General features: G+C 38.3%; 7 protein-coding genes and 1 long non-coding RNA gene across 10 annotated transcripts; 5 read left to right on the top strand and 3 right to left on the bottom strand.

Annotated features, from left to right (window-relative positions):
* Positions 1-13,048: 13,048 nt before the first annotated feature.
* LOC122648783 (mini zinc finger protein 1-like) lies at positions 13,049-14,888 on the top strand. 2 transcript variants are annotated; one of them, XM_043842005.1, is made up of 3 exons: positions 13,049-13,356; positions 14,414-14,416; positions 14,877-14,888. In XM_043842005.1, the coding sequence occupies exon 1, from the start codon at positions 13,072-13,074 to the stop codon at positions 13,345-13,347; it is 276 nt and encodes a 91-aa protein (XP_043697940.1). In that variant the 5' UTR covers positions 13,049-13,071; the 3' UTR covers positions 13,348-13,356; positions 14,414-14,416; positions 14,877-14,888. The 2 variants fall into 2 exon arrangements, with proteins under 2 accessions (XP_043697940.1, XP_043697939.1); XM_043842004.1 differs by lacking the exons at positions 14,414-14,416; positions 14,877-14,888 and adding an exon at positions 13,534-13,610 and having other exon boundaries at positions 13,049-13,375.
* Positions 14,889-19,600: 4,712 nt separating this feature from the next.
* LOC122670438 (NADH--cytochrome b5 reductase 1) lies at positions 19,601-32,118 on the top strand. The gene is made up of 9 exons (XM_043867315.1): positions 19,601-19,844; positions 22,807-22,948; positions 23,360-23,450; positions 23,554-23,631; positions 24,038-24,118; positions 24,235-24,324; positions 24,518-24,583; positions 31,744-31,830; positions 31,976-32,118. The coding sequence occupies exons 1-9, from the start codon at positions 19,739-19,741 to the stop codon at positions 32,066-32,068; spliced, it is 834 nt and encodes a 277-aa protein (XP_043723250.1). The 5' UTR covers positions 19,601-19,738; the 3' UTR covers positions 32,069-32,118.
* A 3,086-nt stretch (positions 32,119-35,204) lies between these two features.
* LOC122670427 (cell division control protein 45 homolog) lies at positions 35,205-37,592 on the bottom strand. The gene is made up of 2 exons (XM_043867303.1): positions 37,453-37,592; positions 35,205-37,088 (listed from the first exon to the last, which is right to left on the bottom strand). Exon 2 carries the CDS (start codon positions 37,041-37,043, stop codon positions 35,268-35,270), a length of 1,776 nt encoding a protein of 591 aa, XP_043723238.1. The 5' UTR covers positions 37,044-37,088; positions 37,453-37,592; the 3' UTR covers positions 35,205-35,267.
* Positions 37,593-47,808: 10,216 nt separating this feature from the next.
* On the top strand, positions 47,809-49,666 carry LOC122660182 (transcription factor MYB60-like). Its single transcript, XM_043855384.1, has 3 exons — positions 47,809-47,973; positions 48,417-48,546; positions 48,739-49,666. The coding sequence occupies exons 1-3, from the start codon at positions 47,841-47,843 to the stop codon at positions 49,466-49,468; spliced, it is 993 nt and encodes a 330-aa protein (XP_043711319.1). The 5' UTR covers positions 47,809-47,840; the 3' UTR covers positions 49,469-49,666.
* A 997-nt stretch (positions 49,667-50,663) lies between these two features.
* On the top strand, positions 50,664-68,825 carry LOC122660197. Its single transcript, XR_006332644.1, has 3 exons — positions 50,664-50,675; positions 52,608-52,617; positions 68,577-68,825. It is a non-coding gene; the product is annotated as an uncharacterized LOC122660197 (long non-coding RNA).
* A 1-nt stretch (position 68,826) lies between these two features.
* LOC122660161 (probable apyrase 6) lies at positions 68,827-101,435 on the bottom strand. The gene is made up of 8 exons (XM_043855355.1): positions 100,619-101,435; positions 92,022-92,134; positions 87,870-87,977; positions 86,801-86,855; positions 81,919-82,095; positions 81,200-81,297; positions 76,805-77,001; positions 68,827-69,214 (listed from the first exon to the last, which is right to left on the bottom strand). The coding sequence occupies exons 1-8, from the start codon at positions 101,244-101,246 to the stop codon at positions 68,947-68,949; spliced, it is 1,644 nt and encodes a 547-aa protein (XP_043711290.1). The 5' UTR covers positions 101,247-101,435; the 3' UTR covers positions 68,827-68,946.
* A 6,524-nt stretch (positions 101,436-107,959) lies between these two features.
* On the top strand, positions 107,960-110,102 carry LOC122660191 (transcription factor MYB1-like). The gene is made up of 4 exons (XM_043855397.1): positions 107,960-108,175; positions 108,402-108,531; positions 109,470-109,924; positions 109,967-110,102. Exons 1-4 carry the CDS (start codon positions 108,013-108,015, stop codon positions 110,053-110,055), a joined length of 837 nt encoding a protein of 278 aa, XP_043711332.1. The 5' UTR covers positions 107,960-108,012; the 3' UTR covers positions 110,056-110,102.
* A 3,895-nt stretch (positions 110,103-113,997) lies between these two features.
* Positions 113,998-125,841, bottom strand: LOC122660170 (presenilin-like protein At1g08700). Of its 2 annotated transcripts, XM_043855371.1 has the most exons (2): positions 124,591-125,841; positions 113,998-114,020 (listed from the first exon to the last, which is right to left on the bottom strand). In XM_043855371.1, exons 1-2 carry the CDS (start codon positions 125,705-125,707, stop codon positions 114,013-114,015), a joined length of 1,125 nt encoding a protein of 374 aa, XP_043711306.1. In that variant the 5' UTR covers positions 125,708-125,841; the 3' UTR covers positions 113,998-114,012. The 2 variants fall into 2 exon arrangements, with proteins under 2 accessions (XP_043711306.1, XP_043711299.1); XM_043855364.1 differs by lacking the exon at positions 113,998-114,020 and having other exon boundaries at positions 124,162-125,833.
* Between the last annotated feature and the right edge of the window lie 14,369 nt (positions 125,842-140,210).

A 140,210-nucleotide genomic window follows, 5' to 3' on the forward strand; every position in this document is an offset into this window, starting at 1 on the left:
GAGGGTGTGACTGTCATTTCGTGTGTGTAGACCGTGTGCCACACGCGACCAGATAACACTTTTCCTAAATTATTTGAAGGAAACCACGATGAGTGACGTGCTGTCACGCTTTGTGACGTCAGGATTGGGATCCATGATCAGACAATAAAAACTATAAAAAAATGGTGGGTATTGCTGGTATGAATCCCAATTTGCATTTGAAAAGCGTGGCCCCAGACTTTAGTTAAATGGCAGTTGATGGAGTAGTTAAAAACTAAAGAACATGGGCCATGGGTTGGTCAGTTGGTGCTCGATCTGCTCTCAACCATTGCATCGGGTTAGATAGGTTTTATGATGGAGATGTTAATGTCAAATTCATGAGGTGATGGGTGACCATAGTTTTATGTATTTTTATTTCCATATGTTTTGAATAATCTTTCAAAACATAAGAGCCAATTTCAAGACTTCAGCTTTCCATAAGTTTTGAATAATCTTTCAGAAGTTTTTTTTATTTCTATTTTTAAAAAAAAATATTTTCAAAGTTTTATTTCACCTAAAATTTGAATGCAAGCCATACAGGTAGGTTCTCCTAAGTGCATGATGCAAAAAATCAAAGCCGTTATTTTTAAGACTAGCTATTTAGTAAGATTATGAGTAGGTGCTACTAAATACAAACTATTACATCAATTAAATTGTGGTGATTAAAAAAATAGGTTGGGGTCACAGAGATAAATATGTCAAATAAGGGAAAAAGAAACTTATAACACTAGTACGCAAGGGGAAAACAAGAAAATCAGAAGATAAGGTAAGATGCAAATTTCTACCATTGTAGGGCACATTGAACAACTGGGCAGAATTTTATTTTTGACATCGAAAATAATATATTTTCAAATTTGCTTAATAGAATGCAATGAAATTAGTTGTCTATTTTTTATTTCTTTTTCATCAAATATGATGAATCACAACAAAGAAATTGAAAATTCAACTTTTCAAGAGAGTCACAAAATGACTTACCTTCAAATGATTTCAAAGCCCACTTCCATTCTGTGTCAAAAAGGAAGATACCTCTAGGACCGAGTCAACATTTTGTAAGAATATCCTTCCAAATAGAATCGAAGAAATGACAGAACAATCCGAATATTTAATAATAAAAAATTAAATAATGATCTTGAGGGTTTTTGAAGATTCAACTAGTACTAGAATATGAAGAAAAGAGAAACATGATCTAAGAGATATGAAGTGAGTGAATTGTATCCGTTAGGGGAAGGTTCGGGTTACACAAGGCAGAGATGTAAACGGATGATCGAAAATCCGAATTCGATCCGCATTTGAATCCATCCGAATCAGTTTAGAGTTATCTATATTTGACCAGGGAATATTTGGATCCGATCACATCTGAGCTGTATTCGATCTGAATCTGATCCGTTTACATCCCTTTTTCTAAGCCTATTTTGATTGGGAGAAAAATGATAAGTAGAAAGTTTATGGGCTTGTTGACGATGGCAGTACCTACATTTCTGGAATTAAGAGAGAAACCAATAGCAATAATGAAAGAAAAGACACAACAAAATTTATGTGGTTTGGCTAGTTAACATATGTCCATAGAGCAAGATGTTTTTTGGTTCTTTTTTTTGGTTGAAATCATTTTTTTGTTCTTCACTTGAAAGAAAAGTGAAAACAGTACAATCAATATTCAATTTTAATCAAATGAAACCCAAGTTCTAAACCCTTCTACACCTAATTTTTCCTTCAGACTCTCTTGATGCCCTTTTGGTTTTAATCATATTTCTCAAATTTGACCAAAATTTAGACTTGGCATCGTGATATACAAGTTTGTTTCCATTTATTGGAATTAGACCAGAATTGAGAATTGACTTTCAACCCAATTCTCCAATTTTGAGGCAAAAGAGAGCAACTTTGGAGAAATGAAAATTACAAAATTCCAAATTCTACACTAAAGGCTTTAAAGACCGTGGATTAATGCATGTTTTATGGGGTTGGTCTTGTTATTTTGCCATTAAAACATAAGAGAATTTGAATTGAATCCAAAATGTGCACTCAAACTCACAAAGAACAAAAAGACCCATATATATATATATATAGAGAGAGAGAGAGAGAGGGGCAGGTGGAGTCTTCGGATGAGTAATGAGTCTAAGAGGATGATACAAGCAACCGGTTAGGCCGCACATTTCTTTCTTGATGTTAATAGGTGGGGGTGGGTGGATGGAATTATATAATTCAATGTTCCCCCCCTACACTGCCAGTCTTGTTTCACCAAAAAAACTGATATAGTGTTTGTCCCTATATCCGTCAACTAGGTCTGAATGGGCTAATCTATGTGTAGCCCATCTTGGTCTCCTTGGACTTGGATTGGGCTAGCTCGGAGGAACTCTGATTAAAGATTTGTCTAGGCCTACCTAAGTTTAACACCCATAAGCACTTGTGTAAGGGTTCTCCTACTCTTGCTTGGCTTGGCCCTTTTTTTAAAGCCCAAGGTATTATGTAATATTGAATCTACTTGTGAGGCTCATAATCTGTAAATTTACGGACCAAAGGAAATACAGTACAATATATACTCAGCTTACTTCGTACGTGTTCAATAGAAAGGCCTAGCTAGCCCTAGACCCAAACCAACTCAAACAATCATTTCTTTTATGAGTAATGATAGGTGGAACCACCAGCAGTCTCTTTCCTCAAAAACCTAATTTTGTCCCAATTTTGCCACGTGGAAATGTGATGTGACGAATCAGAGTGATGCCATCATCTAGCCCTTGTTTGTATGAAAACAAGACAAGCAGTGAACTCCTGGATTGCATATTGTGTCAAAAGGGCACTCCTCTCTCCCCGTCTTCCTTCTTCTCTAGTTGTAGATTGATGGCTTATCTTAGTCTTAGTTGTTCTATGGCCCTTGAGTAGGATGGACCCGAAAAAAAAAAAATAATAATAATAATAATAATTACATATGCTTCTTAAGGGATATAAAGGATTTTTATTTATTTTTTTCCTTTTAGAAATATGAATTCTTGAAAATTCAATACTAGCACTCTTTCACCTTTCTACTTTTGAAATGGTCCTTCTATTTGACACCCATTAGTTTTTAATTAAGTTCTTCAACTTATGATTTATCAATCAAATTCAACAATGTGAAGCTAATACAATTTGGATTCTCTATTGTCGCCTGCCCGTCCTGCTATGTGTTGTGTAGACACGGCAAGGCATGCAATGACTGCCTTACCCCCATTCAGGCAAGGCGCTTGGATAGGGGTAAGGCGATCATTGCATGCCTTGCTGTGTCTGCGGAGCATATAGTAGGATGGGTAGGCGGCAGTAGAGGATCTGGATCCAAGCTAATTACATTGACATTCTTTACTATTATATTATTATTATTATTATTATTATGAAAAAAAAAAAAATTATGTCCAAGAGTGTGCACATGGCACCCAGACACAAGGAAGAGAAATGATTCAAATTACCATCTCGTTGGCTCGCCTCATGAAAAGCGAAAATAACGCCCCTATTGATGCTTCCACACGTGCTCCTATTGACCCTGTAATTACACAAGCCACGCTTCCAAACATAGGATGCATTCCCCATTATTATTGTTGTTATGGGCCAGTGTTTCCTTACCGCCACGCAAAGGGAAAATATGAATATATGGTTCAAAGTCATCAAATCAATTTAAATTCCGGTACTAATGGATCTCATTGAAGATTAGTGTTGCTAACATGCTTCAAACAAAACACTAATAATATAGCTTATTTCTCAAATTGAGCCGTAAAAGCTTAGGCTGTGTTTTGGTTGTGTCAAATGTCAATATGAAATATTTCAAAAACAAATAAAAAAATCCACTTGGTAGTTCAATGTCTAAGGATAAATTCTCTATCTTTCTTTCGGAGGGCATGGCTATGGCAGGGAGTGGTGGTGGTGAGATCATTAGGAGAAGAAGAATGATAGTGTTTTATTTTAACATGAAATTACTATTTTGCCCATCAAATTAACCATGTGCTCATTAAAGAGCAAGAGAGAAATCAAATGAAATGGAAATTCTAAAACAGCTCCTCAACTATTTCAGGATTTCTATTCCACTTCATTTCTATTTCATTGAAATAAGGTGCAAAAATAAGACCAAACAATATCCAAAATAGAAATCATCCTTGGAAATTGAAATAGAAATCATACCAAATCAAGCCTTGTTCGAATTGTTGGGTTTTTGTCTATGGGCTTTGGGTTTTCTTGTATTTAATTATACAAGTTGGACCCCAAATGGGCTAATGAAAGCCTAAAACCGGCAAAATCCTTGAACGCAATTCTTTATTTATTTTTGGTAAATTTCTTAAACCCAATTCATGATAAAAGAAACCCAACTTGTTGATGTCCAAATCAGATTTTACAAAACTTGGGGTTTTGAAGTACACCTCAATGATCACCTCTTCTTCTTTTCTTCTTTTCAATATTACTATTACATATTCATCATTTACTTCTTCTCTATTTTTATTTCTCCATCATATAACAAAAACTTCTTGAAGCCCTAAATATCAGTGTTAATGCAAACACCAAGAAACACGTGCGTAAAAACAAAACAGATTCAAACAAAGATGATACAGAGATTTAATGTGGTTCACACACCAATTTGATGTGCTACATCCATTGGCGAAGCTGAAGATGATTCATTATGTGATGGAATAAAAATACAACAGAGATCTCTCAAGAACATCAAAAGTCGCAGCAAGAACTCTCCCCAAAAAAGTCTAACATGAAAATGTCCTAATCATACCACTCTCTCTTGCTTACACAACAAGATAATAAAACAAGGTAACACTTCATCAAGTCGGGTCAATCTATCGGCCCAAGCCCTTCGCTACCATCATAGACCTCACAAAATTTCACTTTTAGGTCATCACCAAAAAAATGTCGAAACAGAACTAACTTTGAAACAGGTACAAGAATTCAAATTCCAAACACACATAACAATAGGTTGGGATTGGATGTATATATTGTCTGCATTATGCCTCTAAGCAAACAACCCACGCAAAAAATCTGATTTCAGCTGCCGTTCCTACGGTTTAAACTACATTATCTCTATTCTGCAATGTTCATGGGGTGTCTCTTATTATTATTTTCCTTTCCTATTATATTGTGAGCTTAGCCCAAGTCCCATAAACATGGAATAAAAGAATGTAACAACAGCTCCCTTATCCATTTGTCATCTCAAGCCCAAGCCCAAGCCCAAGCCCATTAATTTTTTAATTTCCTGAATTTATAAGAATATTATTTGGGTAAAGTAAACGTACCCCCCTAGAAGGCACTCAATATTCTGCATACCCCCCTAAGCAGCTCAATATTCCGCATACCACCCCTCAATATTCCACGTACCTCCCCTGCTTTACACCCCAAATGCCACATAGGTCCAATCCGTTAAATACCACCATTAGATGACTATATTTTGACCATTTTACCCTTTGCTTCATTTTCTTAAATTTGAAAAGACTTAAATACCCTCACTTATTTGTTGCCCAAAACTAATTGAAAATGACTAATTTACCCTTTGTTTTATTTTCATAAATGAAAAGACCTAATTGCCCTCACTTATGTATTATCCTAACCTAATTTGAAAAGACTATTTTACCCCTAAATATTTGTTCCTAAAAACCCCAAAATGCCCTCATCTTCTCCAAATCATCATCTTCTTTTACATACCCACCACCACCACCACCCACCATTGGCTTTGGGTTCTAAGACAAATGCGAGGTAGATTCTCTGGAAACAAATCAATTTCCGTACAGGTTTCTCTTATCAACCAATTTGATGAAACCCTAACCCAATGATGAAACTTATATACTTAAAATTCAACTTTTCTGAACTAATCTTGATGTCCAATGCAAGAAAACAACTAAAAAGATAATGATTGATCAAGAGAAGAAAACAAAAAATTGCGATTTGCGATGAGTCTTTCACAAATTGGAAAGATTTGGAAGTTCTGTTACCAGATAAAACCAGAGTTTCTAATACTTCCATCTCTGGTTTTTAGTGGAAGGCTTTGCTCCTCTCTCTCTCTCCTAACCTCTCTATTTCCCTTTATTCAAAGACCAAACTCCAAAAGTGAGAAAGGGAAACAATGTGAAAAAGAAAAATTGAAATTGGGAGAAAAATAGAGTAAAGAGAAGAATTTGTTTCCTACTGTGACACTATGAGAATTTGTTTACAGGTGTAACAGATTAGTATTGTTACTTTAGAAGATATTGTGTTGGTTGTAGACTGAAAATTAAGTTAAATGCATTGACAAGGAAAGAACTAAGTGAACAGAGGTGGTGCTACTTTGTTGCATCTACAAATTAAAAAAAACAAAAATCTGTGTTTTTTCTTACCCCCAAATCAGGATTCGATTTCTAGAATGGTGGGTGGTGGTGGTGGTGATGGTGGCTGCGGCAATGGTGGGTGGTGGTGGTAGTATTGGCTTTGGTGATGGTGTTAATGGTGGGTGGCGGTGGTGGTGGTGGTAGTATTGGCTTTGGTGATGGTGTTAATGGTGGGTGGCGGTGGTGGTGGTGGTGGTGGTGGGTATGTAAAAGAAGAAGATGATTTGGGGAAGATGAGGGTATTTTGGGGTTTTTAGGAACAAATATTTAGGGGTAAAATAGTCTTTTCAAATTAGGTTAGGGTAATATATAAGTGAGGGCAATTAGGTCTTTTCATTTATGAAAATAAAACAAAGGGTAAATTTGTCATTTTCATTTAGTTTTGGGCAACAAATAAGTGAAGGTATTTAAGTCTTTTTAGATTTAAGAAAACGAAGCAAATGGTAAAATGATCAAAATATTGTCATCTAACTGTGGTATTTAACGGATTGGACCTATGTGGCATTTGGGGTGTAAAGCATGGGTGGTATGTAGAATATTGAGAGGTGATACACGAAATATTGAGCAACTTAAGGGGGTACGTAGAATACTGGGTGCATTCTAGGGAGGTACGTGTACTTTACCCATATTATTTTGCCAACTTACTATAGAGTAGAAAAATGAAAAGATTTCCAAATTCTTTTAGCTTCAAATTATTGGGGTTCATAATAAGAACAACCAAAGTTGGAGCCTAAGAGGAGGAGGAGGAGGAGGAGGAGGAGGGGCGAGCCATCTTGTCAAGCTTTATTTAGGTGGTGCCTTGATGTTTCAGGTGGTCCTCCATGGGGACAATGCGCCCGACAAACAAGATAGCAGTTTTCTTTCTTTGTTCCTTCTTCCTTTATTATTATTTTTTTAATATTTAAAATTTTTATTTTTTCTTTTCCATTTCTATTTGGGTTCCGTTTGTTCATGATGGGACCATTAGTATCATTCTTTGATGGGCAATGATTAAGAAATTAACCGACAAAAAACACTAATATGCTTATTGGGACCCTAATGGGTCAGACTCAATTAATAATAAAATCGTTTTTGTTTTTAATTTAATTAGGTATATGTTTGTTTAGGCCTATTGATCAAGCTCCTTAGGTTTCTTTTTGGGTAAAGGAATAGATTAATAACCTTCTTTTAAGTTTTAAAGTTATATATGGAATTAATAATAAGCACAAAAGCATGAAAAGGGTACATGTGTGATGCACACTGAGGCACTAAACATGTGGCCAACTTATAGGGTTACCCAACTAATGGACAATCTGAGGTGTGACCATGCGGTTGAGAGTGATCTCCCAGCAAAAAAGGAGTGACACTTTCGACCAAAGTACATAGAATATCTTTTCATCTGTTACGTTTAAAAGTACAATCTCAACGTAAAACGAGGGCATTAATTTATAAATTTCAATTTTAAAAGTTAGCGGTTAAGAAGAGGGTATCAAAATCTATATAAATATTCGTATCGAATTATCACATTGGATATGAGATCGGTTGTTTTTATTTGGAATTCTAACAAATTTGGTGATATATGACCCATCATGATTCATGAATGAAGTGTTAGGGATCATGTAGAACTCATCCTTGAAAGCTAGTCTAGTACTTATAAGTCTTTCTGATACTCACATCGGATGTGAGATTGTTAGTTTTGCCTTCTACATGGAATCTCAACAATTTCTTCCTCCTCATGAAGGGTGTAATCGAAATCTTTTCTGACTTCATCCTCGGAGACACATCAGATTGTCACGTCCTGACTTTGATACCACTTGATAGACACTTATGTGTAGAAATTATCTTTAAAAACTAACCATTAAAAAGAGAGTGCTCAAGTACCTATAAGTCTTCACATTAGATTACTCACATCAGATGTAGAATCATTACTTCTGGCTATCACATGGAACCCCAACATGAAAATTTTCCATGCTATGTCAAGAATTAATTTCACTATTTTCATATAATTTAAAAAGTATTACAAATGAACAGATAAGATAGAAATAGATGCCAATTAGAGATCAAACAAGTGGGAAGTGTACGACACTAAAACATGAGGGTAGGAACCCAAAACAATTGTGTGTATTTTTTATGAGTAGTAGGTATAACTCCTACCCAACCATTTAGGTTGTGGGTGACCTGGCCGCAATAACCTTATACGTTTCACAAAAATTGAAGAGAGAAAAAGAGAGAGAGAGAGAGGCATGTGAAACATTGACAGCCAAAGCTATCCACTTTTTCCGGCTCCATACCAAACCATTCAAGAAATGAAATACTACCTATTTCTCATTCTCGTTCCAATTGAAATCGGTCCCTTTTTTTCTCTTTCTGGGTTGTTATATCCCCTCTTTATTAGGGCATGGTTGGCTATATATATCCATCACCGCTAGAGAATGTAAGAACAGTTAGCCCATAAAACGTTAAAGCTGAAGGTGCTCTCAAAGCCAGAAATAAAAATAGAAGCGCTACTAGCTCTAAAGGGCACTTTCAAAGGGCAGGGAGGCTGGCTCCATTCTTGTACGGTCTGAGTACACACATATGGAATCCAAGAGAGGTGGGCCCCACAGCTTGATTCTATCTATGCGGCCTAGACATCTATACGAGAACCTGAGCTGCACTTGGCTACCTGATTGTATATCACATAGGAGAGAGCTCCACGAAAGTACGCCAGTTATTGAGAAGTATTTACTATTTAGTCTATGTTTGGAAGGTAAGAAGAGAAGAGAAGAAAAGAAAATATCTAGCATGTCACATTTTTTTTTCTTCTTTTCTTGGCTTTCAAACGTATTTCTAACATGTGTTCAAATCATAGTTGGAAAATCAGGGTTTTTGATTCGACTCATTTTTCAGAAAACCTGATGACTTGGTCTTGTCAAACCCGATCAACCCGAGTCATATCTTTTAAAATTTTAATGCAATATATAAATAAAAGTAAAAAAATCAGAAAAAATATAGAAAAAATGAAAAACCAGCTGAAAAAAAAAAGAAAAGGAATCACATATCAATGCATTTTGAGTTTTTACCATTAAACATTAGACGGGAGTTGAGGGTTTCTTATTGTTTCAGAATATGAATTTACTATTTTACTCAACTCGGATTCTAAGTAAATCGACTTTATAGAGTTTTAAAAAACGACTAAGCTTGTCAAGTTTGTCATGACGCAGATAAAAATACTGAGTCTTACTTGACTTGATCTATGACCTAATCTTGTCATCTATCGATTCGAGTGACTCATCCTAATTAAAACCTAGTTTTCCAACTATGTTTTCAAATACTCGATCCCTACATTGGGGCTTTACATTGGCTCTCGAAAAAAATATCAAAGGCATGTGACGTTCACCATGATCCTTCTTCCACGCGTCTTATATGCTTTCATGCGCCAAAGGTGCTCCATATATCCATGCCCAAGTAACCCATAGACAAATTTAATAGGAGAGAGAGAGAGAGAGAGAGTGTTTTGAATCACACCAGATGGCCCATAGCCTGTCGTCTAAGTGTCTCATAGTATTTGGCTGTTTATCCTGTGCATCGAGGACGTTTCATACACCCACACCTTGCAAAGTTTAGATTTTCGATCTCCCTTTAGATCTCTCTAGGGTTAGGTACCTAATAAGGATTTTTTCTCTTTCCCATGTTTGGTTGGGGTGGGGTTGGGGAAAGGGGAAAATTATCCTCTCCAATTCCCTATTGCTCAGCAATGAGGCAATGCTAGTGTGGATGGTTGATATGTGGCAGTTCGGACATCCAACAGTATGAGTTCAACATAGTCAATGAGCCTGGACCGTTGGATGCCCAAGCTACCATGTATCGACCATCCACACTGTATGTTGAGCTCATACTGTGGGGGGAAGGGAAAAATTATCCTCTACAATTCCCTATAGCTCGGCAGTGTGGCAGTGCTAGTGTGGATGGTTGACATATGGCAATTCGGACATCCAACAGTATGAACTCAACATAGTCAATGAGCTTGGACCGTTGGATGTTCAAGCTGCCACGTGTCGACCATCCACACTAGCGCTGCCGCACTACCAAGCTATAGGGAATTAAAGAGGATAATACTCGGGGAGGAAGGTGAAAGGGAAGGGAAAGAGGGTGTTTGTGCAAAATTAGTGTATTTGTGAGGCCTTTAGGGGTATTTAATATTTATAGTAATTAATTTGGAGGGTTTTTGGAGAAAAAACAGTGGAAGTGTCAAATATATTGTCTTGTAGCAAAACACAGAAGGATCCAAACATAAAAAGGCAGACAACAGTTTTATGAGGCATTTGGAATCTTTCTTTTTCTTCCTTTTTATTATTTTCCTTTGGGTCCTCATTTCATCTTTGCAAAATTCTTTTCTACGTATGATTCCCTGAAGGGAAAATGGCCCATTACATTTTATAAGGACAAAAGCAGGGAGACACTCTTGGGCACGCCCAGGCACTCTTGGACAGAGAGAGAGAGAGAGAGAGAGAGAGAGAGAGAGAGAGAGAGTTTTCAAATTCTCGTGGAAGAAAAAAAAAACAACAAAAAAAAACAAGATCATTTCAAATTGTTGTTACTATGCCTAGTGATCGAAGTAAAACTCTTCACTATTTGTCACTTGATAGTATATAGGTTAGTCCATGCGATCGAAGACCCCACATGCATCTTAATGTGCAAATTATAGTCCAAAGTAAGCGAAGAAAGTTGCTCAAACTTTTATTCGAAGTTTTAACAAAATTATTAAAATGCCATCAAAAGGAGATGAATATAAACTACAAAATGATATCTACTTTTGTAATTTTAGCTTCCTAATTACTCTACTCATTTTAAGCTGAAATTGTGTTAATCGAATGTTTGCTTGGTCCTCTATCACATGAACTAACCCATCTACTGCCATGTGGTAAATAGCTAGTGAAATGTTATACTTCACTAGACATAGTGACTAAGAAAGAAAACCCTAAAAAGGTTGCTTCAACTAATACAAATAGGGCTAAATATATTCTGGTTCAAGTTCCATTGGGTTGTGTGATGGGGGTTATAATGTTACATGCTTCACGGATGTACTTTTATTTTACAATAGTGAACCCCCCACCCCATGAATTCTAAAAGTGAATCCAATTGTGAAGGTACTTCAAATAGTATGATTTGAGTCAACTAATCAAATAACTTTCTTTTTAAAATTAGGTCTTAGGGCTTTGAATTGATTTTAAGAAACACCGTTGGAATTGGATTAAAAAATCTGGTTGTTATTGAAGTAAATTCTTGACCTTGGGTTTTAAATGAATTGCTACGCAATAAAAATACAACCAAATGAAGGAAACTAATATCCTTTGATTCTTTCATATTTAGTGTTTTTATTGGAGGACTCCAACCAACAATGTGGGAAGTTATACCTCCATTCCAAATTCTTCGAAGCTCTAACCATAGTTTGATATTCAAATTTCAATCCATGGATACTAGGGTTATGCCCAACCCCTTCCACATATAATACATCTTAACTTAATAAAGTTTGCATGCATCTTTCTACCTAGAAAGGAAAAAAAAAAAAAAAAAAAACATACATTTGCATCCAAGGGAAAAAAATGAATACTAACTATAGTTTTGAAAATTAGGAGGGATGGTCATTTTCTACTTTAGTGGGTGAATCTTGGCGCAACAGTTAAGTTGCACTATTACAATTATTAGGTTGCGTATTTTAAGCATAGAAATAGCTTTCCGCAAAGTGGGGGTAAGGCTGCCCCGCAATAGCGAGAGTCATGTGCACTAGTCCCATACAATGGCAATAACGACATGGAATGAAATCCTGGTCCAGTTCGAAAACTTCTTTAATTATTTAGAATTACACCCCAAATTGGGTTTCCCTTTAAAATGGATTGCTTAATACTAATTAATTTTAAGGAAAATGTTCTTTGTTAGGAGGAGGCCACGTCCAGACACAGTGGGGATGGAATAATCGCCCCACCCTCAATGAAAAGCGGAATTCTACCTCCTGAGATGCCAGTGCGCGCTCTTATTGGTTGTCGAGCATGTATGACCCCTACGCTCCCCCACAGAGAACGGTCTCCCTTAATTTTATATAAAAAGAGTTTTTTGATTTATTTTTTTTAATTCTAATTTGTGTTCATTTTTATGATTTTCATAAATTCTAATCTTTATTAGGATAGTTATCCATGTAACAATGGAAGGTAAAACCAATTTCATCACAAGCCCCTTTAATTTGAACTATGGTTCAAATTAAACTGTAACTCTAAGTTGAACTATGGTTGGATGATGACAATGACAAAGATTTAGTTCAATATGATTAAGGATGAAAGAATGTTTAAGGGAATGATTGGAATGGAAGGCAAATTAACATTTTCCTCCCATGGTGAATATGGATGGAATTAAAGCTTCAAAATATTAAGGAGATGAGATGAGATGAGATGAGATGAAAGAGTCCTCAAAATCTCGTGCGAGAATATTAAATAGACTCTTACATTATTAAACATAACAACCCAACAAGAAAAAAAGGAAGCCCACCACCACCTCTTCCAATCTAAAGTTATAAACTTCTTATAAATCTACTCTAAGAGGTGAAGAGATGGTGTTCATTTTGGTACCTTCTTCCAACCTACCCATTTATACAAACATCTTCCTCTTCTTCTTCTTCTTCTTCTTCAATATTCTCCATCTCTCTCTCTCATATCAATCCGGCCAGTACAATTAAGATCCAAGAACCTTAATTCCTGCCTCACTTTGTTATCCAAAGTACAACATGAGGCCTCAAGAAGAACCAAAGAGGGTCTCTAATGGTTCGTTGGCCAAGAAGGAGAATAAGGTAGTGAGGTATAGAGAGTGCAGGAAGAACCATGCAGCAAACATCGGCGGTTACGCGGTAGACGGTTGTAGAGAATTCATGGCTTCTGGAGAGGAAGGAACCAGTGCTGCCCTAAGGTGTGCTGCTTGTAGTTGCCACAGGAGCTTCCATAAGAGGGAGGTGGAGAGTGACAGTTTCTGTGACTGCTCCTCAGATTCCACCACTAAGAAATGACTCATTTCTGCCAGAATTGATGATATGGGTATCTATGATCTTCCTTCTTTTACCTTCTTGTGTGACTCACCGTACCTTTTGATTGATCTTGTTAATTAACTTCAGATAATGAATGATGTGCTTTAAATACTCTGAAAATTGCATCTTTGTAGAAGGACTTATTAGTTTTTCTTTCTTTTATTACAGGATTTTGAAGTTGAAAGAGAGTCAGAATTAAAGCTTCTTCAGTAGGATTAGAGAGATTTAAAAAACAACAAAAATATTAACTTTCTTGTGGATTCTCACAGAATATGAGATATTTAGATAGGAAATTGGTTTCAATTAAGTTGCAAATGTTATTTTAATGTAGCTTCTTAGATTAAGTATGAATTGCTTGAACATATATTATCTGTATTTGGGGTGATATTCTGTGATGGAAATATATTTTTGATTGGATTTATTGTTTACTTTTAAGTCTGATGTTGGTGGAAGGGCTTTGTCAAGTTACTATTTTTAATTAATTTGTGTATGTATGAAATTAATCCTTCTTGTTAAAAAGGAAAAGGTCATAATCAGAGAAGTTTTAATCTCACACCCCTTTGGGTCCTTTTTAGGTCATTTAATTTCTTTTAACTTTCCCCCTCTAAGTAACAAAGTAATCTATCCCTAATTATATGATAGATTATGAATTCTTGATGCAAAGAATGGAAATAGAAATTCAAGGCATAGTGATCATGTTGGCCATCTATCCAAATGGATAAAGAAGCTAGGTTTGTATAATTTTAATCCTCCTTGATTGGATATATCCACAGTAAATTAAATAGAATTGAAGTAAAGGATGGAGCATAGCTGTGCCTATCTAGTGTCAAACCTCATAGTGGCCTTCAGAGTTTCACAAACATGAACTAATCTATTTAGTTTTGGTGAAGTGATGCATTCCCAAACCTAAATCCTAAAATTGCAATGGGGTCAATACCCAACCACACCATGACCATGGATGGACCAGCTCAGCAAGCCCTCAACAATCATCCCATCCGGGCCCAAAGACCCGGTCGAACCGAGTTGCCACATCACCGATTCGGTTCAGCATGTCCTGGCCCTATTGGGCCAACTGTGGATGAGTCAACAACTCATCTGGATTCCTACTAGATTCAGCTTCAAACAATTGCAAGGTTGCAGGAGATCTTTCTATTTTATTATGTTGACAATAGGGATTCTACAATATTGGGAGGTCTATGGATATCATCAATAATCTACCTTCCTATTCTGAAATTGGAAAGCCCATCAAGGATTCTTTCATTCTTTGGTCTATGGAAATAATAATATTTCTACCCTTTTGGTTTGGTTTGACTTGTAGTGCTTTGGTGAGTTGATCTTTAGGGGCTGGTCACTGTTTTTGGTAGAGCTTTGGCTTTTGGTTTGGTTTGACTTATAGTGCCTTTCAGGCCTAGTAGTCTTTTGTGGCCTTTTGAGTTTTGAGGGTTCCTCTGGTTAGAAAAAACAACCCCCAGAATGGCATTTCACAAAAGAAATTAATTGCAAAGTGAAAGAGAACATATATGTACAAGACAAGATTTACATGGTTCACCCCCAAAAAAGAAGGCTACGTTCACGGTCGAGTGATAGTACGAATCCACTAATTTGTGAAGCAAAAAAATACAAAATCCTCTCTATCATCTCTCAAAGAGATAACAACATTATATAAGAAAACCCTAACCCAAAAAAATACAAAACTGCCCCATGTAATCCACCCGATTTGGACTTGAACCAAAATAGGTCAAAATACATATCAAATTGAAGATCTCAAAGAGCTCTACCGGAGTTAGGGCCTATGGTGCTGATGTATGCACTTTTTGACCATTCTGACGTGTTTCAAAGGCGAAACAGTCCGCTGAAGAAAGATCTTTCCCCATTCTTATTTTTGGAAGGTTGATCAAAGGGTCAATTTCTCAGTTTTAGAAATGGCCTAGTTTCTATTTTTTGATTTGGAAAATTCATCAAGTGTTAGTTGAAAAAATCCTCCTTAGCCCTATTTTTTAAATAAAGATTGACTTGAGGAGCAAGCTAGAAGCCGCCAACTAAGCAACCTTAGAAGACGATCTTTATTGCTTTCTCCATATTTTATTTAAGCTATTTTTAGGAATAAATTGTGTGCCAACTGCCAAGGAACTACTTTACTAAATGTTACCTTATTTAGGTTTATTTTCTCCGTAAATTCTCAACGGGTATAGGTTTTTATTGTTTAATCTCAGTTGTAGGTTAATAGTACTTAAGGTTTGAGTTTATGATTTTGTTTTCTATTTAAATGTAATGCTTTCAATTGCAAACATGGAGTGAATGGAAGAATTCAATTTGCTTTTAGCAGACATGTTGAGTGTATAAACTTTAAAATTAACCTAGAAGAGTTATATACCACATTCTAGAAGAAATGTAGCTTTCTCCATGCGATTTCATTTTCTTCTTGTATTCGTGTTAGAAGAGTGTGTCTTGATTCTCCTGATCCATAGATCCCAACGAGGCTGCATCACTAGGGTTCTCATCCTCATTGAACGATATAAAGAGAACTTAATTAGCTACCAACAATACATTAACTTTTTTGGGTAAACACCAGCAATACTTTGACATGTAACTAGAAATCATAGCCTTAAGAGTTAGAAGTTGTATCAAATTTATTGAGCCAATGTAGGAGTTAGGTTGTGAACTAATATTTCCCTATACATAAGGTCATCAGCAGTTTCAACCAATTAGAAGCAGCTCCTTTGACATGTATTACTTTGAATGAAGAATTTAGGGCAAGTGATTGAACCGTGGGAAATTGCAGGTGGGAGTGGTTGCAAATTTCAACTTATTTTACTTTCAATTCCAAGACTTGTCTTATTCTTTAGCTTCTTCCAATCCAATCGAGTGTGTAGAATAGAGAGGAAAAGGTCCAAAAGGATTCAAAGTGCAGAAAGGAAAATGCCTATTAGACATAATTAGTGATGTTTACACGACCTCTTCTGGTTCTCTAGCTATCCGTGGAGCGTTGGGCTCCTCTGTTGCACGCATCCAAAGGCCTATAGTGTTTGGGCACACAGTTCACTATCCACATGTATGTTAAGTTGTATTCCGACGCATTGTGGGTCGTTGGATGGTGCGTTACACACCATATCGCGTTATAGAGAACCCAAATCTATCACTGGGTTAGTTTAAAAAGACTCTTTAAATGTTCCTGAGTTTTTATATATATTCACGAGAAGATCTTGAACTCGTATGGTGAGATTGAACAATAAAAGTTTGAAGAAGTAGTTGAAAAGTAGGTTTTCTATAAAAACGATTAATGGCTGGAAATAGGAACAAAACAAGGGCAAAAGTCCTATCGATTGTGGATTTCTACCTTATCTTGGGTTACCAAATTTGACTTGAACTAATAAGTTGGGGGCATCTACTATAAGCTTTTTGGGGTGTTACAACCATTTGGACTAGGCATGTAGCCAAAGGTTGGCAAATTTTCACGAGTCAATATCGGTTGATCTGATCCGAGATTATGAATCATGTGTGGTAGTATAATGATAGTTTTGACTTTATCAATAGGAAGTGGGAGTGTAACAATGACCTAAGAGTTTAATCATGGAGTCACTTCACCTGTCAAGAAAGAATTCTTCCTTCTTTATGAGTGAAGGAAAACTTTCGATCACCCTTAACAAATGGGCTTTTATTAAGTTTGATTGGATAGTCTAGTTATTAAATGGGCTGCTTTCAAGCCCATTGTTTTCATTTGAGGGACTTGATACCCTTTCAGTAGTAATTCAAGCCATGGCATGAACACTCTTCGATAGCCCAAAATATTCATGAAAGGAAAGAGATAACACTTTTTTTTTTGGGTAATAAAAGGAGATAACACTAACAGGGAGGAGGAGATGACACTCACAAGGAATGGACGGATGGTTAAGAGTTAAGACTTAAGACTAGAGGGAAAAAAAACTTTGTTCGAGAGTGCGTACCCTATGCTCAGACATAGAGGGGGCAAAATGACCATCCCACCCGACCCCATGAAAGGCAGAGAGGTATGGAGACTATGGTTATCCACTTAATCACCCCATTACTAATCTATTGCTTTTATTTAGCAACATTAATGAGCTATAACACAATGATTTTATTTTTCGTTTTCTTTTTTGGTGTCTACTGGAGCACAGATCAAGTCTATTTGACTTCGTAATGTAACAATGGTAGGCCAAATTGGGTCAAATATGTGTTCCTTCAAGCTTGTGCCTTAGAAGAGCTGGTACAGTGGTATATGGATATGAATTGAATTTTTTTCTCCTGCCTTATTGACCATATCATAGAACTGAAAGGAGCATCTAAGGGCATTTATGACTGTACACTTTGTGGGTAAAAAACATTTGTTTGGGAAGTGCCTCAGGGATAACTTTCATCGCGTATAAAATCGGGCCATCCTAGTATCCTACTATGGCCTTGGCCTTGGCCTTGTTAAAAATGGAATTGAATCAAGTCAATCATATTTTGAATGCAAATCGTTGGATCACTTGTCAAGGAAATGTGCAACCATCAATGGCCATAAATGTCTCACCTTATTTATGAATGCTCGAAAATACCTCCACTATTGCATAACACCCTTGGGATACCATCAAATCCCATCGGTTGAGGGAGTAGCGGTTGACCATGGCTGTGGGAAAACTCCGTTAATTATTTTTGGTCTAAAAAAAAAGGGAATCATTATATTGAATTGAGTTTTGGGAGTAATTTAACAGTCAACTACTCTCATTATTAAATAAAACGATTGAAATACCTTTCATCCAACAAATCGTTATTCCCTCCAATTCACTATCTCCTCAAATTTCTCTAATTCCTCACATGGGGTTGAAAATGATCACCCTACCTCCTACCCAAAAACACTGTCCAAAGTGGGATCCATTCCCCCTATTAAAGGAATTGGAGGAATTAGAGGTGTCTACGAATTGGAGGTGACAATTATTCTCATCCAACCCTCACCCCCACTAGTTTGATTTGTGTCACTTTCATTGTAAGAAAAAAAATTGTTGACTAGGGTTATAATATTGGATCGAATGGGACATCAGATTCTGTTGTCGGAAAGAACTTTGCCCTTGCGCTTCATGATGTTAGGTGAAAGTCGCAATTCGGTGAATCCACCACCTAAGTTTCCTCTCTCTCTCTCTCTCTCTAAATCATCAAAGTTTTTCTTTCATAAGGATCAACGTTTTAATTCAGGGTATCAATATTGGTATTAGTCACTATCGACACTAATATAATGCCCATATATATTGGAGCATATCGGATGACCAAAAATTCAAAAAGTGCCACTATTTTTTTTCTAATCAATATTATATCAGGATCGATATCAATACGGATCGATTAATATGTCTCATTCAATACCAATACCTTAATCCATGATGAGACGTGACAAATTGATTTTATGGGTAGGTAGATAAGTTGCTTCATGTAAAGAGGAAAAAGAGTATACCTTTTCTATGGTTCAGAAAAAATTTTCCAATTAATTAAAGAGCGTGTCTAAATGACAACTTGATACCGTTTAATGACCTTATTCCTTAATTTTTTTTTAAGTAAAAGTTAAGTTTTCAAAAATAGTTTGATAATAATTTATCATTATGTAATGGTAAAAGGTTTCGTTCATCAAACACGGTTATGCGTAGAAGTGCAGAATGTGAGATGGACAACACATCCTATTTGATGTAGAGTTTGAGAAAAATTTCTTATGGAACAATGTACCATTCACATCTAAACATATAGAGGGCAAAATGACCATCCACCCCCATGATGCTTCTATGCGCATTCTCGTTGGTCCCCACACGCACACAGGGGCCATTGGTTTGGGATTGGGTTTTTATAAACCAAACCCCTTGACTGAGTCGAACTGATATGAAACAACCAGCATGGGGGAAAAAATGGAACAGGACCGAACCGACGGTTTGACGAACCGGATCTTATCCAGTGCACATCGAACGGCTGGCGGACGGCACACATCCCAAGGACAGCGCCCCAGCCGTCCAATGCCCGCTGGAGAGGATCTGAATTCCGGTTTGACACCATAGGCGTAGCTCTGTACCAATGCACGCAGGTCCCAATCCTTCAAATTTGAAAGTTTGGAAGGAGAAGAAGATGACAGTCTGACGTGATCTGGTACCCACAAGGGGGTTAGGTTTACCAGATCCCTCTTCCTCCAAATCGTCAATCTCCTAGTAATTTTTTTAATATATATTTAATTTCTTAAATATAGGTGATTTTTCTCGTCCGCCGTTCTCCTCTGGTATCATCGTAGTAGACTGATAAAAACGGAGGAGGAGGGAGGATAACGAAGAGAACCAACCCATTCTTCCTTTGAATCCTCTATTAACGATTCTGAAGATTTGGTGTTTCTGAGTTTATTAAAAAAATGACATTCTTAGATTCACTCACACCAGAGATTGTGGGTATTGCTGTCGCTTTTGTCGCCATCGGCGCCGGTGCTGCGTATTTCTATCTCAACAAGAAACCCAATGGTATGAGATTCAGTGATCCGAGAAGTAACCTGTTTTTCTTTAGATTTTCTGTGCCTTTGACATTAGTTCTCTACTTTTTTTATTTGGGATTTTAACAGCAGTGACAGTGTTTTGATCTCTGCATCTCTAGTCCATTATCTGTTTGCTTAGGTTGCTTCTTCTATGGGTTTCACTGCTCCTTTATTGCAGTTCGTCCTATTTTTTGTATGGTGTAGATATTTGCAATTCTTCCGGTTATTCGTAACTGGATATTGTAGCTCCTGAAAATTAAGCGGTTGTTGCACTGTGGGATCTATTAGTGTAATGGGTAGTCAAGCCATTAAGAGTGTTTTCTCACTATGGGTGATTTATTATTGAATTCCTAGATGCAAAAGGAGTGATTTTTTTTTCTTTCGTTAATTTTGGTGATAATGGTTCCTAATCATTTGGTATTTGCTTGTTTTTCTCTCACTTGAATCATTTGGTTTATCTTTTTAATTTGGTAATATCGTGATGATTTTCTTAAAAAGTCGTTGACAGTGTTTGATTTTGACATGCTTGGTCTTTTAATTTCTTATATCAACTGGACAAAAATTCATTTTAACATAATCTGTTCTGTTTTGAGTCTTTTGACTTATTTTTTTATTTTCTGCTTGCTTGCTCCTCCTGAGACTGAGAGACCATGATGATGAAGGATGCTTGCATTTTATAATAGTGAACTATGTGATGCTGAGCTTTGGCCACATTTCTGTAATGGAATATATACCTACCATATTTCCTTATTTTAAAAAATACTGCACTTTTTCTTTTACTCTGGATGAGTATAAGTTGCTTGACGGCATGTAGATGCCTTTTCTTTTTCCACAGCTCACGATTCTGCAGCAGTTTGTCCCAGATCATTATTTGATATGTTTGCTTAGATTTTATAAAATTCCAGTATTTATCAGTGTTTTTATTCTCACTGTTGGGCACCTTTCACCTTTGATTGTTTACCTGAAGTTATTTTTAGCATTTGGAATAGAAGATTCTGCAAATCCATCCTCCATCATAGGAGGGGGAGGTGATATTTACTTAATACTCTTGAAAATTTTGCTTTTTTTTTTTTCACCCAAAAAAAAAAAAAAAAGACCTTTGGCCCCCTACATCAAATTCTAAAGCAGACTGCAACCATATTGTCTTGTTGATGTTGTTATGACAAAATGGATAAGAAGACTGATTAATACCCAACTGAACTAGTCATTCAGCTATTTTGTTTTGTTTACAGTATATCTTCAAAACAATAACATGACCAAAACTTGAAACTAAGCTCCTAGTGTCATCTTGTAGAGGCTTAAGACAGCATTCACCATCGTCTAAGCCCTAACACAATTGGACAACAGGCTTAGAGTCAAACTGCACTTCGACTTCTTATTCCTCTCTCTGCTGCCAAGTTGAGGCTAGTTCGGATGGCCGAGAGTTCTGTGTCAAACTTTAGTGGGTTGATCCTCTCCTTGGATATATCCAGCAATGAGGGATTCCACTTGGTCCCAAGTCATCCTCCAACCCCTGCCAGTCCTGAGAAATGAGATCCAGCACCATCAGTATTTGCTGCACTGTTCTCATAAGCCTGTTCCATACTTTACTGCAAATTTATGTGAGCTGAGACCTTCTTAAAATTGAAAACTAGTTGTTTCCTACATTTCCAAATGCGTCAAACAAAAAATATTTTACTGGAATTGCTTAAAGGCAAAAGAAAATTGTATTGGTCCAAACAGACCAATTATTTTACTGAAATGTAATATGGAATTTTGGAAAATGACTTTCATTTCAAATATTTTTATGTTGTTTCCAGAAAAAGTGTTTGCATCTCTGTCCATGATAGAATTTCCACTAATGGAGGACACATTATATGGATGTATTCTTTTCTTCATTCAATCAAACCTAAATATTCTTTTTGAAAGATGTACAATATAAAGTTTCTGGACAAATAGCTGAGATGATCAATATGAAGTTGTTTTTATAGATGAAAGTTCAATTTTGGGAAACTTTTTTCCACTGAAACAGCTGGAGCCGTAGGGTATACAATTCCCATAAAGAATTATGTGTTTGATTTCTTGAAGATGCAGGTGACCCCATAAATATCCCATGTTTATATGTACAGGTTGAATACTAAGCCTCAAAATTTTTTTAATGTGGTCAAATTGTTTTAACTTTTTGGCAGTTGCATGACAATTGAGGCTGTGTTCCTGTGTCAACTCCATACAAAGCACCTGTGTCATTTTATGCTTTAATCCATTGCTGTAGATAGGAGTTGGTTGAGCACTACCATCATGAAAAACATTTGATTTCAAAGAAGGTCTTCCATATCATGGGTCACTTTACTGATGTCCATGACACAATAATGTTAAGCCAGTTCTAACTTAACTGGAAGAATCATGAGCTGAAATTAACAAATCTGAGACACAATCTGAGACACCACCAGTTGTAGGTGAAAGAACATCCTAAATTCTTTTTACAAAATAGGGACCAGGTATTCACTTAGGCCCCGTTTGTTTAGAGGGGACTAAACAGAAGTCGATGGTCTATGGTCAGCTTTTAAAAATGGAAGTCGATGGACTTCAGATCTTGGAAACTGGCACACGATGCCAGGTTCACAGCTACACAATTTAACTATTCCTGGTTATTGCTTGAGCCAGTATACTTGTTTGCAGTGTTGCATGCTTGGAATATAGCAATTACTAGTTCTTGTCTATTTACTAATGCTATCTTTTACATCTTTATTATTTCTTTACAGATGGATGTCCTTGTTATTTGAGATTTTCCCCTTTTTTTGGGGGTAGCGGGTGGGCGTGGGATTTTGGGTGTCTTCCATCCAGCATTCTATGATTACATCTGATCCTTTTATGATATACAATTTAGAACTCTGAGTTTTCATCATGCTGAATTTAGGTAATCACTTGTTTACTCATGTGCTAGTTTTCTGACAAGTGATTTATGTTTATAGGTTGTTTAGACTCAGAGAACTTCAAGGAGTTCAAGCTGGTCAAGCGGACTCAGCTTAGCCACAATGTGGCTGAATTCCGATTCGCTCTTCCTTCACCTACTGCAGTGTTGGGTCTTCCGATTGGCCAACATATAAGTTGCAAGTATGTTTGTGGTCTTCATCTTCGTATTTATTTAGTTGATCATACTTAATCTGAGATATACTTGAGTCATGATTCCTGCTTACATGTCTAAACTCTGTTCTGGTAGACTTGAATTTTACATGTTGAATCCATAGGAATCTTTCTGACTATCATTTTATAGATGACTGCTTGCAGATCTCTTATGCCAAACTTCATCTTAATCAAGAACACATTAATATATAATATTTAGCTTTCTTCTTTTAATCATTGTCATATTTCATGAACAAAATGATAAGTAGGATAGTTAAGTCAGTCTTGGCAACAAGAAGTACTCTTTCATTTCCGTTGCATGTGCCCCACCTGCCAGTAGTGGGCAAGAAGAAAATCGGACGCTGGGTTACCATAATAAATGTTTTCTATTCTGTTGAACAGGGGAAGGGATAGCAATGGTGAAGACGTAATCAAACCTTATACTCCAACTACTTTGGATTCAGATGTTGGATACTTTGAACTAGTTATAAAGGTACATATTGTCTGAAATCTTCTTTTAGTTTTTTGTATCTTCTTGCTTTTGCATGTCCCATCCGAATTGGTTTAATGCTTTTGATTTTTTTGGGTACATAAAGATGTATCCTCAAGGAAGGATGTCCCACCATTTCAGAGAGATGCGTGTTGGTGATTACCTTGCTGTAAAAGGGCCTAAGGTACATGTTTTTAGCTTTTTATGGTGAATTGTATTTCGTAGGTTTTATTTTGCTTCTTTATGTACACTGTGCACTGTTCACACTGCTTTTTGGACCACACAGCCTCATTAACTCATTCTAAATTTTAGACACACACACACACACATAGTTTTGTGTGACTCAATCCAAAAGTAAACGTTAACTATATTCAAGGTACTCGACCAAGTTCTTACTCAGTATCATTCTTTCGTCCTTTACTGTATGTTATTTTTTATTATAGGCAATTAAGGGACATTGATGACGATTTTCCAATTGACATTCTGTTTGGAGAAGAATAACTCTCTCTCTCTCTCTCTGAATACAAAAAGAAAAGGTTTATGAAAATGAACTATTTTTTATGGTTGGTATCACATATTGATGCTTCCAGGGTCGTTTCAAGTATCAACCTGGCCCAGTAAGAGCTTTTGGGATGCTTGCTGGAGGCTCCGGCATTACTCCAATGTTTCAGGTGCATAAATAATAGTATGATTCCTGTTAATCCCAAGTTGTATTCTTTCGGGGTGAGCTGTTTTCTGTAGGACTTCAGAGTTATATATCTTTGTTTCTGTTGTGATGTAATTGCAGGTTGCTAGAGCCATATTGGAAAACCCAAAAGACAATACCAAGGTGTATCTTATCTATGCCAATGTCACATCCGAGGACATTCTTTTGAAGGTGGATGTCTGTGTGTGTGTGGGTTTTGTTAAAATTTGTTTGAGTGATTGTTTGTTTATTATCTACAAACACAGTTCTAGAAGGTATCTCTAAATGAGAGCTTATATACAAAAACTAAGGAAAATATAGACACAATACTATGATATGCAATTTGTGTGATCGGACTTGATTCAAGTAATTTATGTATGTGCAGAAAGAGCTGGATGGCCTTGCAAGTAACTATCCTGACCGCTTCAAAGTCTACTATGTTCTGAATCAGGTCTGTTTCCTTACTTCCTTTTGCATTTCTCCAGAATTTTGCATCTTTGTAGTCTAGGAAGCATTTTTTTAGTTCGTAGAATGATTTAGAAGTCCTTAATTTCATTCATTGGTTGATTTTTAGATGTCATTTCATGTCAGTGCTAGTCATTTTTACCAAATAGAGTTGTTAACAGGTACCCAGTTATTCAGGTATCCAACAGTCCCAGACTCGACCGATGTGGCTACCCCACACTTTTCTCTTGCTCTGTATTGTGACTTTGAGAGGGGGGAAAAAAAGAGTCAAATTGGTTTTCCAACAGTAGCTAAGGATCAGATTAGTACCTGGGAAGTATTGGGTGTTGAGCTTTGGTATAGTCCCAAGAAGAGAATTGCATGACCTGCCTCGCTGATACCAACAACAACAACCACAACCTAACCTTATCCCAACTAAATGGGGTCGACTACATGGATCCTTGCTCTCCAATCAGATCTGTTTGAAGTCATACAAGATACGAGACCTAAGCTATGCATATCTTTCCTCACTACTTCACTTAGAGGTATTTGAGGCTTGCCCCTGGCTCTTTAGTTCCTTCAATTTGAATCAAATCACTCTTCCGAATTGGAGCATTTCGAGGCCTCCATTGAACATGACCATACCACCTCAAATGACTCTCGTAGCTTATCATGTATATGGGCTACTCCCATCTCAGCTCTAATATGGTCATTCCTTACTTTATACTTCTTGTTTTGCCACATATCCATCTCAACATCCTCATCTCCGCCACACATAATTTATCTATGTGCCACTTCTTAACTGCCCAACATTTTGCACCATACAGGCATACATCATAGCCGGTCGTATGGTAGTCATATAAAAACTTCCTTTTGAGTTTTAAATGAATTCGCTGATCACACAATATGTTGGTTGCCCTTCTCCACTTCATCCATTCTATTTTAATTATTTGGGAAACATCATCTTCTATATCACCTTCTTAATTTTTGATAGAGCCCAGATATCTAAAACAATCACTTTGAGGTATCTCCTTATCATCAATATTGACCACCTCCTTAACTGTCATAGTGTGGCTAAAGTTGCATATCATATATTCTGTTTTTGTTCTACTTATCTTAAGACCTTTTGATTTCAAGGTTGATCTCCATAACTCCAACTTGCCGTTAATCTCTGCTTTTGTCTGTCTCGTCCACCAACAAAATATCATCAACAAAACACACACACCATGGAATCTCATCTTGTATGTCTCTAGTTCAATAATCTATGATAAAAAAGGGTGTACCCAATGCATGAGGCTCCCGCCACTACAGGGTCTAAGGAGGGTCATAGTGTACGCAGCCTTACCCCTACTTTCGCAGAGAGGCTGTTTCTAGATTCAAACCTGTGACCACTTGGTCACAATGGAGCAACCTTACCATTGCACCAAAGCCCGCCCTCTCAATCATCCATGGTAAGTGCAAACAAATCAAGACTTAAGGTTGATCCTTGGTATAGTCCAAGCGTAATTGGAAACTCACTACCTTGGCCCCCCACAGTTCTTGCGCTAGTCACCATGCCATCGTACATGTCTTTAATTTTGCCCACATATTTACATGGCACCATTCTCTTCTCTAGAATGTACCAGATTAGCTCTCTAGGGACTTTGTCATAGGATTTTTCTAGGTCAATAAAGACCACATAAGGGAAGTGTAGAAAACCTAGGACCTATAACCAGTAACTTGAGAGAAGAGAAAAAAGAGAGAATGAGAGAATATTAACTTATTGTTTTCATTAATAGGAAAGCCCCTCTATTTATAATAGAGGGGAAATTACAAATATAAAGGGGAACTCCTAATCAGATTAGGAATTCCTAATCATGATAGGATTCCAAGTTACAATAGGAAAAGAACTAGAACTAACAACTCAAACTGAAACTAAGACTAACAACTCACAGTAGATTTAGGACTTGACATAATTAGAAACTAGGACTCTAACTAGGACTAGGAAAATAGAAGATACACATATCAATCAAATCACTGTTCATGTGAACAGTGTCACATGAACAACACTTCAACACTCCCCCTCAAGCTGGATTATACAAATAAGTAAAGAAAGAAGATCCAACTTGAACTAAAAGGAAAAAAAAAAAAAACTCCATAATAATGCAAACACTCCCCCTCAAGTTGGCGCATACAAGGTATTAATGCCCAACTTGAACAAAATGAGAAGAAACTAAGTTGCAGCAGAATCCAGCTTGACAGATGAATGTAGCTCCCAAATAAACCTTCAAGAATTTGAAATAATTGATCTTCAAAATCTGGACAGGATCAGCAAACCGGGACTAGAATTTCTTCCAAAAAAAGGCAGCTTTTAACTATCTTCAATAGCTAATCGGTGATGAATCTCAGATTGTCATAATGACATAAAATCTTGAAGTTAAATAACTAGAGCAGCAAGTAGCGGAAACGAGTTGAATTAGGCAGCGGAAAAACACTGTATCAACCCAATTGAAAGTCCTCAAATAGGCAATAACCAAATATCTTCAATACTCTTCAATACTTCAATCTCCCCCTTACGGCAAACTCAACCCAATAACAAGGATACCCAATAGCAATGGTGAAAAACACTGATCTTCTATGTTTTGCACCAATGTTCCTGCAAGTTCTGTGTTCTGCAATGTCTGCAGGTGTACTGTACATAATCCCCCCCTCACGTGTAGTACACATGGACATAACAAAGATGATGTAAGAAATAGGGAAAAAAACATAATATTCCAGATTTTTCCAAGAGGTACTAATTGTAATGGAAAAGGAAGAAATGGCAAATTAGAAAATACCATAAACTTCCAAAGGGGTTATGGGTATATGCCAAAGGGATGTTTTGGGATATGAATTAGAATTATTGAAAGGGAACGGTGTTGGAAAAAAGGATGACATGACTGTAATTTGGTGGAAATCCACTTTTAAATACAATCCAAGCCAAAGGGTAAACTGGTAATAAACCAGAATTTTCAAGGGTCAATTGGGTAGTCAAATAGGGGAATGTATTAAAAGGTAATGGCAGTTCCATAAATAACCAAAATTTTGCAAGGGCCTTTTTGTTAAACAAAAAGCAATGGGATGCAATAAGTAAAATAATGGCTATGGAGAGTGGCAATCTTGTAAATAACCAGAATTGTCAAGGGGCTCTTGGGTAGATAATTTAGATGAAATCTACTTACAAATACCACCCAAGGCAAAAGGGTAATGTTGGAATGAACAGTAAAATAAGGACAAAGGTAGATAAGAAAAGATGATAAGGGCATAAAAGGGAACTTAAAGAACAAAATAAAACGCTAGGAATAAAGTAGAGTAACCAAAAAGGAAACCAACTCATAAAAGGAAACCCAGTTTGAGATATTGGATGTCTTCCTCACGCAACCAGCCAAAACAATATAACGCTGTCTTCAATAGTTCAACCTCACGATGGGAGAAAGAACCAACCACAAGAGGAAAACGAGCCACAGAGGAAAACGAGAACTAGCAGCCAACTGATTCTTCGATCAGAAACAGCAGCAGCTTATGGAGAAAATTAATGTAATCTCCAAAAACTTAGATCAGAAAGAAGGGAAAGGAGGAGGTGGAACAAAAGCTGCAACTTTAACCTCACAGTAAAACCAGAAAAGATATGATTCTAGCAAAGGAAGATTTCCACGCAACTCCAAATAGAAGGTCGAAGATTAAACAGAAAACCTGCAACTCCAATCTGGCGGTAGGGGAACAGCAGCGATAAATATTTGACTCCGTGGAAGAACAGCTTCAATCAAACCAGCAACAACAAAATACCAGCAAAGAATCGATACCACCAAAAATCAATAGCCAACATCAGAGAACAAGAGCCCATCCAACAACTAAGCCAAGCAACACTCAGCAAGACGAAAACCAGAAAATCAGAGATCTTCCTCACGATAAACAAAGAGAAACTGAGCAAAAATAGGGCAGGTCCTGAACTCCAGCCCCTCGATCACCGTCAAATCGAGAAAAAGGGATTGCACCTTCAACAAAAGCAGGTTCTTCAGAAGCAACTACAGCCCAGAACCAGGTTCTTCATTAATCGATCAACATATTAGTATTTAATCTGCAACTCATCTGAAGAGCAGAAATCAGATTCGAAATCTGATGTAGAGTTTTCAGAATCGAATAAATAAATTGAGTACATGAAACCCTAGTTCTTCTTTTTCTATGAACTAGGGTTTTCTTCTTCAAACCAAAAACCCGAACCGACTCTCGAAATGGCAATCTTGGAGAGAATCAGGCACTGATTGCCTAGCTCTGATACCATGTAGAAAACCTAGGACTTGTAACCAGTAACTTGAGAGAGAAGAAAAAAATGAGGAAGAGAGAATAATAACTTGTTGTTTTCATTGATAGGAAAGCCCTTTATAAATAGAGGGGAAATTACAAATAGAAAGGGGAACTCCTAATCAGATTAGGAATTCCTAATCATGATAGGATTCCAAGTTACAATAGGAAAAGAACTAGAACTAACAACTCAAACTGAAACTAAGACTAACAACTCACAGTAGAATTAGGACTTGACATAATTAGAAACTAGGACTCCAACTAGGACTAGGAAAATAGAAGATACACATATCAACCAAATCACTGTTCATGTGAACAGTGTCACATGAACAGTACTTCAACAGGAAGTATTTTGTTTTGCCTCGCTGATACCACTATTAGCAGATATCTTTAGTTTATTTATTCCTTGCCTTTTCTTTCTAAGTCTTTCTTCAGCATAATGAATTTTAAAGGAAGTATTTGTTTTGTTATGGTGTTGCAATGGACCACTGTTTCCTCAATTGTTCAGGGATGTATCCCGAGATGCATTTTTTATCCCAATAAGAGGGTGTGATAGGAGCTGCAGTGCTGATACAGTCCAATTGCCTTTACACCTCCTGAACCAAAATATTGGCCAATAAATATCAAAGACTTCCATATGAAACATTAAAAATAGTTGAGGATATACTTATCCCCTTTATTTATATTTACTTGTAAAATTTATGGTGCCTATATTATTGGGATGCTTCTATTGTTCCTGAAGAATTCAACTTCCCTGTGCCATACATGTGTCCAAACAAAGTGTTAGAATCCAGTTTTGGTTGGTCCCCATTTAAAACCTTGTAAGCACAAATATTCTTTAGTGTGCTTTTGCAAACATGTCATCACTGCTATACTTATGATTTTCAGGGGACAAATAAACCTTGTGGTTCAAAACAAAATGTGTATTTCATGTAATTATTGTGTACCATTTTGATCAAACAATTGGTGGGGGGTATATCTCCTCTATTGAATTACTAGGTTCAGATTCCTTATGCACGTCTCATGTCATATGTGTATGGCATCGGATGCTTGTGTTAAACAATATATTTCCCCCTAAATAGTTGATACCTGTTAGCAATCTTTCCGTATATATTTACTACATCATTAATGATTCAAGGGCTCCCATTTTCTAAATCAGCCTGCTTTTTGCAGTGTTGAGGAAATAGACAGGAACTTAGGTTCAATAATGCCTTTAACAATGAATTGGGCACATCACAAGCTCACTTTCCCTACATGTGGAATCTGGGCTGTTCCTTGGTATTGTTCAATTTTCTTCATTTTTTATTCTCCCCTCTTACTCTAGGGATGGCAAGGGCTTGTGTTTGCTGCAGGTTTTGGATACCTGACCTAACCCATTGTTCCTAACATCAACCTACACCCAGTCTATGAATTGAGCGGGGCAAGGCATGGTGGGACAAAAATAGGACTGGGTTGAGCTGGGTTGGGAGAATGTCAAGAAGTTCAACAAGAACAGTTTGAAACCCTTCCAGGAGTCATGACCGCAGTTGTTGCAGCTTTAATCCTGCAGATATATAAGGGCTTGTGTAACTGAAACAAAAGAGGACAGATTCCGAGTGTATGTGAGGTTATGCTCATAGCTTCTACCATTTTCAATTGCCTTCTGACTGACAGGTGGAAAGGAATCAACAGAAATGTCTTGCTTAGCACAGTCTTGGTAAAAGCCACAACTTTTGGGGTCAACTCCTCTGACAAGCGGAGTCTTTCTCACTTCCCGCTACCCATATAGTCATTCGTCTAGCTTGTTGAGCTACTGATAGGAATATAAAAAGGATTCTTTGGACGGGCTCTGTCATGGAAGTTTGAATTTTAGTGCTTTAACCAACTCTGTTATGGCTGAAACTTGACATGTGAGCAGGGAACCTTGGGTTTACTGGTCCACAAAGTTTCAGTCCCATCCCTAGATTTAGAGATCGGGATTCAATTGATTGTATTGGCCGTGACTGATCCCAGTTGACTTGACAGTCCCACTTAATAACTTGCATGGAAAAGGACTATTTCTGGCTAAGTATATACATAGTCAGCTGTGTTATGGCCAAGTTGACTTGGGATCAGCCATCCTTGAGTCCAAGCCCTAAATTCTTGGTCCCATTCAACCTGCCAAGTAGCAGAAACTAGTTAGAAAGAGTAGAAAAATAACTATGAATGTTCATATCCATGATTAAAGTTTTTGTTTGGCTTAACACCTGAACTGCAGTCAGTTCACAAAACCAAAATCTGAATCAGTAACTCAGTGAAGTCTTAACCTACTCCAATGCCATCCCTTACCCCTCCAGAGAGAAGAAGGGGGGGGGGGGGATTTAATTTTCATAGTCCCTATCTTGTAGACATCCAATAATTTATTTCAAGACTTTTGAGGATTACATGCAGTGAGTTATATGCGAAGAAAAACAGTGGGGTTAATGGTTGATCTGGCCATCTAGTGATTGTCATAGTGTATCTTTTTTATTTTTCTAGTTTCTTTAAGCCCAATATTCTAAATTAATTATGATAAATTGTGTATTTGTTTTTGGCAAGAAAGTAAATAATGTTATCAAAATAATGTTCCAGCAGTGTGATGTCATAATGACATCCATAATGGGATTAATTGGAGAACTGGGATGCTCTGATAGATGCCTTGCATTTGCTTCACTTGGTTTTCTTCCTGGTTATTGAAGGCAACAAACAGCTTTGTAGACTGAGTCCTGACCATTGATTTTTCCTATGAACCATACATGTCTTGTATCCTAATTCTAGTTGACTATAGTTGTCCCTTTTTCTCATTGGTGTTACGTACTTATCTTCTACTCACAATGTAACCTTCTCTAGCCTCCTGAGACGTGGAATGGTGGCGTTGGTTTCGTCTCAAAGGAAATGATCAAAACCCATTGCCCAGCACCTGCGTCTGATATTCAGGTGATTAGGAAATTCTCTCTTTCTATTCACTTGATTTTTTTCTTATTTTTATTCTCTGTTTTCCACCTCTAATTACTTGTTATATGTAGTCCACATTATTGAATTATAAAGTTTAGCCACTTAGCTTTAATCCAATAATTTGCAGATTTTGAGGTGTGGCCCACCGCCCATGAATAAGGCCATGGCTGCACACCTTGATGACCTCGGATACACCCCGGAGATGCAGTTCCAGTTCTGATTTTTTCCTAGGTTGTATCCTTTATTTCTCTTGATTACCATGCAAGTAAAAAGAAGTCCTTTTTTTTGGGGTAAAAAAAGAACTCCTTTTAATCCTCTTATATTTGTCCCTTGCATGGGTTGAACAAGAGATATGTTGCCTTAGTGAGAGCTGGTGGAAAAATTGGCTTGTGCTTTAGAATGTATGAAATTCCTAATTTTCAGACAATAGAAGAAAATAAATGGATCAGGTGATATTTTATTGTATCTTTGTTATGCTATTTTGAATTAAACGTCTCCAAATCCTGTGAATTATGCAGAGTTCATATCATCCTTTGAAGAGTAATTACCTCATGTCTGCTTACAGTTCAACTTATTTATTGTGTTCAGTGATATCTCAAACCTGTCAAAGGAACTGCTAATTTTCAAATAAAAATGAGACGAGATGAAATGATTCTGAGCACAATACAGGTGAAAATAAACCAACATGAAATAGGAAAATTTTTTATTTCACGACTTGTTAGGGGAATAAACTGCATGTCGATAGTAAACCTTGAGCAATGTATTCACCAGCAAAGTGATTGAAAATCAATTTGATAAAAGAGTGGACATGAATGATAAAAGCAGCTATGGTGAGTTGCAAAAACTAAGTGATGAAGACATTTGGGGATGATGAAACTATTGAATGAGATCAGATAGTGATGGCTCAGAGAAAGTTCTTAGCAGGGATTGATACTCAGAGAGGGTAGGAAATGGGTATTGCAGTCATCATGTCAGCTTTGCTTGAGAAGATCCAAAGATTCAGAATCGACCAATAAAACCAACCTCCTTGTTCCCTCTGATATTCATAGGTGCTGTAATGGATCTGAATCAGGTTTCATATCAATCTATATTTGATTTACGGATTCTATGATGTTGTTGCTAGCAAGTACCACTCTTTTTTATTTTAGACTTTCCAAATAATTCTCATAGGAGATCCGGGCTGTTTTTTTTTTTTTTCCTGATCTTTCGATAAAAAGACTCATTCTTATCTCCCCCCCTCCCACCACCAAACATAGCTTATAACCTTCATTATATTGTGCTCTTCAAAGAGCAACTCTTCTTGAAATCTCAAAATGTGTTGAGTTGTAATCTCATTCTAAGGATTCTTGTGGTTTTTTAAGAATCCAATTACATGAGAATTAGGAATAGAGAGCTTCCCCTCCTCCTTTCTTTGTTCGACTCTTTGGTCTTAAGAAAGAGTTATTACCCTTTTCCGATCCTTATTGCCCAACTTAAGAGCAGATAGCTTATGCATTCCAATTTCCACTTATTGAACAGGGTACGTGAACCATGGATGCCAAAGGCATCCGTGGGGTAATCTCATAGTAGAATACTTCATCCTTGCTGGATCAGTACAAAATTTTGTTTGAATTCTTTGAACAAGACAAAATAAAATAAGAGAAAAAGAATGCTGCCTGGTCACTTGGAATCTGCGCCCAAATATAGGAACACGAAAAATTAATACCCTATCCCTTATGAAATAAAAAATCTCATTCATGTGGATGTCCCTATGCACTTTTATTGACTTTGTGCTGGTGTAAGGGCCACACGACCAGGTATCCATTTCTTATTCAAAGTTGGCTGATTAACTGATTAAGGCATTAAAAAAAAAAAAAGAATTAAATGGAATACATATAGTAGGGTTGGAGGATGGAAAAGATAAAAAAAAATCAATAAAAAAGAGTTGCTGCTGCCCATTGCTTTGTACAAGAACAGCTCATCGTCTTCAATGGTACAATTCATTGGCCTATTAAAACAGATGCATTCTGGTTCAAACCCTTACCAGTTGTTTGAGAGATACGTGGTATGGTTTGCTGAGCCCTCCAATCCTCTTGAAGCTGATTTCCATGGGTGAACACCACAGAGCCTCCGCTATGAGAGAGAGACAAAGAAAACTCTAACATAGAGAGATGTGACACAGAGAGGTGTATATCGTAGTTGTGTACGCTGAATGGTGCATGCACAGGGAGTGGTTCACAACATGGTACATATTGAGAGCGGTGCATGGAGTATCAGATCTCTTTTCTCTATTATGCTTAAGGATATGGGTGGAGAAAAAAAATGAGATTTTTCTCATACATGTGTACAGTGCTTTGTGAATCTATCTTTAAGATGAAAACAATCTTGTTATCTAAAAATGGTTTTTCTGAATATTTGTTAGTCTCTAGCATTGACTAAAAAGAAGACAATGAGCTGTTATTCAAGCTTCACTTTTAGGTTTTCCAATGAATTAATCTTTCAAGAGATTGGAGTCTTACAAGAAATGGATCTTGAGGATTGATGCCTTGTATTATGTCATTTGGGTGGTGGGCACTTCCGGGATGAGCAAGGACTAATAATTGTAAATCTGAAACCAAACCAAAGTCACAAGAGAATGTTCAGGCTCATTTTTATAGCCTCAATATAAGCTCAAGTTGGAACTTGGAGGTGAGAAGAGAAATCAATTCTTGATTAGAAAAACAAAATGGAAGAAATCTCATGGAAATTCCAACCTTTAGGGTTTACACATAAGGTCCATCTTTTGTCCATTGAATGAAGGACGTCTCATAAAATAATCCAAAGACTAATGTTGTTGCAGATTCACTTGCCAAGAAAGCTGCTAAATCCTAATCAAAATCTTGGATTAGTACCCTAACTTTGTGGGTTCTAATGTTACTTGGAACATACTGGATAAAAGTAAATTCAGATTTGTGGCCTAAGTCATGTTAGCTTTAACTTTGGATTGAGATCATTAGAACCAAGAAGTTTTCTGTTGATGGCAATGCCAAATGTAGAACTTCTAATCTTTTCTTGCAACATATTGTATCTCCACCTAGGTAATGCTTATATTTTATCTTTTATCGAATTTGCTGAACTTACAAGAGAAAAAAAGAGAGAAAAACCACAACTCATTTATAAGTACTTCTCGGATGTTCAGGATCTATAAATATATTTTGTTGTAATAGTCTCTTGGACAGTTCAAGGACAATAAACATATTTGGTTGTACTAAAGTAGTACTCAAACATGTTTGGATTCATCTTTAGAGCTCTACTTAGAAAAGAAAGAAAAAGAGGGGAAAAAAATGAAAAAAAATGTTAAAGTACAACATTCAAAGAGAGGAAGCTCTGGTGAGATAATATGTGGAAACTGGAAGTCAAATAAATCTACTCAACCAGTTAGACTTTCAATAATCCTACCATCAGAGGTTCTCAGTTAACCTGATCATGAAAGAATTGACAGAAACTGCATCCAAAACTATCCAAGAAGACTCAAACAACTCATGGAAGATCTTGGCTCCAACCTCCTGAGCTGCAGCTATAAAAGCAACCCCAAATGCATTCCCTTGAACTGCCCCCAGACGTGGCTTCCCACACACCCCAACAATCAAAACTTTGTTAGGTTCTTGTGATAAGCAAGCACAGATCAAAGGCTTCATCTTTGCACCCTTCTCCCGCAAAGCATCCATCAAGAAGTAACAGAATTTGGTCAATGCTTGAGGGTAACCAAGCAATTTTGTATCTGCAGGATCTTCAAGCTTCACCCACCTGAATTTCCTCCCGCTTCTGATAGATCCACTCTTGGTTATGGCTATACTTCCTTGCCTTACGATAGCCCTTTGTATTTTTATTGCATCTTGCATACCATTTCTCAACTTGTCAAGATTATTCAAGGACAATGCATCAAATGCCACCCCAAACTGTTGAGAAGCACAGGAACCATCAGATTCTACAAAAGACTCAAGCAGTGCAGTGACTCCATAGACCACGTCGGCTGCAGATACCTTTGAGCTATACCCATGAAGTCGTAAAAAGCTTCGGTAGTAGAACTCTGTGAGCCCATACTCAGGGAGAAACTTTTCAAACTCATCTTTCATTTTCCGTTTTACTTCGAGGTTCATGTACTGGAACTTCTGTTGGCAGTCAACAAGTGCAAATCCCATGCGAGCTAGGAGAAGCTTAAGCTTCTTCAAGCCATTGTCACTCCAGGTCTTCAGTTTGGTCGCAATGTAGGAAGAACATACCATTGAATCGAATAAATTCCATTCCCTCAATAGCATAAGTCGTGGCTCATCCTCGTATGCAATTCTAGAGGCATCAGGGGCTCGTATCTTCGTCCCATCTTTTAGGGTAACTGAAGTTATTGCATCCAAATTCCCTGAGCTGTTAATGTGCTGCTCCATCTCCATCACACCAGCTTGATATCTCTCATTGGTTAGTCTCTCATGGACGAGCTGATCAGTCAAAGAGACACAGGCTAGCCATAGCAATTCATTTGTGTTCTTTCTAAGAGCATGTGAAAGATCAAACATGAGAAGGCCTGAAGGCTTTCCATGGAAAGTACCCAATCTGTAATACTCCTTTTTCAGCTTCCTGTAAAGCTTCAAGGGATCTACTTCTGTTTCCTCAGAGACCCTCCTCCTCTTCCGTGACCCTGAACCGTCTTCCTCTTCACTTTCACTGTCATCTTCACTATCAGAATTCTCATCAATCTCATAATCACCATTCAGATCCGATGCATTTGCCACGGTGGAGACATCAAAGTCATATGTTAAATCAGCCTGGAGCTCATCATCCTGAGTGTAGAGAACAATAACCCTATCATTCTGATTACTGAGATTGTGGAGATGAATAGGCCGGTGGCTATCAACAACAAAGACACTTGCAAGGGGCCCTAAATCCAGAACACGTCGAAGGTCCCTGTGGCATCCCCAATTAAGGAGTAGGAGAGAGACAGGCTGACTGGAGGAAGGGCATAGGCTACGGCCTGCATATTTGTGGATTTCCTTAAATGAGGAAACAGGGTAACAAGCGTATTTGATAGAATCAGATTCGAGGATATGGAGGATGATCTTAAGGGCGCAAAGGGAGTCAACATCAGAGGTTGATGGAAATATCAACAAAGGGGAAGAAGATGAAGCAGAAGCTGCCTCACGTAAACGCTTATAGAAAGATTCAACCCTCTGTTCCCTCACCATAGTTTCTAAATTGGCTGTCTTATCGCGAATAAAAATAAGATTTTTCTGCCGAAGAGCAAAACAGGATAGGAGCCAAAATAGCTTATCTAAAAATTCTCCCAGAGATCAGCTTCATCTGTTGATTACTTACAGACTAGGATAACTACATTCCGCTCCAATCCAATTGTGCAAAAATCAAAATGATTTTGACTCTGGAGTGTGAAATTAAACGAGTGCAGTGCCCACAAGCCTAACACTAGGAGATCTAATCTAGAAACAGCATTTTTTAACAGTAATTATACGGAAACTACTGAATTGCAGAAAAACCCACTTCACAAAAACTGAAAATGATCTGAAATGAAGATTATTATTTTCAGAAATTATTGATCTAGGAAGAAGATTAACTCAGGACTGGGACAGTCGGGAGTACCTGAAGGTGGAACAAAACAAGAACAGGCGTCGGTTATGATGAGATTACAATTCCTCTGAGTCGTCGCCACTCACCGGCCATTGAGGATCTGAAGAGGTTCGATGGGCAAATGGAGAGAGACATAGAAGTTTTCGGCATCGCTTTTGAACTTCGAATTTTAAACGTCTCTTCTGCAGTTTCGAATGTTGGTGAAAATTTAAGTTTCCAGAATACCGCCAAAATTTAGCGGCTAACGAACCCAAAAAGGGACAGATTCTGCGCTTCAGATTTCAAACTTTAAAGCTAAAAAGGAATAAGATGAAATGACTGTTATATCCCTGAAGTAAGTCCTTTATCCCTATGCACCCCTACATCGTGCGGGGAGCTGCATAGCTGGCTGTTGACCATGCCTGATGCCTCAGCCTCATTTCGGCATTTCGGTTTTTTTGGCTGTGTCGCTGTTCCCAAGTTCCAACTTGTTTGTTTCGTGGAAAAGAATTTCTAAAAAATTCTCAGTTTCTGTGAAAGTCTGATGGCCACTCGAAATCGGAAAAGGCAACCAGCTGGGATAAGAGTGTCAATTTAACATTGGAATCGGGAATAATACCGGAACCAACCCGTTAAAACTTGGAAGCAGGGTTTTAGTATCGGTATCAGTGTCGGTATCGATACCGATCCGGATAGGTCGGTATTGGTTTGGATTGGACAGATTTACGAATTTTTATCCTCTCAATTACACTGCCCGTACTTGACCGTCAAGTACATCTAATAGAGGGAGGTGGACCCCACCTCGGGCAGTGTGTTCAGGTAGGGGGTAGGATAGTCATTTCTGCCTACTCTGTTAGATGTACTTGAGTCAAGTACGGGTAGTGTAATTGAAAGGATAAAGATCCCAGATTTACTCCTATTTTCTTTAAAAAATTTGGATTTTTTTTTTAATATTTTTACCCTTGTCCATACTAATCCACCAATATGAGATCGGTCAAGTTCCAATGCCAATTTCTCAAATCATGCATGGAAGTGTGGACTGTTTTATTAATAAATGGGACGATTTTGGAAACTAATTTTGGAACAAGTTACTAAAAAAGACGGGATTTGAGTTTGGGGAAAATGTTGAATCAGTGGGTCATATGCTGGTTACTTGTTCTTTTGCGAGGGCGATTTGGTTTGGCTCTTCTCTATCTTTTTTAACAAAGTTATTTCTTCCTATAAGATGAGTGACTGGTTCCAGTGCTGGAATGAGATTTTTTGTGAGGATAAGAAGTTGGCGCAAGAGAGATTCTCTTTGGCTTCTTTCATCATGTGGTATATTTGGAAAGCCCCGAATGATTCAATCTTTAACAATCAGTAGTGGTCTCCCCGACAAGTTATTTCTTTGGCAGAAAAAGTTTATCAGGAATTTTCTTTAGTATGCTTCAAGCCTTTCTTGGATTCTGCTGCAGTCCCTGGTTGCATTTTTCAGCCTTCCCTTTGTTGGTCTCCCCCTCAAGAGCCTTTTGTAAAGGTTAATTGCGATGCAGCTTGGGTTGGTAAGTCTGGTAAAGGAGGTCTTGGGATCATCATCAGGGATCATCGTGGAAGACTTCTTCAAGCTTTTTCTTCGGGCTTTGAGTGTGTCTCTAGTATTTGCGCAGAAGCTTTAGCCATTAGAGCAGGTCTTCTCCAAGCGGCTAAGCATAATTTCTCCTTTATAGTGGTGGAATCGGACTGTTCTAGACTCGTTAACCAGATCAATTCCAAGTGTTTTGATGTGGAGATCAACAATGTGGGTTTTGACATTCTTCAGCTTGAAGCTTCTTTTGTGTCTTGTTTGTTTTGTTTCATTCCAAGGTTGTCTAATGCAGTTGCAGACTCCTTGGCTCGGCCGGCCCTTTCGGATGAGTCCTCGATTGATTGGCCAGTTACCTCTCAGTGGTTTCTTAATCTCTGTGATAAAGATGTCACTGCTTGTAAGGACTTTGTTTGTCAATGAAGTTTTTTTCTACCCAAAAAAACAAAAAAAAGTAAGACTAAAAACTAAGTATAGACACCTCATTTTGTCACTCTAAAAGGTTGCTTATGATGATGAACACTTGTTTGAGAACCAAGAGAAAGTTCAATTTAAGATCTGAGAGATCCTTCATAATTTCGAAGCTGTTGAAGATTATCCTAGTGAAATTACCCAAAATACCCCTCTGAGGTTAACAGGGTTAGAATGTGGTTAATTGACCATAAATTTTCCTAGGATTGTTGTTGATGTTTGCATGCATTTGTAGGTATTTTCATGAATATAGGATGGTTGGAATATTGCCTAGGCTTTGATTCATTCTTTTATGATTTTTTTAGGGTTAATTTTTCTTCGTTCAAATATTATTAGTTTGGTTTCATAGTTTTCATGTTAGGTCAGATTTGTTACCAAAAAAAATGTTAGGTCATATTATTTCATGCACCTAGTTAGGGTTTTGCATGCTTAATTAGATAATGATGTTAAATATTGCATGTTTAATGTTTTTAGCCTTTTACCCCCAAAAAAAAAAAAAAAACCTTTTAGCCTTTATTAAGCAAGTGTATTTAATTTTACATTTTCTACATATTAATCCTCGTTTTGTAGCCAAACGCATGAGGTATGTGTTTTCCATTATTCTTAATATTTTTTTTTCATATTTTGTGTTTTGTTTAATTTTGACCAATTAAATAGGAAGATCAATTTAACTAAGGTATTAAATGTATGTTAATACTTGTTTTGTAGCCAAACAGATGAAGTATGTAATTATTATTTTCACGCATATTTTGATCGGTTTCACTCGGTGAAAAAGTGCCTAACACTTTCCTTAATCCACAACCTAATTTGAACCCGATCTCACAATTGGATCGATTTGGAGCTATATTAATAAGTCCAGCCTAAAACCTAAACTAAATGGCGACTTTCTTCCTCCTCTCCCACAAAGAGGATAAAAATATCTCCTTTGAGAGGATGGGGGATAAAAATCCAATGTTCCCCACTGAGTTATGATCGCAAGTTTTTCTTTTTTAATGTTATTATTTTTCTTTTTAAGGAGAGGATTCTCTAACCAAGCGGCATAGAGGAGGGAACAATAAGGTGTGATAGAACACTTTAAAACATTGGAAGACAACAAAGGTCATTTCATGTGAGGAGGGGAAAGAAAGAAAGAGAGGATGCCAATGTATCCTCCCCTAACAGCTCAGAGAATCTTTTCCCTTCCAATAGTTTTAACTTTAGTTTTATGCTATCAGATGCATATTGTGGGGCTCTTCAACTCTTAGATCAATGAGGTTGTCATCTTAAGAAAGAATACCTACTTGCATTTCTAGTTTCCATATTAATGGATATGGTTTTTATTCACCATGTGGGAAGGTTCGCCACAACATCTTAGGTTTCATAAACCCCTATAGGATTTTAGTATTTTCTCTAAAATACCCTCGTCGTACCCATCCATGACCATCTGAAACCGTAGATTCCCATATAGTGGGTGTAAAAAAACTTGGTCCTTTATTTTAAAACACGAAATTCATCTTTATATCACATTCATACCGCTGTAGGGAACATTTCCTATCGGGTTGGGAGGCTTTAAATAGGCGTAGTGAAGGCAGGCAAGCCTTCAACCAAAAAAAAGAAGGCAAGGAAGTCCATGTCTTGATCTTCTTGGGACCCTTAGCCTTAGGTACCCTGCAACACCTATTCACTTGAGTGTCAATCGTAGTTTGAAGAATTGGTATCGAATTGTTTACCCAAAAAAATAAAATAAAGTAAAATTGGTATCAGATTGATCGATTTGTATTAGTATCGATAGACATTAATATAGATTTCTAGTCGATCCTGTATTAATGGATTTATATAAGGGTTAAAAAATAAAGTATTTTAATTATTTTTAAAAAAAATAGGCCTAGTAAATCTGTCCAATCCAGATCAATACGGATTGATATTAATTGAAATCGATACCGTATCCAATACCGATTTATAAATCCCTAGTACCAAGTACCAACCAACTCTACTGATAAGTTGTTTTCCATTTCTTTTTTCTTTGAAAACCCAGCCTAGGCAAGGAACTATAAAATATCATGGGTTGCTTTGCTTCAAGCTAGTAATTTAAACATGGCCAGGTTGGCCTTGATGGTGTCAATAAATAACCTCCACGTGTAGATGCTTATTGAGGAGTACTCAGCAGTCTTGCCATTCAATATGCTGGGTCCCATTGCCTTACAATGTAGGGCCCACTAAATTGCTCAGCTAGGATTGACATTCGTAGGTTGTCATTGAGTAACATTTTCTTATGCCATGAATGTTTTTGGGAGTACAACTAATAAAGTTGTGTTCTATAGATTTAATTCTAGCAATCACACTTGCCATTATCTCTTATTAAATTTGTATTTAAATTCCCATAAAAACTTGGAATTTCCTTTTTTCTTTTTTGTTTGGGAGGGGGGAGGGGGGTGGGGTGCGGAGGAAAACCCCTTATTAAATAGGGCAAGAGATCGATGTCTACTCTTGTAGCACTTGCACCGGTATGAAGTCCAATGAAAGTGCACACAAGGATATCAATATAGTTGTGATTTTTAATTTCATAGGGACAAGGTGGTACTTCCGTGCCCTCTGCCATGCGTGTGACTATCAAAAAAAGAAGAGCCATGCATGTGACTAGCAAACATTCTTTTTCCCTATTAAATATTAAGAAGTATATCTTGTAAAAAGAATTTGAATTTTTAAAGTTTTGGAAAATAAAAGACCTTTTGCCTTGTATTTGTCGTGTCGAAGCCATATCAATACCGATCCATAATGATTGTATCAGATCGTATCAGATGCTTTTGCCCCTCAAGATTCTGACATTTTTTTTTTTTGGTTTTTTAAACTATTTTGCCTTCCCCCTATTTTGATAACACCGATGTAAATTGGTCGATACGGTTAGTCCGAACCCAGTACCTAAAACGATGTTCACCACTGCACCTCACAAAAAATCTCAAATTTTAAGTGAGTGTTTAAAGCATTGAGAAATCTCTTCCCTTCCACCACTCCAACTTTCCAATATGTACTTTCCTCCCATAATCTCTTCTCCTCTTACTTTCTTTCTTCTAATTAAATAGAGGGAAAGAGAAAACTACCAAGTTGCGCTCAGATACAAGGCCGTGCAAAATGACTGTCGCACCCCATGGAAAGGTGAAAAAATCTTGGGGGGGTTCGATTGTCATTTCGCACGGCCTGTGTCTGAGCACAGGAAACAAACACCGCACTTGTCCATGTAGCATTCTTTCTCCCATAAATATATAGACAAATTTTCTCTCCTCAGTAAATATATTATTTTACTATCTGTAATTGGCTTGATATGTAAAATGCCAATATAAGTGGGCAGCGTTTAGATCCCTCTCCGTATAATGATGATGCTCCGTTGTGTTTGCTTGCATAAATAAAACAAGGCTCTTTTATTTGGATTGGGTGGGGGTTGAAATTACCAAAAATGTGAAAAAGCTGTTAGGGGTTGGTGTTGCTTAAGCAGTTGCAAATCTGTTTGGATTGTAAAATTGCCATGGGAGAATCATACTTAATGTGATTAAACTTTAAACAAAACAACCCAAAATAAGAAGGCATATGTGCAAGGAACATATGATGTTTCTATTTGGCATTATAGGTGAATAGGAGGCTGGGGTAGGGTTGATACTTAATAATGGGCCAAGAAGGAGAGTGGGCTTTCGAGCCAAGCCCATGGATTGGATCTGGGCTTAGTATTTGGCCTGGTTACAGACATACAGAAAATTACACGTTAGGGATAACAACAGTTTGTGTCTGTTGTTCAATAGCAAGTCAAAGGCTCTCAATTGTGATATTTTCATGTCTTTATATCCGGTGAATAGTCTAGCATAAGGGAGTCAAAACCAAATTGTAGGTATACGCGATGGAGGGTGTTAAGCAATACTTCGGGGAAAAAAGTATCATCTATAGGTGTTTGATTTTTATGTCCTTACATGCTGTATGATTAATTCTGAAATAAGACAAGGTTTCTCTACTATAACAAGGATCATCGTATATACCTCACACTCAGTCTGCATCGAAGTGGCCAAATAGTACGTTGATGCGTTCGTTTTATATGCCCGAAGGTACTGGGCTAGAGGGTGTGAATTCGCTATGGGGGCCCTGCAAGTCTGCACTCTGGTCCCATAGCTAGCTTCGTGAAATTAGTGTGTAAGAGTGTATGCATAATGTATGTTAGTACATACAAATCCTACCAAACATGTTCAACATACAAGACCCAAAGAAGTAAAAAAAAAATCACAAAGATGGGTGAGGTAAAGTCTGACATTTTTATAGCAGTGGAGTCTCCACTCTCCACTATGGGGACAAAGGGTTTCCGACGGGAAGGGCTTTCTCCTCTTGATCGAAAAGGGATGATAGAATCTTTAATTGAGAAGGAGTCGATACCTCGATTAGGGTCTAGGACTCAAATAAAAAATAAAAAAAAACATAAAATGATTCCAAACAGAACTGATTTAATTGAAGTTAAGGTTAACGTCAGATTGCGGTCCACGAAAAGAGTTAGGTACCTCGGTCTACCAAGTAAAAATTGGACTTATACCCTAGATTATTGTACTATGGGAGGGTTAAAACTAACTCATATCACCTAACACACATAAAAGCAAAAAGGAAAATGGATGATGACATTCCTTTATTCGGCTAGCTTGATTGTATTGTTAGTATATCAGAATTTAAAGTATTCATAATAAAATTATAATAAAAGATGAGTGAAAATCCTAAGCTAAATATGTTGGAAATTACAAATCTATATTTCATATTCATTTCATCACATATAACATTCCAACATGGAATAAACATGGGAATTACGACGTACATATCTATCAAGCAATTTAAACTTGATTAACTGGAAGATAAATAAAAACATGGGAGTGTGTCAGTAAGTCACAATTACGGATAAAAAACTACTTCCCAAAAATAATATAATATTTCAAATTTTTATCAATAAAAATATGCCAGCGATCGTTCATACTTCATACCTCATTCGCGTGAATAACTAATTATTTTCAAACCTAGCTTTCACCTTATAAAATATTATCAATTTCGATCTTTTATTTTTTTAGAAAAGGAAAGCTTTATATCAATTTCAATCTTAAAGTTTGATGATATTATTCTTGTTCCCAAACCACAAGATTTTCTTATATAAAAAAAAAAATAAAAAACCACAAGATTCAAGGGCATTGATTGATACTAATGGCCGGCTTGAATGCAATGGAGCCTGCCAAATCATTAAACTCATCATATGCCACACTCTCCACTCTTTTAATTTGTCACATCATGATCATCAAGTTTCTGATGTGTGACCACACACACACCCTGTTCGCACGCTTGCTTCTTTCTTTCTTTCTTTTTTTATTTTTTATTTATTTTTGGGTAAAACACGCTTGCTTCTTTCCTTATGCAATCTACAACTTATTATTTACTCATCTTGACCACCCATCCCATCCAATCCAATCCACGTTTCAAGTGTGTGTACGTATGAATGAATGAGAGATACTCATTGAAGAGACCATTTAAATAACCAGCTCAGAAGAAAGAAGATAATAAAATTCTTTACTTATTTATGGGTTCGATAGGGATATTTGATATTCCCTCCCCTTCATTGGTTTCCACTTACATACATGCCCTCCTATTTGGGACAATTCAGATTCTCTACGGTGTGTTATTCGTAGTGATGCAGACTGAACCATGCGTGCAAAGACCATCTTATCTCTGTCCAAATACCTTACCTGAATGAGGATAAGGCGGTCATTACACACACAGCCCAGTCTGCATCGCACAGGTTACTACGAGCAACTGTGCCACAGAAGATCTGGATCCTATTTGGGATCAAAACAACTCCTCTCTAGCGAAGTAGAAAACTAGGGTTTTTCAGAGAAAAAGGGGTATCTCTGGTGCTTCTCATTCAATACAATACTTTGATGGTAACACGCTGCACTGTATTATATTGTATCTGATTTTGAGATATCAGAAGAAGACTAAGAAAATTGGAAACTAGGCAAGCATGGTTACACACAAGCCAATTAGGGCTATTAAACCCAAGCAACAAAAATGATCAAATCCATTTCTTTGGTCGGAGTTTTATAAATTAAAATAAAATACATTATTAGAGTATACTAGAGGTTGTAGTAGAGCCATGTGTTTCTAATTTGCTGTTTTAATTTATTTTCTTTTATGAAAGAAGATAAGTTCTAGATAAGAAGAGAATGCATGTGAGGAGAGAAATTAATTAAAGTGATCGATCATGACTTATCTTTGATTATATATAAATAATATAACAAGTTTCAAATTAAGTGTTTTTTTGGAGTCTTTTTCTCTCATTCCACATTCAATAACTCTCTTTCCATTCTTTGTTTTGTTTCTGTTGAGTTTCTACTGATTAACACTGAATCAAACTTTTTTATTTATAGTTCGATAAAGGAAGCTCAAGAAAGCAATCATGCTGTACGTGCTCCATTTCCACATGGACCCATCTCTTATTTATTGCCTTCCATGGCTTTAATCTCTTACTCTCTCTTTCTATGTGTGCCCATGGCCCAGCTGAGCTGGATAAAATTAATTTCTTTGCATTTAAGACTAGCTAAGTTCCCTTGCATACTTTATACGAAAGGAAGGAAGAAATAGTAGAAAAATGAGAAAAGAGAAATAAAGGATTTTTATTGACCCACACGAGAGAGATCTCAGTGGGACCTGTTTTATTAGATGTGGCAAAAAAGTGTTATCCAGTGACAGTCAACAGAAATGGTCTTTGAGTTGAATGGTTAGAATCAACTCTGATGCATCACACCACACCATGATTTTAATTAATGAAGCCCACCACCTAATCTGTAATCAGTATCATTGGCTGAAAGAATTCAAATTGGATCTATATTATCATCAGTTCCATTGTACTTTAATGTGGATCAAGGACTAGGTAAGTAGATAACTGTAAAAGAAAAACAAATCTGTGGGAGAACGTGCATGCTGCACCCAGATAGAGGGAGCGAAATGACTGTCCCACCCCATGAAATTCGGAAATGCCATTCCATGATTCTTTGATCATGTGTGTTTCCATTGGCCCCGTGCATGCTCAGGACCACACTCCCCCACAGGAACCACTTCCCCTATATATAACTAGGGGAAGTGTTTCTTGTGGAGGAGCGTGGCCTCTGCACACAAGGACCAATGGGAGCACGGAAACATCAATATGGGTGGCATTTCCACTTTTCATAGGGTGGGACGGTTATTTCATGGATTGGGGTCCTCTTCAACAAGCACCCAGTCCAGTGAGGAATCCAACAACGGGGCTACTCTACGTGTACCAGGGTGGGGCCAGGCACACATCCCAGTACATGCGGAGCACCCCCACCATTGGATGCCTCACTGGGCATTCACCGGTCACAAGGTGCTCGCAGGAGAGGAGTCGAATCCTTATTTCACCCCCTCTATATTTGCCCGTAAGTACCACTCTCCCCCACAATGTTCTTTTTCCCATATAATTATTCTAGGATTTAAATGTTTGTTCGAAGAACTTTTGGCCTGGCCAAACACAAAACAGGCTGAAGTGTTGATCAGGCCTTGATTATTCAAACCTTCCAGGAATGTTGGGCTTCTTTCTCTAGGGCAGGTAAGCCTTACATGAGAATTTAGATGAAGCTGAGCTGAGCTGAGCTAGCTAGCCAAGCTGAACCATACCCAATTATTAGTTTTTAAATATAAACAGTACATAAAATAAAGCCATTTATTAAAACACTTATAATTGATAAATATGTATAAATTTAATCATAAATATATACCTACAGACAGACAGAAAATTCAATTTATGAATCTTTATATGATGTAATTTATTTTCAAGTCGGTTGGAGTAAAGAAGATAAAATTTATTTCAAAATTTCAAAATATCTCCACACCAAATGGCTAATACAGTAATACCCACTGTGTGTATCAGAGAGAGAGAGAGAGAGAGTTTAATTCCTTGATAATACCAAATTACCATATTGGGTGGTCAAGAAGAATAAATAAAGTAAAGTTATTAATTTCTGCCTTTTGGGAAGAACTGGTGATCCATGTGACCAAAAAGAGAAAGAGAGGGACCCCAAGAGATTCAACATCTAGCTGACTTGTGTTATGAATTTGACTATTTTTAAAAAAAGAAAAAGCAAAACTAAAAGTCAGGTGAGTCAGCGAGGGTAGATCAGTGGGTGAAAATTGAAAAGAAGCTTTCTTTCTTTCTTTCCCACCCAACACCTCCTCCCCATCCTCTGAATCCCACTTGTATATAAACAGTTGAATGTAAAGGGAACAGTTTGTATGGGTCAGACTTCTGAGAAGAAGAACAGTATAGAGAGAGAGAGAGAAAAAAAACAAAAACCAAAAAAAAGGTGAAGTTAGTACTACACACCATAACACCATGGGAAGACCTCCTTGCTGTGATAAGGCTGGTGTCAAGAAGGGACCTTGGACTCCTGAAGAAGATATCATCTTGGTTTCTTACATCCAAGAACATGGACCAGGAAATTGGAGATCAGTCCCCACAAACACAGGTACATCCATCCAAACAAACACCACCTTTCTTAATCTTCATCTTTTGATTCATGGGTCTTCTTAAAATTCCATTATTTCATCAAGAAAATACCATTTTCTTCCCTTTTTCTTTTTTAGTATTGTTTAGGAAATGAGGTGTCGGTGCTTGCTGCAATTGTTTGTTCTTTTTGAATTTCTTGATTTCAACTATAAAATTTAGTTTTCTTCTTCTTCTTGTTTGTTCATGGCTCTTTTTTGAATTTTTCATGATTTCATCTAAATATAGTTTTCTTCTGCTGTCTTCTTTTCTTAATTTGGTAGAATGAATGAGAGAGTTCAGTTTTGATGGATCTTTTTGAATTTCATGATTTCAATCAAGAAATTTTAGTTTTCTTCATTGCTTTTCTTCTTCTTTGATCTGATAAGTCTCTCATTGGTCATCAATTTCTTGGTGTATTTAAAGGGTTGCTGAGGTGCAGTAAGAGCTGTCGGCTTAGATGGACTAATTACCTCAGACCAGGAATCAAGCGTGGGAACTTCACTTCTCATGAAGAAGGGATGATAATTCATCTTCAAGCTCTATTGGGTAACAAGTAATTCTCAAAATCCTATTGCTACTCTCTAAGGAGCTACATCTTTCTATTCTTTTTATCACAAAGATCTAATAGATCCCTATACAATAATAATAATCCTTATCTTATCAAACTCACAAGTCACAGAGTGAAGCCACAATAAAATTCTAGTTTTTAATTTCCATTTTTTATTTTATTTCACCTTATTATCAGATGGGCAGCCATAGCTTCCTATCTCCCACAAAGGACAGACAATGATATAAAGAATTACTGGAACACCCATCTGAAGAAGAAGATTAAGAAGTTTCAAACAGCTTTGGATCCTCATGTGGCTTCAGGTTCAACCACCAGTCAGCCTTCTGCCACAACCTATAATGAGAAAAGGAGCTTTGACTCTACAAACACTGGTTCAGTCTTCAGATTAAACCAGAACACTACCTCTACCTATGCTTCCAGCACAGAGAACATTTCAAGACTCTTGGAAGGTTGGATGAGATCTTCTCCAAAGCCTAACACTAATATTGATACTGTTGGAAAATCCCAAGAGATACTCCAACAAAGCAGCAGCAGTAGCAGTAGCAGCAACAATGACAACAATGATCATAAAATCAACAACATCAATGCCATGGAAACAACTTCTGTCCAGTGTTACCAACCAAAACTTGAGGAAGAATACTGTGATCTTGTCTCTCATGAAGATTTTGAATCACTTCTATCTCTTGATCACAACTTGAGTAACATAGCTTGGGACAAGTCCTTCTGTGACTCTACTCTGCTTCATGGGTCTCAGATCACACCCATTAATGAGGACAGGTTCAATTGCATGTATGACAGGAAACAGAGAATGGAAAATCAACCTCTTTTATTCATTGAGAAGTGGCTCTTGGATGAAGCAACAACAGCACAAGGAGAAGAAATGGTGGAGTTATCTTCAATTTTCTGATATCTCCAAAGCTGCTCTCTAGATCTTTTGAATTGGAAATGGAAGAACACTTGAAAGTGTGAATGAATTATTGTCTTATTTTTAGTTACTGGTAGGGGTTCTCAAAAAGTTGGGGCCTCTTAACCAAATGTAGGTAATAAACAGTGCTTTATTTATGTAAGGGTTATCAGAGAATAAAGTAAGTTTAAATTGTTGTTCTATGTATGTTTATAGTTTTGATGTACATATATATATTTACATCATACATGCATGCATAAGTAATGGGTTTTGTTAGGTGAATCACCTAAGAAAGGTTGCGTTTGATGCTTCCATCTATCACATTTGGATGGAGCGAAACCTTAGAAATTAGACTAGACGATCTAGAACTATACACCAAATTTGGAAATTAGGGGTAAGGAGCAAACCTACAAAGACTCTTGTATTGATCCTCAATACTCCTCCTTACGTGCAGGCCTGTTATAGGCTCTGTTTTTTGTGGGTGGAACAGGACCCATCATTGACGGAATCCCAACGTACCTGCTTTGATACCATATTAACTAAACTTCCATCTTAAAACCAATTTGTTCAAAATGGGGTGACCTCTTGTGGCTCTTATACTTGATAGTCAGAGCATCCACAACCGATGTGAGATTATTACCTCAATACTATGTAATATGTTTTTGGTTGCTTCTTGGGGGTTACCTTCTCGACTTGTAGAGTCCCGTTCCTTCTACAGGTTTAGGGTGGTTTGTTCCATGATTTCTATGTATTCACCGGGTCATCCTCTACTCATGTGGGAATTATAGACAATCTATTGACCTGTACTATACAAAATCCCTTGGGAAGAGAAGAGAAGAGAAGAGAAGAGAAGAGAAGAGAATACTTTCCATATTAATTTCTTTGCAGAAAGACCCTGACCTCGTCGTCCTTCATTAATTTAGTACAGAAATCGTGCAGACAATATAAATCATCCATCAGATGGCCAACTCAATACTCTTATTAAAGTTCTGAACTTTTGTACAAAGAGGATCAGAGAAAAAAGAGAAACCTTAGGCCGGCCAGTTGATAGCGACTATTGTCCTGAAACTGTTGAATGCCTCAAGGAGAGAAAGAGAGAGAGAGAGCTTGATGTACCAAACACGAGAAGCCCATTTTGGCCACCACATAAGTTGCCACCTATACGTATAATTTCATTCTTATTAGCTTTGCCTCATTCCAAGATTTCCTGGTAATTAAGCTTATGATGATTTATTTATTTTTAGATCTTTCCTTTTTTTGATTGAGGACAAATCTAGTCAACCCATTAACGTTTTGATTGGAGTAGTTTCGACTTTTCAAGTATGAGGCCCAAGGAGCTGGGAAAGGCCATGTCTAGGGTCTAGCTAAGCAGATATGTAAGATAGACTTATATCTTCTTTTTCTTTTTTGGTTTTTTCCCTATTTGTTTTTGGGTAAATTTATCTTTAAGGCAAGAACGTTGACAGGTTGTGTAACCCCTGTTGCTTCAGGGTCAATAAGAGTGCACATCAAGGTATTGGTTTGGATGGAATTTTTTATCTTAGTAGGGGTTGAACGGTCTTTTCAGACACTCTTATGTTTGAATGCAATAACCATGTGACCAACTAGCTAGCAAGCTTTTCCCCTTATCTTTATTAAAAAAAGATTATGATAATTAAAATAAGAAAAAGTTATATCAAAGGCCGTCACTCATTAACCACGAAGGGAAATTATTTGTTGAAAAGACCTTCCCAGGATTAGAAAAATAGAAAGTAACCACATTATCTATGAGCATGCAATTTTGCTTAATTTTGCCTACGCTCCTAGAATGGAACTGAAATTGGAATTTGCAATTTTGCCAATTCCTCTATTATAATAATAATAATAATAATAATAAAAATTATAAAAACAGTTTTTTGATTGATGGATCAGATAACTGACACTATGGTCTAGAGCACTACATCAGTAGACCACATAAATAGAATAAAATTCTCTTATTTGACTAATGATCGATAATATCCTCTCTTTTCTTTTTTTTCTTTCTATTTTACCCCTAAATGTGCATGTTTGGAAGTGGATAAAACTTCCCCCCTAAACAATCATAATATTTAGAGATAGACCATACAACATACATACAGTTTCAAAAGCAGCCCAACTTAGGGCTGATTCTTGGTTGAACAGAACTCGAATTAAACTTATATTTACATAAGTGATTATACAAAAAAAAAAAATTATTAAAAAAAACTTGGTGATATGTCATAAATATCCTTCGCCCTTTTGTTAGATTCCAAAGAGGGTTTCCTTATTGACTCAAAACTGCACTCGGGTATTAACCATCTCCCAAAATGTATATAAGACTTTTCAAATGGGTGGGATATATATATGAAGGATATTTTGATAAGACATTTTATAAGGAAATCAAAATCAATATACAATTAAAAAAAAAAAATATGAAGGAAGATTGCAAGCCATTGTGTACGTGGTCTCCACACCAAGTTGTGGATCAGATTACTACAGAGGGGGGGAGGGGAGGGCTGGCCCGGGAATTAATTTGAATAACGTGTGAATTCCACTTTTTTCTTATTAGGGTTTGTGTTTGTGTGGAATTTCTCGAAGTAAGGTTGAGAGACTTGTGACTTCTGAGTGAGTAGAGTAGGGGGAATAATGACCATATATATATATATATATATATATATATGGGAAGGAAGAGTGTTTTTAATTTCACGCAAATCTTGCAGCCATATCAGGTAAATACGGTAGCTTTGAGCCTGCTTTCTCCCTTTCCCTCTCTCTCTGTATAGGAAGTTTGTAGAGGAGAACTCGATCATGTGATCTCTTCGATCACCTTTCGGTGTCATTGAAGACCTCAAACGCTGTCTGCCTTGCCAGCAAAACACCCAATATTATGAGAGAGAGAGAGAGAGAGAGAGAACAGGGAATTATAAAGATTTCAAATAGACGAAGAGAGAGAGGGGGGGGGGGGGGTGTTCATAAAAGTTAGAGATTGTGAGTGAGTGAGTCAAAAAGTGTAAAGAAACAGAAACATGGGTCTCTTCTTATTATTGAAACGCTGAGTAGATCGATCGATCAAAACTTGTATATATAAGAGGTGTTGGGTACGTTTAATTGCAGTGATCGAAGCTTTTATCTAAACATGGAAAAGTACAAATGCTGTGTAGAGTAGTAGTAAGGACTACAGAGCCCGAGCCCAGCCCTGTGAATAATAATAAGTGATAAACGGTGGTGATTGATGGCCCCTTAGTACTCTCTCTCTCTCTCTCTCTCTCTCATTCATGTAATCTTTTTTAGAATGCATGTAAGTTGCTTTGTTAAAGAGGATGAGATCTATTTGAGGAATTATATATTTAATGATGTAGGGAATCGTCTTAATCTAGGCTTTAGGACTAGGGATGGCGATGTGGGCGGGTCTAGTATGATCCATCAAGACTTGGTTCGGGTCGTAGGTCCTGATTTTCACAGAGCAACACAGATTAGGGTTGAACACTCAAACTCCTTAGCAACCCACTCTGCTTCCAACATAACATCCAAACTCAGAGGATCTAGTTGAGCAAAATCGATTAATGTCTCTCTAGATCTGATTAGAGAAACTACACTCGAAGAATAAGTGATTCCTACATTTCGAACCCGACCAACATAAGCAACAAAATGGAACTAGATGAACATTCTTATTTTGAATATGATTTAATGTAGGGAAAAAATCAATTAAGCATTTCCAAAAAGTGAAGAACTGCATGAGGATACTCAATTGAATCCACATAGCAGTTGCCCACATGACCTTCAAACTTGGCCCCCAAGCCGATTTTGAAGAAAAGAGAGGAGATGGATAGGTGGGTTGTAGAGCTAGCACCTCACGGTGGTAAATATAATCACTACTAATAGAAATTATTACTTTTTAATGTAATAAAAGAAAATGGTTTTTAATTTTGATATTTAATAATAAAAAATTGAGAGAGAGAATGCTATTTGATCACATGGCCCTGCACCAGTGCTGGGACCAATGGGATATAGACCACACATTAAAGCATCCATTATGGGGGGTGAGGTGGTCATTTTGCCACTCATGCATTTGGTGTAGGGAGCGTGACCAAGCAATCCTCTTTTTCCCTAAAAAATTATTGTAATAATAAAAATAATTTTTTTTATCACGATAATTAATAGTTAATACTTAATACCAATACAAGTAAAGATACTTAGAGAATTTTTAATAATAAAAGAAGATGGTAAATAGCGTCTCTATGATTACATTTTCGTGGCAGCAAAATTACCATTGCTGTTGTGTGCCAAGTAACAAATACGATCGGTTGAAAAAATGATCGAGATTTAATAGCTCCGAGCCTACGATACAATTGAGTTTTTGACCAGTTTTTTGAAGATAGTGGACCGTGTCAAATGTCAAAGGACTAACGTTTAAAACTCTTCCTTACTCTTCTTTTAGTAACTGGTTGAAATATTATATTAGGCTAATCACTATTATTTACTGTTTTTTTTTATCCTTGTGAACAGTTCTTTTCGTAATTTAATAAATTCTTTTGTTTTTCCATAAAAAAAATTCGCAGAAGATTCCCAACAAAAGAAAAAACCGCCGTCAGTACTATTCGCAACGATTTTGCAGGATTCTGTGGCGGTAGCTAGAAATGAGCATGTTGTTTTTTGGTAGTGAGGTTTCTCTAGCTACTGCTGCCATGGAGGCAAAGGCTATCTTCTTTGATCATCTTTTGGACTGGTCCCACCATAACTATTGTGGATGATACTGTTTATTTAGTTTCTATATTTTTTGGAGTTGTTTTTCAATTCATTCCTTGTACTTCTAATTGTGAGACTATTTTTGTACTTGAAGCGGCTTTAAAATTTGGAGGTTTGCTTGTGTTTGATGGTTACTTCCGTATTAAAGTCCTCTGCAGTATCAGCGGGGTGGCAGTGCACATCCGACGGTACAATAGAGGTCATGTGTGCCATGTGTGCCACTTGGCCTCTGCTGTGTCGTCGGATGTGCACTACCACCCTGTCGGTACTATAGAGGATCCTGGTCCGTCACTTCCACCTCTTTTCTTGTTAACTCTGTCGTTTCTAAGAGGATTTCTCCTTCTTTGATTTCGTTTAATAAAATTTAAGTCTTGTTGATGAAATAAGGGGTTTTTTTTTTATGGGAAAGAAAATTTATAGGGGCGATGTTCTTTGGCTGGGAGCGTACGTAGGCGTGGGTTGTGTTCAGACACATGAGGTGGGACGGGGCAGTCATTTCGGTCATTCAGGAGATGGGTCTGTCATTTCGCCCACATCACTATATGTTTGGGCGAATCCTGCACCCCAGTGCAAAGAACATTTTCCCAAATTTATATTGGTTAAATAGAAAATTTTTAAGATCCACCCTAATACTACTCTTTAGTTGGTCAGTTCTAAAGAAACACAATGGGCCTTGTACTTGTTTTCATTGATGTGGAAGAAACCGTGTGGGACCATGGTTTGTATGGGATCGCACGATACGACTGATACTGCATGGTTTTGAAAGTGATTGATATTGATACCTGCCTGATACCGTATCGATAGAACGGTATGGACAAGGGGTAAAATAGTCAAAAAAACCCATTTTTGAGAAAACCCAAGGATAAACATATCCGATACAACCGATCCATGTGGATAACGTATCGATTTGAAGATGACCGATACCCAATTCAATACACCGTGCACTAAAACCATGTGTGTGAGTGTGGGACACACGATGAAGGGAGGTGGGGAATAGAAACAAAATGAAATTGTCATAGCGTTTGGTGAATTTTGAAATTAAAGTTCATTTAAAGTATGTGAGAAACAATGAAAGGCATTGGTGGGTTCATCATGTCATAGAGGCTCATTATTCATCAATGGAGTTGCTACCCAATAAGAATACGTTAAAAGGGTAAATATGGTTTTACAAATTTGTACAAATTTGTGAAAATGCCATACAGCTACAACAGGATGTGAAATATTTATAACTTTTTCCCCAATGTGGTTAGCTCAGTTCGCAAGGACCGTTGCGACACCTCATTGTTAAGACTTAAGAGGGTGTTAGTACAACGTACTCTCTTGAGGTTTAACTATCAAAATAATGAGAGCATGCACTGGAGCATCAATCGGATTGAAATTTTTTCATTTAAAGGGGTGGTTGGTCATTTTGTATAATCCTATGGCTGAATGCAACTGCAAACAGTTTGGTACGGTTTTTTTTCTTCTTAAAAAACAAAATATTATAAATTTTCATAACTTTGGATTAATTGTGGCACAGGTGAATTTATTTTTTTTTCCTCTTTGTATTTTGTGGTATTACAGAGGGTTGATCTTATCTCATATTAAGTGGAGGGCTACGATTTCATTGTTCTAAATCTAATGGTTAGGATTATATGGGTGGTTAGTAGGTTTTGGATTTTTTATTATAAATACATGTAATTGTTTTTCTTTTTTTTTGGAAAGAGGGGTGGGGGAGGCCACGAAAACTCTGCAAGCAAGGTAATTTATAAAGCCCCATAGGTTGAAAAGATCGGAATGCACAATTTGAAGAAGATCCTCCGGGAAAGAGATCTTCCGTAAGCCCAAATAAGAATAGCAAAAAGCCCATTTAGAGAGAGCACGGGCACAAGCATTCTCCTCTCTTCAAGTGAGGAGACAAAAACAGACTCAAAACAAATTAGAAGAAGCCATTAATCCATCATAATGGTGAAGGCATCAATGGGGGGGGGGGGGGCAGGGGTGTGAATAAAATATATATTCAATACAACGCAGCTACAAAAACACCCAAAGGAGGAGAGAGGGGAAGGGGTGGGGGGGGAGGGCACCACCGAAATTGGACGGGCCACTCACCGAGGGGGGGAATCACTCAAAAAAGATACATTAACAGACCGATTGGAAACAATGTGATGGTTCTTTGGGTAGTCGGAAACCACAATTAACATGAGCCCACTTTGGTCTTGACCTCAAAAGCAATGACATCCCAGAGGATCTTAAATGTCCTAGATTTTTCAGTCCATCTCCTTAGATTTCTTCCATACCACATATGATAGATAGTGGCACAAAAAGCAAGCTTGCCAGTAACATCACAACTAGACTTCCCATTGAAGGAGGACAAGATCCAACACCACTTAAGCTCGTAGCCGCCAATCAACATTGGAGAAGGGCAAAACTTTCGAACAATGCCTTACCAAAGGATACGGTAGAAAGGGGCAATCAAAAAACAAATGCTCCAATAATTCTAAGCCACTCCAACAAAGGATGTAGGCAAAAGAAGTTGGAATTGATATAAATTGGAGCAGGTTTGAAGTGGGAAGGGATCCGACTCCTCTACTTCCGCCTACCCAGCACTATCGTGCGCCCCCACACATAAGAGCGGCAGAAAGTACCGCCTTATCCCCGCTTGGACAAGGCGCTCGGGCAGGGGTAAAGCGGTACATTCTGCCTTGCTTGTGTGTGGGGCGTATACAGCAGTAGGGGCAGGCAGAAGTAGAGGAGTCGAATTGAATGGGAAGAGATACTGTAAGGGCGCACCAAGCACTAAAATTGTGCCTCAAAATATGCTTCGGAAACCAAATCACAAAGGACCAAGGAGCCATTGGCCGACGAAAAACAATTTAACTAAAGACATTTACTGTTAATGGGACATGAGACTCCGCCTCAAGAAGCAAGGTCTTGTGATCAAACATTCGTCGCTACATAATTTCTTGGGGCCACTCACCTGAGACTCACTAGGGCCCAGAAGCTCCCGTTTCGTGCGTGGCGCGGGGGTCATGTACGAGCCTAGGGGGGATTTAGTCGGCTTAAAGTTGGATACCCCTCCTGTCTCAAAAAAAAAAAAAAAAACAAAAAAACATTTACTGTTTTTTTTTTTTTGTAAAGAAAAAACATTTACTGTTAATCTTTGTCTTTCTCGGAAAAGAACGGTTAATCTTTGTCGTTCCACATTTCGTTCAAAGTTCTTTTATTTGATATCTTCTTCAAATGGTCCATTTACAGAAGCACATATGGAAAAAGCCTTCTAAATAACACGATTCATAAAAAATTAAACATGATTTATAAAAATAAAAAAAAATGGAGAATTAAGTTTCTTTCATAATATGATAATAAGAATTCAAAAGTCAACCTTTTGCACAGGTTTTTTCGCACTAAAATATTAATTTTAGTAAAAAGAACAAAAGAATTACAATGAGACATCAAGCATACGAATATAAAGAAAAGCTAAGCAAAAACCCCCCAACTTTAGATATAATATCTCGGCCTATACTTTATTTTTTTGGGTCTCTCCTATTCAAGGGCCCATAGGCCAACTACAAGCTAAGGTGGAAGGCTAAGACAAACCCACAATCTACAACTAAGGGGGGGGGGTGCCTTTACCTATACTGAGTATCAAGCAAAAGATCATCCCGCGCTGAGGGAGGAAGGACCAGCATTAGAGAAGACAAAGAGCTTTTTGAAGCTTTCTTAGCCAAGAAGTCCGTTGGCTTCTCTATAACAATGTTTGAGTTTCCAACAAATAGTAGATAGATAAGTATGACGGAGAGTCCATTCTTGATTTAAATACCATTGAATGGAACCGCAATAAACAGCTATCAGTCACTGCTACAAAATCATGTTCTATACAAAGCTCCTGACTGCCCAATTCCTTAGCAACTGATATTCCTTTTACAAGAGCTTGAAATTCAGCTTCATAGTTTGTACACTGACCAATAAAAAAACCAAAGGCAGGGACAACTCTGGCTTGAAAGTCACGAATAACACTGAGTTATACGACAGTCATGTATTGTGAAAACTCACTTAACTTCTCTATGGTTGCAAGTAAAAAGGGAAACAGAGAGGAATGAAATTAATTTAAAACTTTAAATGAATGAAATTGCAATTATGATTGTGTATATAATATAGATCTTATCAAATGTAGTTGTTGGGAGTTTAGTCCCACATCGACTATTAATTAGCCTACAACCCCCCTTATACACGTAGGATTCCCTTGACCTAATAGTTCGAACTGTTGGGATGGAAACTGTACAGGGTATTAAAGCGGGTTCCCACGGTTTTCATGTTTCCACAGCATGTACAATAGTTATTAATTTACCTACGGCACCACTTGTACACGTAATTCATTAGCCTACAGTACCCCTTGTACACCTGAGAGTCCCTCCACCTAACAGTTCGAACTTTTAGCATGGAAACTTTACAATAGTAATTAATATTTTGAAAGGATATAATTGCGTTATTCGTTTTGCATTGTTCCTATTGAAATTAAAGGAATTTAATTGAAAAGTGGAGTAAAATTAAAAGCAAAAAGTCCTAGTTGGGTCATCCATGAATCTTTCCTTGTCGGTTCACCTATTTGTGCCATGTGGAAGGATGATGCGACAATTTTGATAGTTCAATATTTCGAGAATGATATAGATTGACAATGTCTCAAATTTCAAACCCAAATTATAATTATTTACCCTTTCATATAAGGCCAAACTTCTCATGTATGTCTATGCATTCTTTTATTACTTTGTATATCCTTTTGGTATCCCAATTTTCGATGCATCATTATGCATGTGGTTAATTCCATTTGGTTTGTAACTTGACATTCAAGTAGAGGACTGTGATGACTATGTACATATTTTAGCCTCATACGGCAGTGTAGTATACACATGACAGAGATAACCTAGCTAATCAAAGAATTTTTTTGGGTTTTTAACAAATGCCTCCCTAAAAATGTCCATTTGTCCAAATGCCCCTTACAATTTTTTTAATTACAAACTTCCCCTTACTTTCAAAACAGTTTAGCACTTTGGTCCAGTCCGTTAATTTGGGATGTTATTTATTAGTTTCAGGGAATCTAATGACCAAAATACCCTTATGATAAAAACCCACCAAAACTAAATAATAAATTGACCAAATTGCCCTCATCTTCCCCAAATGGTTTAGGGTTTGAAAATCAAACCCTAAACCATTTGGGGAAGATGAACCCTAAAATCAAACCTCCAAAATTGAAGTTGCAGTGAAGAATCAAACCTAGCTCCTGGTTGGAACAATCAAAAAACATGTTTTTATTAAATTTTAATAAAAAGTTGAGCTAATTACACAACCCTTGTTGGTAACGATTAGATTTTTTTATCTTACTTAATTTTTATTAATATCATTCCCTTTCCTTTATCTAATTTCTAACTGGACACAACCAAAATGATATTCTAAAAGAAAGAAAAAACAAAATAGAAATGGTTGTTGTTTGGAACATAAAGCAAAGGAAGTGATATGGTGCTCATTATTTTTGAAAATGGTATACATCTGCCCCTCCTCCTTGTGTGTCCTCAGGTGTTCTGGCACTGAGGATGATGAGCATTTTTTTGTTGAATACTCTTATTCCTATTCTTTTTAGAAGGGCCGGAATCCATTGGAAATGTTGCTCTTCCCCTTGTTCTCCCTTTGACTCTGAGCTCGGTTGGCTCCGGATCAAATCCTCATTGGATGGAAAATCATGATGTGACCTTGTTGAAAAGCTTGCATTTTCTGCCTCTATGTACTGGACCAGGATCCTTTGTAGTATCTGCGGGGTGGCAGTGCACATCTGACGGCACAACAGAGGCCATGGACGGGCATTTGGTAGTTTGTGAATATTTCAAAGTTCCTAGCAGTCCAGTGAACCAGGCATCCATCTCCAGGTGAAGCACAATGGAGCTGGTCAGGGAAATCAATCATCATCATAGAGGACAACTCATATTTTGCAGCTGACTTTGCCAGAAAGTCTGCTATAGGGTTGGCTTCCCTATAACAATGTGAAATATGACTTTCAATTGAACAAAGGAAAGACTGCAATGAGCACCACTCCTGCCACACGAACCATGGATCCAAGCTTTTGGAGAGAAGAATAAAAACAACATTTGAGTCACACTCAATGCAAAGCTTAGGGAATCTAAGATCTCTAGCCCATAAAATGCCCTTGATCACCACAGAAAATTCTGCCTCAAAGTTTGATTTCACTCCCAAACACCTGGAAGAGAAAATCACATTTCCTTGAGAATCACGGAAAACACCAACAACACCTATTTTATGAGTTCCCCAAAGAACAGCCACCAACGTTCAGCTTAACCCAAGAAGATGAGGGAGGGCACCAAAAGACTTCCATTACGGGTCTCGCTTGGGATGACCGGAATCCTTAAAATTCTAGCACAAAGAACTGTTAATCTTTGTCGTTCCACATTTAGTTCAAAAATTTTTCCTTCTTTTATTCCATATCTTCTTCTTTTTTTTTTGGTAAAAATTCCATATCTTCTTCAAATGGTCCATTTACAGAAGCATATATGGAAAAATCCTTCTAAATAAAACGATATCCCCCCCCCCCCCCAACCCTCCTGTATCTCAAAAAATATTAAATATGAATTTATTAAAAAAAATGAAAAAATTAAGTTTTTTTCTTAATAAGAATCCAAAAGTCAACCTTTTACACAATTTTTTTTTTCCCGCTAAAAGATTAATTTTATTAAAATGAACAAAAGAATTACAACAAGGCATCAAACAAAAGAATACAAAGAAAAGCTAAGCAAAACCCCCTACCTTCGGAATGGCCATCAACAAGGAGAAGGAAAGCTACTAACAAAGAATATCAACTCTAGATACAGAATCTCGGCTTATGCATGCTGAGCATCAAGCAAAAGATCATCCCGCACTGAGGGAGGAAGGACCGGCGTTAGAAAGAAGTCCGTTATCGGATTGGCTTCTCTTTAGCAATGTGTGAGTTTCCACCAAATAGAAGATAGATAAGGACGAAAGAAAGTCCATTCTTGATTTATATACCATGGAATGAACTGCCATAAACATTATCGTCACTACTACAAAATCATGTTCTATACAAAGCTCCTGAATGCCCAATTCCTTAGCAACTGATATTCCTTTCACAAGAGTTTGGAATTCAGCTTCATAGTTTGTACACTGGGCAATAAAGAAACCAAAAGCAGTGACAATTTTGGGTTGAAAGTCACGAATTACGTACACTGAGTTATACGACAGTCATGTACTGTGAAAACTCACTTAACTTCTCTATAGTTGCAAGTAAAAAGGGATATGAAGAGGAATGAAATTAATCTAAAATTTAAAATGAAAGATTTTGCAATTATGATTGTGTATATAATATAGATCTTACCTAATGTAGTTTTTGGGAGTTTAGTCCCACATCGGCTATTACTTAGCCTACAATCCCCCTTATACACCTTGGATTCCTTCCACCTAACAGTTCGAACTGTTGGGATGGAAACTGTACAGGGTATTAAAGCGGGTTACCACGTTTCCACAGTTTGTACAATAGTAATTAATTAGCCTACAACACCCCTTGTACATGTAATTAATTAGTCTACGACACCCCTTGTACACCTGAGAGTCCCTCCACCTACCAGTTCGAACTTTTAGCATGGAAACATTACAATAGTAATTAATTTTTTGAAGACATTACCTTATTCGTTTTGCTTTTCCTATTGATATTTAAGGAATTTTATTTTCCAGTCAGTACACCTATTTGTGCCATGTGGAAGGATGAAGCAGCAATTTTGATAGTTCGATATTTAAAGAATGATCTAGAGTGATAATGTCTCCAATTTCAAACTCAAATTATGATTATATATCCTTCCATATAAGGGCAAACCCTCTCATGTAAGTCTATGCATTCTTTTATTAGTTTGTACATCCTTTTGGTAGTCTTTTACCCCCCCAAAAAAAAAAAAATTACAACCTTTTGGTAGTCCAAAATATTTCGATGCTTAATTAAGGATGTGGTTAATTCTGTCTAGGTTGAAACTTGACTGCAAGTAGAGGACTGTGGTGACTATGTGTACGCTAAATTTTAACCTAATATGACAATTCAATATCGACATGACAAAGATAACTCAGCTAATCAAAGATTTTTCCTGGTTGGATCAACAAGAAAACCACTTTTTATTATATTTTAAGAAAAAGTTGAGCTAGTTACATATACATATTATTTAATTTTTATCAATTTCATTCACTTTCCTTTACTTAATTTCGAACTGAACACAGCCAAAACGATATCATAAAAGAAAGAAAAATGAAAATAGAAATGGTCGATGTTTGGAACATAAAGCAATCTGGAGCAGTATTTCTATTGAGATTCAAGGGAAACTGTAGTCTAACCTTGTTGAAGTCTGGCATGTGGTAGTTTGTTAATATTACAAAGTTCAATTAATTAATATTATCTTAATGTAATTAGGGCTTTTCTTTTTCATAGGCAAGAACGACGTACTTAACAATAATATTAACAAAAACAATTTATAAGGGAAATTAAAACTGTTTGTAACCAAGGTGCGTGTTTACAATGAAAGTTGCAACCTCTCTCTTTTGTCCAATGTCAGATGCCCATTGCCTTTGATACATTGGGGGTTAATTTGTCATCTCACTATTACTATATGCCATTATAAAAAGTAAGACCTGACAACCTAAATCATAAGGGTATTTATGTAATTTCATAAATGTCATCGACCCAATAATCCACTTATTGTAAATTAATTTCCTTTTGTACCCTTTAAACTGATAATCTTAGCTAGATTCTTATTTCTTAGTCATTTAAGTCATTTCAAACTGTTATATGTGAAATTACGATCAGTTGCCCTTATCTTAAAAGTGAAACCAATTATGTTGAAGGGTAAATAAAGACTAGTTACAGATACTGTTTGTAACGCGCTTAATTACAACAAACCCATTAGTTAAAGACATTTTCTGTTAATTTATGTCTTTGTAGTTCCCCATTTCCCTTCGAAGTTTTTTTTTTTTTTTTTTTTTTTTCCTTCTTTTATTTGATATCTTCTTCAAAAGGTCCATTTATAGAAAGCATACATGGAAAAAACTCAAAAAAGCCTTCTAAATAAAATGATTCCCCCCTTGGTATCATAAACAGATAAACATGATTTTATAAAAATCCCAAATAAATAAAAAGAGAATCAATTATAAATTAAGATATCCCAAATAAACAGACAACCATTTCTATTTTCATTCTTCTTTCTTTTATGATATCGTTTTGACTGTGTCCAGTTAGAAATTAAAGGGGTGTCAATTTTGGACCGAAACCGGTAATCGGATAGAAACCGCCCCGCTAGGAACCGGAATCGACCCACCCAATAACTTATTGGTTTGGATCTGGTCCTAGTGATAGGTTATTGGTCCGGATCTGGTCTAGTCCCTGGAGCCGTTGGAACCAAAAGAAATGCATACACTTGAACTTGTCATACACCATTTTTTCTGTTTTAAAATGTTCAAAGATGATCTTTGCTATTTTAACATACAGTTAAAGTGACTTTTATTATACAGTTCTCCAGTTGCTATTTGAACATGACCCAAGACTAAGCAAGACACTTGGCCCCTCAAATTCTAGTATTCTACCCCTCTCATATCTGTTACACATAGAGGACACACACTAGTAGTTACTGATTGCTTTTGAAAGATTCTAGCTTGCTTGAGATTTCTTATTCCAATTGAAAAAATGCGTTACATTTGGCTACTCAACAAGGGCATGTTTGAACCCAATTAGGAATTGGAACCGGACCACCCAATAGTTAATGGTCCTGGATCTCAGATTTGGAACCGGTGAGCTTATTGGTCCGGATCTGGTCTTGACACCTTAAAGCCGAAACTGCTAGAGAACCAAATCGATAGCCCAGAACCGGACCAGTTGACACCCCTAAATAAAGGAAAGTGAATGAAATTGATAAAAGATTAAATAAAAATATATATATATATATATATATATATAATACTTAACAAGGGTTGTGTAACTAGTTCAACTTTTTCTTAAAATATAATAAAAAGTGTTGATCCAACCAGGAAAAATCTTTGATTAACTGAGTTATCTTCGTCATGTCGATATTGGATTGTCATATGAGGCTAAAATTTAGCGTACACATAGTCACCACAGTCCTCTACTTGCAGGTCAAGTTTCAACCCAAACAGAATTATCCACATCCTTAATTAAGCATCGAAAATTTTTGGACTACCAAAAGGTTGTAATTTTTTTTGGGTAAAAGACAACCAAGAGGATGTACAAACTAATAAAAGAATGCATAGACTTACATGAGAGGGTTTGCCCTTATATGGAAGGGTATATAATTATAATTTGAGTTTGAAATTTGAGACATTGTCACTCTAGATCATTCTCTAAATATCGGACTATCAAAATTGCTGCTTCATCCTTCCACATGGCACAAATAGGTGTACCGACTAGGAAATAAAATTCTTTAAATATCAATATGAAAAGCGAAATGAATACGGTAATGCTTTCAAAAAATTAATTACTATTGTAAAATTTTCATGCTAAAAGTTCGAACTGTTAGGTGGAGGGACTCTCAGGTGTACAAGGGGTGTCGTAGGCTAATTAATTACTATTGTACATACTGTGGAAACGTGGAAACCCGCTTTAATACCTTGTACAATTTTCATCCCAACAGTTCGAACTGTTAGGTAGAGGGAGTCCTAGGTGTATAAGTGGGGTTGTAGGCTAATTAATAGCCGATGTGGGACTAAACTCCCAACAACTACATTTGGTAAGATCTATATTATATACACAATCATACTTGCAAAATCTTTCATTTTAAATTCTAGATTAATTTCATTCCTCTTCATATCCCTTTTTACTTGCAACCATCGAGAAGTTAAGTACGTGAGTTTTTTAGTACATGACTGTCAATAACTCAATGTACGTAATTCGTGAGTTTTTGCAATTATGATTGTGTATATAATATAGATCTTACCAAATGTAGTTGTTGGGAATTTAGTCCTACATCGGCTATTAATTAGCCTACAACCCCCTTATACACTTAGGATTTCCTCCACCTAACAGTTCGAACTGTTGGGATGGAAACTGTACAGGGGATTAAAGCGGATTTCCATGGTTTCCATGTTTCCACAGTATGTACAATCGTAATTAATTAGCCTATTTCTAGCAGTTTAATACTGCCTCTAGCACTCGACCCAAAGCCCATCCCTGAATTGCTATTGAATTTATACCCTTGAACAAGAGAAGGGAGTTGAGGGTTTCTTACTGTTTTAAAATACACATTTATTATTTTACTCAACTTAATTTGTAAGCGAACTACCTATATGGAATTTTTTGAAAAAACGACTAAACTTGCTGAGTTTGTCATGACTTGGATAAAAAATTCCGAATCTTATTTGACTTGAACAATTTATGACCGAGTCTTGTCATTTTTTACCCTAGCTTAGGCTATATTACTATTGATCAGAATTTCAAAATTTTTACCCGACTTGGACGACTCACCCCAATCAAAACCTAGTTTTCCAACTAGGGTCCAATGTCAATTGGGTAACCTCGAGGGTTTTTTTTTCGGGGTGGGGGTGGTAGAACGGTTCTGATGAGTTTGGTATAAGGAAACGTTGCCTGTTGGTACAAATAACTGCATTAAGTGTCTTCCTCATGCCTTAAAATTGGGCTGGAATATGGGCCCTCCATGGTTCAGGAACTGTAACCCTTTAAAGGATGGGACGAGTTGATTTAAACCTTTAGACATTGACATTTTGTCATATTAGATCACCGAAGACAAAATAACAAGGATCAGTCCCAACTTCAAATGACCCTACAATGGAAGAATGAAGACACTCCCATCATCTCAATTCTCCCCATGCACATGGGATTTGGATTTTGGGGTGACGACTTACAAGATTGGATTTGAATCTTCCCAACCAAAGGATTCATAATTGGACCTTTCCCCCTTTTTCTTTCAGCTTCTTCAAATTCTTCTTTCAACCTAATCATTCCTAACATAAGGATACAGGGGTCACGTCATGCGCCAGTCAATGAGAGCGGATGCGATGGCACTAAAGAAAACAGAATTTCCACCATACATGGAGGTATAACTGTTGTATGTGGGCGTGGCCCCTGCATCCCACGAAAAAAACATTCTATCAAAACCTAACATTGTCTAACCCAGCCAATACGAAAGAACCGAACCTAAAACAAGAAAACCTTGGCAGTACGAGTAGGCTCAATCCCCACCACCTAATGCAAGATACTATAAAAGTCTTTAGATAAAGAACATTGCCATTACTCCTAATAAATGCCACATGCTATGTATAGGTTTATGTAGCTAAATTAATATCTTAAAATTTTGATGTTTCTCATGGACGGATGCATGTCTATGTCGGTGAATGTAGCTCGTCACACATACATACACACGCGTACATTTCTCTTCTCTGTGACCATATGGGTCCCTAGTATACGAATAATAAGACACTCCTTCACATGTGCCCATTGACTTGGAATCTCTAAAGGCAAATGTTTAGATTGCTCTCCCTATGCATATATGCAATATAAAAAAATGTGAGTCCCAACTCCCAACTGAATGAATCTATCTCCCGCCCTCTCATTGGTGCCGTTTCCCACTTCATCATCATGGGAAACTTCTGGCCACATAATATTTATACACACTCTTTGTTGGTAAGATCAACGTATCATTCTTATCTCTGATTTATTTCTACTTTCTACCATGTCTCTAATACCACAAACTCATTACTTGTCTACTTCCCTTTACCAGTATCCATATTAATTAATCACATCTCTCTTCAATTGAAGGGACCTCTCATCTTATCTTACATAAGGTTTTGAAGGAAAAAGAAGGTTCTAAAAACACAATTAAGATCAAAACCATTGTTTATATTCTTCGTCTTTTCCATTCTGTATGTATATTCGTGCCCAGTGGACCACAGAAAAAAAGCCCAAACAAGGTTTTCTCAATAATTTACCACGTAATTACAATTCATTACGCCTTCATGGTCAAAAGCTGTAGTTCATTCATTAATGGAGCGGAAGTAACGTCAGAATATGCTTGGGAGTCAGTGAAAATGACAGATCAACGTCGACAAATACAAAGCAGCAATACAAAAGCCTTGTGAAAATACAATGTAAGCCTTGGAAATCACTAGATTGTCTGTTAAATTATAGAGGATGTGCACACATGGCACACATGGCCTCTGCTATGCCGTCGGATGTGCATTACAGCTCCGCTGGTATTATAGAGGATTTTTATCCGTATATTCGTGCAAAATACCACATCCTATAACCTAATAGACAATCTAGTCACTTCCATATAGTTTGGTGGTACAGTTAATAAGTTTTCCTTGAGAATTTAAGTATAATTAGGAATTTAGGATGATAACTCTACTTTTGGTATGAACTTTGCCCAATTTTAAAGATCATTATAAAATGAAAAGATAATATACAGCAGAACTTGGGAGCTGGGACTCCAAAAAGTTTCATGGGATTTAAATCCTCTCCAATTCCCTGAAGGTGCAATGCGGTGCAATTTGGGACTGAGAACTCAACACCTGGTACACACGATATCCAACAGTCCGACCTCGATTGACCCAATTTTTTTTCTACTACTCAAGCTCGACACAGTTGGATGTCACGCCTGCCAGGTACCGAGCTCTTAGCCCCAAGGTGCAGTGCTCACCTTAATTGGAGAAGAATTTTTTCCAGTTTCATGATTTCAACCTCTCCCCTACCCCTGTAGCAGTATATCGTATGCTAGCACCTTTGTGTCTCACTCTCTTCCTCCCTTTGAGGATTAAGGGACTCCATTTCAAAGGGTGGAAGAGAGAGATAGACACATAGGGTGCTAGCATATGGTATACCGCTAGCATTCCCATCCCTCTCTCTAAATAAAATTAACTATTCAATCAATTTCAATGACTGAATATGTTGAGTTTTAAAAAAAAAATCATGGGCCTGAGGGGCTATACGACTCAGAGCAATCTGGGTCCCAGTAATTTTCCATAGACTCTGATCTGGCAAAGAAATGGCTGAAATACATCTAACCATGCTAACCCTTGGTAGTGATTTTCTTTACTCGGGACCTGTCCATCTGTTTATCACCATAGGAACGGGAAAGACATTAAGAGTAATATAAGTCACCCAAACCCGTGTGTCCCAAAACCAAGGTTGATGGAATTGTCTTTTTCAAGGTTGTACAAGATCGGTTGCCTCACACAAAACTGTAAACAACACTTCTGCACATTGATCCTTTAAATCCATGGTTTAGACCTGATGACATTCCACATATGGTCAGTGAAAGAGTGGATTTCAAAAAAAAAAAAATCACCAAAACCTTTAGGATAGAAAATCTGGGTCCAAAGATCCATCATAGATAAGATTATCCCATAATGCTCATTTTTGGACCCTGCAGCCACACAATGGGGATTGATCTTGATCCACCGAACATGGGCGTGCCACAGCATGGGTTCCCTGGACAGTCATACAGCATCTGAACGCACAATGTTATGGTTGTGAATGAGAATTGCCACTCAAGAGAGCCAGGAGGTTGTTTCCACAAGTGATGGGAGGGAGCTATAGTTCAACATTTGGATAGAAGAATTTCCATCTCATTGCTCTGGCCCATTCTCTCCCTTTCCTTCAGTTACCTCGAAGACTATTTTTGCCATTGCCATTATAAATAAATTTACAAATTCTTAAAAATGAAATGAAAAAATCACCTGGGTACACGGGTGATAATGTAATGCCCTTTCTCCAGGTCATAAACTGTCTTCAGTTGAGGTTTCCTCCATTTCGATACATAGAATGCAGCAATAGCTGCCAAGAAGAGAATGGCAAAAAGCGAGAGATATGTGACCGTGTCATTCCCAACAATGTGGCCCAGGTTTTCTGGTTCCGATTCAAGAGGCTCCACTGTCTGGAGTATGAAAGCTCCTAAAGTCCAGTCAAAGGGACTACTGCCAGCCTCGTTTGCAAACCCAATCCTGCAAACAAAGATGTTTTCCCTCATTTGATTTTGAAAAAGTGAGATCATGTCCTCATCTACATGTCCCATATAAATTATATTGATGAAGTACCCATAGGATTTTATCCAGTGTTTTGAAGCCTGGGCAAAGGCCAAGCAAAGTAGGTTTGATCACAAGGATGTATGTGCAATGGTGTTTTAATATACACTAATAAAAGACACCACCAAAACACAAGTGGTTTCAGTGTCTAGGTGACTTGAGTGAAGCAATTGTGTGCTGAACATTCAAATCTTGCTAACAGAATATTGTAGCATACAGTCCAGGTACAAAACAGAAACATTGCTCTTGGATTTCAATTGGTGTTTGATCTTACAAATCATCAAATCTGATGTAGCTTTCAACTTTGGGAGTACCATATGAGTGTAGTGGAGTCCTCTGTTAAAGGGGGGAGAGGGGAGCTTATTTGTAGTTTTCTTTTATTTAGGAGTCTACTTAAGGGATAACGTAAATTGCCCATTTTAAGTGGGTAAACCGGATAGGTCAGAATTTAAAGGAAGAATAATCAGGTTGGGCCTCTCTTCACATGTTTTGGGAGAACAGTGTTTTTATTTTCAATCATGAAGAATGTAAATGTCATAACTGTTTGTGATTTGGACTTTTGTGGTGAGGTCATGCTTTTCTTACCACAAGGCAAACTTTGCCTGGCAACGGTGGGTCCATGTTATACACGAGTCCTCACCCATCTCACTGGTTAAATTTTAAACTTTTTGTGTTTTTAAATTCCAATTGTTCTCTGCGAGTGCATTAGAATCTGAAAAATAAAATCTGTTTAATTGGGTATCTTTGTCTCCTATCAGGAGCTCTCTGTGATTCTCATCCATATCTCTTGCTTCAGTTCAATTCAGATTTAATATCATACCTGAATATCTAAATGATTTGGATCATAGATTTCATATCTATTGCTGGTTGAATCCCTTTTCTGCTAGGAGAAATATTATTTTTGTAATTTACTGACTGCAGTATTGATAAGTGAGAAAAATGCGCTATGAGGTTGAGCCACCCATTTTGTGCTCACATGCAACGCCACTGGTTCAATTGGCTTGATGGGAGTGGGTAACAGACCATAGCTTTTATTTCATTTACGTATGCTTTTTGGTTAGTGTTTTAAGTTTAGTACCTTTCTATTATGCATGGGGTGCAAAACCAACACGATCCCGTGAGACAAAAGCATATATGAAGGAAAAAGGAAGACTGATACATTCAAAGAGAATAAAGCATGCAATGTATATTAGGGGTGAGAACAGAGTCAGCTGAGTGGGGAAGCAGAAATGTGAAGAGAAAGCGAAAGACAGAAGCAAGCCTCCAAGAAACCATGGGAAGATAAACAGAGAACTAGATAGGAAAGGGAAAGGGTCAAGCTAAGGGAATGAAAAAGAAATGGATGCCACAGTAAAAGATTCTCAAAAGAGAGTGAATTAAAATACTCCAAAACAGTTGTCAAGGTGTCATCTAGGCGCAGCCCAGGCATCCAGGTGCCTTCTTGGATCCAGGGCGACAACGAGCCTTGTTTAATGCAAGAAGGCGACCGCCTTGGACGGCTAGGTGTCGCCTTGTGGGCTTGTTACAATATGCCTTTTATTATATCAGTTTTTTCGATACTTTATGAATTTATGTTAATTTATGTTTATTACTTTGTTTTCTGATGAATATGCTTATTTATATCCTATGCTTTGTTTATTATGTTGATTTCCTCATATTAGGTCACTACTAATGGCCATTATCCAAATATTAGGTCACTACTACCCTCATTATGTATATTGCATTGATAAGGCTTCTATGTTGCATATAAGCATGATTATATAAAGTTATCATTGCTATATTACAGATACTGCATGCCTATGGTGCCTAGCCTAGACAGGCACCTTGTCACCCCTCCAATGCCTTCGGCCGCCTAGTCATGATGCAGATCCAAGCAGCCCTATGATTAGGGCCTAGTGTTTGGAGCCTTAGTTTATTTCCATACTTAGTTTATTTCAGCCTTAGTTATTTCCCATACTAAGTTTTTTTTCCAGTTTGATTGTAAACTTAAATTGAACCGGTTCAGACCATGGTTCAATTTAAGTGATTAATTCCTATTGGTTGTTAGGTGCTTATTTCCTATTGGTAGTTAGGGAATCTTTTAAGATTTTAGCTTTTAAATTAAGTGTCCCACCCCCTCCACGATTTAAAAAGGGGAGTGAATTGTTTTTGTAATAGGATTCCAGCTTTAGGATTTCAATTCCTAAGCTGAATATGTTTTAGGCCTTTGGCCAGATTATAAATAAATAAAATCGTGGGAGGCTCCCCCACAATTCAGACTTTAAAAAAAAATCGTTTCTGCTTGCTGCTATTGTTGCTGCTGCTTTGCTCCTTTGAGAGTTTGCCTAGTGAGTAATATCAAGGTGAAGGGACTGGTGGATCTCCAGTTGACTCCTTGCGTCTTGTAGACCGGGAGGATCTTCTTCTGATCTCCTTACATCTTGTAGATCGGGAGACCCTATCTTCAAGCTGCTGCCATTGAAGGTCTGCAAATTCCGAGTAAGTTACTGTCATTGTTAGCCATTATCCTTCTTCTCCTAATCCTCTAACCCTAGCCATCGATCCCTATTTTCATCCCCCATTAAACCCATCAATCCATATAAACCCCAGACATTCATTGATCTGTCCAGCTAAATTCCATCATCAGATTTCATTCAAATTGTAACCACAGTACCCTCACCTCATTCCCTACACTCGATCCTAACCCTAGGCCAACTCCCTCATCTAAACCCTAATCCCTCTCAACCTCCATTAAAACCCAAAACCCTAATAACCTGTCTAGACATATCTAGCCATCAAAACCCTCCCATATTACAACCGAACTACCCCCTTACTGCCTCTAGCACTCGACCCAAAGCCCATCCCTGAATTCCCATCCTAAACCCTAAAAACCTTCAACCTCATCTTCACCAAAACCCAAAACCCGAAACCCTAATTTTCTAATTTTTAAAATCTCACTCAAACATCATCAAACCTAGTTCATTAGACTTCTAAAAACCTGCCTAGCTTTACCAAATAAAATCCAACCCCATTACCTTAAACCTAACCTAATTCTAACCTAAATCCTCAATTCTGCCCCAATCGGCCAGCAGATTGAAAGGTCCTGGTTTACTTGGTTCCTAGTAGATCTCTCATCTATCTAGGACTACATTAAGTCATCTTGACAACTATGCTCCAAAGCCACAAGAGAGAAAAAAGAAAAAAAAAAACAACCTGAGATCCATACCGTGCAAGTACAGAAGAATCATGTCATATAAATTAAATAAGCAAGAAAATTCCACCAGAGTCTAAAAAAGAGTTAAAAAAAAAATCAACTATAATAGTCTACAATATATGCTAAGAATGAGGAATAATTAGTCATACAAAGTAAAAATGGTCAAACCACATCATATGATGTACAGAAGATGAAAGTGCATAGAATCATAACTCGTCAAAATGTCCAGTTTAAGAAGGGTAAATTAGTAGACAAGTAATGCAAAGGCAGGCAGTCTTTCTGAGACACATTTCTTCGAGAGTCAAATTTTTTTTTTCCAGTTTCCCATACTATATGGGATGGAGATACGCGATTTAGTTAGTTATATAATCCTAGGGGGAGTGTTCTCTGCGTGGGACGCAGGGGCCACGCCATGCGCAGCAGCCAATGACAGCCCGCGCTAGGCACATTGGGAGGTGGGATTTCTGCTATTTATGGGGGCACAGCGATCATTTTCGCCCCCCCCCCCAATGTGTCTGGGCGTGGCCCCTGCGTCCCACGCAGAGAATGTTTCTCCATAATCCTATGTCGAATCCACCTCTAGCTGAACTCAGATAGGGGTGAGGTGCAAAGATCCTTGCCTTACAACTGTCGTCAAACCAAACCATAGCTAGTTGAATAAAAATACTATTATGTTGTGGAATATGGGGCAACATTTGGCTTCCTCCTAACATAAATGAAAGAGCTGTTATGCATGCAGAAAGTGTATTTTGGGTAAATGCTTGGTATCCTAGAAACTTGTTTTCATTTCTTAATGATTTGGGCTTAGTTGCTTTGGGAGTAATGCAGACACAGGCCAAGAATAACCCCTGTTTTGGTGTAAGAATGAACTTTTATTTTTATGGGATTTAATTGCAGTCTGCTCAATTATAATGTAGAAATTCAGGTCTATGGGGGATACATGAGTTTTATCGTTTAACAAAGAGTCTAATTGTTGTGGGGTCTATAATAGTCATATGGGTCAGTTTGTTATAAGTAGTACATTAAAAAGTTTATAGATAGAAGTGGTTACGGGTTTGAGTCTCTGGAAACAGCCTAATGTAGTCCTAGGTTTGAATAATCAAACTAGGAACCAATAACCAGGATCTGAACTGAACAGGTAGTTCGGTTAGGTCAAAAAAGGTGATTTTGGTCAAATTAGGGTTAGGGTTTGATGGTAGAGTTAGGGTAAGTTGATATAGGGGAATCTTCCAGTGAAGGTCTTCCAGTGAAGGTCTTATTAAGGTTTAATAGGTCTAGGACTGCTAACTAGAATTGGCAGCAAGGTAGAAGTCTACGGTTAGGGTTTTGAGAAAGAGATGTGAGTGGGGTTTCTAGGGTTTGAATGGTCAATTAGGGCTGCAACTTGGATCGAGTTCTCCAAGGGGGTAGAGGAGCATTCGATCCAAATATGGGGCTGTTTTGATGGCTGGAATGGTCTGGGCAGTGAATGGGATGTGGGAAAAGGTTTAGAGATGGAGGGATTCTAGGGTTTGGTTGCTTAGATGATTAGAAGAAGAATGGCTAAGGTTAGAGATGATTCAAACTTACTGTTGTTGAAGAAATACTTGAACAGAAGCTTGTTTGATTGAAGATCCTTAAAGAAAAACCAGAACTTGAACTAGAACTTGAATGTAGCAGCAATGAAGAACAAAGAGAGCTTGAACGAACCACCCGGGCTTCACACCGCAAGATGTCAATCGGATCGAACATCGATTGCTTCAAGCGAATCACCCGGGCTTCCCACTGCAAAGTGTCAATCGGATCAAACACCGACCCCACCAGCCTTGATCAAACACAAGACAAAAATCTTTAATGGAGAAGAAGAGCAGCAAAAAAACTTTTCATTAATAACAAAATTCGTGTTCAATGTTTGCCCCCTTACAACCTTATATAAAAGACTCAAAAATAGACTCCTACATTAAAAAGGAAAGGCTTAACTCAATCCTTAACCTATTAGGTAACTTAAACTGACTAGGAAACTGAAATACTAAAGGAAATAGACTCAAAACATGGCTGGACTTATAGAGTCCTAATCCAGCCCAAATTACAAAACAATTAAATAGTCACATGACCACTTAACCAAGTCAAATCATCACTTAAGTGATCACATGACCACTAATTACATAAACTAAAATTAAGTGCGGAATTAAAACAGCTAATTCCGTATGCAACCCTATTACCCATACTTTAGGTCCATAAAAGTGACCTATTACATTGGAAACCCATGGGATCAAAGGGCCAACATGTCTATAACCCAACCCTAAACTTATTCCTAAGCAAAGAAGCCCAGTTTGGTGATAAATCTGCATCACAGCCTCTCCACGAAGCAGGGGTAAGGCTGTGTACATTATGACCCTCCCCAGACCCCGTAGTGGCAGGAGCCTGGTGCACTAGGTACGCCCTTTTTATAGATAGAAGTGGTTAGGAAGAGTTCTATTACAATTTATAATTCTGTGTCTGTATATACAGCTGTAACCTCCTATCCAATGACCAACATATATGATTTGACAGATAAACTCTAACCTCTTTTCTCTCTTCTCTCCCCCCCCCCCCCCCGGCACAAGAATTCTTTCTGCTCTCGCTTTTTTCCTCTATTTATTTTTCCTTTGTTCTCTTCCCATGCTAATAGCAAGCCACAGTTTCATCAAGGTTCAGCAAGCTTTACCTACAGATAAACAGGTATGCTCTCTTCTATTTTCGCTCTGTTTTCCAAAATTTTCCGCTATCAATACAAAGGCAAAAGTGTTTCTGAACCAACAGCGTAGCCTACCCCTTCTCACATGGAATTCTCTATTATTTTTATTCTCTCTTCAAAAAAAAAAAAAAAAAAAGAACTCAATGAGAGGGGGCATAGGCTATACTGGTGGTTCAGAGAACCCTTCCCCTAACCTAAGAAATTCTAGAGGTGCTCCAACTGGTAGCTTCTCATCCTTCCTGGGCATAACTACAAACTATTTTGCGGAATTCTCTGCTTGTTTTCCTTGGTTTGGAGTTGGTGAAAGAAAAAGACATTTCTCAAATTTGGATAGAAAGTGACTCGTAGGCAATGGTTGCTAGTGTAATTAATTCTTCTATCCCTTGGAGGTTTCAAAAAAACAGGCATGCTTCAAACCATTTCTCGAATCTATGTCATGGAGAATCTCTCCTTGTTATAGAGAAACAAACACTGTGGCAGATGTACTAGCCAAGAAAAGTGCTTGTCTGTGGACTTGTTTCACTTGGAGCACCAGTCCTAGTTTTGTTCGAGATGAGATATTATGGGATAGCCAAGAAAGACCTCGTTTCCAGTTTGAACATTGATGTACATTAATTTTGCTCAATTTTAGCAGTACGGGAAACTGCTCAACTTTGTATTGGCTCTAAGGTTCTGCTGGTCTAGTCGAGGGTGGTCCCCTGGTGTCAATTTTTTGTTTGTTTTTTTCGCTTCTGCTGATGGCCATGCCATAGGTGGAATGATTTGACATTCTTTGTATATTCCTTGTCTTGGAATTCCAGGATATTAAAATTCTTGTACATCCTTTTAATCTTTTGCTGACCTTTTTTTTTTTTTTTTTTTTTTGGGGGGGGGGGGGGACCCTCATAAAATGTCTTTATCTTATGGTCTAGGAGCTGGAGGAGTATTAAAAAAAAAGAGAGCAACCCAGTCCACGAGGCTCCCACTACTGCAGGGTCTGGGAGGGGCAAATGCAAGCAGCCTTACCCCCTGCTCGCAGGAGAGGCTGTTTCTAAGTTTTGAACCCGCAACCAACAGGTTGCAATAGCACAACAGGAGCTGGAAGAGTATAATGAAGGGTTTGGGGTAGTTATCACACACAAAATTCAAGAATGGACTGATGCTTGGATTCAGCTTTGGGAGGTCTGGTGGTAAAGTATGCAACAAATGTCTTCACCTATACAGGTTGACTCATATAAATTTTTTTTTTTAAATGAATGTACTTATATTTTTTAGTCAGCAGAGGGGTCAATTACATGGAAGCTGGAGCCCGTTTAGGGAGCAAGACTCTATCCTTCCTCATTGAACACATTGTTTATTTGGAGACCAAGATATTGTAGCTCATTTATGGATGACCTGGCCAGGTTGATTGTTTTAGGAAACAAAAGTACTTGGGACCTACCTGGTCATGGATTCAGACTAGAGTGGTCAGGACAGTTCGTCACTGGGTTGAAATCCAGTGTTTTTCATATTTCTTGCATTTCTCATTTTCCTTCTTGTAGTTTTTCTGTCTTTTTCCTTTTAATAGAAGTTGATTACTTTTAAATAAGATAAATAAATGCAGAAGAGCACTGAGGTTTACCTCTTATCATCCATAGGGATTCTGAGACTGTCGTGTAGTAGTGCTACAATAAATGCAGAAGAGAAACAATATCTCAACAAATCCACCTCATCAATGCCATGATGCTCTTCTTTCAGTTTACTCCAATCATCTTCACAGTAGTGCACTCCAGCCAACTCCAATTCTGACAGTGAAGCTTTTGGAACAAGCCCAAAAAACTGTAGAAGGTTGAAGGAAGAGAAAAGAACAAGATTATGGATTTGAAAACAACATAAAATGCCAGGATATTGTCAGCAGTCCCATTAAACATCCCCATATGAATGAATTACCTATAAACCAAATCACAAGCATACAATCTGTAAACAACTTCGTGAATTGGGCTTAAAAGAAATCATTTAGTTGTAAACTTCCAAAGTTAATTTCTTAGACAGTCAAGACTGCAAATAAAAATGATGTGATGCATGGCTAATCAAATGAATGGTCCAAAACAATGAAGATGCAGTCAAATGTATGGCACTGTTACGTCAACATTCCCCCAGAAAAGCATGATTCTAAATGTCAAAGTCCTAAAAAATGTCTCTGACACATTGTCCAAGTGAAGCATAAGTTTGCTCACTCCCTTTGTCAAGCTTCAGAATACGGTGCCATTAGTTTTACAGGGAGTCAGGAGACTCAGGACACAAATCCTGCAGATTGGGCCTTATTTATAAGCTAACTTTTAATTTTTTTTATAATTGTGATGGCATGAAAAACTTTCTATACTGAAATAAGGTGTCAAATTTACCATAATTCATATCCTCTCAGATTAAAAAGTTGTCAACCACAGAAACTTGGAGTTCTAACTGAAGTGGCTTTCAGCCATATGGCAATGTCTAAAGGGACCCAAATTTAGTGAGCATCTTGAAATGGACATCATGATGCAGACCAGATGCATAAAGATGTTATGTTAAGCCTATAGAAGACTTGGTTTGGGTCTTGTATACCTTTCAGCCTTTGGACTTTTTATTGGGTTTTTATTGTAATGGACTGAAATACATAGCCCAAGTATTGAGCCCAAGGGGAGGAGGGGAGGTGTGACACATTTTGTTTAATTTTCGTTTAGAAGTTCTTGACGGTGGAAACCAGCTGGTTATTTAATTAGATACTTCTTTATTAAGTTTTCCAATGAGAGTCTGTTCAGGTATCTACTTGTTCTGTAGGTCTAGTAATTCTAAAGTGAGCATAGTTGCCAAGGTGTTGGCTAGCACCTAGACATCCGGGCGTGGGTTTCCAAGGGTTGGGAGGTTGCCCACCTTATTCTAAATAAACAAGGCAGGCACCTTAGGACTCTAGGCATTGCCTCAGGTCCCTTGAGATGTCTAGTTCCCTGGGCGGTTGATTTTTCCTTCTTTTTTTTTTCTTTTTTAATGCTATTTCTAACATTTTTATTGGATCATTTAGTACCCAAAAAAATAAATAAATAAATTAAGAAAGAAGTCGAACTTTACTAGTTCACTTCTCTTGTTTACTTTACTCTTACAATACCAAAGCATAAAGCCACAACAATCACACAAGTAGAAAACGTGGAGGAATAAGAGAGAGAATGAAGAGAGGAGAAGGGCTCACAGTTAGAATAGAATTCCAAAACCCTGAGCAGTGTATATTTTATATAATAAAGCAATAAACAATACAATGACCAATCCGCCCCTACTTATTTTATCTAACCATGAGACAAGACAATGCATGACACCTGCGGAATGACAATTTTACCCCTTATTTCTAACACTCCCCCACAAGCTGGAGCATAAACAGCATCCATGTCCAGATTGGAACAGCCTTTAAGAAAAAGCATTATGAAAAAAGGCCTTAGTAAAGAGATCACCCAGTTGATCACAAAAATTGACAAAAGAAGTTGAAATCAACTTCCTCTAACAGCAACACTCATAAAGTGACAATCAACCTCAATATATTTTGTTCGTTCAAGAAAGACCGGATTACTATCAATGTAAATGGCAGCTTGATAGTCGCAATACATATCTATGAGAAAACCAGTGACCTGTTTAAGGTAAATTTTCACTTCTTTTCTTTATCTTATATTGCTTCCACCATTGCTGTTATGTAGTCACTTTAAATCTGGGCTTAATTTAGATATGTTTCCACCTCAATTTTTGATCAAATACAACCCAATCTTGCTTGCATCTCTTGCTAAGCAACAACATTTGGCTCTTGATTTGCTGCACAACAACATCGTTTGGAGGAGATTGCAACTTGACAGTAATGCAATATTTAATGGTTTATAATTTGATGTCTTTTCATTCCTAATGCTTACTTAGGTTTTTTACTTGAATTATATATGTTCTAGTACTAAAGATTGTATGAGATAAGCCCAAGGATAAAGATTTTGGTGCCAATGTAGGTTTCGAGCAGCCAGAAACCGAAATTTGGTCGAAACCTGGTATTTTTTGGGTAAAACTAGACCTGTGATGCGCTGGTCAAAACTGGTCGAAACTACTGAAACTGGGTTGGTTGAAATTGGTTAAAATTGGTCGAAACTTGGTATTTTTGGGTCGAAACTTGGTAATTTTTTGGTCAAAACTGGTCGAAACTATCAAAATATCTGAAATATTATCAAAACTTGGTATTTTTTTTAACTCCCCTAAGGTTTGTCTCGGTTAGCTGCGAAACCGAGTTGTCTTTCGACCGAGATTTAGTTCCATGGATAAGCCATATCACTGTATATATACAGCATAGACTACCAATCATTAGTCCAAAGTCAAACTACTATATTGAGTGAGTTTTTTCAAAAATTTAAGGGTTTCCTAATGTTTATAGGGCCTAAAATAGGTTGGACAGCAACTTTCATGACCTAATTAGGTCATCTGGCCACTGAAACTAGGGGCTGGAAAACAAAAATACACCAACTCAATCGAGATCTCGGATCTCGTCTCGGTTTCAGACCTGGTTCGGGTCTGACCAAAACCAGGTCCGAAACCGAGACATCAAACTTTGCTGCTGAATGCATTAGGTCGTCATCTAACCATGGCTTAATAAACCAAATTATTATAATGTGACATATAATATAATAATGTCCACGTACATGTACACACCTTAGAAAACTATTTAATACAAACGATAAAAGCCTGTATCATCATGTCTAACTCAAGCCAAGGGTTTTTCTGTTAATTGATGGAGCATCCTTGACATCACAAGCCCAATCTAAAAAAGAGACTACCTGAACAAATACTTGTTAGCAGCTTGCCTTCCCTCAAAACTCTCCTATTTCATTCTTTCCTAAGACCCAGTATCGACACAAAAGGGAGTGTCTATATAATATGACCATACTGCTTGGAAAAGATTTAAATCCAGAAAGTGTATAGCATTCTAACATCTTGAATGGTAACCCTAATGTAAGGTTAAATCACGAATGATCTAACCCCAGGCAGGATCTTGATCTCAATCAATAAACTTCAGATTAAGGGAACAAATCAGCAAATAAAAAAGAAGATAGAAGAGAAGATGGAGGGATAGAAGGGTAATGGGGATAGAAGGCTGTCTCAGCCATGGACCTCTCACCCTCAACTCTTTCAGTTGGTCTCTCAGCCTTTCTCAGGACAATGGTTTGCAAAAACAAACTTCATTTTCTTCGTTCATTCTATTCTCTCAAAAACTTACAATAAGGCCTCTATATATAATGAGGGCTTAGCTAAGAAAATAGTAGTAGATACTTGCTGAGAAGCTGCGTACAAGCTGCTGCTGAGAAGCTGCTAAGGGAATGGCTTGATGAAGACAAATTGGCTGGTCCAATTCTGTCCCAAAGTTAGGGACTGGTTAGGCTCGAGCTGATTGGTCTTGGATGGGCTAGACTCTTCTTCTTCCTATGGTACTTCTGCCCATACATAGGGTTGTCTTCTACATCAAACCCACTATTCATCACATAGGCCCGTTTACCCAAAAAAAAACATAGGCCCCAAAAATAGCTGCTGAAAATATTCAGTAACTTCACCTAACCCTGAGGATGACACTTGGACCAAACCAGCTTGTGGCCAAATCATCTCAGCCAACTTAGGCCTGAAGGATCTTTTGGGCCAGCAAAATCTAACACACGAGTAGCTGTTGGCGCTTAACTTGCATAACTCGAAATAAGAAAAAATAAATAAAGAACTAACATGGAATTATATCATGATTTCCAAAAAAAAAAACATTAGTTTGTGGTGTAAAGAAAGATGCCTTCAGTTTGTATTTTTGAAGTGAGGATCAAACACCTACTATTACATAGCCCAAGGGCCAAGATGCAGTCAACATGAATACAGTATTCAGTATATTTAAGGGGGAACTTAACTTCCTTACAAGCTAGTGGTACTTAATGTTCACTACGACTGCACAAATAGAGAAAATAAACCGAGAAATTCTGAGCAGGTGCTGTTGCCATTTACAAACCTCTGAAGTATAGAAGAAGTTCAACGGAGAAACAGCCTTTCCCTGCAACTGAGGTAAGAATGATGACACTATATTACAAGGTGGATGCATGCATTTATCTGCACAAAAATATTGACAAATCATCATTAAGGAGAATTTTTTGAAAATATAGAAATTCAAGACCCGACAGATTCTAAAACTCATGGAATAGACCTCTTTCTAACTAAAAGTGTCACCCACAAATAGAATATAGAAAGAATGCTGACTCAGCATGTAGCAAAAGAAGTTCAAGGGAGTGGATCAACTGGAACATTGTCTCCAACCAGTCAACCATTATACCAGGATGCTGATTTTGTTATATTTGGTTATATAACATAAAACATAAATTGGAGAAAGCTCTTGCATTGTACACCTGTGGTTTACATACTTTTGATACAACACATTTGATCAGTGAGTTGCAACTTAAAAAAACCTGATCTCATTAACTGGTTCAGCTAAAATTTCCAATCACTCTATCAAGAACAACATAACATAAACCACAAACATACATTCAAAGAGAGAAATACTTGTTTGATAAAGAATCTAAAGCATTAATTCAATATTACTGTCATGTCCTTTTTACACAGTACATACTAAAACAAAGTGATCAAAGCAATACTGTGGTAAAAAATAGTATTAATCATAATAATGCAAGAACTGTCTAAAACTCATCATCATGAGAGATTTGAAAGAGATGTCACCTTTTCCCTTCTGTAACAATGCCACAACTTCAGATCTGCATGCAGAAAAGTTTCCTACTGAGTGGGATGCCAGAGGTTTCTCATTGCTTGCATTCAATCCAATAGTTGAATCTAAAGCTAGCGGATATCCTTTGGGAATGCAGGGATTCATTATAATTCCTTCATCAGAACTTGAAACTGCATATTTAACAGAGGCTTTACAACAACCGAAAATGTTCAATAGCAAAAACAAATACAAAATAAAACACTGAACATACATACTAATTTTCACAAATAACAGAAAGAGTTTGCAATAGTTAACCAAAGGGCTCAAGGTAAGTTGAAAACCAAAGGCCTGACCTGTACCACGGCCAAAATCACTACCAAAAAAAAAGAGGAAGGGAGCAGGAAAGGTGATATAAAACCTCAGCACCGAACAAGAAATTGACCGTTCCTGCTTCAAACCAACAAAAGGGGATCCAAAAGTACCCCCGCATATCTCCTCCAAAAGAACCTCCAATCCAGGAAAACAAGGAGTGAAACTGCTCTATTTTTCCAAAGCCACCTGATGGCCGTACATTTTTGGACTTTGGTCATATCTTCGAAGGCAACACTTGCTATAGATACAACCTCTAGCCAATTCTTAGTATTGATTAACACGTAAGTGTCACATAGGCCAACAAGTCTACAACCATTAGATTATGTTTTTCTTTTTTTATTTTTTCTGTAAGTTGCCATCAATTTTTATATTCATTAAAAGGTAAAGTATTTATCTTTTGGGAGTTGAAGTTTGTCAAAATGTGCCCACTTACGTGATTCTGGTGTCTTTGTCAAGGCGCCACAAGTCACGACCCCAAGGCCAGGCATGTTGGGATGGGAAAGGCATAGATTGCCTTATTTTGGTGAAAACGGCTCTCGCCTAGGTGGGCAAGACATCACCTTGTGTACCTCGGTGAGGTTTCGACCTACGCATGTCACCGTATTATCAACTAATGGATTTTTTAAATTATTTTTTGAATGTTATCATTGGTTTAGATGTTATTGTACACCATAAAACAAAGCAATGAGATACATTATGACATCACCAAGTAAGTTATAAAGTATAAATCCTAAGACCAAAACCTAAATGTGTGTTCATCTATGCAAGCTTTGGTTTAGATGTTATCTTAAAATGAGACCAAGATATTATGAATCCAAGTTGATTTCTAGGAGTCATGACAAAACTAAAGACAAGCATCAGTTTGTGATGGGATTTCTATTTTACAAAAGCCAAATATAAGAACAGAATATCTAATCACCTATAACAAGAAAAGAATTTTAAGCTGGGAAAATATTGTTCCCCAAAGCATTTGCAAATTTAAGCAACGCCTAAGCGTCTAGGCGGATTTTGTGGTGTCTAGGCGGTTGCCGCCTTAGTGGTATTGAACGTCTTGGCTCTTATTTATACCAAATATCATTTAAGTAAATGTTTCATTTATTCAAGAATATTATTCATAAATAAACAAATACCCCCCTTATTTGAAACCAGTAAAAATAGTTAAAAAAAGAAATTCCAAAAAAATAAAAAGTCAAACCCCAGTTCAAGAATAAAAACTGGATTTTCGGCGGAAGGTGAAATTTTTAACTTTCTACTGCTGGTGGTTTTCTTAAATCTAAAAATTTCATAAATCTTAGGTAAATTTCACAACACCCCCTGCATTTAGGCCTAATTATACAGATACCCCTAAAACTTTAAATATTTCATGGACCACCCCTTATGTTATGAATTTATTACTACTAAGTCCACTCCGTTAGGTGTTTACAATTAAGTGATGACGTCATTGGGTTAACTCTTTCTAAATGGCAAAATTACCCTTACCACAGATTGACCTTGCCATAATACCCTTATGTCTAAATCCCCAAATAACTTATCTCAATCGTTTTCAATACTCCGAAGAAGGAACAACAGAGGGAGAAGTAGAGAGAGGGATCTCAGATCCATAAAACAAAGGTAATAGAAGGTCTGGACCGTGATTTCCAATCAGACGGCTCAGCAAAGATTTAATGCTACGAAGGTAACCAGCAATGTCCATACAGAACTGCAATGGATTCTAAGTTTTCAAAAAATGAATTTCCGGTTATGGAAATCGCACAAAATTCATATAGATTTATGATAGAAGCTACATTCCAAGAGAAATATCCTCCAGTAACTCAATTACTACGAACGTAGCAGTAGCATAATCTAGTTGTGGATCAACGTTTTATCAAATAAATAAATATATATATATATATATAGAGAGAGAGAGAGAGATGAGATGAAACAGTGGGAACTGGTGCTAACCTCTCTAAATCCAGACTATATAGTAAAGTAAACAAGTGGTAGCCTTTGGAGCAAGTCAGCAGCAATAAACAACATAGAAACAACTTGCAGTGAGAGAAACCTGTCCAGAAAACTCAGATCTGGATGATTTGTAATGCCAAGAAGAACCAAGGGTCAGAAGGACCCAAACTAGAGGTTGAAGGACCTTACTATAGAGGGTAAAAAAACCTAGAAGAGCAAGGAGATCTGATGAAGAGAACTCCAAAAGAGGGCAGAATCGATTCTGAAAGAAAACTGCCCAAAAACAGAGTACCGCCAGTCGACCTATGGAGAATAAATTAATCTGCAACGGTGGCTTGGATCAGGGCCATATTGGTGTTGAAGAACCCTTGTAGATTGAACTTTAAAACCCCAGAACATGGGACTGATCAGTCTGTCAGATGGAAATTAATTGCACCATAAAAAACTACAAAAAAAAACTTCACAAAACAGAGTATCGCAGACTTCAGTTGTAGCATTCCATCAGTAGCAGGTGGAAGAGGAGGGGATTTGCAGATCGTCGGTGGTAGCATACAGGTCGCCTGAGTTTTCAGGTCGTCAATGGTAGAACACGATTTGAATGGATTTTATGTATATAAGTAATGGGGGTAAAATGGACACTTTTAAGGTTTAAGTTAACGGTGTTATACTTGATGGGGAAGATTGAAATATTGAAAGTTTTGGGGTGTCTGTATAATTAAGCCTAAATGCAGGGGGTGTCCATAAAATTTACCCTAAATCTTAATATGGTAAAACATTGCTAAAAAACAAAAGTATGGCAAAATATTCATTTGTTCTGATATCTAAAAAAAAAAAATTCATTCAGAGCGATTTTGACAGCATTCACGTACACCAGAAATCAGATTTTAGCAATCTTGAATTTGTTGGAAAGGTGGTTTTGTGGTCTACCTAATACAAAAAGTCTCACGTAAAAATAAAATCATTCAACCTGTCAAACTTCTTAGAGAACAATAACATTTCTCTAAGTTGAGAGCAGTTTAATTACTTATGGATAAAATCATATTTTCTAAAAACAATATAAACCAAATGTGAGACTAGGTATAACATGACAATGACCAATTCCAATAACAGTATAAACCAACTTTATGTTTTGATTGTTTCAAACTTTCAATAGCTTGCTTCTTCAGTTCTGTTGTCTTCTAGTTATATGTTGATTTGTTATAACTTGACGTGGCTTAATATTGATGTTTGATGACTAGATGTGACTTAATGTGGATTTTTGATGACTTAATGTTTCTTAATGTTAACTTTTGATGGTTTGATGTGGCTTAGTGTTGATTTTTTATGATAATACATTGTAATATACTAAAATATGTTAGGAAAGAGGGAAAATAAAAAATAACACTTGGTTGCCTAAGCGCTTAGGCACCCCTCCACCGCCTTGATAACTATGTTTACTAGTGATGATTTCTTCAAAACTTCACAATGGATTCCGCTCTTTCAATCTCTCTCATATTTTGCATTAAATTTTGTATTACCCCATGTTAGTCCTGCATTAAGTAGTAGCAATACTTTTTTGTGGGATTGAGCAATAGAATGAAAGAACAGAACCATCTTGTAATTGTCACACTTAACATTTAATGTTCCGCGATAGTAATGTTTGACTAAAGTTGAATGTATTAAATGCATCACTTGGACTCTAACCAACTGAATGGCAACTCTAAACATCTTCATTGATGTTAATGAGCTCCAACAACTAGTTTTTCTAGGACAAAGAAGTTGTTTTCTTGAAGACCAAAATAGTTTGAATATTTCCTATCTTTCAAAAAACCCACGATTAGCTCTTCTGGCTAGTTTAACAACTAGTTTGTTGCCTATGTAAAGGCTCGAGTCATTTGAACTTATAATACTGAGAATTTAAACAAAAATATCATCTTCAGAAAGGGCTTGATAGCTTGTGAGAATCATTGAGCTTGAATTGGTGCAGTTTCAAACTTGTACGAAGTCATATTGTTGTGTATAGCTTGTGGATGTATTCTACAGCTAGTGAGGTGCTTGTGGATGTGTTCTGCAGCCGAAGGAAGAAATCCTTAATCTGTGTGGCTCGGGTAAGAAATCCTTGATCTGTGTAATCCAGGTGCTCAATTCGAAGGACTGTGATTGAGAGGTGTAAGGCTTGATTCCTACCATTGGGAAAGGGATCCTTGATAGTGGAAATCCTGGGTCTGTGTAGCCCGGGTAGTGGACGTAGGATTGGTGAATCCGAACCACTTTAAAATCGTTTCTATCTCTCATTGTCCTCATCTCTTACTCTTGCATTTTGTTATTGCACTGTTACTTTAATTGTTTGTTAAATTTTGCAAGAAAGCGTTGTCACCCAATTCATCCCCCCCCCCCCTAGGTGTTGCCATTTGATCCTACAGAGTCCATTCCAGATAGTTAATGGTAGCATCCCTTGTAGTCCATTCGAGTTGTATTCAAGTTGAACCTTTGTCATTTCTAATCGGCTTAGCAGATATGTAGATGGCATACTGGAATATATATCCAGGAGTTCCAATTACAAGTTAGAAATAAACAAGAATGACCAAAAATCCCAGCACTTACATGATGTCAAAACTTTAGAATTGTGCAGCTCAAGAAGCGATTCCCAAGCTCCATCCTACACCAAAACAAAGGTGAAAAGCAATGTGTTAAGGATATTCCCATTGATCACTAGAACCATATATACAGGAGTTAGAAACCCAAAATTCATAGCAAGTTGTGGCAAAACTGTCTAACCTATTAAAACACAAAAAAAAACAAATGAAGCGACAACATTCATTCAATGCTTAAAAAAAATGCTTTGTTGATATTTCACTGAGCTGGCAGATTTTTTTTTTTTGTTGATAGATAACGGGCAGACTATGTCGAGCATGCAACATTCCCAATCCCAAGTACATGCACAAAGATGGACAAGTATGCACCTATCTGTCTTTGCATGTATTTTGACGAACCAAAAGAGGTATAAACATATCATATGTGGATGGAAGGAATCTCGAACTACAGAAGAGGGCCAAGGTACCTTCATCAGCAAGTCAAAAAGTTCAGCGCACTTGCAGGATCCACTGGGTCGAGTTCCCCATTATGGCACAAGAAGAGACTCCAGCATCAAACAATCCCCCCAAAAGGACAAATAGAAGGGATTCAACATCAAAGGGAAACAAGTAAAACGTTTTTCCATTGATAAGAAAACTTTGTTCTGAATGCTTCCATCATATAATCATCCAATAAATGTTTTACGACTGAGCTACACCTTGAATTCTCTCTGAAAAGGGTAATGTACTCAATATATATTACAATAACCCTATAGTCATAACCTTACAGGCAAAACCCTTTGGCTCAGTTGCTGACACCAGGTGGCATTTATAGGTTGTGGACAGGATGAGTTTCAGAACATCATATAAAAACACATTTTCCAAGACAATAGTTGTTCAACCAGGAAATTATTGACCTAATCCTCCCAACAATGATATACTGAATGAAAAAAAAAAACAAATAGAAATTATAGTCTGTAGACTCTGTAGTAGTCATAGCGGTTTCAAATATCATGAAGAGAATTGAGAAAATGAAAAGGAAAATGAAATTCAAATGCTAGAAATAGTTAAATGGAAAAATAACTTTACATGGGAATCACCTGACCAAAGTGAAGCATACTTTGGGTATAGAGATTGTAAGTAACTCCAGCAATTTTGAGCATTCGAGAAAATTCAATTGGTGGTGGTTCTCTTGGAGCAAATGTAACCTGCATATACAAGTGAATTGGGTAAAATCTAGATTCCACATCATCTCAATGAAATAGCATCATCAAGAAAAGTTAGCACAACATCTAGATACACCCCAATGGTATTTAGATTTGAATCTATCTTGTGCATCTCAATCAATGAATTTGTCATAATAAATTAGAGTTCATTTACCTATGGAACTACTATAAGCAGATATTACTTTATATTGTAAAATATCAGTTTATTTGATATATCATAGATTTTACAAATGGTTTGTTTTTTCTCTTACCCAAATTCATGTCATTTTCTGTTCTCCCTTTTTTTCCTTGAAATGTAACTCCCTACAAATGCTAAATATATGATTTAGCATATATAATAAGCTTTTGGTTCACTAAAAGGGGATCAATAAGTTACTAGGCCTGGCTACAATGTACCAGAATCTGCCAAGAGACAGTGATTAAGTAGAAATTAACTGTAAAGCAAATCTAACATAGAAGCAAGTTAACTAAATGTTTCCCAAGGAAACCACTAAAAAAAGAGGAAAATAATCTTTACTGCAAAAATTTAAAATTATAAAAAAAATAAAAAAGAAAAAAGAAAACTGGAATGTCGAAACCAGGGTACCAGACTACCCATTACAGAACTGTTAATGAGTGTGTAATGTGTCCAGGTCCAATGTATCTGTTCAGGTTCGATGTACCTTGTGTGTGCTAAGGTGAAGCTGAGTCATCTCCACTTAGCATACCTTATTTGTTATCCTATTTCAATCTATAAATAAAGTGGGCCTCTGTCCTCTAGAGACGAGCCAAATACTCTAATATTCAACTTGGTATCAAAGCCCCAAAACCCTAAAAAAAATTTTGGTTTTTTTCTTTCCTCCACCGCCACAGTAGAGCTCCACCGCTGATCTTGAGGCTCCAGCCTCTCTGCGCCAAACACGGTTGACTAAACATGCACCAACCACTGGTGCTCCCGCACCACCTTTGCGACCGTCTACCACCACTGCTCAACCGCAAAGCCCTTCTCCAATGGCCTCACCACCACTGCCGCCGGTGCTTAGTGCTCCTCTTCTTACAGTGATGCTCCCAGGGCTCTAGCCCTCTGTTCAATGCATACCATGGGCCTCCACCCCCTCTGTTGCACCGCAAGGAGCCTCCCGCCCCCACTGCCACGACACTCTAGGGCCTTTTGCCCTCTAACATGCTTTCCTTGGCCTCTCTAGGACCTCTGCTGCTGTGACTTCGCCCATTTACCTTGCTGCCCGTCCAGTTCGTTGTGCTATGCCCCCTTGACCATCTCGTGAATGATGCGGTAGCCTCCACACCGTTACTTCTTCTATTATATATTTGTTTCAGCACCATATCAGCTTCTTTGTTGTGGTTCCAACTCCATAGCGGAGGATAGTGATGTTAACGACTCTGCGGAAGACCTTATTCTCACAACTACTTTTCTTATCAACAGGGTTCCCTCCAGTGTACAGGACCTTAAAACCCCTGTTAGGCTTCTCCCTGATCCCTCCATAGCCTCCTCTGTCCCTCCTCAGGTCTTTGGGTGTGTTTGTTTTGCACATAACTCCTCCTCTTCCCACTCCAAGCTTGATCCCAAGGCATTCAAATGCATATTCCTTGGGTACTCGGGCTCTCAGAAAGGCTATAAGTGCTAGCACCCTCCCTCCCGTCGCCTCTTTGTTACCATGAATGTCACTTTCCACAAAACTGAACCTTACTATCAGTCACCTCTTGAGGGGGAGCATCTTGATATATTGCCAGAGGTTCCTTCAGGGCCCATTATTGACATTGTATGCATTGAGGGGAGAGATCTCATGTTCCTCAAGATGATACCAATGCTACAAGTGTTACTCAACTAAAGGATCCCATCACATATTCCAGGCGAAAAAAGCAACAAGAAAAAGAGCCCCAGGTCAACCCTCCATATCCAACGGTACCTCCTAATCATAGTTGCCAAGGTGGCAAGGCAACCCAAGGCAGTGGAGGGCTGCCTAAGCGCTTAGGCAACCAAGGCACCCAAGTGTTAATTTTTTATTTCCCCTCTTTTCAAACATTATTTAGCATGTTACAATATATACCTTATATCATCAAAAATCAACATTAAGCCACATCAAATCACCAACATTAAGTCACATCAAGTCATCAAAAATCAATATTAAGCCACATAAAAAAAAAGGACGAACCCAGTGCACGAGGCTCCGCCACTGCGGGGTCTGGGGAGGGTTATAATGTACGCAGCCTTACCCATATTTTCGAAAAGAGGCTGTTTCTAGACTCGAATCCGTGACCACTTGGTCACAATGGAGCAACCTTACCATTGCACCAAGGTCTGCCCTCTCAATATTAAGCCACATCAAGTCATCAAAAATCTACATAGACCTAGAAGACAGCTGAACTGAAGAAGCAAGCTATTGGAAGTTTGAAACAATCAAAACATACAATTGGTTTATATTGTTCTTGGATTTGGTCATTGTCATGGTATACCTAGTCTCACATTTGGTTTATACTATTCTTAGAAAATATGATCTTATCTATAAGTAATTAAATTGCTCTCAATTTAGAGAAATGTTTTTGTTCTCTAAGAAGTTTGATTGGTCAAATGTTGTTATTTTTACATGAGACTTTTTGTATCAGGTAGAGCACAAAACCAGCTTTCCAACAAATACAAGATTGCTTAAATCTGATTTATATTGAAAGAGTTATGTTCCGATCAAACCTTATTTGGTGTGCGTGAATGCTGTCAAAATCGTTCTGAATGAAAATATTTTTTAGATATCAAAACAAATGAATATTAGGTGAGATTCCTGATTATCTCTCTCTTTTATCTTCCCTACTTTCTCCTTCGATTCAAGTAAGATTTCTGAATTTTTTTCTACCCTAAGAGTTCTGTTTTCTCACTTCCCTTAGTTTTGATCTGTGTAGCTAACATATCATTCTGTTGGTAATAACTCTGCTTGATATTACTTTAGTTTTCTGCTCTGAATTTCTGTTTGATTCTGGTTCTTTCTCTTTCCCAGTTTTTTCAATCGGTCTCTTCCCCCCCCCCCCCAAAAAAAAAAAAACCCATGTTCTATTAAATCAGATGGACTTCCACCAAAAAAAGCATCTTCTCTCTTTCCTATTTTTCTATATGATTATATCTTTGTCCCCATTTCTATTAATTTTTCTGGTTTTCTGTTTGGGCTTTTTCAATAGAATATTGAAGTATTCTCAGTCCTCAAACCCTGAATTTCTCTTTGGTTGCAAGTATGCTGGATTTGGAAGTTTTCTGGGGCTTTGCTATCCAGAACTGTAATGCATGAACTTTGTGTTACCACATGTGATTCTTCGATTCTGGCCACAAAAATCACATGAGAATCATTGTGCTTTCCAAATATAATTCTGGAATTTATAGAATTGAGCTAGAATTCCAGATTCTAGAATCATAGTTATCAAGGCGGGAAGGGAAGGTGACCATGGCGTTTTAGAGGGTAAAAGCAACCAAGGCGACACCGCCATGGCGTCCAAAGTGTCCAAGGCGACCAAGGAGCCTGGACGCCATGGCGTTGCCATGGCGACGCCTTGATAACTATGTAAGAATTGATCAAAATCCGATAATTAGAATCTAATCCAAACATAGCCCAAGTCAATTTATGCATGACCCCCTAATCCCATATTTAGAATGAAAAAAGATTACTTGATCAAAAAGTCTTAGAAACTGAGTAGAGAAAAGGATGAAACGGGAACTGGAAATGGATAGCAGCATCCCGTCTCCTTGAAAGTGTTCAAAGCAATAACTTTTAGAATGGACTTCAATTGTCAAATGGCTCAAATAGGTTGAACATGTAAAATTTTTCACTTGCACTCTTTTCTTACCTCTCCTCATTCATTCATTTTTTATTAAAAAATAGAAACAAAAATAATGAGTTCACCAACACTTAGTGATTAAACCCCATGGGCACTAACAAATCCCTTCGCATCATTAAGAAAAAATGATGGAATGAGAAGCTTCCAATAATTATTAGAAGAAAAAGAAAACAAATTATAGGGCTAGACAGTACGAAGAATGAACAAAACCTGAAAAGAAGCTGAACCAAGTTCAATTATTCCTGTGGTTTTCTGAGGATCATCTCCCAAGGTTCCAAGGGCATAGTTTGCAGCCACCCAAGCATAAAGACCTTCTTCCTGACCTGAATCAAGATTCTGTCAGAAATGCCAAGTGGATTACCTTGTGCTCAAATTTTTCCATAAAGTGTAACCTAGAAACTCAGTTTCAGATGTTAACATCTTGAAAATAATAATCGAATCAGTAAACAAATAAAAAGACTGGTTAAAGAAAAGAAGAAAAAAAATGAACTGGTTAAATTACTTAACCACCCTTGTACAAAAGTAGTGCCACTAGGACAACGGCTGAAGGGCCAACAGTTTTCAGTAGCTCCAAACCAATATAGTGTGAAGAGTAGCCCATGTATGCACTTCTCCTTCTTACACTACATCCCTAGAACTAGGGGTGCAAGTTTGGCCTAGTCGGCCCGAACCCGCCTGAACTGCCCTGAGCCCGAACAAGGCCTAAGCTGAGATATTTGGCCCTGAGGGCGGGTTAGGACTGGAAATTTCTGGCCCTAACTCCTGAGTCAGGGTCGGGTTTGGCTAGGGTTGAGGCCTCGGGCTAAGCCTTGCCCGGCCTGGCCCGACCCTATTTTAAGTTATACTATAAAATATATATTCATATATTTTATATATTATAAATTATAAACATCACCCAAATTTGGTTATATAATATATTATATATGAAGACAATAAGTGATATAATACATTTTATTACAGTGTTATTTTACGCAAAATTGATAATTTTCCCCAGGCCCATTCCAGCCCATGCATTTCCTTCCCCCTCCCCATGATCAGGGCCAATCAGGGTCAGCCCGGCCCGGCCCGGCCCAACCCTGATGGCAGGTCAGGGTTGGATTTTTCTGGCCCTGAGTCAGGGTCGAGTCAGGCCTGGGCCCAGCCAAGGGGACTTAGGGTTGGGCTAGGGTTCTTTAAAGCCCGGCCCAACCGGACCCTATTACAGAGAACAACGGTTTGAGGAGTTTCAAGAACAAGACAGTGATATGAAGAGTTATCTTCTAAAGACAAAGAAACTCTAAATATCAGTATTTTGCTCCTAAAACTACAGCTAAAAAAGGGAAGAGACTAGAAACAGACATCAAAGAACTGTCACAAGGTGTCTCGTAGGCACTTCAGATGACCTAAAACACATACACTTGAACAGAGCTATTAATGAAATATGAAAACTTTGTTTTTGTGTGTGTGTGTTAATTACCTGATGAATTTCTCTTTGAATTATCTAGTGGAACGGATGCGATCCCGGGGTCAAAATACCGTACTTGGGTTCATTAATGAGCCCACCCAAAAAATAAAACCCAATTTTAAGGAGTGGTGGCAATTCTGTAAATATACTGAAGTTGCAAAGGGGTAGTGGCAATCTGGTAAATAACCAGATATGTTAAGGTGCAACTTGGTAGACAGGATATAAAGGGAAATAGCATTTATTTGGCAGGGGTACATTTGGAAGAAAAACAAATTAAAGGACATTAGTGGATTAAAGGTAAAGAGGGGCAAATCTGGGACTAGCCATAAAAGGGTCTCAAACAACCGCAATATGAGGGTTGTCTTCAATGTTTGGTCAAAAAGCACAACCAGCCAGCAGCAACCCTTTTTGATTCAGTTGATAGAACTTACTTACACACGCGTGGTTCAATCCGAAATTTCCAGCGAGAGATCCTCACACCCAGGCCCTTAGCAATTGGCTAAAGGACACCCAACCAGCAATTGATTAAAAGAGGTTCAAGGACTGCAACTGTACCCAGCCTAATAGCTCAACCAGATTCGATTTCTAGTAGAAATCTTTTGGCAGGAAGAGTTTCAGCGGTAAAGAAGTTCGCAGTAAGGTCGCCTAAAAGAGTTGAATCTAATTCCAAGGTTTGGGCTGAGGAGAACAAACACAAGAGAGATCGACCTACACTTGCTGGACTGCAACTATTGCCAAACCTAGAACAGGGGAGATACAAACCAAGATACTAGAAAATAAGAAGGCTGCTAAAGGGGAAGTTAATGATGGAAAGGAGAAGAAACAAGGAAGAAAAAGGGAGAAACATAGAAGAAGAGATGAGAGAGCGAGAGAGGGGAAGAACGCACAACCACAGCTAAGAACGGTCCACAACAACGAAGATGGAATCATGACCTCTACCAGTCTTAGGGACCCAACATAACGTCCATACTCAAATCTTGCCAAGGTGCATGTGGCACGGGCAGTGGTGTATAGAGACCAGTATTTTGCTTCTTCTGTTTTGCCATTTGGCAAGTTTGACATTGCCCAATGATCTTTGCCACATTTCGCTTCAGCCTAGGCCAAAAGAACCGGTCTTCCACTATGGCAATTGTCTTGTCCCTACCAAGTGCCCCGATACACCTCTGGCATGCAACTCCCATATAACAAACTCTCTAATGGATGTACTCAGAAGGCATAATTTGCTACCACAAAACAAGAAGCCATCTTGGAGGACATATTCAGTACTCATTCCTCGATTTCCCTCACTCAATGATGCATAAATGTCCCCAAAGTCTAAGAACAATGCATGGTCACTCTTGATTCTCTCAAATCCGATCATCTTAACACTCATGGAGTGTAAAAGAGCATACATACGACTTAAAGCATCGGCGGGTTTATTTTCTACACCTGCTTTGTGTTTCATTACAAATGTGTATTCTTGCAGAAATTCAATCCACTTTGCATGTAGGGGACTGAGCTTCTATTGTGAACTCAAATACCATAAGGCCTGATGGTCTGAGTAGAGAACAAACTCCTGCGGAAGTAGGTAATGTCTCCAATACCTTAACGCCTGTACTACCCCATAGAACTCTTTATCGTAGGTAGAATATTGTTGCTTGGCTTCATTTAACTTTTCACTAAAGGAAGCAACAGGATATCCTTCCTGACTTAGGACACGACCTATTCCTACTCCAGAGGCATCACACGCCACTTCAAAGACTTTAGGTGTAACACAGGTGCTTCCGTCATTCGCTTAATCGCTTCTTGATTTGTTGGAAGGCTTTGGCAGCTGTACTCGCCTTCCCCAATACAATCAGTGATAGGAGCCATGATTGAGCTAAAACCTCGTATGAACCTCCTATAAAAGGTGGCTAGACCGCGAAAACTACGGACCTCGTGAACACTTGTTGGTTTGGGCCACTCAGAAATTGTTTTGACCTTCTCAGGATCAGCAAACACTCCTGTAGAAGAGACAATAAACCCAAGGAAGATCACTTGGGTACTCAAAAAGGTACACTTTTTCAAGTTTACAAACAACTTCTCTTAACGAAGAACTATGAAGACCTGCCACATATGAGAAAGATGATCACTCCTGGTCTTACTGTAAATGAGAATGTCGTCGAAATAGATGACAAGAAACCTCCTGATGAAAGGCCTTAGCACCTGAGTCATCACTCTCATAAATGTACTAGGTTTATTCGTAAGGCCAAATGGCATGACTAGCAACTCATATAAACCGTCCTTTGTTTTGAAAGCGGTTTTCCATTCATCCCCAGGCCAAATGCGGATTTGAAGATATCCACTTCTCAAGTCTACTTTGGAAAGTATTTCTGAGCCAGCCATCACGTCGAGCATATCATCCAATCTTGGAATTGGGAAACGATATTTTATGGTAATTTTATTGAATGCTCGACTGGCTACACACATGCGCCAACTACCATCTTTCTTGGGAGTTAGCAATGTTGGCACTGCGCATGGGCTTAGACTTTCCCTTATGAATCCTTTCCTCAAAAGTTCATCAACTTGCCTTCTCACTTCAGAATGCTCTGTAGGATTCATTCGGTAATGGGGAAGATTGGGAAGAGAGGATCCTTGAATGACGTGGATTGCATGTTGAATATCCCTCATGGGAGGAAGTTCATATGGTAACTCCCCAGGGAAAACATCACTGAACTCAAAAAAAGTATAGTAGTAACCTCTCTCGGGACCTCTAATGGAACATCTAGGGAGTGCTCTTTTACCTCTTTGGAAACCAAGAAATAGATCACTTCTTGATCTTTGCATTCTCTCTCAAATTGTAGACAAACACATAAGTATTTGATCTACCGAAATGTGTCACATCAAGATCAAACAACCAAGGTCTTCCCAATAAAATGTGTGCTACATCCATGGGTAGTACATCACACCAAACAATGTCTCTATACTCAGCAAATTGTAACAGAACTAAACAACGCTGACTAACTGGAATGGTGGTCTGATCTACTCAAGCAACTTTGTATGGATGTGGATGAGGCTCTGGCTTAAGGCCCAATCGTGAAATGGTGGTTTGAGAAACCATATTCATACACCTGCCGCTGTCTATAATGATCTTACAATTCTTATCCCCAAATTTAGTGCACGCATGGAAGATATTGGTCCTTCGCCAATCATCTTCAGCCTTTGGTTGAGTGAACATACACCTCACAACATTCATACAGGCTGTCATCTCTTCAAACTCTTGGCCCTCTTCATCACTGGCCCCGTCTTCAGGAACATGCACACATACTTCTTCAACATGTTCTGACTCTTCTTCATTCTCATTGGTTCTAGTGCAGAGATTGCGGTTTGGGCATTGATAAGCATAATGCCCAGTAAAATTACAACATTAGTACACAGATTTGTTACTGCCCTTAGAACTCTCCGTAGCAGGTCCTTTCCCTTTAGAATCTTTAAATGTGGAATGGGAAGGATTGCTTCCTCTAGACGCATAAGGAGCAAAATGGGCAGACTTAGATACCCGCTCACCATCGGTTAATTTCTTTGAGGAGAACTCTGCAGATTGGGAACCATATTTCCTAGTGGAGGGTTGCCTAATGTACTGTTCTAATTCCAGTGCCAACAGGAATGCCTGTTCAATTGAATCCACAGGGTGTGGAATCATCTCCTTTCTTATTTTAGGCTTAAGACCAGTACGAAAGCAAGAAAGAGTCACTTTGGGATCCTCATTCACATCACAACGGACCATAAATTCATCAAACTTACTCATAACTCAGCAACTGACATGCTTCCTTGCCGAAGAGTAATCATTTAATCCAACATCCAATCTCTATAAGATACTGGGAGATATTTCTCTTTCAATTTTTCTTTCATTTCAGCCCAATATTCTATAGGTTCATGGCCCATTCTTTGAATATGACGCTCCATACTCATCCAATACAATTTGGCTTGCCCCGTAAGTTTCATTTTGGCAAATCTTACGCGTCGAGCATCGGCCATGTCATACCACTCAAGGTAGTGGTCCATGTCTAAAAGCCAATCCAAGAAGACTTTTGGATCAAGTCTTCCACCATATGAGGGAGCATCAATCCTCACTTTATTTGTAATGCCACCAGCCCTAGTTTGCCATTGCATGTTAGGCACCCTATCAAGCATTTCCCATTCTTCTTCGCCCTCATCATAATGATGACGTGGACCTCTTGGTGGATAGGGAAACTTATGTTGTTTATAGGGCTCTCTATGCACAAATTGAAGTGGCTGGTCATTGGGGACTTCACTCCTTTGAGTTTCAACATGCCTTTCAACATCCTCTTGTTGAATTTCATTTTCCTTATCTCTAGGAACATGATCCCTAGGCAGCCTCAAAAGCTCTCAAACACATATCTTGGGATTCAAACAGAGTATGGAACTCGTCCAACCTGGCATTAATTCTGCCCAACTGTTCTGCCAGACTATCTAAATTCATTGGTCCTATTTGGGACTGTGGCTGGTATTGGGCTCCACTACGGTTGACACACAACATATGGGAAAGCTTTAAGAGGGCACAAAGGGCTGGACTACCAAAATTGGTGCAGGACAGGTTTGGGAATTCTAATACAAGTCTAAGGATTAAATGAATTTGGGTTTGAAAAGGTCTACTGACACAAAACTCGCAACATACTCGCAGAAAATCAGATTTAACAGAAACCACATAAATGATGAATTTTCCAAAATACAAGTGCAGACAATTCATTTTAGGATTCATGGAAATTTAATAAAAAACACATGATAGGCAGTAGCTTTCTTTGCTGTCCCACGAGTTGGAATGCTGTGATCAAGTGCTTAGTCACTACCAAGCTCCAAGAATGTATCCTTAGTGCCTCCTTGATATTAATTGATGAATCTCCACTGTGTTTGAGGTTATAATTTTTAAGACAAAAGTGAGAAATTGGTACTGGTGGAAAAGGAATAGGGGAGACGAAGAGGGTGATAGCCTAAGAGAGAAGAGAGGGGTTTTGGCTTCACACCAACTTGGATTCACTCCAAGGTTTGAAGGGAATCACTCATGCTACAGAGAATGGAGAATATCTCACAAGTTCCATCATCATCATTGTCTTTCATGTCAAAAATACAGTCTTTTAAAACTCAAAATAAAAAAACGAAGGAAATAACGCCATACCAACTACTTTTCCAGCAATAACTACTCCCTAATAACTACTTCTACAGCAATACTCCCTAATAACTCCTTCCAACATTAGAACATAACAGTGTTGATACTAAATAAAATAAAATACAACAAAATAAAACAAGCTACACATAAGTAAATAGAAATATGCATCCACACAAGTTAAAAAGGGACATTTAGCCACAATGAGGTGATATGTTGCTATGTACGTTGGCGTCTCCTCTGATATGCCTAAATCCTGTTGTGATGTTAATGGCGTCCAACCCAAAAGCCCGAGCTTCAGGGTGGAGAGGCCCTTCCAAGGTCATAAGTTAAACTGCCGCACACCATGGAATTAAATATCAGTTGAAACTGACCGAAATCTCTAAGTTATCTTGGTTTTGGGCTTGATCGAAACAAAACCCAAGATCGAAATTCAAGGTCGAAATCCAAGTTTCAACCTTGAGCCCCTAGAACGAAACCTCAAAACAAAATCCAACACGTTTCAATTTCGGGCCTGACCAAAACCAGGTCCAAAACTGAGTTCTCAATCCTTACCGCACACTACCCGACCGATGTGGGACTAAACTCCCCTCTCATTCCTAGCCATGGAGCGCATTCACTACATCAACTTCCCCCAGCTTTGGGCCATGGCCCCCCACATGGCCGGTGCACGAACAACCCGTTCCGATACCACTTAATGACATCCAACCTAAAAGCTCGAGCTTCAGGGTGGAGATGTCCTTCCAAGGTCAAAAGCCAAACTGCCGCACACTAACCCGACCGATGTGGGACTAAACTCCCCTCTTGTTCCTGGACATGGAGCTCATTCACTGCATAACTCCTCCAACTTTGGGCCATGGGCCCCCACATGGTTGGTGCACAGACAACCCACTATGATACCACTTAATGGCGTCCAACCCAAAAGCCCGAGCTTCAGGGTGGAGAGGCCCTTCCAAGTTCACAAGCCAAACTGCTGCACACTACCTAACCGATGTGGGACTAAACTCCCCTCCCATTGTTGGCCATGGAGCGCATTCACTGCATTAACTCCCCCAGCTTTGGGCCATGGGCCCCCACATGGCCGGTGCATGGACAACCTGCTCTGATACCACTTAATGACGTCCAATCGAAAAGCCCGAGCTTCAGGGTGGAGAGACCCTTCCAAGGTCATAAGCCAAACTGCCACACACTACCCAACCGATGTGGAACTAAACTCCCCACCCATTCCTGGCCATGGAGCGCATTCACTGCATCAGATGTCCTCATCAAATCTAGCTCTCCTAACAAGGTTTGCAAGTTGCAGTAGAACCACTTTATTCTAAGATATCCACTAAATCAGCAACAGCAAGGCTGAATCTCCCTCCACTAGGTGAGTCTGTGCCTGTGATGCATATATGGCCAAACCTTGGGTAATAGCCTTTAACTCCGCTGTATTTGAATCCACACTACTTATCGTACCAACTTTCTTCAACCCAAGTCCACAATCCTAAAACGGAACCCTAGAACCCACCATACTAGAAATTCTAGGACTCCAAAACCACATAAACAGAGTTTTTAACTCTCCTCTTTCTGTTAGCCAACCATTTCAATATAGATTGGCAGCTCGTCCTCAGAATTTTGATTATTATTCTATTAAGGGACACTAAATCCTTCTGCATATAGAAGTATATCTGGATATTTTTAACAATTTTGTTATTTTTCCAAAACCGTGTCAAGCTTCTATATTTAGGTAATAAATAATTTCCCATCTTATGAGGGTCCGAGGGCTTCAACAAGAACCATTTAAGAACAGGAACTTGACGTGAGTTCTGAATTCCTAGGAAACTACTGAAATAACAATCAACTGAATCTAACAAGACGTTCATGGGGCTTGACCACATGTTTCAACTGTTCTCATTCCTAGTGGCATGTAAAGCATAAAATTTCTTTGCTAATAAGCTCATAATTCATTCCAAATCAGTGAACTCCATGAATGGGGTGCATTGGTGCAAAACTTTGTGGAAAAATCTTATCTGCCTCATATTGATTAACTATCAAGGATTTTGTTAAATTTACTATATTTGGTATATATCTAGAACTCATCCAGCTGCGTCTTAATTTTGGAATGTTGTTGTATTACTCCAAATTTTATTCTGGTCGCAACCACTAGTGGTTTTGTACCACAAAAAAGAAAGCTCGAAAATCCAGAAGTAAAGGGCAGAACAGAAAAAAAATATACACCTGTTATCACAGACGCCCACTCGTCTTTGAATAGAAAACCAGAAGATCTCAAAACTCGCCTGCAAGACTCCAAAATGGCCTTCCTTGCATCGAAGCTGATCTTTTCGAAGCTCCCCCTTGCCATCAACCGCACCTTGGTAAGCTTCCACTCCGACTTAGGGATCCTCGCCTTCGCAAACTCCAAAAGGCCGGAAATTGAAGACCCAGCGCTTTCAGGACTGGCATCAAATTCCGAAAGCCCAGGCCGAACCTTGAAAGAATGCGAACCCTTCCCATCGAACCCAATAAACGGAATCCTCCCTTCGTTGAGAAACTCAAATACATGGACTCTCGACCCTGTGCTGCCAGCATCGATGATAACTCCAAACCCTTTCGGTCTCGATTCACTGAATTTTGAGGACTGATGCACTCCACGAGCGATCGCAAAGAGATAGAAGAGAAAAGGAACCATCAACAGAGCTGTGACGAGAATCCACCATTTATCACGCGATTGTGACGAAGCGATCTGCGATGGTTTCGGATTCGGAGATGCAAATGAAGAGAAGGAATGCATTCGAGGGTGGAGCTGAGTCCTGTGGGGAGGAATGTAAGCGGCCGAAACTCTAGATTGCAGGTTCGAGTAATCCATGACGACGAAGAGGATATACAATAGTGGAAGAACATGAGGAAATCTGGAGCGAAAAATGCTCTCAGATTTCTCAAAGGTTTCGTTCAAAAAATTTACAATCGAAGACTCAACCTCCTCCAATCTCGGCAAGTTCAAATCCTTTCACACTTTTCTCTCTTCTGTCGAAATCTCCCCTCGAAGAAGAGACACACTCAAACTCAAACACCCCACTGATTCTCGGATTCTCTCTCTTTAGTCCGCAGGTTGCCAAGTTGAATTCTTTCAGGTGTCAGTCCAATAAAACTGCAACAGTTTTTTTTTTTTTACATTTCAATCCCTCATTTCTTGTATTTTTTTTTCACGACCCTTTACATTTTCAGATTTTGTATTCATCCCCCCTTCCAGTTCCCCATTTATAAAAACAGACGCATTTTGGTTTTTGGACGCTTGACGTGAAAATTTATTGAAATAACAAAATGCCACCCTTGGACACCAGAATGGCACGCACATCCCTCAACCCCTTAAGCCTGAAGAACACTGACCATGAAGCTCCACCCCACTCGCCTTCCAACATACATGGGAGCTCTATAAAGACTAACGAAATGTCCTTGCTGGATCACATCAACGACATGCTCCACCTGCAACAGATCCAAACCCGCATGATCAAAACAGCCCTCAACCCAATTACTTCTCAGCGGTCTCCGGTGATATTAGTGTGATCCAAATCCGGACCAAGTCTCATTTCGGTTCTAAAATTTAGTACTTGTATCAAATCTATACGGTTTTGGTTCGGTTTATCAATAATATATTAATTATTTAAATTCTATTTGATTTTGGTTCTAACCGTTGATTCCTATGTTGGATCCAGAAAATAATCAAGTCCCGCTTTCATTTTGTTCTTTAATTCTAAATTGTAACTAAATTCTATTTGGTTCAATTATGTTCTAGTAATTCGATCCGAATTAGATTTCGGTTTTCGATTTTGGTTCCAATTTAATACCCTTATCCAAAACTTCACTCTCTTTCCTATTCAAGGTTTGCTCTAGATTGTTTGATCTTAGAAAAGGGCAGCAAGTGCATTGTCGATCCAAGCTTGTTGCATTTGTATACAAGTTGTGGTGAATTGGCGCTTTTGCTAAGATCGTCTTTGATGGACCTGGTCACAGAAATGTTGTCACTTGGAATGCAATGATTTCAGGTTGTGTTAAGAGTGGGAGATTAAAAGAGGCTCTGCAATATTTTCGTGAGATGAGATTAGCTCATGAGAATGTTGTGCCTCAGCCTGTGGCAACATAGGGGCACTTGTTTTGGGTAGATGTGTGCATTGTATTGCTTATAAGCATGGTTACTGTGAGGTGGTTCCTCTGGGTAAATGCACTGGTTGGCATGTATGAAAAATGTGGCATTATGAAAGGTGCATTCAAATTGTTTGATGAAATGGATGTTAGAGATATCGTGTCATGGAGTGTCATGACTCATGATCGACATATGCGCCACTGGCCATCGTACCTGACGACATGACCTTCACTAGTCTGTTATGTGCTTGTAGACATGAAGTTTGTTACAAAAAGGGAAGCTGTGCTTTGATAGGCTGACTAGGGAATACGGAGTTAAGCCAAAGATTCAACATTTTGGGTGCATAGAGGATTTGCTGGGCAAAGCAGGGAAACTGAAGGAGCGGGTTAGGTGTGTTAGGTTATGTTTTACAATGTATTGTTTACATTTTGTAATTTTTGTTTAATATCTAATCATCTATTGGTTCACCAAAAAAAAAAAGACTAATTATCTATTGAACGAAAATATTTATAATTTTAAAATTAAACTAAATTTTTTAACCTAAAACAAAATCTAATAATCAATTGAGTATGAAACAAAGTAATATCCAATCACAAGTGTCTCATTTTTTAAATACATAAAACGACGTAAATAGCAAAAAAGGAGGGCAAGTCAGGGCCAACTAGACCCTAGCAAAAATCATGATCAACCCAACCCTTAGCAAAAATCAGGATCAATCAGGGCCAATCCAGCCCGATCAAGGTCAAGTTGGGCTGGGTTGAGCCCGACATGGTTGGGCCTGGGTTGAGATATCTCAGCCCGACCTAGGACCAAGTTGGGCTTGGGTTGAGTTAAGAGGACTAAAGATTGGGCTAGGATTTTAAAAAACCTGACCCAACCCAACCTAGCCTGTGTCACCCCTAATATGTGCTGATCACAAACATGCCCATGGAGCCCGATGCTACTAGTTGGCTCTCCCTAGTTGGTGCTTGTCTGTTCCATGGAGATCTTGGATTGGCACAGCTCATCTCGGGTCACTTATTAAAGAGATTGGATCCAATTGATTATGGCAATCTGGTGATGTTGTCAAGTGTGTATGCAAGGCTAGGAAGAAGGCATGATGTAGAGGGGCTAGTAAAACCCTAGTTGTAGTTTTATTGAAGTAAATAATGTTGTTCATGGGATGATGGGATGGTGTTTGCTAGGGTGTATTGTGCATCTTTTCGACTATTATGAAGACTTTGAGGTCTTTCTGCATGGGCTCAAGTCTTACTGTGAACCATTCCAAGTCCCCTATCATCATAGGCGGTGTGGATGATCACATTCAAGAAAATCTGATTTAGATTCGGGGTTTCCTAAATCCCATCCCCTCATAAAATATCTTCGTGTTCGGTTGATTTCTTAAAAAAAAGGACCAAAAAAAAAATATATCCAACCTATTTCAGTATGGTCGGTACCATCCACTAAAACTTTGGTCTCTGCCCCCAGAATAATTGAAGCATTTGTCAAATCGTAGCCAACATAAATAGATTTTGTTTTGTCTTTAATGAAATTATTGTTAAGCAAATCTTGATCAGAATTTTAGGAATAAACAATGTCACTCTCATTTGATTTACAGTCTACAAGTGGGACACAACAATAAATTTGTTTTTGGGTGGAATTCTTTGGATTCAACCCAAGGACAGCTTAAGATTTCATACACTATTAGGGAGAAAGTTCTCTGTCTGGGAGTGTGGCCTACTCCAGCACTCTCTTGAGTCTATCTCTCTCCTCCCATATAAAAAGATACTTTTACCCTTTTATTTTGAGGAGGAGAGAGATAGACACATGGGAATACTAGCGTAAGCCACACTCCCAGACAGAAAACTACTTCCCTACACTATTATTATGACCTTTTGTTTTTTTATTGAACACTATTATTATGACCATGGTTGACAGAAAGTCCCTTCATCATGATTGAATGAAGATACACTAATTGGATGATTGGTTGATGGGTCATGTCTGTTCACCACATAGCAATAACAAGACCACCAATCCACCCATGGTGAATTTCCTGAATGGTGTTAACTCCCATCCTCCGTTATCGGTGGCTGGTATTGTGGAGGGTATTGTGGAGGATATTGCGCATATAGCCTCAAGTATCCCCTATTGTTCTTTTGTTCATGTTTCTCGAGGTGGTAACTTTGCTGCACATTCTCTAGTTAGGATGGCCCTGTCTATAGCAAGTATGACGGTTTGGCCAACTTCCTCTCCTTGGCTTCTTGATATTAGTAATCAGGATGTTTGGAGCTCCTCTTGCCCACTTCAATAAAATCCCTTTTTACCAAAAAAAAATAAAAAAAAATCCACCCACCCTTGTGATTTTTAACAAAAAACATGACTCTGACTCAGTCCTTTGCAAAACCTAGTGAATCGGATGAGTCAAACCTGATCATGACGAATCTTGTTTTTCTCTTATTTGTTTAATATATTTTTTTTTCTCCTTTAAGTGAAGAGACTAAGACTATAGATGCTTCAAAGGTGAGAAGAAAAAAAGTGTTAATATTGAAGACAACAAACAAAAAAATATATATATATATATGATTAATCATAATGCAAATCCCTTTTACCCTTATGAGCCAATAAATAGTAGGCCAAAAGGAAGAAGGAGGAAATGAGAAGGAGAAAGAGATCAAAAGGAAAAAGAGAAAAGAAGAAAAAGAAAAGCAAGACAATGGAGATTCTGAGGTTTCCCTTAGAAATCCCCAAAATACCACTGGAGTCAAAATTCTACATGAATAATCATTGTAGAAACATCAGAATTCCGCCCAACCGATTAGGATATATAGGTCTTTTTTAGCCAAACTAGTAAGTTTCTTCATCTTTCCTTATTTATTTACTTTAAAAATCATATTATAAATATATTTTTTCAGTATTTTTTCTAAGTCCCCTATAAATGTTGTTATGATGCTAAAATTTTCATAAATAGGAATTTTCTTATCTCTTATTTATACCATTATAATGCCAAGTTAGGGTTTTCAAAATAATAATATGTCAATTTAGGGTATTCAAACTAATTTAGGTATTTAATTAGTTTTGAATTTTGATATTATTTTTTTAATTGAATATTCTTTGTTTAGATGATTTGATATTAATTTGGCAAGTTTGCATAATAGTTTACATCACTCTTCTGTTGTTTGGATTGTAATTAGGGTTTTGAAAAGCTATTAACTTTGTTTTGTAACAGATGTGGTACATGTGAGTCTTTTTTTTTTTTTTTTCTATTTAAATACCATATATTAAGCTATTTCATTTTAAATTATGTTTTTTAATAGAATATGAAATGACGGACATATGATTAGTTAAGAATGTTTATTATTTAATAAAAATACCAAATAAATAAGAAGAACGGTTTAATCGGGTGGACAGGGTGTCTCAGACCTTTCCTAGTCTGTAACTAGACTCGAAGCTTATCTCATGGTTGGACCAATTCGAATGAAATCATGTGAATTTAATATGGGTCCCAAACCTTACTAGGAGGTGATTCTTGATCCATTCCTTCTCTCTTAAGAGAAGGATATTCCTTCAAAGACAAATCACTATTCTCATACTATGTTATTTTGCATGGACCTTTTTTTTCCCTTTCCTTTTTTCCAACTTATCAATGTATGATTGATGATTTGACTAGAAGATCTTTCAGTGCACACAAGAGAATTGATCTGAAATGACTTTTCTTGTGTGCTCATTTGAGGAAGAACCATTATCTAGTGGAGGGGTAACACTTAAAGCTTTTCAGGTTATAAGTAAATCTTTTTAGTATTATTAATGTTAAATTCTTGACTAGTATTCTTGGGATGCGAAAGAACTCGAAACGATTTTTTCGCTATGCATTCAGGTATGAGATGGTTTTCTTTTATCATGGAACGGTAAAAGAAATGTTTTGCTTTCCTTGTTTTTGCTCTAATTCTTATGGGAAGAGATTGTTATGATCCCAACGAATACAGAGAGCTAAGGGCAAAAGTTTACTGTGATTCATCTTGCCCCCCCTCCACACACACACACACACCTGAGCGGTGTTTGCTCTCCACCATAATTTTAGTGCATGGTATTGGATTGGATATCAGTTACCTGTAAAATCGATATGATACTGATATGGTGTCGACATGGATCAACCATATCGGACAACTTTTCACCTGATTTCCCTTACAAAAACAGGATTTTTTTTTACTGTTTCACCCCTTGTCTCTACCATAAAGAGCGATATGATACCAATACCGCAAACCATGCTCTCCACCCCCAAGCTATGATTTTTTTTGTCACTTGTGAAAAAACAAAAAGTAGTTACTAACTTTATTTCATTTTGACATCAGGTGCATATGTCGCTTCTCCACTAGGCAGTGGCGATATGCCACTTTATTTATTTGGAATTAGTTTATTTGATTGGTTCTTTTAGGGTTTCATAATTTCTATGTTGGTTCAGCATAATATATATTAGCTGATGTGATCATATATTTTAGATTAGATTTTCTCCCCTTTTACATTTTTTATACCTTATTTTCACTATTTCACATTGGGTATGTAAGTAGGCTACCACTGCCTCACTAGGAAGTGGCAGTATGCTTTAATTAATTCCAAATTTTATATTATTTTTTATAATTGAATATTCTTCGTTTAGATGTTTGATATTAATTTGGCATGCTTGCATAATATATTATTTACATTATTCTTCTATTGTTTGGATTGTAATTAGGGTTTTGTAAAGCATGTGTAAAGGTAACTTGTCTTTCTTTTTCTATTTAAATTCCATTATTATGCTCTAGAATATGAAATGATGCACACGGTTAGTTAAAAATACCAAACAAATAAATAAGAACGGTTTAATCGGGTGGACAAGGGTTTTGATTACAAAGGAAAATGAAACCTAAATAAAATAGAAAACAAAATAATATAGAAAAATAAAATAAGAAATTAATATTCTTAAATCGCACACAAAACTTCAAAGGTTGCGTGGACCTCTTAAACATACAAATTTGGCTTTGAAACCCCAATCCAATGAAATCTGCTAGCTGCGTTATAGAAAAGATATTATGGCTCCCGTAACTCCATCCTAATGAAAAGTTATGATGCTTAAAAGTTGAACTTACAAAGTAATATATATGTATATTTTTTTGGTATTTCTCAGCTACTTTTTGTCTCGATTTATTCTTTGAAACAAAAAAATGAACCGATATTTTTCTACTCTTTTTTTCATTCCCAAGAACAACAAAATAGAGAAACAAAAGTGCTATATCATGCATGCCCTAACTAACTAAGGAGTTCTCTATTTAGGGTAGCTGAGGCTGAGATGCAGCACGTGGTTGCTACTTGACAAATGACAATCTTCATATGTATTATATATATTTAAGGGAGAAGCATGTCATCTCGTCTCTCTATAAATAAGACACGAGTGGCTTCTTGTTTGTCATCTCTTGAGACTTAAGAACCCAACACAAACGAGAGAGAGAGAGAGAGAGAGAGAGAGAGAGAGAGAGAGATGGATGGTGGTAGTGGTGAAAGTAAGAGCAAGAGGGCATGTAGATGTTGTGCCAAAGAGGGACTGAATAGAGGAGCATGGTCAGCTCAAGAGGATAAAATACTTATGGGCTACATTCAAACCCATGGAGAAGGGAAATGGAGAGAGCTCCCTCAGAAGGCAGGTAAGGTCTTCATCACTCCATGCATGAAATGGGTATTAAAACAGTGTTTGGTATGCATTCTAGGTCGATTTTGTATTTTCGGAAGATAAAAATAACTATTTTAATTTTATCATCTAAGAATGCAAAATCAACGTAGAATGCATACCAAACGCTGCGTGTGGGGTATTGAAGATGACAAAAGTACTCATGAGAGAATGGGTGGTGGTGGGTCTTAATATATTTGCAGGTTTGAGGCGATGCGGGAGGAGTTGCAGGCTCAGATGGCTGAACTATCTAAGGCCAGACATAAAGAGGGGAAACATTTCCAAGGATGAAGAAGATCTCATTATTAGACTTCATAAGCTCCTTGGTAACAGGTCTGTGATCGACCTCAACTTTATTCTATCTCCCTTTTTCTCCTCTCTCTTCTCTTATTATTAATTTCTTAGATTTATAGCCATAGTAGTCAATGCTCGATTGCCTACTTTTATGGTAAGGACAGAAACAGAACATGCACCAAATCTCATATTAATTTTTAGTTTATACCTTTGTGACAGTCACCATCATCTCTTACCTGCCCACTAATCTTGCTTCTTGTGACACCACACTCGTGGGTTCCATCCAATAGATGTTTGACTATTAAACCCATGAATTCTTGGAATTTTCTAATTAAGAGCCATTTTACAACCACACACAAATTAATCCATAAAAGAGTTATGTGATAAATCTGATCGTTTGATTCATGGTAAGTGGTTTATCTTGACCATCACACGTCAAATTTTAGTTTTAAATTCAATCATTTAAGTTGTATTTGGTACGCATTCTCCAAACAGATTCTAGGTCTAGAACGCATTTTGAAACAATAAAATAGAGAAGAATCAGATTTCAGAATACATTATAGATCCAAAATCTTCAAATTAATAATGCTTAGATATGTCACATCTGCAACCACAATTTTCCTATGCATTGTATAAAAAAAAAATTGCCCATGCTTTAGCTAAGTATTATTCTCTAGAAATTTTATGAGCTTGAAAGTTGTACTTTCTCTATATATCATATTAATTCTCATTACCATAAGACTCACGATTCTTAAAATGTGGATTGACTTAAATGTTTCGTATTTCTCAAAAAAAGTGTTTTAATTGATGGGATTTGGTATGATACTTCTGAGACCGATGATATTGATGGGATTGATATTCAAATATTTCTTCTTAGAATGTATTTTTTTTTCTTTTCTTTCAACAATATCTTAGAACGTATTGATTTGACTCCATAATGATTGAAATTTGAAAATCATAAAATTTAAGTTTTGCAGATGGTCTTTGATAGCAGGAAGACTACCTGGACGAACAGACAATGAAATCAAGAACTATTGGAACACAAATTTGAACAAAAAATTGCAAGGTAAAACATGCATAAGTGCTAAAAATAAGAAGCTTAAAGGCATTTCTTCATTGGAAGTGCCCAAAGTGAAGTTAGGGAACAACCCTAATTTCATTCAGGCCAAAGCTACAGAGTGCAATAAGGCTTCTCCCCCTGAACATGAAGGAAATCATATAAACTCTAATAATCTTGAACTTGTATTGGATGGAGAGAACTCAATCCAAAGAGTCTTCGACTCTTCAGGTTTTCTTATTGATACCGACATCAACGAGCTTTGCATCTCGGATTTTCTAAATTCGGATTTCTTACAAGTTCTTCAGTGTGATGATGAGATTCAAGTAGACGCAACTGGTACTGGAGATGATGGAAGGAATAGAAACTCATCTTGCTGCTTTGGCCATCCATTCCTAACCAACAAAATGATTGAAGACTCTAATGATGAAGCAAGGCTAGAAAATTGGACAAGTAATGACAATGTTCAAACCAATTCAACTTGGGAGCTTAGTAGTCTCTATTGATTTTTTGGTTTAGAGAATGAAAGTATGGAAAGACAATAAGTAGTACTCCAATGGACCTCCCTTGTTATTATGTCTTCTTGCCATTGACTTGCCAAAATAAATAAATAATTTATCCTATTTATCATGTCTATTTTGAAAGGTCTCCTCTTATTCTTCTTCTTTTTTAATTATGCAGTGACTGCATTAACATAGCTAGCTTACAGCTCATAATAAGCTTAAGTGCATTTTAAAATATACAACAAGAATAAGAACCTAATTTTCCCACAAATTTTTGAATTTTCATGTAATTAAAGAATAAAAATCCTCAGAAAGTAAATTGCTAGGGGTATCATTGATTTCAAAATCTAAGCTTTAGCAGTATTAATTGATAAAGCTTACGACACTCTATGACACATTCTCAAATGATGTGGGATTTTTCACTATTCTACAGGTTCCAAATTAGATCAACAATTTAGTCAGTTTTTCATCTCTCTCTCTCTCTCTCTCTCTCTCTCTCTCTCTCTCTCATATGCATACACACTTATAATTAAGGAATTCCCCTGTTTGTCTTGAATTAAGTAAACAACAGAGCACTATCAGTTTCATCCAAAAAAAAAAAAAAAAAAGAGCACTATCAGTGGAGAGTGACATTGTTTAATCCTAAGAATCTGAAAAAGACTTCAGCAAAATGACAACAAATTCGATTAAGACAAAATATCTAGATACTTTTTAATACTTTGATTGACTGTGATTTGACAAATGCTTCAAAAAACCAAGTAAAAAAAAAGGCTATAAAACTTTAGTGGAGAAACGAGCTCTCCTTCCTTATTAGCTGGGCTGAGGCTGAGAGCCTGAGACTTAATCAAGCAAGGGATTTAGGGTTGGTGTTTAGTGGAGACACAAGCTCTCCTACCAATCTACTTCTGCTTTCACTTTTCCCCCCCTTATAGTACTTTTAAACTCAATGGATTTTCACGTGTAACTACTTGTCTCAGTAAACAGGCGCACCGTGCCATTCCTGACTTCTGTAAGGGTGGTTGGCGGTGGGCCTCCGCCTGCAATGGAAGTACTAACCAACTGTCAACCCATCAAAGGAATGAGAGGGAAGCCATTGTTGGATCATGAAGTTTTGGCTGTCAACCTTTGTCACTTCTTGAACTACTCCTGCCCTTGGGAAGAGAATTGGATAGATTGAATCGGTCTATTAGAATCATAATGTCGACCGCCATCGAGATCTTAGTTTTGGCTGATTCAAGGGTTTTTTTATCGGGATTCAAACGATTCTGACCGATTCCATTTTCTTGAACCATGATTTCAGGTGGCCATGATTATTCCCTAGATTTTGTTCTGGACTACAGTTTTATGCATAAAGGATTAAATCATAGCATAAAGTATTGATGAGCATAACTGTTTTACTTCCAGAGAGAAAGGAGGGGGAAGTAGGTAGCAGATCACAGAGAGAGAACGAATCAAGGGATCTGAAAGTATCAAGACAGAAAGAAAGAGAAAAAGTTTGTTTTTCTTAGAAATCGGTAAAGAAGTTGTGTGCATAGGACTTGAAGTAATTTTAGGCAAGTATAAGGGAGTGATAGAAATTAACAACCCTTACTATGCTTGTCCCATTAGATTATTATTGATTGTACTTGGAAGACAGCTTTTTATGTGGGAACAGTAGTAACAAGCTCAATTTTAAAAGAGAAGGTTTTGTTATAAATTGCGAGGCCCACATAAATCTGTTTAGGTCATGAAAAGGGTCACTAACATGGGGAGCTCAATCCATTAAGTTCAAAAGGTTCATTAGTTTAGAAATTACATAAAAGACCCATCTTGGACAAACAATTTGTTTGGCTCTGTAGAGTGTAGTCCACCTAAATAAATGAGGCAATAATTGGCCACAAATGAATCCTCCTCACCCAAAGCTTTGCATGGCCTGTTGACTAAGAAAGTTCACACTCTATACAAGATACCAATTAAGTAAGAAAACAATGGTATTCATAATCACCTAACATAAGTAACAAGGAAAACCAAAAATAACCAGGATCGCAGCACAGGATATTAAACCAGATATAGGAGAATTTCTGTAACTCACATCAGATCAGTCTGATTAAAGTAGAACTATGTTCGAGTGTACCTAATTGAGTGGAGAACTCCTCAAAATTTGATCAAAATCCGACGGATAGATGTGAAGTTATGGGACTGTTACATAATTAGCAAGTCGCTAAAACCAGAATTAGAAAGTCATGTAACAGCATATAAACAGTGAGTAATAACTCGGACATTAGGACATTAACAACAATTGATAACTAACAGAAATTCTGCAAACCAGAATAGAAAGTAAGAAAATAGAAGTTTCTAAATTGGGAACAATGGCTGCAATAACATTAACTAAGCACCTCTAAACCTGTGGCACCATGCACAGGTCAATGGAATGTAAGTATGTGATTCAGATAACAGAACATAAGGGTCAGATGAATTTTGGTAGAGACAAGGTGAGAAAGAAGTAATGAAAGAAAGAAAAAAGTAGACAGACGAAGGATATGTTGGTTGCCCACCGACTATGAGATAGCCTCTCACCAATCTCCACCTTGGAATCTCACCAAGGTTTGATGTCTCTCATGGCATGGGTGTCTCTCACACTCACACACATGCACATAGCATTCAAAGAGTTGCTGTCAGAATCGTGGGAGGCTAGGGCCTCCTTTATTTCTAAACTGTCTTGTTACAAAATAGAAACTCCCTTGGCTAATGGAGAGAATTACAAAATAGCAACTAAATAAAACTTAAAAGGAAATAGATACTCAAATTATAGAAACCTAGTATTCTTAATAACTAAGAAACACAAAAAATAGAAACTAACGACTTAATCCCGTATATGACCTAAATCCCAATATTTGGGCTTATAGAATTGACCCATTACAAAAGTAAACCCAAAAATATAAAGCCCTTGGCTCATACAACCCATTGGAAACTCAAAATTACACATATTAGCCCATTCTTGGTCCAGTTTGATGGCCTGGTTTGTTTCTGCCCTTGTTCTTTTGAGCTACATCAATCAACTCCCAGGAGTCACGGACTCATGAGTAAAAAGAGCGTCCTAACTACAATGATAATACAGCCACAAATTTTCCATTTGACTTCAACAAAAAAAGGCACCCAACTACAAATATAACTACAATTTTGACTTCAACATGGACTCCGAAAGATCTTTCGATGTAAGAAGGCAAGGAATTGTTCCAAGAGTAGCAGGACCAACTCAAAGCCCAACTAGCACTACAAAATAGATTATATTAGAAAGAATAAGATAACTATTGTTAGACCCGCTTATCCCAAAAGCTCAAGTTCTTGGGTAGGCACAGAACAATATACATCAACACCACCCCGCACATGTAGACCCACACACACACACATGACTCTACACGTTATAACACCACCGTGGCACCATCATGGGGCACCGAGGGGCAAGGCGTTGGCGCACAACAACCCAACACAAACCCCTCACACATACCAGGGATCGAACACCCGACCTGGCTCTGGACCATGTTACTATCTAATGCAAAAGCTCAAGCTTTTAGGAAGGGCAGTCAATAATGTATATCAACATCCACAACGATGTATAATAGAAAATTTGGGGGAGGAATACTTGGACATCAAAACACTATTGGATCTCTGAATGCACCAGAAACACCAAAAGACCAGAGTTTCCCAGAGGACATGTTGCGACTAATCACTTTTTTCAGGAACAAGTTCTGGGAAATTGGAAAAGGGTGTATGGAAATACCTGATAATAATGATCCAATCTTGAGAAATGGAATCCATAAAGATGTCCCAGGGTGTATCTACCATGGTGGAACAATGTACTACTCAAATACTGATCAAATCAATGACGTCTATATAGGAATGCCTGCTTCTCTTGAAAAGATCCTGCTATTCCTTCCTTCCTAGATACTCATACTCCATAACAGGAATCTCCACATCAGTTCACCCCTCTTTCCAAGTGATACGAAATATCAACACCATTTCCATTATATGTCATGCAAATAGATTCAACTGATTCCACAAAGACTGAGAAAGTGGCACGAGCATAATTTTCAAAACAGCTCAAATTTAGGTTTGGCCAAGTTTCTTCAATGCTTTCAGCTAGTTTACATACATAAACAAAAGACTAACTAGTTTGTTTCAAGTAGCTAAAACAAATCAAGTGGTCCAAACTCCAAAGTCTTAAGCCAAACAGAGCATGATTTTTAAAACAGCTCACTTTCCATCCAACACAATTAAGTTACAAGAAACCCAACTTACTCTAGAAAAAAAATCAGGATGGCTCAATTGAGTAAATTAGGTTCAGTTGAGCTGGAACCAAGTCGCAACTCTTTCCATGGTACAAATCACAGTTTCTGGGCAATTCAACCCATCCAAAATAATAATCCAAGTTTCCTCGCTATTGCTTCCTTTCTTGTCAAACTTGCAATCACTTCTTCTTGTTTGATTCTTCCTTCCTATTCTGGATTTGTTTCCTTCAGACAATCAACTCTTTCTCTACCACTGTTTCCCATGATTCAGAAGACAATGAACTTCTCTTAGGAACTAGACCTAGAATTACTCCTTAGAGAGGTCCCTTCAGAAAAGTTATCAATCAGCCTCACCTCAATAGTCACAACATTAAGAGTCTTATTATGATTTTTAAAACACAGGACAAATTATAATGAGTGTGTTTACTGTAAAAATAGGAGTCGAAATTAAGATTAGTCATTAGTCAAGATGATGATCTTAGTGCCTACTTTCAACATCTTGTATGGTTATCCATAAAGAGGTAGACCTTGAAAAAGATGTTGCCGCAAGAACTGAAGCAAGGTGTATGAAGTATCTTGAGAATTGTCTGCTGACATACTAATTATTTTAAAGTAAAAACTAAAAAATTTAGGGTATAATGGTGACCCGTTGTTTGGGTACAATTGAGTTAAAAAAAAGGAAAGGAGGGAAGTAAGAGGAGAGAGGATAGAGGGAAGACATAACAAACAATCTAAATTGAGTAAAAGGTGGGGAGAGCTTTGATATGGCTTAAATCAGAAAACTAAATGAGAGCAAATTTTATAAAATGCTACCTGTTAAGGTGCCAATATGGATTAATTTTGTGACATGGAAGTAGAGAAGTTATGGAATCCCATGTGGAAGGCCTTTTGGTCATGAACTTTTGAGATTACCTTGACCATAAACATGATTGGGACAGTTAGAGATCCAAAAGTTTTGATAACTTTCTATACGGGTACTTCTGCATTTTATTTAAGGGTAAAGTTTATCTTATCTGGTAGGCACAAAAATCTGCCATGTGACATCTCAGATGGGACCCAAATTTTGTGGAGAGGTAAACCCCAAGTTACCTCACCCCACCTGCGAAGTTTCAGCCTAATTGGAGTTGGCCAATTGGCAATATAAATCTTTGGAAAACCAGGATTACATGAGGGAACATGCCAATACATGGGTGACTAAAAATACATGAGTGCATGGACATACATGAGGCTGAAATTTGACATGTGGCAAATCGACGCATTGCCCTTTTTATTCATCAATTGGAATTGCCAAATCATCCTGCCATATTACAGTGCATAGGCTGGCCCTATAAGTGATGCAGTCCAAATTCATCTCTAAAGCAGGCCAATATTTGGCCCATATCATGGGTAGAATTCTGTCCATTAGATCCATTCGAGTTCAGCCATATTTGTTCATATTCTGCTGTATCGAACCAGCAGCTGAAGGAGATATTCTCAGAATTTGAGTGGGCCGCGCATGACAGCTGGTGGAGATTGAATTGAAGATCATTGCGTGGAGATTTTGGTTCAAGGGATGATGAGCTGTCATATCTCTTATTCACTTTCTATTATGTTAGTCTCTAGTTAGTTTCTATTTTCTCAAGTTAAAAGTTTTGTAGCCATGGCTGATTAGAAGTTTCTATTTAGTAGTTAAGAGTTGGATTTTATTCGTGTTTCTATTTATGAAGATGTAAGCTAGTTTAGGAAGTTTTTAGTTTCTTGGTTTGTACTCCCCACGCAATAGAAATTTCTGAAGCTATAAACAAAGGCAAGGGGCTGTATTCAGCAGCCATCGAATTGAGAACAGAAAACTTGGTGCATTAATCATGAGAATTGTGAGATACAGTGAGGTAAGAGACCTACGAGAGGGTGAGAGGCTCAACCCATTTTATCGCCCTTCTCCTTCTTCCTTCTTTTCCTCTTCCAATCAATACTTCTTTCTCCCCATATTCTGATCTATTTTGCTGAGCACATCTGAAGCCATCCGAACTCCAGGGAAACTACTGGTTTCATCCGTTGAAACCCCTACTGAAGATTCAAGTTGCTGCTGTTCTGGTTGAAGATTTGAAGAGCCATCCCAGCCCCTGCGATACTGCTTTCTGGGGATTTCTGGCTGAACCTTGAAGACCTCTGATCTCCCCAAGTTACTTACCTGTTGCTGCCCATCTTTTGGGGATCAATCCACCATCCAACAACCCCCCACTCGACCTGAGTTTGAGGTTGTTTGGAAACCTACTGTGGCTGCTACCACAGTTCTCCTATTGTGTGCTAAATTAGGAAAGTTCAAGAACTACAGATTCAACCATCAACTTGGGCCGACTTGGAGGTCTGAATCATACCAATATCCCTTCTATTCGATGGCAATATCCTCCAATTCCTTGTCTGCTGCTATGTTATTTCGTTACAAGTTTGTTTCCTGAAATTTAAGCACTTTTTCTATGGTCTGCGATAGGGTGAAAGGCTGCTTCCTAGTGTGCCTTAAGGTTGGGATTATTTATTATGTATTGTGAGGTGTTGTTGGGTGTTATAAGACCAATATAACCTACTGATCTTAGATCTGAGTTCAAAGTTCTGTCCCTGATATAAGCCTGAAACCAGTACCTATATTTGGTTGTAACTGTGATCCTATCTAGGGTTACGGTGCTCCATACCTAGCCTTACATTATTTGGTATCACAGCCATGACTCGAGAGTTCAAATACTCCACACCATGCTCCAATGATTACTAATGATGCTCTTGCCAAAGCTATTCGACAGTTAACTGAGAATTTGTCTACAATGGAGTAACGCCTTAATGCATACACAGGACAAACTGATGCAGGGCATTCAGCCAGCCCGTCAGGCCTAGCTTACCAGGCCCAGCCCAAGTTCAAGACCAGTCCAGATCAACCTGGATTGATTACAATTCTATCCCTCACAGGAAATTCATGGACCCCTGGGACTGCCAAGTCTGGCCCCACAAGTCAACAACAGTCTAGTGACTTTTCAATACCAGCAGTGACTCTTCAGTTCCAACAAAGTGCCTTCTAATTTTCCTAGTTTCTAGTTAGGTGTCTTTTCATGTTCCTAGGCAGTTTTAATGTTTTTTTTAATTATTCTTGTTTGTAGTTCCTATGTCTTGGGAACATTTTTCTATTTCTTGGTTTTAGTTTCTAGGTCTAGGTTTTATTTTCTATGCATTGGATTTTGTTTTCTTGGTGTGGGAATTCCAACAGTCTCTTTATGTCAAATGCATGTATCTCAAGAGTATGCTTAGTCTCCTCTTCCCCTATAAATACCAAATCATGGAGGCTGTTTTAGCAGCCAGAATTTTAACAAAAAAAGAAATCTTTCTTTGAAAGACTATATCCTGTGGATCTCAGGTGGGCTGTAGACTCAGCAAATTACATCCAAGGTGGATCTCCTTGGTGGTGGCATTGGTGGATCTCCAAGAACCAGGGCACTAGTGGATCTCTAGTTCCCACATACCTATCCTCATCATCTCCATCATCCATTTCCTGCAGCCCCCCTCCATCAACCTCCATCATACCTACCCATAACCCACTCAAACCAGATTCAGATCAGAACCCTCTTCCAGATTCGATCTTGGCTTGCTTACCCTCTCGGGCTTGGATCATTAGAGGCTTATAACTTGCCGGTTCTCTTTTAGTTCATCGATCCTTCGTATTTTTTTTTGCATCACAAATGGGAGGACAGCAGCAAACTACTGTCAACCATTTTCCTCGACCTCCTCTTTGACAAGAGCACAGAGAACCATACGTACACCAGTCACCTATGATGATGATGTTACTGATCGTGATGCAAATCCACAAGAGACTGATGAAAAATAAGGTGAAGCTCACATTGAAGGAGTACAACGGGAAGCACAATGCCACAACCCATTAGTCTTCTATGAATGGTTATATGCTCTTGACGACTACTTCGATTGGTTCATGCTAATGGAGGAGCGAAAGATGAAGCTAGCCCATGCTAAGTTGATAGGGCCAGCAAAGGAGAGGTGGCATACTCATGAAGACAAGTTGCATCGTCCTAGACAAGAGCCTACCACTTGGGAGGAGATGAAAGAATTGTTGAAGGACAAGTACCTACCCTCAAATTTTCGGCGAAGGTCACGTGATCAGCTTCATAGTGGTCATGGCGTCTAGGCGACCCAAGGCATTGGAGAGGGTCCAAAATCAAGGTGACACCAACTAAGCGTCCAAAGCGCCTGACTAGGCAATGCCTTAACAACTATGATCAGATCAACACCCTTCGTCAAGGGACTATGACAGTGGAGGAGTATATGGATAAGTTCGGTGATCTTCTTTCACGTACAAGAGTAGATGAAGACGACGAACAACTCCGACAACGAACAACTCCTATCTCGCTTCAAATTGGGTTTACGAGCTAACATTCGTGACAAGATAGGTATGACGCATATTCTCAGTTTGAATGACTGTTTTGAGAAAGCAATGGATGCTAAAGACTTCCTCAAAACATCTACACAACACTTTAACCCATCATCAAGAGATGCTAGACAAAATCTTCCAGCAAGCAAGCCAAATGGTGTTTCTTACCAGAGCTCCACAAGTTACAACGGACAAGGGTAAAGTATTGTCTAGTGATGAGGACATTAAGTGTTACCACTGAAAGGATTATGGACATTTTGCCAAATTCTGTCCGCACCATCTTAATACTAACTCTGTTATTGCGGCACTCGAGGCCAATCCAAAACTCTTAGCGTGTGAACCCGTGGAATTTGATGATGGGAAGAATGGTGATGCTGATAATGGAGATGCAGAGAACGAAGATGACACAGACCCTTTTGGCGCTCATGTTCTATGTGTAGCTCTAACTATTGAGGAGATTGTGAACTAAAACGAAGAACTTAAAGAGTTTGAGTTTGAAGCAGAGAAGGCTGAAGACATGTTCATGGACGATCCAATGGACACGACTGATGAAGTTGAAGTTGAGCACGTGGAATTTGTTATCCCCTCAAAGTACTTTGAAGAGAGAACTCCACACATCCTAGATTACATTCGTATCTTCCAAGAACTACCTAAATTCAGCTCTGGATTGAAGACGGACGTGCACAATACGAAGATTAGTCCTACACTTATCAAATTAGAGGTCAATTTTTTTCTACATGGGGGGGGGGGGGGAATTGATGCAGTCCAAGTCCATCGATTGGGCTCTAAAGTAAGCCAATATTGGCCCATAAAATGGGTCACATTCTTTCCATTAATTCCATTCGAGTTCAGTCATATTTGTTTCATATTCTGGTGTATCGAGCCAGCTGCTGAAGGAGATGTTCTCAGATTTTGAGTGGGCCCCATGACAGCTGGTGGAGATTGAATTGAAGACCATTGCATGGAGATTTGGTGCAAGGATGATGAGCTGTCATATCTCTTATCCACTTTCTATTTTGTTAGTCTCTAGTTAGTTTCTATTTTTATGTTACTATTTTTATAACCATGGCTGAGTTAGAAGCTTCTATTTAGTAGTTAGGGGTTGGATTTTATTCTTGTTTCTATTTTTTGAAGATGTAAGATAGTTTAGAAAGTTCTTAGTTTCTTGGTTTGTACTCCCCACGCAATAGAAATTACTGAAGTTATAAATAAAGGCAAGGGGCTGTATTCAGCAGTCATCGAATTGAGAAAAGAAACCTCAGTCCATTGATCATGAGGGATGTGAGATACAATGAGGTGAGAGGCCCAGAGAAGAGTGAGAGGCCCCATTTTATCCCTCTTCTCTTTCTTCATTCTTTTCCTCTTCCAATCAATACTTCTTTCTCCTGATGCAAACCCGGGTTGAAATAACCCTTATTGGGTTGCTTAAGGGCCCACCCAAGAAAAGAAGCACTCAAATCCAAAGTTGAATGGCAAACTAGTGATTAAATCAGGATTTATAAAGATAATGGCAAAATGGTGAATTAATAGAAGGCTTTAATGGAATGGCAGTGTTGTAAATAAATGGAATCAATTATAACAAAGAAACAAGGGAATGGGTCTCACATGTTAAAGGAGGGGTATACTTGGAATGGAACACAAATTAGGGATACAGAATCATAAAGAAATAAAGCAAGGGTAATATTGGAAAAACCAGAAATTAGGGATTAAAGAAATAGATGAACCTCACTTCTTCCTCCTTCATGGAAGACCAGGCGGTAGCTTCAAATCTCGAAGAGAAGTACTCAATACTATGAGGTTCACTCAAGCAGAATTTCTGGACTCATGTACTAAATCCCAATCTTTAGTGGAACCAGCCAATAAACCCGCAGTTCAGCAACCTAACAACCAAGAGATTTGATAGGAAGCAGAACCAGGCGGACATTAGGGTTTCAGACCTGTTGCAGGTATTATTCCTCACCACAGGAATGGGATTAGGACTGGAGGTAATGTAGTCCTAGATAGGTAGGAGGCCTACTAGGAGCCAAACAACAGGATCAAATAACAAAAGGGGTTGCTGGTTCGAATGGACAGCACTAGGATTTAGGTCAATTCCTAGGGTTAGGGTTGGATATTGGGAAAGGGGTTTATAGGGTATTAATGGGCAGGTCTAGGGGGTCAATATGGCATAAAAATAATAGGATTTGGGAAGGTTTTAAAATTCTGCAGTTCTGGACAGAATTGTGTTACAGGTTTTGGATTTTAATGGAGTAAAGGAATGGAGGGGATAAAGTGGGAGTTTGGGGCTGAAACTTGGATCGAGTGTCAACAATGATGTAAGGGATGTATGCTGAAAGTTTGGTTTGAAACTGATGGACAGATTTAGAGTTATGGAGGTTTCCTAGTAGAAGTAGGAGAGAGGGGTAAAACTGTAATTTCAGACAATCGGCTGGATGGATGGTGCTGAAATTTGAATTGAGTCTCTCTTAGGGTTTGAGAAAGACTTGATCAAATTTTTAGCAGATTCTAATGGTTAGATTTGGCTAGGCAGAATTCTCACGAAAATCACCTTGTATGTGACCTTCTAGAAGGAAGAAGAATAGTTGCAGAATTTCTTACTTGTTACGGTCTTCAATGGCAACAACTTTGAAGATGAACAATGGGGTCTCCTGATCTTCACAATGCAAGGAGATAAGTAGCAGCCCTCCCGATCTTCACAATGCAAGGAGTCGATTGGAGATCCACCAATCCCTTCAACATTGATATTACTCACAAGGCAACCTTGATATTACTCACAAGGCACACTCACGATGGAGCAAAGGCAGCAACAAAGGCAGCAAGCATAAAGCTAATTTTTATTAATCAAATTCGTATTCAATGCTGGCCTCCCTTACAAACTTATATAGAAGACTCAAAAATAGACTTAGACACTAAAAAGGAATGGCCTAACCTTATCCCTAACCTATTAGGCAACTTAAACTGACTAGAAAACCCAAATAGACTCAAAATAGAGTCCTAATGACTTAAAACAACTTAAACTACCTAAAATAAAGAAGATTCCCTAATAGCCAATAGGATATAAGAACCTCTTAACCAATAGGATCACTTCACTTAAATTAGACCAATTGAACCAATTGGATGCAACCAATTTAAACCGGTTCAATTAAAAACACAAAATAAAAACTAAGTATTGGGCTAATCCCGTATGCAACCTATATACCCCTATTTCAGGCCCACTAAAGTGGCCTAATACATAGAAAACCCTTGGGAACAAAGGCCCAACATATATATATCCCAACCCTACACTGATTCCCAATGAAACAAGCCCTATTTGATGATGAATCTGCATCAGGAGGTTCAAGGGATTAAGTCGCCTAAGGGTAGAGAACCTTCGATATACGTCTTAGAACCATTGAACAACTCGTAAGGAACTCAATCAAATCTGTCACGTCTCAACTGGTTCGGCAATAACAGAATGGGGTAATAACAGTATACCAAAGGGAAGAAGGAGACGTAAAGGGAAAGGAGATTGAGAGAAAGAAGAGAGAATATTAGAGGGAGGGATGAGAACTGCGCACTCAGCTCTTGGCAGCAACACGGTAAATCCTTTTCATTCAATTTTCAAATCTAAAATCTGTCCCCAGCTGTTCAGTTACATGCCCTTTTTATAAAATAAAATCCCTAATCCCATAGTAAAACTGAAATAACCTAGACTCTAACTCTACTTAATCCAAAAACAGAAAACAAACTTAATTAAAATTGGACTCTTATCTTCCTACAATTCTAATAACTGGAATAAAATTAAAAAGAAACCCTATTTGACCCATGCTCTAACTGCATCATCTCCCCATATTCTGATCTATTTTTCTGAGCACATCTGAAGCCATCCGAACTCCATGGAAACTACTGGTTTCATCCATTGAAACCCCTACTGAAGATTCAAGTTGCTGCTGTTTCTGGTTGAAGATTTGAAGAGCCATCCCAGCCCCTACGATACTGTTTTCTGGGGTTTTCTAGCTGAACCTTGAAGACCTCTGATCTCCAAGTTGCTGCCCCCATTTTTTGGGGATCAATCCACCATCCAAGGAACCCCACTCGACCTGAGTTTGAGGTTGTTTGGCAACCTGCTGTGGCTGCTACCAGAGTTCTCCCATTGTATGCTAAATTAGGAAAATTCAAAAACTACAAATTCAGCCATCATTTGGGCTGATTTTTGGAGGTCTGAATCACACCAATATCCCTTCTATTTGATGGTTATATCCTTCCAATCCCTTGGCTGCTACTGTGTTATTTTGTTACAAGTTTTTTTCCTGAAATTTAGGCCCTTTTCTGTGGTCTGCGATAGGGTGATAGGCTGCTTCCTAGTGTGCCTTTGGGTTGGGATTATTTATTATGTGTTGTGAGGAGTTGTTGGGTGTTAGAAGACCAATATAACTTACTGATCTTAGGTCTGAGTTCAAAATTCTGTTACTGGAATAAGTCTGAAACTAGTACCTATATTTGCTTGTAACTGTGATCCTATCTGGGGTTAGGATGCTCCATAACTAGCCTTACATTAATAAGCTTATCAGGTTGAGCCAAAAAGTGGCAATTTTCCCTTTATTTAATAACATATTCACAAATATGTGCCCAAGTCCTACAAAGAAAATGGTACTTTTACTGTTTGCATAAGATATTTCAACTGTTTTTCTCTTCTTACTTCTCTGATTGACTGTCTACACATTATCCTGCCTCACCCCAATCTGTGGGGATGTCAAGTTGAGTTTGGCCAAATCCAGACCAAACCCAATCCAGTACAGTTCCTACTGATTTGGAGAAAATATAGTAGATATGTGGAGTGGCAATGGCAGCCTGGTTCAGATGAATGGGGCCACAAATTCGAGCTTTCAATCTACCTCATAACCTCAGCTAGCATTGTTTTTTTCTTGCTATTAGATGCATGCCTCAAGTAGTTTATGAAGCATGAATGTGCAGTCATGCTCATTTTGGACTCCCTAAAAAGTTCATTCGAAACTTTTACACTTTTTTAAAATATCTCCTCATTCAACACAGCTTTCCATTAATAGATAAACATCTCAGCAACACTTCACGGAGACATTTGTAACCCCCAGCTTGTAATAAATCAAAATTTATAATCAGATTAGTACTCATAAGTCATATCTAAACAAATTGACAAAGATCTCAACTTGATGAACAAGTACTATAAACTCACAAGTGTTGCACATTCCAGATAGACTTAGCTAGGAAAATCTTCATTAAGATGACAAGATAAAGTTCATCAACATCAAAAGTTAGTTTTAAAATCAATCCTAAGCATCCAAAATCATCACAATAGCTCTTCATTCCACAGCATCAAAAGTTATATTTAAAGTCAATCCACTGCAATCCTAAGCATCCAAAATCATCACAACAGTTTTATCCTCCTCAGTATATTATCACGGAACATAAGATCGTATCAAAAAGTTAAATTTGATTCTGAAAGTTGGAATCATACATACAATTTACAGGACAGCTAGAAGAAGAAGAGATCATGCATGAATGAACTCCATTGATTGTGTAAAATCCTAATATCATTAAAAACAATGGTATCTATGGTGTAGAAATCTCATAAAAAGGGAAACCTTCAAAACATCATCAAATTAGTGGACAACCCAACAACAAAGGGTTCCATTAATAACCGAGTCAAGAAGTAAAAGGTGACACCCAACATGATGGATATCGGGAGCGCAGGTAGAGCCTTTTGGCACACAGACAACAAAATCAATGTGCATCCAAGTCCAGATATAATCGCAAGATAACAAGCATACACGGTCATCAGATCATACATTGCAGCTCTACCCACGAGAACACTGTAGAAAACAAAGTCCCCAAGACCCAGTTTGATACCTCGGGTTTCTATCACAGGAATCTCAGTACCACTGCTTCTACCGCCCCAATTATCGGTCTGTTCTCTCTCACTCCCCAAACGCATATTAACAAGGGGTGACATTTCCTCGTCAACAACAATCTCAGAATCTTGATTGCCATAGAGTTGAGCTTGTAGTGACCCAACATTCTCCGTGGAGTAGTCAGACTCAAAACCTCCACTGCTCGTCGGCCTTCCCTCGGCCGAGCAAGAAACCAAAGGAGTCGACTCTTCATCTACTCTCCTATTATCTATCTGTCGAGCCCGAAGATCTGCAGCGTCGACAACTCCAAGCCGATTTCCATTATTCCGTGGCACCGGCTGAAGCTCAACGGAGCCTGACTCCAACGACCCAGTAACTAGAAGGCCCAAGGCAGAAGCTGTGGACGATCCACGACCCCCATGGTTTGGAGATACGGTAGGGCGAGCCTCGTACACCAGAGCCGGAAGCTCTTCGTCCCGGCTCGAAGCGAGCTCAACCAAGAGCTTCAATGGCCCGCCAGGGGCCAACACGGCAACCAAATCGTACACAGCCAGGGCCACAAGCAGTACCCAGGTCGTCCATTCAGGCAACTTGGAAAACCAAGCGGCAACAATTATCCCAAGAAGAACCATATAGCCTTGCCGTAAGAATATCGGAATCCCACCAGAGAAAACCGATAGAACACCCACCACAGTAAAGTTGAAAAGCAGAATAGAGCACGTAATCGAATCAATAGGTATCGAGAAATGCTGGATTATAGACAGAAAGATCGATCCGCCCATAGAACCCAACACAAAGAAAGCAGAGAAGCGCATGTAATTCTTCAAGAAATTGTTGAAATTGTAATAATAGAGAACGACAAGGAGGAAAGTGACGGCCGCTATGAGGATGACGAAGACTGCAGCGTTAAGCAATGCGCCTTCGAATTTCTGGGCGGTAGAGTCGGAGGGGTTCTCCAGGTATACTAAGGTTGCTGCAGAGCGAATTGGGACCGGGTCGGGAGAGGCCGGGGTCAAGGTGTACACCAAGAAGACGACTAAGAGCATGCAGATCGACACGGGAGACATTACGCCTATGATTTCGACACCAATCGATTCGAGAATGCTAGTTTCCATGGATGAGGAATTTTGCTGAACAGGTAGTGGGTTGTCTTTACGGCGGGGAGTTATAGACACGGAAGAGATAAGATGAGGAGGACATGAGATGAGTAGATCATCGTCTTCTCTCTCTCAGAAGTATAGAGCGATTCAGATGCGAGATTTTGAGAGGAATGTAGACTATTCAGAGAAAGGAAAATGCGGTGCAGCCGCAGGACTGAAGGAGAAGGGTGAATTCCGAAAGTAACTCCTGCTTGGTACGGGAGAGGGAGCCCTAGATGCAAGAGTGCAGTTTCACACCACGACCTCACGAAGGATGGTCGATTCGTCGATGAGGGAGTTTAATGGAGAGAGAAAATGTGGGGATCAAGGGTTGGATGTGGATGTGAGAGGCATTTGCAGGAATCTGGCATTGCAACAACCTTTTTCCATTAAGCATTTACTATACTCTTCCACAATATACTTTATTTATTTATTTTTGAGCAAATTACATACACCCCTGTAGTTTAAAACAATAACAAAACATCCCCCTAGTTTTACTTTTACAAAATATCCCCTAATGGCTCACGATGTTAGAAAATTGTTAGTTTTATAAGTAAAAAGACCGTTTTAACCATTTTACCCTTTAATAATATGCATTAACCCTTTTACTCTTATATGATATTACCCAAATCCATCTCCTCAACCATCGTTCCATCCTCATTTTCGTCCATCTATCTCACGTCTTTCTTCTCCGGCGAAGGTGAAGTAGATATAACTTTCCATTTTTGTTTTTCACAATTTTTTTCTTATGAAAAATTCTTGGAAGATTTTGTGTATTGGATTGATGATTGGAGTTAGGATTTTTCTTACTTGGGGTGTGCTTAGGATGTTTCTTGGTGGATTTTTCTAGGGTTTGGTCGGATTGTCTGTGGGAACGGCTCTAATCCTGTGATTTGGACTGTTAGGGTTACAATCAAGACAGGTTGTGGAATAAAGACCTAGAATTTGAATTGTTCAGGTGTCACGCCAATTGGAAATAGAAATCAGCTGTGTAGCTTGCCTTTCACTATAATGCCCCTTTGAATAATCCATCAAAGAGCTCCCACCAGCACAAAGTTCCATGACCAAATGAATAAACAAAGAATCCTCATAAGCCCCTTTGATCCTCACCGCATTAGGGTGCTCAGACAAGTGGTGCATTATCTTAATCTCTCTATACACATCCTCATAGTCCTCCCTGCAAAGAACCTTCCTCTTGGGTGTAAATTTGCAGGAATATTGGTTACCTAGACTTCTCTATGCATGTATGTAGTTCTAAACTGACCTTGCCCTAGCTTCTGGTCGATCTGGTTAAGCTCCCTTAGGTTCTGGGTCTTGTAAGGAATTCTCAACTGCACATCACCATTTACAGAAAATTTAAAATGGGATCTTCTTCCATATCCATAAACCCAAAATTTCACCATCTTCCAATGCAGACTCAGTGTGTGAAGAAGTCTAGTTTCAGCAATTTAACACCAGAACTATAGAACCCACAGACTAAGGTTAGGAAAATATTCAAATTTTGCGCCCATCATACAAACACTGTACCGATCTCTGATCAGGAAAATATCCAAAGTGGTTGGCTTGTTGATTTTGTGTTTTCTCGATTTCCCTGTATTTCGTTTTCAGTTTATGATGGGAAAAGTGAGCAAGTCCTTGCTGGTAGCCTCTGTTTCTGGGTGGTACTGGCAGTCCCAGATAATTTGTTCGAACTCTCTAGCTAGAGACCCAAGTAATCTGAGATTTTGGGTACTAAATCACCATCAAAGGACGATCTAAAACCTAGAGCCCTGTCCCAAACCAGCCCCTCTACTGTGAGTTATATCATCAGTTTCAGATCTGGACCGCCGTACCTGATTTCAAGTCCTTCCAATTCGCATTGTGTGTGTCTTCTCAACTTGATACTTAGCCTGTTGGGAGGGTTAAGAGGTGCGATTCAAGCCTTAAAATCCTGGGTTGATTGGATCAAAGTTAGGAGAGTTCTTTCAACTGTAAAAGGAATTCCATAGTTTCTGATTTTGTATATGGCTCAGAAATTATGAGATTGAAGTCAACCGCCTTTGCCCCGGATAAAATAGGGTTTTTGAAAAGTCGATTTACCTTAACGATTAGGGCTTATTTGTAAGCCTCCACAAATCAGAGGATGGACATAAAAGTGAAACTAGAAGAGGTGTTTGTTATTGTTTCAAACTGCAAGAAGGGTGCATGTAATTTGTTCTCTACTTTTTAAGGGAGAATAAAAATATGACATTTTAGCTCTATGGTCGTCGTAATTAATATATCATTGGGCCCTCCACAAATCCAGAGGATGGACATAAAAAGTGAAACTAGAAGAGGTGTTTTGTTATTGTTTCAAACTGCAAGAAGGGTGCATGTAATTTGTTCTCTACTTTTTAAGGGAGAATAAAAATATGACATTTTAGCTCTATGGTCGTCGTAATTAATATATCATTGGGCAATGGTTTTCTGCCTTACAACATTTATTAAGCCTTCTTACAATAGATTATTTATTATCAAGCCCATGTGAGCACGCTTGGATATTTACCTAAGGGGTAGAAGTATCATCTCATGGTGCCTTGTGAGAGGACATAGAAAACACCACCAGATCTTTTTCAACAAAAAAAAATTCTTATGCAAGAGGTGTAGGATAGGGATCCGGCTTCTCTCCAGGGAGCTCAGCACCCAGGGGACATACAAAGGTTGGATTGTGTCGCATACATCTCGATGCATGTCTAGAGATATGTGCGGTACAACCCAATGATTGGATACCCCTCGACGTGCTGGGCTCAATCCCCTTAGGTTCGGATGCACTTTTTCCCATCTCTATTTAGCCGATATAGTTGAACTTTTCTTAGGCTTATCTTCCTAACCCTTAACTTTTTTTAGGCTTAAAACTTCATAACGTTTAACTTATTCGTGTTAAAAAGTCACATACATTATAATTGAACTTTCCAGATACTTCATGTAGAAAGCTTGTGTGTATGGTCTAGCTAGCGGAGATGGCTTACAACGTCGTCACATCCTCATTGACCCCCAATGCCACAGATGTGGAGCAGCCTCTGAGACAGTGGATCACATTTTAATGGAATTGTCCATTTGGGAAGGCAGTCTGGTTCGCCTCATCCTTGAATGTTAAGTTCAGCTCAATGGAGACCTTGAAGTTTAGTTCATAGATTTCACAGTGAAACGAATCCAAAATTCAACTATTGATACAAAGCCTATGCCCTCCGCCTAGGGGTGTCAATTCCAGGTCCAGCCCAGCCTGATTATTAAATGTGTTGGGCTTAACCTAGTTCGACCCTTTAACTTGTAAACTTTCCCTCTCTTCCCTCTCAAGGACTACAGTTACCATATTGAGATAAATTGAGTTTCATGTATTAGTTTAATCAGGAGCTACATATATATATACATGGACCATAACTGAGGAGAGGAATATACACGTGTACAGTATATGATAGGGACTTGTAACAAAATGAATTCCCTTAGGGTCCTTCTCCTTTCCACGCCCCCGCAAGCGCAGCGGATCATAGACAGCAAGCTTGTCACGAAGCAAGAAGAAGCGCGTACGTGGTAACCCCTTTGTAAGGGTGTCAGCCACTTGGTCCATGGTAGGAATGTACCAAACATGAAGACGGTCGGAGGCCACTAACTCCCAAACATAGTGAAAGTCTATCTCCAAGTGCTTGGTGCATGAGTGAAACACTGGGTTGGCTGTGAGATAGGTGGCCCCTATGTTGTCACACCATAGAACCGGAGTATGTGGCAAGAAGACACCGAGCTCACCCAAGAGGGAACGAAGCCATACGAGCTCAGTGGCAGTTGCTGCAATAGCCCTATATTTAGCTTCAGTCGATGAACGGGCAACAGTACGCTATTTTCGAGAGCACCAAGACACAAGATGGGAACCAAGAAAGATAGCGTAACCGGTCGTTGAGCGACAGTCATCAGGGCACCCTGCCCAATCAGCATCCGAAAAGGCAATCAAAGAAACCTTGGAAGCCACACTAAAGAATAATCCATGACCTTGTGTGCCACTAAGATATCGCAGGATCCGTTTGACAGGGGACCAATGAAGATCTGTCGGGGCATGCATGAACTGAGCAACACGGTTCACGGCATAGCTGATGTCAGGTCGAGTGACTGAGAGATACTGAAGAGCCCCTACTGTGCGACGATATAAAGTACCATTTGTGAGAGGCACACCAGAGCCTATAGACAATGGGGTGCTAGATGCAACTGGAGTAGATATGGACTTAGCACCAGACATCTTTGTGTGCTCAAGTAAGTCCGTAATTTACTTGCGTTGTGTGAGAAGTAAGCCAGTTGAGGACCGTGTAACCTCAATGCCGAGAAAATAGTGAAGAGACCAAGATCCTTTAAAGCAAATGCACCCGAAAGAGCCTTGATAAAGGCAGAAATGCCATGGAATTATTCCCAGTGACGAGTAGATCATCCACATAGATGAGAAAATAGAGTATCACACCATCACGCCGGTATATGGACAAAGAAGTATCCGTTCGTGAAGCGACGAACCCATGAGAGAGCACAAAAGTGTTAAGCTTGGTGTACCAAGCACATGGAGCTTGGCGTAGGCCATATAGAGATTTGCGCAAGCGACAAACATGTTGAGGAAAAGTAGCATCCACAAAGCCTGGTGGTTGCACCATATAGACAGACTCAATAAGATCCCCATGAAGAAATGCATTTGACACGTCAAGTTGGCGAACGGGCCAGTTATTTGTAACCGCAAGGGATAAAACAATGCGAATTGTTGCTGGCTTGACAACGGGACTGACAATCTCTCCAAAATCAAAATCGGGCCTCTGATGGAATCCCTTGGCCACAAGTCGGGCCTTGTAGCGCTCAACAGAGCCATCGGGCTTCTTTTTTATCCAAAAAATCCATTTACAAACGATGACATTGTGAGAGGAGTGGGGTGGTACTAGAATCCAAGTACCATTTTGTAAGAGTGCATTAAACTCCTCTTGCATGGCTGTGCGCCAATGAGATGACCGAGCAGCCTGTGTATAACATGTTGGGACTGCAGGCTCGGTAGTGGGCACCAAGGCAGCTAGATTCAGACGTGTTACACTATGATATAACTCTCGACCTTTGAAAATCACACCAAGGTCTTTCATTTCAATCCTTGCAGCTATGCATTCCTCGTTGACAAGAACTGGTACAACTCAGTCTTGCATGAAGAAGAAACAGGTTTTCCGCAAAGTTTTAGTCGTGTTCGACTGGTCAGTAGATAAAAAGTCTTGTAAAGAAGTTCTCTCATGAACCCTTCTATGCACCATTACGACACCGCATCATTTCAGGATACATTTGTTTGCGTTGGAATTCCCTCCTTAGGATTTTCTTTGCTGTTAGATTAGTAAATTTATTTGATTATCTTGGGCAATTTAAATCCCATCTTTGTGTTCCAGACTTCCAATATCACATCCATGTTTCTAGCAGATACCATTTCTTCAAAACATAATGACAATTAAGAGTGTTCATAAAGAAACTGGAATTTCTGTGTCAAATACAAGACTTTTTTGAAGAACCTCTTAGTTGTGAAGCTTTAGGTCATCACCGTTTAAAGCCCATTTGGATTTAAACAGGTCCATAACTCAGTTAGGGCTCGATTCTAGTACCCAAACTCAACCGAGCCCGTCCAGACCCAACCTGATTATCTAAACAGACGATCACAGTGCAGACTTGAAGCTTGGTTAAACTCGGTTAAGTCCGACCGAGCCCGACCGATTGACACCCCTAGGTTCCACCCATTACCCCCTTGCCTTACCTTTGCCCTCCCTCGTTCTGTGCACCACCCCAACCTTGTTGCTACCCTCAATCCCTCACAATCGCCCTCTACCTCTCCCATCCCACCTCCTCGATCAACTCCACCCTCTCCCCTTCCTACATCTCCCTCTCTCCCTAAGAATTATGGGGATTGGACCATGGCACGACCAGTGGCCTAGAGTGTTGGCTGATGGAGATCTCGTGTTTAGTAGGAGGTCCATTACACAAACTAACGAGGGTCCCCCCTTCTTTTTATCCTCTCTGAGGAAGTGCTTTGCCGTGGCATTGGTGATCTCTGTCGTAGGGGGATATTACTCCTCTCCCAGGCACTCGCCAGGTATCTCCTCCCACACATCTCCTATACGCTGATGATCTCTTTATTTTTATGAGGGCAGATTTGAAAGGTGTAAAGAAAATCAAGCATTTCCTGGAGGACTATAGCAGTGTTTCAGGGCAGCACATCAACCTTGAAAAAAGCAAGGTCTTCTTGGGCCGGATTTTGGCGACTCGCAAGGCGCGCCTGACCACGATGCTTCGAATCCCAATCAGCAATTTCCCTACAAGGTATTTGGGAGTAGAGTTGATAAAGGGGCGTGTCACGAAGGCAACTGTCCTTCCTCTCCTTGATCACTTCAAGAAAAAGCTTTCTTCTTGGAAAGGTCGCCTTCTTTCCTTGGCTGGGCGTGTGGAATTGGTAAGGTCGGTCATGGGAAGCATTCCAATACACAACCTCTCTGTGTATTTTTGGCCGTTGTCTGCTATTGATTGCATGGAAAGATGGGTCCGTAAATCCAAAGCCATTACTGTAAGGTGGGACACCCTTTGTAAGCCGAAAGATGAAGGGGATCTTGGCATCCGACGTCTCAGAGAGGTAAACCTAGCCCTTCTTTCCAAGTTTGCCTGGTCTATAAGACAGGGAAATTCAAGCTTAACTACCTTCTTGCAAGGAAGATTGGTTAATAAGGATGGTTCCCTGAAGAAATATGTGGGTTCCTCTACGGTACTTATAGGATTAAAGAAGGTGTGGGACTTCATTCAAGCCAAAGAACGTTGGGTGGTTGGGAATGGAGATTCCATTAGGTTTTGGTATGACAAGTGGTTGGGTAACCATAGCATAGACCAGTTGCTGCAAGGTCGTATTCCCAACAACCTCACAGCCACCGTCTCAGATTTTATTGAAGAAGGTAAATGGGTGTTCCCACGGGTGGAGGATCAGGTGCTTCAAGGCGTTTTCTCCAAGATTCACAACCTGAATATTGTGCCTTCAGGGAGGGAGGACGTTTGGGTTTGGGCGAACACCAAGTCTGGATCCTTCTCGGTGCACTCAGCCTGGGAAGGGTTGAGGCAAAGAGCAGCAAATCCGGAGTGGACTTGGGCAGTTTAGCTTCAACATCTCCACCCCCGCAGTTCCATGTTTGGCTGGAGACTAGTTCACAAATCACTCCCTACTGATGAGAATGTCCGTCGTAGAGCAGTTCCACTGGTGTCCAGATGTGAACTTTGTTGGGCTAAAGAGGATTCAAGGAATCACATCTTCCTCAATTGCATTTTCTCGAACCAAATTTGGGTTGAGGTTTTAGGTCTTTTCAATGAGCACTGGAACGGTTTCCCCTCCATGGAGCTCCTTTTCTCATGGTGGCGGAGAAAAGCAAAGATAGTTTTGGTGGCTGATATCTAGAAGGCACTCCTTATAATTGTATGCCAACAGATTTGGGTGGAAAGAAATAGACGAAGGTATGACAACCAGCGCAACACTCCAATGCAGGTCATGCAACGTTGTATCGCTGAGATTGCAGATTGCTCTATAGCCAAAGGAATCCAAATTAAATCAGTAAATGATCTAATGCTAGCAAAATTCTTCAAGGTAGATACTACAACGCCCAAATTGAAGCAAAATCTTGAAATTCGATGGAAGGCGCCCCTGTGGGGTGGTGGAAACTGAACATTGACAGCTCTTCCATTGGCAATCCCGGCTATTCAGGTGCAGGGGGGATTTTTAGGAATCACCTTGGTGTAACAAGAAGATGCTTCTCTATTTTCCAAGGAATCGGAACGAACTTCCAAGCTGAGATGGCAGCCTTTTTTATTGGCATAAATGAGGCGAAAGATCTAGAGGTTGAGCGCCTCTAGGTGGAGTGTGATTCAGCCACGGTGGTTACTAGCAGTCTTTCCTCTAAGATCCCGTGGGACTTCCTTCAATGCTGGTGGACTGCTGAAGATTACCTAAAATCAATACAGTGGTGAATCACCCATTGTTATAGAGAGGGTAATGCCACAGCAGATGCCCTTGCCAATCGTGCAGCAAATTCCAAAACTTCTGAAAACTGGAACGGATCCCCTAACTTCATTGCTCATACTACTATGTGGGAAGCTTTGGGCAGGCCGTACTACCGCCTCTCCATACCTGTAGTGAGGCTGCTACGATCTTGATTGTACTTGTAATTGGCTGTTTGTGCTCTCAAGCCACAGCAGCTATTTAGTTCTTTTATTTTTGTAATTTTCATCTTACTTTCAATATATACTTGCTGACCTTTAGCAAAAAAAAGAGGGACTCACCTTCTTAATTTCTCTAATTTTCATGATGATGGCTCATGCTAATTCATGTGATCATTATGTTTTTGTTCAGACTTACGGACTATATCTCGGTTAGTGTCTTGAATGTATAATGTATAAATCGAATAGAGAGGAAGCAGTGGTGAAGATGATCGGTTAGGGCAGCGAGAGGATCGACTTAGGTCGCCGCCCATTGGATCTTTAACACCTCTAGTTCTCTACTCGGCCCAGTTCCCCCGTTTCTCTAACAAGGGGGGGCTGGAATGACCACCCTACCCCTACCCAAACATTCTGCTCGGGTGGGGTCCACCACCCCCTATTTGAGGAAATGGGGAACTGGGCCGGGCAAGGAACTGGAGGAGATAATTTTCCCCGCCTACTCAACTCGAGGACATGAAACCCGAGAAGGTTTCGGGTAAGATGAGTCAATTGCAACGCGTATTTTTTGGGATCAAAATTTTCACAAGTTTTTTTAGATTAAAAAAAAAAAAAATCACTGGTGGATCAATACATTTTCTCTCTCAATTTTGCAAGATTTATTATTATTATTCATTTGGCCATGGTTGCTAGAGGTAGTTGAATGGGAGAATCATGGAGTTTGGTGCAGTTAAGAATGTATAATTAAATGTTTACCCAAAAAAAGAATGCATAATTAAATTGATCTAAACACGAAAGCTATCATATGATTTTAATGCTGTTTTGTTATGCATTCTAGGCCGATTTTGCATTCTTAGATGATAAAAATAGACAAATAGTTGTTTTTATCGTCTAAGAATGCAAATCAACCTAAAATGCATTCCAAGAATACATACCAAACACAACCTAAAGTTTTCCACTCTAAAACCCTAGTCCTTCATCGAACTTTACAATAAAGAATGCAGGATCGGAGATGAATTGGATAGAAACGATAAAATTTCAATTCAAAACTTTTAATGGCAAGTACTAGAGAAGGTCAAGACTCAATGGATAGAGCGATAAAATGTCAATTCAAAACAAATAGGTCTCAAATTTGTTTTATAACAACTACTTTACATTTTGAAAAGATATATTTAATCCTTAAAATTAGTTATAAAAGTAAGCAACTGTTTTAAATCGCAATGGGGAAAAGAACCGTGAGGAGATACGAGGTCAATGGATTAAAATCCTCTGTAGTGCAGGCATCTTGCAGTGCACTGCACAATGGGCCTGAGAGCTCGACACGTGGAAGAAGCTTTATCCAACGTGCGAGCGATGAAAGGCAGTTTTTTTTTTTTTTCTTTCTTTCATCTCGAGCTTGGCATCGTTGGATGTCGCAACTTCCACGTGTCGAGCTCTCACACCCGCATTGCAATGCACCGCGAGAGTAGGCACTGTACTCAATGGATTGAGTTTTCCTTAAGCCATAGTAAATGGAAATCTATTCATCGTGGGGCTTTAGATGCAGGTAGGAGCACATCGAAAGGGTATTTTGGGGAACATATTAAAACCCTATAGGGGTTTGTGAACCATAGTATGGTGTGGTGAAAGGAAAATTTTCTCTATACTAAATAGCAGTTCTATGGACATGAAATTCATGGCTCATAAGGGAAGAATAATGGGTCCTTAATTAGTGATTGGAGACCCAGTCCTTGACAAGATGTTCCCATAAGTGTGTAAGAGAAAGTAGAATGATACTTATTCCCTTAAAGATAGGAAGCAAGTGGCAAAAGGGATCTCTTACTTGGAACAAAGTGGAAGAGACCCAACCCTGGTTTAAAAAAACACCTTAATCCTTTGCATGAATTATCTTCTAAGAATGAAAAGAAATCAATCTTTTCCTTAGATATATGACTTCCACCTTTAAATTACAAATTGAGACAAGGAAGAATAAAGGAGATTGAGGTCTATATAAAGGCCATATATTTCCTTCCACCTAATAAGGCGAGTTGATTTACTACTAGTTGCTTCTCTCTTTAGTCTCCCCCTTGGTCTCACTAGGTCTCACTAGCAAACATGCCAATATGTGTCCCCAAGGAAGACCCAGAGGAGCTTAAGAAGCAAATAATTGCAGAAATTGATCTCAATCATGATGGTTCGATTAGCAGGGAAGAGCTCAAGAAGTTCTTCCGTGGCAAGGGCTACCATTTTACCGGCATTAAATCAAGGTATACTGTCTGGCATCTTGACAAAAACCGCAACAGTAAAATTGATGAAGAGAAAGAGTTAGATTCGCTGGTCGACGAGTATATGAAAAAGAATTGGGATGGTGCTTACCTAAAGAAGACCTAATAAACTTCCGTTTCTCTCTATATATAGTTTTTCTTCTTTACAATAAATTGATATTACCTATAAAAAAACCAAACTTCGTTTGTAGAATTTGCTTGAAGTAGTAAATATATAATCGTCTTTCTCCTTTTTAGTTATAAGACTTTCTAGTCTTCTAGAGTATACTTTGTAGCATGTTTTCTATTAATAAAGACTCTGTTTACTTCCAAGTAGAAATCATTTCCTACCCACCTAAAATTTGTAAATTTTCATTTTTTATGTGGAGAGTTATCTCTGGCATAGTTTCTTAATTTGACTAAGGTACTCTTCAAGTTCTTGATTAATACAAAATGTTTGTACATTGTATAATTGTCATAAAGAATCACGATTGACATCTCTTTCTATTTTGTAACATCCCCGAAAGAATTTGGCTAACAAATCCTATAACTTTGAGAACAGATCAACTAATTTCAGCACATTCACTCTTAGAATTTTTGTCCCATGTCATCCTTGATCATGATAATTCCACTAAGATGGGTAAAAGAGAACCCATAATTGGGATCCTAGCTCATATGGCTCGCACCCTGAAACTTAAAGCTAGTGTTTTTTGTTTTATCTAAACTTTGTGACTTAATTTGGTATTTAGGGATGTTTCCTTTCTTATAAAATAAAAATAAAAACTAATCGAATAGGAAAAGGTTGTCTTTACAAACAAAACTAATGACATATTTGGCATGCATTCGTGGATGATAAAAATAGTTGTTTTTATCGTCTGAGAATGTAAAATCGACCTGGAATGCATTCCAAGAATGCATACCAAATGCAGCCTAAGATTCCAACTTAGATATAAAAGCAGCAGCTATAAAGCACCTTAGGTGATGCAACTAGGAAGACATCAGCCTAAAGATCGAAGAGATGATCATCATAACCTTGTTAGTTCTCTAGATTTATTTGAATTATCAGAAATGAATTTCAATAGAACTCAATACATATATAAAAAGAGGGAGCAAGTTTTTTGGTGGAATTTTTAGTTGGTCGGTCAGCCTGTCTTTGTCACATGACAAATTGTATGAGACTAAAATTTGGTGGGCATGTAGACCAAATGGTTGTCTTTTTTTTGTCATTGACCACCCAGTCATTAACTAGAGCCTACAGACCGGGAGCTCATAGGCAGGGGGTGTGAGGGTGGGGGGATAAGGGTGGGAAGAACAGAAAGTCGAACGCCAAACCTCCTTCATCTTACGATCACACTATAGTTGGCAGCGCCCGGTGAGCTACAAGCTCATTCCCTCACATGGTTCTCTATTTGTGTGCAACTTTCAATCCAAGCAGAATTGGCCAAATGGTATAATGAAGCATTGAAAATTATTGGACGAGAAGGAAAGTGTATATATATATACCGATAAATAAAGGGATGCATAGACACTTGGACTTGGGAGGATTTGCTATTACATATATGGAATCGTAAATAATTATATTTAGATCTAAAATTTGACATGTGATCAATTTAGATAATTCTTTAAAATTCCAGTACTCTAATTATTATATAATCGTTCCATGGTAGTATGATTAATCTTTTTACCCAAAAAAAATGCATAATATTTCATTTGGTGAAATATCATATCGAGTAGGGTTTTGTTCACTCATCATTGGGTCTTCTAGAGAGGAGACCCATGGTTATTACTCATGGACATGGAGTTCTTGATTAAAAGATAAGAGATACATGTGTTGGGTTTCATGTGAAAGCAACGATCCAACATTAGATGTGAATAACCTGATATATATGAAGACTTACAAGGACTTTGCATTCTTCCTTAATAACTAGTTGGAGAAAGGTTCCCTACATGGGGCACAGGGGCCACGCCCAGACACATTGGGGGTCGAAAATGATCGCTCCGCCCGGCCCCATGAATGATGGAATTTCTGCCCTCAATGTGCCAACATGCACCCTCATTGGCTTCCGTGCATGGGTGGCTCCTGCACTCCTATGCAGAGAACGATTCTCCTAACTAGTTTTTAAGGTGATTTCAATCAAACCCCAACAACCCAATGCCTCAAACTCTTAAATGTGACATAACACATGGAGAATAGGTCCACTCTAACACCAATCTTAACAAGCAATACCATCTTTTAAAAAATGTGACATGTATTCCTTCGCCCAAAAGGGGTAAATGGGTCCTGAATTCATGATTCTTGGAGCCCTGGTCCTCCATAAGATTTTCCTTTAAGTGCTTAAAAAAAAAAGTAGATATGATTCTTATTTTCTTGATTATTAGAAGCAAAGTGGCAAAAGGGATTCCTCTCTAATTATCCTTTCCTTTCTTTGAAATAAAAAAAAAAAGATTCCTTTTTTCTTTGAAATTGCAATACGATTCTTATTTTCCTGATTATTGGAAGCGGTGGAAAAAGGGTTTCCTTTCTAAATTATCCTTCCTTTATTTGACTAAAAAAAATTTCCTTTTACCTTGGAATAAAATGAAAGCTATATTTGCATAGGTCATCTCCTACGTATGAAAGGAAGTCACCCTTTGATTTTACCCCAAAAAAAAACCAAAAAAGGAAGAATCACCCTTTTCTAACGTATAGGCTTTTGGTCAGTATGAATATTTCAATTTAGGGCATTACCCGTTGCCAAACAAGTCTCAAAAGCAGATTTTATTTTATTTTTTGGGGGGAAGGAGCTGATATAGACGGATCTGGCTCTCGTCCAATCATGGTGGGAGCTAAAGGGTCCAACCCAGCAAAAATAGGCGACGGGGGTGGGGGGTAATGGTCATTTTAGAGGGGAGGATCAACTTGGGTCCCACCTATGAAATGATCAAACCCCTCCCCGCCCCCCCCCCCTCCCCCTTTTGCTGGACTGGACCCTCTAGCTCTCGCCATGGCTGGAAGTGAGCCAAATTGGATATAGACTGGGTAATGCTTTAGAGAATTATCGGTGTCAAAAGTCAGACCGATTGATTGAATTGACCGAAATCGACCATACTGAAACCGGAATCAACCAGACCGAATTCCTTATAGTTTAGCAGTAATTTGGATTTTAGAAACCACTAAGAAACCAAAACCGACCAGACCAACCATTTTAACCGAAACCAAAACTGATACAAAACATGAAAACCCCAATATACTTCAATATTTATTGTTTATAATTTTTTTATGTACGACAAACCGTGACCGAAACCAATCTGACCGATAGCTATCAACTTCAGATCTTCAATTTCGGCTCTTGTACCCCTAGCAACTAGGAGAGAGAATTAAAAAAAAATGTTGTGTATTTGTTTCTACCCTATTTTTGGTATAAAAGTAGGACCAGCAAGAATTGGGTCCAGAACGACTTAGGATTAGAAAAGAACCGGAATAAACTGGCTGGTTTATTTGGACCTGATTAAATTATCGATCAAAGTCATTTATATTGAAGGCGGTTATGATTGGTTTATCTGAAGTAAGGACAAACGGTTGTATCCACTCACTGGAGAAGTTAGAACCATTGCTGGAAAAATGTGACACCAGCCGGTTATGAAACTGTCCTATCTTTAAATAGAAGAATGGAGGGAACAGATGGGACCTTTGGTCAGAATCAAAACACCAGAACTTATCTTTATCATAGAAAGTAGGAGTGAATTAGTGTAATCTTAGTTTGTAGAATTTTAGTTTGACAATCTCTTGAAGAGTAGATCAATCTTATGTATTCAATCATTCGAAAGAACGATTCAGCTATAATACGATTTCAGTTTATCTGTTTTGTGTCTTCTTGAAGATCTTTGTTTCAATTGATCATTTTTCATCAAAAAATCTTTGAATCTACCGAGGCAGGAGGACGATTCATAGTTCTTGAAAAAAAGCCAGATTAACATCTTCAATCAAATCACATCTCTTGAGTCTCAATGACTCTGGCACGCTCACACATTCAACATTTGGTTTGTGACTGAATATAATG

This window comes from Telopea speciosissima, chromosome 1, assembly GCF_018873765.1.
Source record: "Telopea speciosissima isolate NSW1024214 ecotype Mountain lineage chromosome 1, Tspe_v1, whole genome shotgun sequence".
Classification (NCBI taxonomy): Eukaryota; Viridiplantae; Streptophyta; class Magnoliopsida; order Proteales; family Proteaceae; genus Telopea; species Telopea speciosissima.

Coding starts and splice junctions, on each gene's coding strand:
- LOC122648783 (XM_043842005.1), top strand. CDS start 13,072: ATGAGGCCTCAAGAAGAACCAAAGAGGGTCTCTAATGGTTCGTTGGCC.
- LOC122670438 (XM_043867315.1), top strand. CDS start 19,739: ATGACATTCTTAGATTCACTCACACCAGAGATTGTGGGTATTGCTGTC. Junction 23,632..24,037: donor TTGCTGTAAAAGGGCCTAAG/GTACATGTTTTT, acceptor TGATGCTTCCAG/GGTCGTTTCAAGTATCAACC. Junction 31,831..31,975: donor CACCTGCGTCTGATATTCAG/GTGATTAGGAAA, acceptor AATAATTTGCAG/ATTTTGAGGTGTGGCCCACC.
- LOC122670427 (XM_043867303.1), bottom strand. CDS start 37,043: ATGGTGAGGGAACAGAGGGTTGAATCTTTCTATAAGCGTTTACGTGAG.
- LOC122660182 (XM_043855384.1), top strand. CDS start 47,841: ATGGGAAGACCTCCTTGCTGTGATAAGGCTGGTGTCAAGAAGGGACCT. Junction 47,974..48,416: donor ATCAGTCCCCACAAACACAG/GTACATCCATCC, acceptor GTGTATTTAAAG/GGTTGCTGAGGTGCAGTAAG. Junction 48,547..48,738: donor CAAGCTCTATTGGGTAACAA/GTAATTCTCAAA, acceptor CCTTATTATCAG/ATGGGCAGCCATAGCTTCCT.
- LOC122660161 (XM_043855355.1), bottom strand. CDS start 101,246: ATGGATTACTCGAACCTGCAATCTAGAGTTTCGGCCGCTTACATTCCT. Junction 87,978..92,021: donor TTGGTTCAGCTTCTTTTCAG/GTTTTGTTCATT, acceptor TTGTATATGCAG/GTTACATTTGCTCCAAGAGA. Junction 81,298..81,918: donor ATTGTTACAGAAGGGAAAAG/GTGACATCTCTT, acceptor ATTTTTGTGCAG/ATAAATGCATGCATCCACCT.
- LOC122660191 (XM_043855397.1), top strand. CDS start 108,013: ATGGATGGTGGTAGTGGTGAAAGTAAGAGCAAGAGGGCATGTAGATGT. Junction 108,532..109,469: donor CATAAGCTCCTTGGTAACAG/GTCTGTGATCGA, acceptor TAAGTTTTGCAG/ATGGTCTTTGATAGCAGGAA. Junction 109,925..109,966: donor AAGGAATAGAAACTCATCTT/GCTGCTTTGGCC, acceptor AAATGATTGAAG/ACTCTAATGATGAAGCAAGG.
- LOC122660170 (XM_043855364.1), bottom strand. CDS start 125,707: ATGGAAACTAGCATTCTCGAATCGATTGGTGTCGAAATCATAGGCGTA.